Raw genomic sequence first — 138,452 nt, 5'->3', positions numbered from 1 at the left:
CTATAAAGTGGGGCCTGCAATGAATCCAATCGTATCCAGAATTATTTTGATCAAGAATGTCGTATTTTCTGCCAATAAAGTTTTATTCTCTCACCTGTGGTGAGCCTCTTTGAAACATGAGCTCATCACTACTGCAAACTAAAGGCAGAATCCGGCAGGGTTGTTGTGATAACACCAGATTTGACCACAGTGCCGAATAATTGCTTTAAAAAAAAAATCCTCTTAATTATAAACGGTGTGATATTTTACATTATTTGTTCAGAAATTAAAGAAGTTATTTCCCCAGCTTTTTGATATGATGCAACAAAAAAAAAAACCTTTCTTCCTTAATCATTTTGACTAATGGAGTGTAAACAATGCCTCTGATGTATTTGCGCGCCCCGGCAAGTAATGACTGCATGACTGTGAGTCACCATCATAATACCAGGATCCTGACTTTACAGCAGCTGAGTGCATCACAGACTCAATTCAATGAGCTTTTCCTCCCGTGAAAATCGCTTTCATAAAAGGCTCTGCAATAGCAAAATAATTACTCAAATTAAACGGTGACTGATGTATTCAAACCAATTTCTTTAATTCTCATCGTCGGTGGTTTTTTTGCTCGCATGCCACTGTTGATAGTTTCCTAACAATGTCTTACTTTTGTTTCAAAATCAAACAACATACATAGATGCAGAGGACAAATGACCAAATTCAAATATTTCAGAGGTTCGGTTGGAAGAAAAAAATGTTTTCGCTTGAAAAGTAACAAAACGTTAATTGAAAATCTCCAATTACAGCAGGTTCCTCTCCACCCATCACATATTGGTTAACCTGACTTATCATGCAATGTGCTTCCACTTCAGAGGCTCTCAGTTCTGACGGCCATGTTGACAGTTGTTCACAGAGTGCCGTCTTTGTTGACAGCCTGGGCCTCAAACCCCCTGTGATGGCAACCATCTGCCCTGCTGATGCGCTCATGAGCCAAACACTGCAGCTGAACAACACCCTGCAACCCCCACAAGCATCATTGCTGTTGTGAAAAAAAAAAATATATAAATCAATAAAAAAAAAAGAAATAATAATCGATCAGGGTTTAAAATGATGTTCAGTTCAGCTTCGGTCTTGTGCCACTTGGCCGTTCTCGTCACGACTCAAGATTTCAGAATCTCGTCTCTCCAGCTATCCCGGTCCCTCCGTTGTCTTTTTCGAGCGAGTTCTGGGAAGTAGGCGGTGTTGTACGGCCTCTCTCTGTCGTTTAATTCAATGGCAGGCTCCTTCCCTTTGCTGTTCCGCTGGTTGATCAGAGCCTGGGCTCTCCGGCGCTCCTCCGCCTCCCTCTGTAAGCGCTCCGCTCGCAGCCTCTCGATAGAGCTGCAACACACCGGAGGGACGTTTCGTCATGATGAGTGAAAGAAATGAATAAAAACTGAACGGTTTCTGAGAAAACTAAATAATCCCAGCTCTACTGGGAAACATCCACCCTGATGCTCTTACCTCTCTCCACTGCTCCTCGTCTCCCCTCTGCCTCTTTTATCCTTTTTCTTGTGTTCCTTCCTGTCTTTCACGCCGAGCGCCTTCTTCATGTCTTTCAAAGGGTCTAAACTATCCTTCAACCTGCAATCCCTTTTTTCTCGCTCCTCCTCGCTTATTCCCTTCCTCTTCTCTTTTTCTTTCTTTGCTTCTTCTTTTTCTTTCCCAGTTTTCATGTACCACGGCGTCACCTCAGTTCCTGGCTGAGGCCCCAAAGACACCAACAGGCCGATGGCGCGTTCCTGTTTCTCCTGATTAAAAAAAAAAAAAAGAAAAAGGGTCAAATCTAACCTGTGGTGGCTTCTAACTTCTCCTGTCCAGTTGACGTTTTTAGTTTATATACATGTACTTACTGTCTGTTTTATTAATTACAGAAAAATGAACATGGTTATACAAAATTTGCACAATATTGTATCTTATTTTTTACTTATATTTTGGACTACACAGACCCTCACTAATGATTTTAAATGTGTGATGAACCTGTGCATCCGCAGGGGCAAATGTTTAGGTGTACATAAAGAACATCTTACTGAAACATTTAGGGCGTGTGAACACGTTTCATCTCCATGACAACCTCCATCCACTCATGAAGGCCACAGGACGAAAACCCTGACAAACTACCGATTTATGTTTCTATTTATGGTATCTTTATGAGTGAGCTGCTGCATTGTTCATAGTCTCCACTGTAAACTGTCACACATAAACGTGTCGTAGGAGGACGGAGTCGTAGTAGCAAAACAAGAGGCTGAAAACATGTTTCTTTCCAAGTCCTCTTTGTTTTATGGGTGATGGAAGGAGGAAGCTCATCTTAACCACATTTTAGTAGAATAAAACGGTCGACAACTAGGAAGGGCTCACCTTTTCCTCTCTCTTCTCTTTGATGTATTCCTCATTCCCCTTCTTTTCTGAGGACTCCTCCAGAGGAAACAGATTGAGATGTTCCAGGGCTCCACCCGGTTTGTCATCGTCATCCTCTTCGTCCTTTCCTTCTCCTCCTGCCGGAAGAGCGGCTCTGGCTTTCTTCCTCAGGTACTCGGTACGGGCCTGTGAAAAACAAATATGTAAAATGTAATTGTACAAAGAACTGTATCACAGGGAATTGTTAGGTTCAGCTTTTTTATTTAATTATTCTCATGTTTCATCTGCTTCAAAATCTATGTGTACATTTTCAGGTTGAATGGTCCCATTATGACTGTTGAAATGCGTTTTGCTCAGTGAGAAGTGGGACCATTCCCACCTTCCAGTTACTTATAACCACACCAGTACTGCAGGATTTCTGCAAATGTTGTTGATGACACATTCATGAGGGTCAGTCCTGAAATGTCCTGGTAAAACATGCAGGGCAGTGTCTCTCGAGGACCACCGCTGGACACTGCTGACAGGCTGTGTCTGCAAATAGGAGCCCACTCTCAGATGAGTTGACCGACTTCTATCACAGCACCTCCACCTACAGCGGTGGGATCTGGTACTCTCGCTGCACTGGAGTGAAGAAGCCTGTAAAAAGTGGAGCAGCGGCTCCTCTCTTCCTCCCTGATCTTGAAAGACTCCACACACCCTGAATCCAGGTCAACGAAAGAGAGACCAAAGAACAGCACACAGTAGATCCCAGGGCAGTGACCATGCTGCGCAATGTTGGTAACTATACTTATTCATGCTTTGAAATCATTTATTATCAGACTACAGAATAATATTATCCACACAGATTAATGTATAGGCTGCACGATGCAGTGATTGGTGCTCTTGCCTCACAGCAAGAAGGCCATGGGTTCAAATACCGGCCAGGCCTTACTGTGTGGGGTTTGCATGTTCTCCCCTCGGTGTGACCGGGTGTGTGTGTGTGTGTCGTTGTCTTGTCTCTGGTGTTTGCCCTGTGATGAACTGGCTACCTGTCCAGGCACATAGTTTGCCGGGATTCGCCTCCAGCGCCCCTGAACAGGATATAAGTGGTATAGAAGCTGCATGGATGGAGATAAATTTACATAGACCAAATTACAGCTTTTGCTCAATTGCACATTTTACCTGCTGCTAATGGAGTGAATCTGTCAGATGAGCAATGACAATTGAATGTATTTCAAAATGTATAGATAAAAACAAAAGAAAAGTATAACAACAAAGAGACACAAAGTAACTACAAACAATTAACATGACCCAGATTCTCCACCTATAAAACATAAAGCAACAGGTACATGGCAACAAAAATATGTATACTGTCCACATTTAGCAAAGCAGTGATGATAAAGACACACAAATAGTCCAAAGTGACACAGAGCACCAGAGAGGAGATACAAACTGTTCACACTTAGATGTGACTGTTTTCAAGTCTGGTGGTTATCACCACCACAGCCATCATCATCATCATCATCACCTCTTGCTCCGCACGCTCCACGCGCCGCTTGGCCTCGCGCTCCTCCTCCGCGGCCTGAGCCTCGTCCTTCCGCACGCGCGCCACATTGTCCTTGTTGCGCACGTGCCAGCTCTTCTTGGGGAGAATGTTCATGTTGCCCTGGTAACAGTCGATACTGTAAGTTAGCTGACAGCTTCTCTGCTCGGGACAATACTCGACCAAATCTAATCTTTGTTTACATATAAACCACAGGACGTCAACAGCGGAGTACAACCAATAAGGATAGAAGATTAAAAGGCGGATATTTTTTTAATCATTATTTGTACACTTCTTGCAGCTAAGCTAACGTTAGCCTGTTCTTGTTTTCTTACACGAGTATTTTGTGTGAAAGACGCAAGAGGGTGACACTTAATTTCCCCCATTCAAATAAACTCATATTTTCTCATTTCCAGCTTTGAAAGTGGCCGAAAACACTAACATGAACCTGTTAGTTGTAGAAAGCTGCTCTTACTTGAGTCTGCAGTCGTCCACCGGAAGACGTCACTTCACTCAGGAAGTAAACAAAGGCATCCGGCTGAAGCAATAACACTGTTGTGACACTAGGGGGCACTGCGACCCCTCTAATATCATGGTAGAACATCAGGGGAAAGACAATAACAAACTGTCTTTATGCAAAGACCACCAGAAAAGCACGTTGCAGTTATCATAAAGTCATCACAAGTACTCTATGTATACAATCTTCAAGACGTATTGTCATTCTACATCAAACCTGTTTAGGGCAGAAACGGTTTAATTTGTGAAGCTTATCAGTAGAAGATTGTATCCCACTGGCAAAGGTCATGACTGTGGTTCTGAGCAGGTCCTCAACCTCCAACTGCTCAGGTTGCATCAGGAGGGGTGCGTCATAAAACCTGTGACAAATCAAACATGTGGATCCTATGATATCCCCTGAAGGGAGCAGCCAAAACCCACCACCACAATCGGACCCTCATAAATCGTCAGTGGTGACGAGGAGGCCAGATCCAAACGTGATTCATATTTCTGCTGGCTTGGGGAAAACAGCTGCAGAAGAGAAAACAACCATTGCTTGGTCTGCTTGATCATGCACAAGTACACTCGAGTCGCCTCCCAGATGCTCAAAGACTGAATACATCCTGATTTAGGTCATTAAAGGGGTTGTTTACATAAAAATGATTGGCCTTTACTTTGGAAGCCTCTCTAACACAGAAGTATTTTTTTTGCATGCCTGCTATGACAAATCTTTTCTGCTTTTGTAATGCTCTGATGTTCCTTTGCAGAAATTTCAGTTAAGTGGTTCTTGGTGGGTTCTGTCCAGTATGTAACTTATCTTTCACCCACTATAGCATTCATTCTTGTACCCCCAGCTTGAATAAAGTGGGCATAGAAGATAGATTGATACACTGACAGTGACAATAAATGAGACATAGATGTTAAAGTGATGCATATTATCAAAAAACTACCTCAGTAGAGTCTTTATATTTTAACTAACAGGTGTTTTTCTATTGCAAGGTTTTGGAAGATTGCAATAGTATACTTGACCAATTTAAAGACATTGATCAGTAACTTACAAAGGTTTTCATTTTGCCAACGTACTGGAATCAAATGAGGCCCCAAACAACTTTTAGTATATCTCATTTTAATGCTTTATACCTTATAAAAATGTTTTCATCATGCATTTCTCAATCATGTTGCAGCATTGACTGATGAAACCATGTTTGCACAAGGTATAGCAGTCTGTTATGTACACAAGTTCTCTAAGTTGCTTTGTCTGACTAAATCCTTCAATATTGTGCAGAGTGATTTGGGCTTTGAAGTTCCCGAGTCAGCTGCCCAATCTGCTTGACCAAGAACTGCTTGTCGTGGCCTTCCTGTAAAACAAAAATTAAAAAAACAGATACCTTTTGGAAATCCGAAAGGTCAATATTTATTTACATTATGGCAGAGAATAATTTCAACAGCTTACCAGTTTAAGCTGACTTCTTAGTAGCGCAACACTTTTCCCATAAGCAGCAGCTAAAACGACGAAGTAGCACAACACCACACTGTCAGAAGAAAAAAGACACTGTTACAAAAATACAGTGGAGAGTAATGCAGTACGCAGATTACATACAAGCTGATTTAATCTATTCCAGAGCATAATATTTGCATAAAGCAGAAGGGCTCACCATGATAACACACACAGAGGGATGGAAAAAGCCTGGGAGCCAATGAAGAAGAGGAACTCCTGTGTAACTTCAGAGAGGCTGTAAAAAGATTTTGGAACAACTGACCACATGCTGAGGTAGAAACGGAAAGGCCCGCAACCCATCGATGGACGGATCCTGTAGGGAAAGAGGATAACTCAGTGTATAATACACAACAACTGACCTGCAGAAAAAGGACATTTATTATTTCTAAATAAGACTCATGAGTACTCACTCAGAAAGACTGTAAATCATAACAGCCGTGGCCAAACCCCAGCCAATCAGCAGCACCACCACGAAGAAGAAGGTGGAGGTGGTAGATCTGAATGTCCTCAGTGCAGGCCGACAGTTATAGAAAAGTGTGATCTGTGGGTAAAAGTGGCAGTTGGGGACACAAACATGAATTAGACTCATAAAATCAATAGTTGAGATTCATAATGCCGAGGTGTGTTGAAGCTACAGCCTCACCTTCTTGAAATAGAAGAACATGACAAACTTAACGGCATTGATAAGAGGGAGCAGAGGACAAAACAGAGCTCCAATCCAGACCACAGTCTGACCATAAACCAGTTCCAGGACACTGTAGGAAACCGTGAACTGTTGACGACCAAACCACTGAATCAACTTATTGGAACAGTTGTCCACCACCATCCTGATAAACACACACAGAAATTACAGCTGAATGTCAATGTGAATAACCACTTGTCATATAAACTCCATACATCCTGACAACCTTCATGCTATTTAAAACAGATGTTGACTCTCACAAGATGATTTGTACCTGCGTGGAAACTCCACCAGGACGAGCACAGCAATGTTGACGAGGAAGTCAAACAGAGTCAACTTGTACATTTCCTGCCCCAGGCGCGTTTCCCAGCACTACAAGGTGCAACAAACCAGAACAAATACGCAAGTCTTACAAAGTGGAAATGCTGAAATGTTTAAAATGGAAGTTCATTGGAGTTCAAATCTAATGTCCAACCAGTATGGCACTATACTATTGTCGAATTGACATTTTTGTACGAACAAGAAAGTTAAAGGTACAGTATATAACACATTTGGTTTAAAATGTCTAACAAAATGAGCTGATTAAATAAAAAAACAGCTGTCACATCATTGAATTCATTTTTAGGTGGTGTGCTGTAGGTACTTGATTTAGCATGTTAATCAATGAGCCCCAACATTGAGACTGCACTACCAATAAAAATATCAGATTATACAGTAAACTCAAAAAGAGGCTGGAGCTACAAAACTAAGGGTAATTATTAAGTAAAAGATAAACTGGTTGTTACAGTGACTCAGCTACGGAACTCAGAAAAGTGACATTAGCACCTTTAAGACTAGTTTCACACGTTTTACTAATGAGTAAAATGAGAAGTCAGCCGCTTACTTAAAGCAACAATTATAAGTGATAGAAAAAAAATTTTTTCTTCTAGAATTACTCAGACTGAAAAGAGTGCAAGCTAAATTAAATTGACGTTATTTGATCTGTTTTGCGGTTAATTCCTGAATCTCACTGACACGTATAGATAAAAAAATAATCTTAATACAGAATCACTTGCTCATATAAACAATCCTCCCACTGCACTATGATCTAAAATTCAAGAACCGTGTGGCCTGAAGTACAAATCAAAAGACATCTTTGAGTATACATTTACCGGATAGTCTTTATGGTTGTAGAGGCATAATTTACAATTTGGACTGTCTGTGTCTCCTTGACATGTGATCTGCTGCCACAAAGTGAAGAGGAGGACGCCAAGACTGATCAGACGAAGAAACACAGCCCTGGAAGACAAAAGCATCACCACAAGTGGCAAATATACGCACGTTCTTCAATTCAGTAGAACAAAGATACTAATACTGAATCATCTACGCAACTTCATTTTTTTTTAAACTAAAGAGTAAAAAAACCAAAAACGGAACAAATGTAATGCACAGTAATTAATTCCGCAGTAACTCTCTGAAGGACATTTTTATTAGATGTTTCTGTGCTTTCAGCTCTCAACTTTCTCAAATTCCTTATAAAAGAGGCCTCAGACGGGTGCTGCTCCCTCATCTGTTATCTCGTTCACCATGTTGCTTTATAGCCATCCTTGTAGGAGTCACATTAACTGGCCGTCTTTTCTGCATGTGAAAGTCTCCCCTTCCTGTTTGTTCTCAGCAGTCAAGATCGATGATACTTTTGCAACTTGGCAAAGACTAAGAATGTACTTGGCCTTTAATAAATGTATCTATTCATCCCATTGTTATTCTTTAGGGGATACTAGAACTGAAAATGCTTTGAAGGCAGTTTAACATAATTTTGTGAAGCAAACTCTTGCTCGTTCCCTTTGACGGCTTTATCCAGTTGCACCACAGTTGTATAATTGTGTACTTAAACAGTGTGATGTAGACTACAGATAAACAGGATCTAACGGTCATTGTGTTTTCACCCCTTAGACCCCCACCTTGGGCTGTTTCTACATTGGATCAGAGCAGACTAAACTCTTCTTCTACAGTGTTTGTAACTTCAGAAGACACAAAACAACGAAGATCAAAGGATCTAACAGAATCTCAGAAGTGCCAGTACAAACCGTAATAGTGCCAGTATGACAGTGGTGCTGGGGGAATATCGCTCTATCAAAGCAATCTGATCACACATCAGTGGCACCACAAAGTTTCCAGCTGTGATGACAATGGATGGTAGATACTCCAAAATCAAACCAAGGAACCCTTCTTCCCTGTTTTGCTGTTTGGCAAAAAAATAAATAATTGCCAGTGTCACCTCAAGCTTCACCCACATCACATTTGAAGCACTAAGCACATTTTGAAGTCATTTACCTGACTGAAGTTGGTGGCCACAAAGACGGCAAAGAAAGCTGCAACGATGAGCCCAAGTGCAACAAAAAACATTGAGACACGCAGAGAGTACAAAACTATTTTCTGACCCTGGGTTAGAGCAGCGGCCCGCCTCTTTATGGTCTCTTCCTCCAGATCCACCTGGCGGAGCGAGACAGAAGCATTGGGGTGAGGAGGCATCTACATGAGTGTCATTCAGGCGGAATGGTTAGTGTGTTCGGAGAGAATAAAAACCACCGTGACCGCCACATTCACGTTAAGTAGGAATGCTCCCGTCTGACCTGCAGCCGGTACAGGATGTTTCCTTGCTTTAGTTTGGTGGCTCGGTCTCCTAGGCAACCATAGTCCCATCCACAGAAGATGATCATGCTGTAGTTACCCACGGTGCTGCCTCCCGTTGCCACGGCAACTCGAGCTGCAGTCCCCATGCTGCGTGCGAGCAGCCAAAGAAAAGATACAGATGTGAGTCAAAGTAACTGAACTCTGGATTTATGCCTTTTAAATGTCACCCTGTCCACTGATATCACTGATCTAACTAATCTGAATCTTCACCAAGAGGAGTGTTTGGAGTGAGACTTGCCGTGCAATGATGCAAATGAGACAAAAGGCAAAGTAGAAGACTGCCGTGAAGAGATAGGCAAGAGGAATGTTGTAGGAAAAGTTTGTGTCTCCCACCACGGTATGGTTGTAGTAGCCATAAAATAGATATGAATACTCCATAAAACCCTGAAAGTGGAGGACACAATAGATTACAGCATTTCTTTTATCAGCTGAAATACAAATGCGATGGAAAGTATATGGTCACTGGGCTGCATATAATCAAGTGTTAGTCAAAAGAGCTGGGCCTTAGTATTGTTAGTTACACGTTTATGTTTGTGCTTGTTGTCGGGCAGCTTGATAAACGACGTCATGATAGACAACAATCCAAGCATTTACAATGTTTTGGCCTTTTGCCTTGCACTGCGTGGACAGTCTATCCTTCATGTCTTTGCAGGACATTGGAGTTTCTCACCGTTCCTGAGAGTAAGTCCAGGAAGTAATTATAGAACACCATCAAGCCTTGAGGATTGGGATCATAGTTGAAGCATTCCTCGGGTCCTGGAAAACACAGTAAGCACAAACCTTCAGGACCTCTGCACAATAATTTCCCTACTCCTCACCGGACGGAAAGGTCCTTCTGTCAGACAAACCTTTTATAATGTTTATAAAATTTGAATCCTCTGCAAATGCACAGGGTGAACTATTATGTTGTGATTTCTGAGGGGAACTCTATGACCACCTCTGCTGTCTCTACATTTACTCCTACGAACAAATCAGCTGCTACGACAGCACTGTTGCCTGGAAACTGTTGCATTAAACTGTGAAAAGGCTCTCTGCGTTAATAGGAGAGAATGATGTGGAAACACAGGGAAAGCAGAGCACAAAGGAAGACACAGAGTGTATCTCTGCCATACATTACCAATGTGCTGAAGGAAAATGAAATCCTGAGGTACCTGCACTCTCTCTGAAGCTGCTCCCCACGGATCTGAAGACAATGCTGGGTATCAGGACGAATCCCGCAATCAGCAAGAAAGAAACAAAATTTAGAACCACCAGGAATCGCAGGAAGAAAAAATAGGACTGGACACCACCTCCAAAGTTTCCTGCGGGGAGCAAAAAGAGTTCAGCTCAAAATGCAAACTAATATCAATGTAGTGTAGATTAAGAAAATAAACAGTCTGGAGAGGGCTTCAATAACGTGCTGAATGTTTACCTCCGATCTTTTGCAAAGTCTTGTTCCACAGAGTCAAAACGTTAACAACGTCTCTGGCGTTGTTTTTGAATTGACGGAGAGATCTGGACCTTTTCATTTTCCAAGACCAAGAGCTGGACACCGCAGGAGCCTGCATCTCCTGCACCCGTCTGCGAGCCACACGTTTATTCAATCAATGGAACAAATTATATTTCAAGTAAAGCATCATTCTTGGCTGGATGTTGAACTTGTAAATATCAATTAAAATGTTAAAGTTAAATCATGTTCCATTTTTGTTAACAAGTGTTCGAATCTGTGAATCACAAAAGGCAAAACACATATTTTGCTCGTCAAAGCTTTCCTCCTCTACTTTGGATTTCTTCACACAACTTCACACATGCTGAGAGAAAAAGTCATTGCATTGGTATGAAGACTGCTCTGTTTTCAATATCTCTATTTTTGTCTTATTGTGTAACCAGTTGCATTGTCTATTCCCCCCAGGAGACTGTTTGGCAAACGTCTTGGATGGAGAGAATTATGACAGACACACTATTGCAACAGCTCGGTCTTTAGATTTGTGTTGTTTAGTTATGATTCAACAGGTGATATTTTTAATGTTATATATAAACCAAAAGTCAGACATGCAGACTAGTCTTAGTAAGATTATAACAAGATAGTGAGCTGAGAGTGCAGCTGAGATTATCTGTTTGGAGTCTAGTTGTGTCCTCTTTAGAAAAAGTGCAGTGCTGGACTGGAACAAAAAATTGGCTCCGGCCTTTCTGGTCCTGAACAGGAACCACCGGATACCCTCCACTATTATTGTTGTAGTCCCCTTTAAGACATTAATATTTATCAAATAATTCACTACAAAGGAGAGTATATGATTGTGTGAAGAAGTTGACTAGTTGACTCACTTATCCAACAACATGACTCTTCAAATATGTGCTTCAGAATATAACAATACGAATAATCAGTTCTTTATATGAAAGGCCTATTTGTCCAGCCTCCTGAAATGATGCACCTAAGATGAATATACAAAAAGTAAGTATACTGAAAAAAAAAAAATTGTATATCTTCAAAACTACCAAGGCTACATGAGTCTAAAAAGAAAACCAACACGTGAGATTACCACAGAAATGTCTCAGAGTAAATTAATCAAGAACACAGTTTCAATCAGGACATAGTAGCCAAATTCATCCTGAAATCAGAAAAGGAATACGAGAAAATATCTGACAAAAATATTAACCATAAAAATGCAGGAGTGTCATTTTGTCACACGTATTTTACTTTCTAATCTAAGGTATCAAGTTGTGAACTTGTCTTTTTAATTTCCTGGTCACTGAAGTTATTCATTCTCGTCGAACATATAACAGCTTTTTGTTTGTTTATTTGTTTGTTTGTGTTTTGGGGCGGTGAGGGCGTCACTCTGTGGTCTTTCATGCAAACGAGCTCGTCTGTGCACAACAGCTGGTGCAATCTGAGGACTCTCAGCTTTCATAGGACACCATGTTTGTGTGGGTTGCATCACATTTGCACAAGTATCAAAGTGCTTTTTATTCAGAGCTCAAACATTTTTTTTGTCTGGTGCACAAGTTCCCTTTTACACATTTCAGCTGTCTCCTAATCGTTTTCATGGTTCCTAGTTAGTGTAATTTAAAATTGATAGTGCACATAACTATCTCAGCCCCCTGTAGAGGGAGCTCAATGACAGGGGGAAATGGGCCTTTACTTAAAATGTGTTGTATTAAACCCTTTACGGGAGCATTACTGTAGAAAAACGTCAGTATGTATGGAGAGTAGTCTGTCTGTATCTCCATCTGTCTGTCCAAACTGGGTTCGGTGTCACTATGTTAAAGAATCTGTCAGTGCGAACCGGAATCTTTTAATTGCGTCTCTCCATTAATAAATGACGTCACGACAAGTCAAAAGGGGGCGTGTCAACCAAGTGTCAATCAATCAAACCACAGCAGTCAGATGCGATGTCAGAATAATGAAGAATGTTTCTTTCATTCATTCATCACCATTTAGAAATAAAAAGCAGGCCTGGTATGGCAGGTGGACAACCTGATTAAGTTATATGGAAGATGGATGTAAAATATTTTCATCAGTTTCTCGCATTAAGACGAAGCATTATGTAACATTTCTGTGCGTTTTAATGGCTGAACTCTACAACTAACTAGTTAAGTCTTCACTTAAGTGGATTCTAAACTGCAGAATCAGTTTCTTACCGGACAGCTCTTTTCAGTGCCATGGGCAGAGAGGTATTTCTCAGCTCCCGGGGCTGTTCGCTGCTGTCCACCTCATCCTCCTCCTCGTCTTCCTCAGGACTGGAGCTCCGGATGAACTGATTGGAGCCTCCTGAGGGAATCTGTCTCAACCTGGTGGACTCCCCGAAGTAACCCAGACCTGTGGAAGGTAGAAAGCAGTGACTCAAAATGACACAGTCCAACAATTCAGTTCAACACACATGTAAATATGATGTGAAGTAAAGGTGAAACACCAGTGAAGCAGTCGTATAACTTACTGGAGGCTTGTCTCTGTAGTCCCATGTCCATCCTTGTCACGTACTTCGAGTCGTCCTGCTGTCTTTAAAAATTCAGACTCAAACAGAGACCTGAAATGTTGACGATCCAGGAATCACTTCCCTGTTTCCTCCTCTCATGGACTTTACTCCCTTTGTAATTAACCACACAGGTACTTCCTTGTATACTTTAACCCATTCTTTCCAAAGTGCTGGCTGCTATTTATCCACAATGTCCAACAGACACAGGAAGGAAATGGAAATATAGGCTACAGAAAGTAATTTATATTATTTAGTGAGTTCAAATAAATGTAGTATTAGAATCTGAAATACTTATAAAAGCAACAGTAATTATAAAATAGAGAAAAGAAGTAAATACTTTTTAAACAAGGAGTTCATGAGGAAGAAAAACAACAGGTTTTATTGATGGATGAAGATCTCCACATACATCGGCTCTTTGTTTGAAGAAACCAGTGTTGTCTGGTAACAGCAGGTCTGTTTGTGTTCACTGGTGCAGAAGAGTGGACAATTTCTCCGTCGGACAAAAACTTTTGTTTACCTGCTTCATCCTGCTTTTTAGCAAGAACTTATCAACAGATTAAAACAAAAATAAAAATAACAATAACAAAAAGAATATCCAGGTGACTGACAATAGGTGAGGCAGTGGTGATATGCATTCGACATGTAACGCAGGCACAAGCAGGGGGTTTTACATTTGGTGCAGTTTGTGAAGCCAAAGCTGGAAACACGGTGAGGAGTTGACGGAAAGATTCGTATCAGTCACGATGGAGCACAAATAAAAACAAAAACAATAAGTTCTCTGAGGGAAAAGTGTTGGCACAGAGCGGGATGATGACACAACACAAATCAACTTTTTAATCAGGTGGTCTTGGTTTCAAATTTGTAAGAAAAACAAATTGGTCCTTTTAATACTCCTCGCAAGAATTCCCATAAAAAACCAGAATCATCACAGTTTTTGAGACAAAAGTGAAGCAAATCTTCACAACGGTAAACTGTTGGCTGTGGCTAGGGCTCGGTCGATAATTCAATATGTATATATTAACTTTTAGAACGATAGCATTTCATATTATCAATCAATACATTTTTACTAAAGGTGTTAAATCCAACAAAAGTCACTCAAGTGTTTGTTTCACAGACTTGCACCTTTGGTCTCATTCAATAAACAATACTGGAAGAGTTCTCACTTGATTATAAGGTAATTTATACATAAATAGTCACTATAGAAAAATAAACCTCCAATGGTGGCAGTATCGCCCAGCCCGAGCTGTTCTGTAATAAATGACTTTTGTTGGCAGCTTAAGACTTTTGACGTCATTCTTGCATCACACGTTTGGTCCCGACCCTGAATGGTGGACGACAACACTACAGACATTTGATTTTGGCAGTGAACAGACTGTTGCCATCTTAAACATGGCACAATTACAGGCAAAACAAAACAAAACAAAAAAATGAAATAAGCCCACTCCAAACAAAGAAACATTTTGAATTCACGGAAATTAAAAAAAAACACACACAAAAAAAAAACAGAGGTTGTTATGTATTTAGGCAGGATCTGAAATGTGATCTGGACCTGACCTATACGTTCTGCTTAAAATGTAAACAAGCTTTAATTTCACCAGTTCTATTATCAGACAGTCCAGTGAGTCAATGTTATCACAATCACCACATGGATAAGGGAGCCTAACAAGGTAAACAAGAGGTTACCTTGTTAAATCTCAAGTGACACTAATTAAATTGCTTCGTTGGTCTCTTTTTCATGAGATAACTCATATTGACTTGTCAAACACCCCCCCCCCCAAGAAATACATTGCAAAATACCCAAAATGTGACTTTTGTTGTTTCCGAATACAACTAAAAATACACACCTTTAGGTTTTACAGGTCAGTAGTCTGTAACATTCTTTGAGCACAAACATTCCTAAGTACCTTTATGTTTTTACAAGAACTTAACTGAGTTTAACTTGAATGTTTTTCCTATCAAGAAATTGAGATGAATATTTCTCAAAAGCAATCATCTCGGACCTGTGAGATGTTTTCTTTTCAGAAACATGAGCGATGGTGCTGTCAAGGTTTAGAATTCTAATCTTGAAGTAACTTTTCTGCATTCAGTCCGTTTTCTCTGCACTTTTCTCTGTCTTCTCTCCCTCTTTTTTCGGTTCCTTGTCCCCTCTTCTCCCGTCTTTCTTTCCTCCTTTCAGCACACTTCCCACCACTATGCAGCAGACGGCAACCACGTGCATGCTGAAGTAGGTGGACGTCCAGTAGTTGATGGTGTCGGTGGCCCTCAGCAGCACGAAGCCCATGCACATGTAGTCGTAGGCCCTCATCTTCAGGAACCAGTGAACCCAGTCGAAGACGTTCTGCCCGCGAGGACCCAGCTTTGCCCGGACGGACGCCTCCATGGCCGACTCGGCCGCGATGCACAGGGGGATGGTGAGGAAGGAGAGGTAGTATCCTACATGGAGTCCGTGCCAGTAGGCGCTGATGAACATGGTCCAGCCGGCCCTGAGAGGTGAAAAGAGATGGAAGAAATGCTGAAGACCGAGAGACTCGTCATGTCTGTGGATTTAAAGGCTAGTTAAGGCGATGAAGCAGGTTGTCAAGTTTCAAATCAGCACATTTACCATGAAGATGGCGATGACATATTTTTTGTCATAGGACACTGTGCATTCACTGTTTGACTATTTTTTTCAGAAAATGTGCAGACATTGTAACACTTCCTAACAAAATCCCACAGTTGTTGAATCAAAAACACGTCAATGAGTTGTACCATGTTGGATGTGTGGCTGTGACGATGAAAACTGTGTGTTTTAATGCTGTAGGCAGTTTGGTTCATATTGATCTAATCCCACTCACACTCTCCTGCTCTCTGAAAAAACATCCATGGCTGGGAATACAAAATGTTGTAAAAAAAAACAAAAACAAAAAAAACCACTTTAAAATACTGTTAACAGCAGCTTGAGCTGAACAAAATGCTCCTACTGAGCGGAGGGAGAAGATAAATTGAACATTTCTAATCCATTTGTGAAAAAGTTTCCCTGGACCCGACCAAGCAGAAGGTCTGTGTTATTTTACTTAATTAGTCAACAACACAAATTGGGAAAAATAAACATTTTATATGAAACACAATATGGCTACATTAAAACTGTCTTGGATCTCCAAGATTCAGGTTGTTCAGTAACAGTTGAAACAGGCAGGCATATATCAGCATAACGCAGGAAGAACCGGCTGCATGTACCTGAGTGTGTAGGCTTTGAAGGGCGAGTTGGGGTAGATGTAGTGATGCAGCCACCACTGGACTGTCATATTCCAGTAACGCATGCCGTGCCGGACCTTCACACAGAAGTCTGTGTTGTAACAGTCGATGTTCTGGATGGTTTTGAAATCATACTTGTCTTCAGAGGTCGGATCAGGACTATAACCAGCGAGGAAGAAAAAGAAGAAAACAAACTGGCATGAAAACAGTTGAACAACACCACCGTTGGACCCACAGTACACTTTTCTAATTTTAAAACCGCCTTGTAATTTAAACAGGCGTAAAAACTGACACGTTCTCTTCTCATGTCTGTGCTATTCTTGCGATAATGTACCTGTACTTGACAGTAGGTCCACCTCCGGGTTTGGAAAGAGCCTTTTCTGGATAACAGCCCAGGCCTGCACTGATACAGCCGGCCTCAGCGCCGCACCAGGCTGCGTAGAAACGCATCCTGAACACAAAGAACACTGCCACCATGTAGAAAAACCTGGTGAGGGAGAGAACAAAGAATTATTCATCTGTGGTTACTATTAATATACAAAACAAAACAACTGAAGAGTTGCAAAAATGTCTGTCCTCTCTGGCGGTCCCTTATCCAAATCAAATCATTTAAATAACTGAATTATATGAAGCTGCAATTTTACCTTACTATGTTGGTGCAAATTAATACAGCTCTACAAAGACTATAATTCTTAAAACTGACAATTAGATTAGAGTATAGAAGATATTATCGGGCAGTGATGCACCGTAATAATACCTGAAGAAAAAGTTGTGATCCAAGAAGTCCTCTGTACGGACGTAGGCCAGCGGAAAGACGGAGTTGACAGCCACAAACAACGCACCGTAGACTGGGACGAGCTTCAGACGCTGCAGACACGGCTCGGCGCCGGGCAGAGCCAGCGGGCTCGGCTGCTTCAACCAGTCAATGTACGTTTGGAAGCGAAAGAACGGGCCTTTGGGAAGACGGAGGGATCAGACAAAGGAGTGAATGCAGGACAGTGGCAGAGAAAATGGACGATCGGGAAGGCACGACACGGCAGGGAGCATTGGAGGACAGTGATGTTGAAGAGGGTGAATGGGAACGGAGAGCAGAAAAACAAAGAGAGACATATGAAACGTGGAGGTCGATAGAAATACTGTTGATTTAATCTGGACTCACGATGTTGCAGAAGTGGCAGAAGGTGAGACAAAGAGAGACAACAGTTAAGATTCATGCAAAAGCAAATGAAGATCAACAGCGCAGACGCAGACACACACACACACACACACACACACACACACACACACACACACACACACACACACACACACACACACACACACACACACACACACACACACACACACACACACACACACACACACACACACACACACACACACACACACACACACACACACACACACACACACACGATGTCTCCAATGAAAAAATGTTAACTTCAACATCCAGTCCATCCAGGATATCACAGTGATATTGATTACTGCTGTATGAAAACCTTGCAATATCGATTTGTTTGGCTTTTGTGCAGTAAAATGTAGAGATTGACAAAGAATGTGAAATTCCTACAAATTCTGGAGCACAGTATTGATTTGGGCTTTAAATACTGAACTGCTATATAACTGCACATTTTGTGGAGGGACTGATTATCTTCAACACAGATTCCTTCCCCCAGTATTTCTCAGTGAAGACGTTTGCACAGACTTACCGGTCATTATACCAACATAACAGTAACTATAGGACAGAATGTCGTACAGCGAGGGCTCCAGGGCCAGGCCACCGATGACAGGGGACTTTGCAAAAGAGCTCACGTCTTTCTTCCTCTCCACATGGAAGCTGTGCACTTCATTGGCAAGACTCACCATCTTAGAGAAAAACAGCAGCACATAAAAAGTCTATGACCATGCTGAAACCACACTACGATTTGCTGATTTCTCTGGTCTTGTTGCATGTCTCTGTGTTCCTTTACCTTCAGTGTGAGCAGAAGCTGGATAGCGTTGGCAAAAGGAGTCGGTTGCGGCAGACCAAACCAAGTGACCAGTCGAAAGAAGAGGAGGTAGAGGAAGGTCCAGGTGAGGCTCAGTGCCGGGGCGTGCCTGGTAGTCAGAGCAACGTTCTGAGTGAGTTTGCAGGTCATCGCCACACTATCTAGTATCTACAGGCTTTGTTTCACATTTAGGAAGTCCTGATGTGGCCAGACGGTGACGTAAAGGTCAGAACTCTCACCTCAAAAAACATCTCTTCTGGACTATGTTGTTCACATCTTCTGTTATGTGCGTGCATGTGTCTTCTCCAGTTTCTACTCACAGTCATTCATTATAAAGTGTGTGTGTGTGTGTGTGTGTCAGCCCTGTGAATGTCTCATAACCTGACCTGGGTGCACATTCCCTCGACTCATTGTAAGATGTGATCGTCTCCAGCCCACATGAACCTCCGGTACAGTACAGTATATTTGTCCTTTGACTTTTTCATGCAATCATTTTGTTCTCCGGGATGTTTTTGACATTCCAGACTTCATAGATTCATTACTTGTTATATTTGGGAACACGACTGACAGATAAGTCAATATAGTTGAGTTGTAGCCGACCAGCTCTTCTGACCTTTGTACTAACTGAGTGAGTGTGAGTGATTCACTGAAGGTCTGTCAAATTGTGGATGCTGATGCCTCACCACCAGCTGCTCTTTATAATAATCCATGTTCCGATCACCGTCAGCAGAGAGTGGAGTGTGTGGACGTGACAGGTGGCGATAGTGATGGACAGGCCCAGAAGAAGAGCTGCTCCCTGCTTCACAGGCGGACCTGACGTGACAGAAAAATTACACGGATCAGCCTCCTACAACCTGACAGCGACACGGGGAGGCGGCAAGAGCACCGGAATATTTGCATGAAAAATGCAAATATGCAAATTCTTCTCATTTCCAACTAATGCGTTCTTCCCCCACTGGAATAAATATAGACCAACTTGACAGGTTACATGAAAACATCTCATTTTGAGCCTATTTTCTAAATGAATTCACCAGCTAGTGACAAACAATTAAAAATACTCCAGAAGCTGCTCCAAAATAAACATACCCCATTGATTACCATTAAAAATATACCAACAAATATGACATTTTGTCACATAAAACTGTACTTTCAGTTGCTTTTGAGTTTACCGACACCATCAAAAAAACCTGAATTCAGTTTTCAATTTTTATTTCATATCATTATTTAGAATAGTAAAGAGTTTTGGATTTGGCTCCTTGTGGAATCGATCCAGTCGTTCCTTTGTGAGGTTCAAAACAATAACAGCTCTTTTTTTAGTGGACTGGTATTTCAGCAAAATTACTATTGCAACAACACATCATCAGTCGGGTAAAACTTATATCAGCACTGGACTGCAGTAATCATGGGATTCTGCACAATTAATGTACTTTTTTTTTTAAACTTTTTCATTCTTTCTTATCCTACAACATACTATGATGGGTTTTGTTGCTCTCACAGAATTTCTTGGTATTAATGACAATGCGTTCTATTTGAAGCCTTTGAATCGTTGAATTGTTAGAAATTGGAGATCTTTTATGACTTCATATGACAAGGCTGAAGACAGCCCCAACTAAAGGTTAACAATGACAATGTCCTTCATTTTGCTTCTCTAATATTTCAGCCAAAATTGTCAGCATATCGATGGATTTTTTTTTCACGTGGTAGCACAAGCAGCTGAGAAATATACCCAAAATATTTTGCCCGTTAGGTTTGAACCGAACCTGAAAAACTCACTGAGGTAACGGAAGAGAAATCCAAAGGGGACGGAGGCAGCAAGAATTCCCAAGTACACCAGCTCATCGGGAGACATCGCTCTGCAGACACAGAAACACCCATCAACCCCAAACAGGCTCATGTCGTAGTGACGCAACGACAACGCAAGGCAGACATGAGAAATGTAACACGTACAAAGCCTACAAACACAATTCATAACAATACACCACGACGCTCATCATTTCAGAATTCATTTGCTGCAGTTAAAAGGAGTTTGACTTCAACAGCAACGTAAGAGTCTGGTTTAAAGTTGCACTGAGTAATACTTTATAGCACAGAAACGACACAAACAGGGACAGCTTGAACACAATTCTTTCAAAATATGTCTCATTGATTGTTATTCAACCACATTTCAAATTCAGAACGTTTACCTTAATTTGTTTTAGAGACAGCACAGGAGAGAAAACGGTCTTCATCAGAGGTCAACGGATCTGTTTGGGGCTACAGTTTATCATAAAAAGTTACCGCAGCGTCCTTCAGTAGTAATTTTGCTTCTCTCTGCAGTTGTTTTCCCCCATGAGTTGTTACTTTTGCTTTACTTTGTGTCCTTTTTGTTGTTGTTTATGCATGTTTCTTTGCATGTCAATGGGGTCTCTAGGTTTCATTCTCAAGTTATCTTTTTATTGTCACTCTGGGGCCCTCTCTATCGAGAATGTTTTTGATTTTGTTCAGTGATATCATATGCCTGGAAATTGTTAATTTCTACACATATTTATTAGTAAAAAAAAAACAACAACTTTGTGGCAAACCTTCAAGTGAAAAACACATTTACTGTGACAGATAAGAGATCATCAGCCGAAATATGCTCCAGATCTCCGATCATACTCTGCATGGGTGTTAATATTTAACACAAAATGACAACATATTGGTTCTGCTTCCATTTGCTTTTTGGGCGGAACCAGAGAAGTTCATCACCAACATTTTTCAAAGGGTATATTGTATACTTTGAGGTTATTTAGCATTTTTGCAAATTTTGTTTCCTTGTGTGTTTGGTCTCATACTTTAGGGTCCATCAGGAAACAGTCTAATTCCACATCTACTTTGTGTCACGTTTCTATTCGTGGACATTAATTCATATAACTTGTCTGTGGATATCGGCAGTATGTTTTGCAGTAGGCTGAGGCTGTTTCTCATTCATTTTTAGGGAAATTGTGGGGTTTTGAACTCTGAACTTTAAACTTGGCGCAGTACAGAACACCTTCCGTGTGTTTCGCAAGTGATTTCCAGTTCAGTTTGAGCAAGAGGTACTTGTTTTTAAACGATCTCTCTGAACGCAGTTCAAAGTGAAGAAGGCAGATTCTTCCAGTTAACCTGGATCATTAATATACACTCCGCATGCACGAAACCTGCCAACACATTTCTCCACCGAGGTAGCAGGTCGTCATACAAATGAGAAGTAAATATCTCGCTTTTTTAAACAAGCTCAACAACAGTTAAGGAATTCAGAGGCTCACGCGACAGTAAGCATTTTAGAACCAGCACAGTTAGCTCAGTTACCACTCGCTGATAACGAGCAGGTACTACTTTTAACAAGCGTTTATACTTACATTTCTGTAGTTTAGTTACCCCGGTTAATAGCTTTGCATCTCCATTAAACGCCCTTATCTTCATTAGAAGCTGCACATCACCACTCACACCCAGTGCTACTTCTCATTTCAACACTTCCGTCTTCAAAACTATTACGTCACTACGTAAAGGTCGACGCTACCATTCTACTCTTACGTGGGAGGAGGGCCGTACCATTTCCGGGTTCACCGAGCCATTTGCATCAATGATTTGATTATACACACATTTTTCTCATTGTTCGTAATGAGCGAAACGAAATGGGTTTATAGTAATGTCATGTTGAATTAAAACACAAATAGCAGTTTTCTGGTTAAACCAAACATTTTTATTGAGATTTTTGACAGAACGAGGAACTCTCAAAATCCCAGAAAGTCATCCTTCTTAATCTTCCTCTTCATCATCAGCTCCTCCAGCTCCAGCCTGGCCCTTCTTGGCATTCTTTCTCTTGACGCGACCTGGGCGTCCGCCGCCGTACGGCGACCTCAGGGAGAAGTCGATGTGTTTCTGGCTGTCCAGGCGAACCACGAAGGAGGGGATATTCACCACCTGCTTGCGCACACTGTCAAAAGGAATGAGAGGGGACTTTAGCGTGTGTATTCATTCGTACGATATTCTGAAATCACAGCTGTGTTAACCCAACTCCAACACGAACAGTTAAGTAACATCACGGCAGGCTTCATTGACGAGGAATTCTTGACACCATAGTGAATCTGAATAGATACTTTAAATCATCAGCCTGCAACACCACATTGTATGAGGTGTAGTGAACAATTGCCCGAGGTGCAATCCCACACCTTACCTGACAGCCACCACACTGCAGCAGCAGTTTGAGCCCTCGGCGGCAGGATTGGCTCTGGGCAATGTCTACTGACAAGGTATACGGTTTTGATACCGAATTGACCTTGGTGAAACGTTTAAATGATCTCAGCGTAGAGTGTTAAACGTAGATGGCCCTCTGATGGAAGAGGAAGCATTGAGATGAGTCCCCCAGAAGAATTGTGGACTCTCAAAGACGTTTGTGTTTCAAGACTGCGTGCTTACCGAATATGCCTCTGGCGGATAAGGACACGGGCATGGTGGATGCTCTTGGCAAGACCAAGCTTGAAGACCTGCGTTTGCAGCCTCCTCTCCAAGAAGTCCTCAACCTTCAGACCCAGGATGTAATCGAGCTTCATCTTACCCTCGTCCAGCACACCGATCCTCACCAGACGTCTGAGCAAAGCATTACCTGGAAATCAAACATTCTCAGTCAAAATCAAGGGTAAACATAAAGTACATGCAATATTAGTGAAATGGGCCTCATTCACGAGGAATTCGTGACACCATTATTAGGTCTGACGGAATGTTTTTAAATCATCGGCCATTGCACAAATAGATTTTTTGTTCTTCTCCAACACACCTTCAAACAGACGCTTGGGGTCCTTCTCGTCCAAAGTGAGCAGCTCTCTGGCAGCTTTACGGATCTTTGCCAGAGTGAACTTCACTCTCCACACCTCACGCTTGTTTCTCAGTCCATACTCGCCTTAACATACATGGAACAGAACAAGTGTTAAGTCAGGGTTAGCTCCAAGGGCAACGTCACATGTAAACAGACATTATCTGTCAATTTTCCAACTGCATACTGATGGAAGAATAATTTGTATAAAGCATACCAATGAGTTTCAACTCCTGGTCGAGACGAGACTTCTCGAAGGGACGTCGGGGGGTGACGTATGTCTTGCGACAAACCCAGCTCCTGGCAACGGGCATGGTGGCTTACAAGTGCCTGCAAAAGCAAAACATAAGTTAAAGTCTAAGTTAACACAACTTTAGCATAGTGTAATAGAGCTTTTCAGTTAACACCATTTTTAGGATTTACCACTTCACTGAAAGAAATTGTTTAACAATGAAAAGAATTGCATTTAATTAATTCAGTATTTGTTTGCATTACAGACGTATGCCAACCATGAATAATTGAAATGCTAAAATAAACTTAATGATCTAATGTTTTAAGATTTGAGTTATCATGCAGTCTTTGTCCAAAACAGCTCATGCCACAGAGTTAATGGAGAGCATTTGAAATCACTCAATCAGGACCCATTAGAAAAATGGTTTTAATTAATATCTACATATGACTGTAGCTCGGATAGAAAGACATCTCAGTCATACAACAAACTTATTATAGTTTCAAATAGGTAGTAACGGTCCGTACTAATTCAGCCAGATTCTCAGGACATATACTCTATGGCATTTAAGTCATTTTTTAAATAGAACTGGTGTTAAATCCGTCAGATGCATCGCCACTAAAATGCATCGGAACGATGGACCAAATTAAAAACTCAACCCAAATGGAGATAACTTGTGGAAACGTGCTAAACCACCAGGCCGCAGCTGCACCGCGCCACGTTGTGCGACAGGACACGCTAACGTTAGCATCGCGGCTTCACAGTTTCATACGTTACAGAAACGAGCCGACTAAGCAAAAGATACACAAATAGATATAAATCAGAGTCGTAAGAAGTAAATTAAAGGGAAAAATCCCCAGCGACGGGTATGCAGTGTGATATTTGTCGAAGGAGCTGCCGCCGCATACCTGTCTCGCTCAGGCTCGCGCAGTAAAGAGGAAGTTAAAGGAAGCTCCAATAGATTTATATGAGGCGGGTAGACTACATTTCCCGTCATGCCTTTCACAAGAGAAACGGAAGTGGTGCTGTTTGTTTGTCGCCCTCTGTTGACGAAAGATAAAATAGCTGAAAGCAACTGAACGGACTTCTTCAGAATAACACTGAAGCACAGAGACGAAGCATTAGAAAGCCTGTGAATGAAAACATCAGGCATCGGCAGACCTTCAGTTGTTTCGAACAATGGAGAAAATAACATTATAATACACAAAGAACACTGAATGATCTCAAGTGCCCTCAAGGTTACCACGTGATTTCTTCACGTGACCTTATATTGTCCTGAGTTGTGAATGTGAGCGTGTTTAGTCGTCTGTCCCTGTGTTTGTCCTGTGATGGACTGGTGACCTGTCCACGGTGGATCCTGCCCTCACACATAGTTAACTGCTCCAGTGCCGCACGGCTCTCAATAAGATAAAGCGTAGTGGAGAAGATGGATTGATGTTGCATTCCAGAAAAATGGCTGTAAACATTAGTGGGTATGAGGCCCCTCGCATTAACATGTCGACGTGGCAGTGGTTGGAAGTAAATTAATAACTATAACTACCACGATTGTTTCTTTGGATACTTGTGCTTTTATGAGTATGTTTTTCTTATTGTCTCGAGGCCTACATGTTTGCAATCTTATTTGATTACCACACAAATGATAATAGCGAGATGGTAAGATTACTTTAAAATGGATCATTTCAATCGTACCAAAGTAGGATTTACACCACATGATCTCCTTTCTATCGAGACATTTCTGGCTATTGTAATTTTGATATTTTGAAGGAGAAAATACCAACTTCATCTCCACATTTGTTTACTGAAAAAAATAGCTTTGTAGATTGTTTGCTTTTGTCCTGTGCTTCTCTGGTAATTTGATTGTGTTTACCTTATTGTTGTTTTGTGACTTTTTGTGATTGTTCAGCATGGCCGTCTTGGCTTTTCTCGTCTATTTTTGTTGTTTTATTGATCTTTGTGAATGCTCTGTATATCTTTATGGGTCCCACTGGAACAGAGGACAACGGGAATGTGCTATTAAAAAAGAAAAAGAAAAAAAGGATGTCTGACAAGTACTGAGAAATCTTGTTTGACAAAGTGTGCGGGAGTGAGCGAGCTAAGGTGGTAAACTAAGAGAGAAGGACATGGGCGACTATTTATAAAACTGAAACGGGACCCTGAGCATGTGTTTCTGTCTGTCAGATTACACGATCAACTCATGGACACACAGAAGCTTGCTTGCTTTCTCTTTCACTGCCCCATATTCTGTCTTTTACAGGCTGGGAGTTGATTACTTTGTGGAGTTTTCGTCTTTTACTCACGTGCGAAGCGAAACAGACTTGAACTTTTCTCTGCCCCTCTTCCTCCTGGATATTCAGTTTCTTCCTGTTGGGATTTTTTTCTTCTTTTTCCCCCCCACCCCTGCCTTCTCCTCTGGGTGTTTGTCACCTCTTCTTTTCCCCCTTTGCTCTCCTTCTCCTCTTCCTTCCGTCTTCCTCCCTGTGTGGTTTTTGGGCTATGCTCTCCTCACCCACTGTGATCCTGCAGCCTTATGGACTCCCTGTCTACCCACAGACAACCACATGCTACCCCAGCATAGTCCAGGTAAACTCCTCTTCATCTCTTCTGTAACTCCACAGCGTCACATAAACGTTTGTCAACATTCTTCACAAGCCAACATCATTGGAGTCACCATTAGGAAGCCTTTAAGTCATGCGAGTCGGGACTGAGTAACAGCAACACAAATAAACAATTACTTACAGCTGCAACCAATAATAATAATAATAATTTGTATTCCCGACTCTTGGGTTTGCTGACTGAAGATCTAAAACACTGACTGACAGGTCACATTTCCTAAAATTCCCAAAGTAATGCGTGGATTGATAGAACGGAATATGGACTAAAATATATTGCGAGAAGTTTCAACACTCACTGTTCTTGTATTTATTAAAATGATTGCAACTTTTGAACCGTTGCTTCATCCTAGGAGAGGTCACGCTGTTTTCCTCAGTCAAACCTTTCAGCTGTGACGACGTTCTCGTCGTGACAGTGTAGCTTAAGAAAACCACAACAACAAATTCACACCGAGAAAACGTTTAAATCGAGCCGAGAACCAAGTTGTCAACGTCCCCCAGGTGAACGAGTCACGACTTTTATCTCAACTGAATTTATTTAATTTAGTTTAACGAAGAAGTGCTTCATGTCTCAGCTGAGGAAGCCCAGTGGGAGCCTTGCAAAACACGGCATTTATTTAATAATAAGGACACGTTAGGGGTTATCTTTAGTCTGCTGCTCTGAGCGGGCCCAGCAGACAGTGTCCCTGACATACCAACAATGCCACAGCGCATCTGGTATCTGTCTACCTTGTCTCTGTTCCTCACACCAGCTGTATTTTTAGCCTTCCTCTCCTTAGCAGATTATCACAGGAGGAGATTCTGTCACCTATCTGGTTTTCTGCCGGTGGCCGAGCTTAGAGTGGGTGTGAAACCTTTAACTCTTTCAGCGTGACAATCACATTTTGTTGTTGTTGTTGTTTAAATATAAAAAAGAAGTGACTAATATGAACAAAACAAGAGTTTAGCGTGACGTTGCTTGAAGGTGACTCAGACTGAAACATGAATTTGAAGCCTAAAGTTTGACACACTGACACACTTGGACACATTTTCAGTCGTTTCCTTTTCCTTCAGAAATTCCTGATTTGAATGAAGTGAAGCATCTGTTTTAGACGAGCATCCCGCTGCAGCATCCTTGGCCTTGGTTTCATTTTCAGTAACTGTAGTGAGCCCCTCCACCCTCCACCCTCCACCCTCCACCTACCTCACACCCCAGGATTTACTGCTTCTCTTTATTCTCATATATTCATGACAGCCGCTTTCAAATCTTTTAATAGTAGAGGGCAGGATGGATGGATGGATGGATGGATGGATGGAAAGGGGAATATTTAGTTTCATTTAGTACAGTACATGTTGCTGTCATTTTGTGACTTGGCCAGCACCGAAAGGCCACATCTGCAGTTAGTGTCGTCTTGTGTAAATCCCGCGGCAGCTGTCCCAGCAGGCACCTGGCTCCGAGCCCACGACCTCTGACCACCAACTGACAGCTGAGGGCCGAGACGAGAGGAAAAGGGAACAAATGGCAATCAAAAAAAAAAGCCTGCGAGGAGGAGGAGGAGGAGACGGGGTGTCCGTGCGCTTGCTGACACTGCGATACTGACGCTGGAGACAGTGGCTGGTTGTTCCAGTCTGAGGGACAACAGAGACCGAGAGGAGAGTTGACAGTGACGTCCTGCAGGCCGTGTGAGCTTCACTCATCTGTCACTGCTTTTATCTGATGAGGGGTGTCCAGACAGGGAAGTTGGTTCTCAGATTAAAAAAAATAAATATATATATATATATATATATATAGGGACACAATGCAGACGCAGGTTTGTGTGACAGGTTTGGAAACATGCTGTCGATGATAGTGCGGCCGGTGAGAGACGTAATGCAGATGGACACGCAGTCAGTCACTTCCCCCACAACTGTTTGAACAACTGTTGCTCTGGTCTGTAATGAACAGTTTTCACTCACGTCATTCGTCCTCACATGATGACTTCCTGGAATATTACGACTATTGGATTAATTGCCGTCACATTGTGTACACACATCATTGCCTTATACACATAAACTATTTTAAACTCTTCCGTGTTTATGGCGGCGACACGACAATAGGAAACACAGCGTTCATCCTTTCATCACGGCCTGAAGAAAGATGAAATGTCTGACGGCTTTTTAGTGTGATTCTCCTTTCCACTTACTGACGAATCCACCGTCAGTGGCAGATGAAGGTGAACGTGATGGTGAAATGGACTTGACATTGTTTTATATTTCCGCAGAACAGAGACACTTTAAAATGAAGACAGCACTTGCTCATATGGCTGAAATTACATTGACGACATCAAGATTTATTTGTATTTTTGGGCGTTAAAATAGTGGAAAATGATGACGATGCAGAAATTAGTTAATAAAGTCCCTAGAAAAGTCAGGAAAATAAGTCTTGTGAAACCTGTTAAACATTTCAATATTGTTAAACCAAACCAACTTCTAAACATTTGTTTACTTATGACGACGCGTGTCGTTCATTCCTCCTCCATCCCACAAAGGTCCTCAAACGCCTCTAACCCCTGCGGTAGTTTCAGTCGCGGCTCACTAAAACCTCATCCTGTAGCAACATTTGTGTCATGAGAGGATGAAGATTTAAAGTTCCACCTCGTCTCGCTGGTGGTGTATCTTTATCCAGCGATCTCTATTTTTTCACATCCCCTCAATGCAACAGCTGATCAAAAGATATACGAGACATTTTGACACGACAGCAGAGAGCTTTTTAATTATAACGGGGGCCTGTAAATCCTGGAGCTGGCAGACACACTTGTGGCATTTTGACTGTGGAGAACATGAGGATGTTTAGGATACAGAGACGGGGGAGCTCCTCTAATCTCTCCGCCGAAAGAAAATGTTGTCGCTACAATGGAAACTTTCAGTGTTAAAGCACCTTCTTTTGTGGAAATCTGGTGATAATAAGTCAGAATTCAGCGAGAGATCGTCTGCTTGCAGACATATTGGAATTTTACGGGACTGTTTACGTCCCAGCAAGTCAAACAATTGTCCTCAATCATTTTTGTTTAGTAAATCTTAATAAACGATGTCAGAACCTCTCATCTCAGTCAGATCCTCACATAAATTCACCTCCACAGCAGTGTTTAAAACCCCACCAGGTTTGTGTGAAATCCCAATATACACTGTTGGTAAATCAGCAGAAGTTGCACAAAATGTTTAAAAGTGAAGAGATGAACTATGATTCAAAAAGCTGATGAAAGGAAGTTTTCCTGTGTATGTTATGTCTACTGGATGGTTGTATATAATGAAGCATGAGCTCAGAAATTTGAGTCCAATATGAGTTTTTTATTTCCACTTCTGGTCTGATTGCAGCTGTCGAACAGAACAAAACCCCGTCATGTGCGATCGCGTTACAGAGAAAAGTGATGAGTTACTCAAACTGCGGCTTAACTCAGAATAAATTCAGGCCCGGGATTTTAACGAGGTGAAGAAAACATCTCGGTAAAGTTGTAAAACCATGTCGGCCTCTCGTGGTCGATATACTTAGAGTCGACCTTTAGCCCGATACACCGATCGCTGGAGCATATTCATAAATACTTCATCTGGGAAGAAGAGCATGTGTGTGTGCTCTGCACTGTGCATTTTAGAGGAAAGCTGTCGGGGTGGGGGTAAAAGCAGGTGATTGACAGTTACAGATGTCCACAGCTGGTGTAACACCCCCCCGGGTCATTTGGCTGGGGGCGATCATTTGATGCGATTGGTGGAGAAGTAGAGCTTATGGTGCAGTGGGCGGGTGGTCAGCTGGCATTAAAACATGCAGGAGTTGTTGGACAATGCACAGGAGATCGAGGAATGCAGTAAGGGGGTAAGACAATACTTTGACTTCTTAACTGGGGAGATGGATTGTAAAGATGTTCCTCTGCTTCTGTGCTATTCCCGAGTCCACTACAAGAAAATTTTTTTATATAATTTCTGTTAATTTTTGTGATTCTGTTCACTACCAAATGTCAGGTTTCTCTGATTTTAAATGGTTTTGATTTATCTCTGCAACTCAGGGCTGATCAGTGTGATGCTCTACCATCTTAACCTTCAGCCAACATTAACTTAACTAGTAAAGGTGCAACAATTTGCAAAGCTACCTAGTCTATAAAGAAATTTAAGGTCAAATCATTTTCTAGAAGGAGCCTTTGTTTGGGGGGGGGGGGGGGGGGATATCAAGAAAATCTACTAAATAACTTTTGCTTTACCGTATATTGTGAGAAAGAAATGAAGGTAAAAAAATGTATTGAAAATTTAGTTACTGTGAAAAGAAAGTGTTCACTCGAGAATAAAGTCTATAAATTTGCAACGATATTTCCAAAAATCCCTAAACGATTTGTTCAGATCACTGAAAAGTGTGTGTGTTTGTGTGTGTGTGCATGTTTATGTCACAGTTTATGCAGGTTAACACCATTTAAAATGCTCAGGAAACAATTGATGAACTATTAATCAGACAAACCAAGTGATACAAAAGTGGAAGATGGTGTTAAAAAAGCAAAAATATATAAGAAACTCAACAAAACTCGTTCCGGGTAACGAGACAATAGAATACTTATGAGATCAAACCTTCAAACCCTGGCAATATGAATTGAGCAAATACTGAAACAATGACTTTTTCATCAAGCTGTAACTATTGAAAACTCTTTTTATATATATATTATAAAAGAAACAACAAATATGTTGCATGTCTGTTTCTTTAATCAAATCAAACCACAAAGACACAAGTCTCGCTTTAAGAAGATTAATATGAAAACTATCAAGAGTGAAATATCTTAAGATTTCTAGAAAATGTTAAAAAATATATATTTTTTGATGCACTTTTTTGTAGAAAATACAACTCAGTTCTGTGTGTTTGCAGATTTCCACCATCGGCCCAAAGCAACAGTCTAAATCTATAAATAGTTTTTGAGATATTAATCAATTTGATGATCTGCTCACAGGGTTTCTTTAGAGGGCATCACTCCTTATAATACTAATCCTCAAAAGTAAAGTTGGTGTTCGGACCTTTTTAATAAAATATGTGTATGTTGTCATTGAGGTTTGTGTGCCGTGGATCTAAGGTGTAAGATTAACATAGAAAAGAGGCTTTAATGTCATAAAAACATCTTTCAAAATAAAACAGTCAAAGGTTAAGCTGCATCGTTTTGTTTGCAATTTTTTGTAAATTTCTTAAACATTTATTGCTTTCTCTCTCTCCATCAGGGGGCCCCCACCCAAGAGGCGGGCCCCGGTAGCGGGGACCCCACCCTGCCTCAGGTCTACGCCCCGCCTCCCTCTTACCCCCCACCCGGTCAAGGTCCACCAACATCTGTGAGCCGCCTGCCGACCCTGGACTTCACCTCCGCCCACCCCAGTTCAGAGTACCCCGAGCACCCCCAGCTCCGAGTGTACCAGGGCCCCCAGCTCGACGGGGTCGACGGCCTGACTGCCAGTAACACGGTGAGAGTCACACTGTGACGTCTGTAAAGGAATCCGCATCACGACAGGAGCTTAATGTCCCAATAAAACCTGATCCTCAGCAGGTTAACGTGAGCCGCGGCTCCTCTGCTGCCTCAGGTAGAGCTCCCAGACATCCCCGCAGAGCCGCACCAGATAGAGTTTCATCCTATATTTAGAGCCCCACCTCCACTCTTCTGGCCTTGTTTGGAAATGCCGCTCACACTCTGTACAGCTGGGAACAGCTGAGAGGAGATTTGTTGTTGAAAATAAATCCACACTCTTCCTTCTCCCCCGAGTCTTATTTAGACGGTTGTAAATCAGGTCACCTTTCAGGACTCGAGCTGGGAAATCCTGTTGATATTGACCGTTTACAACAAAGAGGTTTGTTTACATGTGTTGGTATTTGTGTGATGACGTTGTGATTCTTCTCACAAGCCAGAAAAACCATGGGATTTCTGATGCAGGGATATCCAGGGAGTTTCTCCAGGTCGTAATGGCTCATCAACTCACAGCCGAAAAACATGTTCAAACAATGAATTTTAAAAATTGTGTCTTTTAAAAGAAATATCTGAAAGTGCTCGACAACTATTTCAACCTGTTTTCAATTAAACAAAAAGATTTTGGTACGTTCTTAAAAATTGTGTTGAGTCCATGAAGAAACCCACAAAGCACTATTTGTCCCAGCAAATAGAGGGTACAAGAAAATGAGTACATAAAGTACATAGAGTTCATGGTCTATTGAAATAATAATAATAATAATAATAATAATAATAATAATAATAATAATAATAATAATAATAATAATAATAATAATAATAATAATAATAATAATAATAATAATAATAATAATAATAATAATAATAATAATGTTCTTTGTATAGCACACTTTAAAACCAAACAGGAGTAACAACATAAAACACTTTAGTAAAAGTAATCAAATTAAAACCATCATAAAACTACGCATTAAGATTCCTATTGACTCCTATTATGTTTCCGTTCTTTTGAGAACCTCAGACGGATATTTTTGGTTTTAACTGATACATCTTGACAGCGTTCATGAATTACTTCTCAAATTATACATTCAGGGAACTTAAATCTACTAATCTTTTTTCATTGGAGAGGCACAGTTGTCTCTCAGAAAGAGTCGGGTCCCCTTCTCTCTTTCATTAGTCAAAACAAGTTAGAAGGACAGCGCTCTAGATTTGAGGAAGAGACATATTGTAGTTTTCTTTGACCTTCATTAATAATTTTGACATCCTCATAGACGGAAAAACACTCAACTCACACAATTTCATTTGGAAACAGGTTGAAATGTTTTCCCTCTCCTCTGAACAGCTCTATAGACAGAAATCCCTCCGTTCACGGTCCAGAGTTCAGCTCTGGCTGTGAGCCCGGCTCCTCCACACTGTGATGAAGAGCGAGCTGTTTTTACTCTGATCAGCGGAGGCAGGGCGGCTCTGCGGTCCTGCCTCCGCAGCACATTGCTCTTCCTCCACTCATCAACGGTGTTTTGTGGCCCCATCTATATATTTTATTACTAGAGTCCCTGACAAACTCGGGTCCGTGCTGACGTCGCCGAGGAGGGAGGGGGTCAAAAGGGGGGAGGCTGACCAGATGACCCCCCTTTTCCCCTCTGAAATATCGCTCAGGTCCAGAACACAATTCTGCATCGTGACATGACACCACCACCCTACTCAACCCTGTGTCCCCGCCTCCCACCCCCCCCACCCCCCCCCACCCCTCCACCCCTCCACTCTGGCCTGTGTGTGTGGTGTGCGGGTGGATGTGATGATGGTCTGCTGTCCACAGTAGCTGGCGTAGTGTCCTCCTGTGTTTATGTGTTATTAAACCGCTTCCCCGGGTGAATGAGTGTCTGTTCCCTTTTTTATGCCCCCCCCCCCCCCCCCCCCCCCCACCCTCCCCACCCCAAGTTATTAATTATGTCCCTTGACAAATGAACTTTAACCTTTGGCAGAAGCGCAGCACCGTGACGCCAGACTGACCCTCCGGTTTTGATCTCTGTCCCCTTTGCCTCTCCCTCATCTCCTTTTAAAGCTTTTTGCGCACCTTCTCTCTGTCTTGTTCCCTCTGGTTTCATTTGATCTTCACTGCTGCACTCAGGCCTTCTTCACTGTTTATCCGCCTCTTGGTACTAGATTGCTAATACTTGGGTCTGCAGTTCTTTTTTTTTCCTTTTCCATTAGAGTAGCACATCTTCCAGTGATTTTCCTCTGCTTTTTTTTTATTCATTTATTTTCCACTCTCTGCTTTCTGCTCCCTCTCTTTCTCACGCTGCTGAAGCTCACATTTTTATTTACTTATTTTGCAGATCTTGTCACGTTTATGTTCTTGTATTAATTTTTTTCATTCAAATACATTTTAACACTTCCTCTTGTAATATTTGACGACGCTGCGACAGTACACGCACACACACACATGCGCGCACACTAGCATCGTGGTGCATTGTGGGATACTGAATGTTTTTTTGGTTTTCTTTGGCACCTTAGTCCTTGAATTGTTGTGCATGAGGCAGTTTCTATATCTTGTCACCTAAAATTGGTTGAATTTTAAAACAGCTGATAACATCCGCGATGTAGGGAAATTTGCAACTAAATTTTAATCTGAGTTCGTGTGTCTTTTGGGGGGAGTAAATTAAAAGCGATTTCCACTCTTTACCACAGCTGGAGTGAGCACATGTAGTGATAATACGTATAGAGTTCATGTCGGTGTGGGGCAGTAGTCCTTCTGCTCCCCTGCAGGCATGTATCCAGACGCCTCACTAAAACAAGAGCCCCTTTCACGCCTCCTGACATCTGCCTGACAGGGATCACTGGTTGCTGAATGCTGGTTGAACTTGGTTTGGTTCACTTGATCTCATGAAAATGATCCGTGCTTAATGCCATGTGATGCTTTTACGCGACTGAATCTTTTAAACAGAAAATTCTCTCTGTGAGATGACTTTGTTGATTTGACCTTGTTGTTGTTGTTGTTGTTTTTTTCCTTTTCCTTTCCTTTGCTTTTCTCCTGATGCCCTCTCCCCATTTTTCTTCACATCTGTCTCATCTCATTCACACCTTTTCCCGCTTTTGTTCTCCACCTTTCTGTTCTTGTTCGTTCTTCACGTCCCTTCACCTCATGTCTGTTCTTCCTCCTACCACGTGCTCGCCTCCTCCTCTTCCTCCTCTTCCTCCTCTTCCTCCTCCCTATCCTCGTCCTCGTCCTCCTGCTCCTCCTTTCCCGTTTCCCCCCCCCCCCCATACTTTCTTACTGTCAGGAGGACGTTTTGGCCCCAGTGACCTCTGACCCCCAGTCCCTCAGCGTGTCTGTGTCATCAGGGGGCGGGGCAGGAAGTGGGAGTGAGGAGGAAGGGTCAAGTAAGAACCAACCTAAACGTCTCCATGTCTCCAACATCCCTTTTCGCTTCAGAGATCCAGACCTCCGCCAGATGTTTGGTGTAAGACATTGACCTTGTTACTAATACAAACACACACACACACACACACACACACACACACACACACACACACACACACACACACACACACACACACACACACTCACCCACACACTCACACTGCTCATGTTGTTGGACTGAACTGTATTGACATTTAATAAAATGTCTAATGCTTGCAGCAATTCGGGAAAATCCTGGACGTAGAAATCATCTTTAATGAGCGAGGGTCAAAGGTGAGTGACCAGCAGATGCGGCTGTCTAAATGAACTGAAGTTTAGATTAGCTGCACCTTTTCTATACGAGGAGGCGGCCTTACAGTGATTGTAAAGAAATATTGGTATGTATGATACAGAGCTGTAATAAAACAAAACCCTTCACGGGAGTCGTCTTCCCCCCCATTTTCCACGCTGACCGATCACTTCCAGTGATTTCAGTTCGTATCAAGCAGACCAGCAAAAAGAGTCAAACATTACTCACACTTCTGTTTCACCTGAAGTTACAATCTTCAGCGTCGTGCTCGGCTTTATAATTTATCCTCGTACATTTTTCACAAATAAAGATACTTCTATGAGATGACTATGTTGTAATTGGTACAATATAGATAAGTAGATTTGATGTAAAGCGCTTTAGATTTCTTTAATGTTGAATTGCGCCACGAAAACCAATCTGTTTTGCCTTATTTTAAGTATTTATTGACTTTTATAGGTTGCACTCGTTAGACTTATGGTTTTACTCCACAGATTCTACTGGCCCGTGTCTGTGAGACAGATTTGAACTGGCTGTGTCTGTTCAGTGAAGCAGAAGTATTATCACAACTGAAAACTGACAATGAGATTCTCTTCACAAAATTCACCAATATAACCGTCCATCCACAGGGTTTTGGATTCGTCACTTTCGAGAGCGCCGGCGAAGCCGACCGGGCGAGAGAAAAGCTGAACGGGACGATCGTGGAAGGGAGAAAGATTGAGGTGGTTCAGGTTTTTAGGCATTTTCAGATTGTCTCACCCACTTTCTCCTCATTTCTGTTTTTGTGTGACTCTCATCTCTTGTGACTCGCCTCTGCAGGTTAATAATGCCACTGCGAGAGTCGTCACCAAGAAGCCCCAGGCGCCTCTTGTGAATGGTGAAATCCCGAGTAAGAAAAACCTCATAAATATTCACTCAAGTCATTTTGGATTCTGATAGATCTTTGGAGTTTTTTAGCTTCTGGTTAATTAATAAAAAGAATGAAAGAAAAAAAACTGAGCAATATCAGAAAAGAAATATATTTTTTGTGTGTCTTTGTAGCTTCTGGGTGGAAGATCAACCCTGTCATGGGGGCAATGTATGCACCTGAACTCTACACAGGTAATGACACATTGATATATTGATATAACTGATGGATAAACAAAATTGTTCACTTCATTCCCAATACTATGTGCTTCTTTTTTAACCTTTTTGTTAATTTTTCCTTTCTAGTTGCCAGTTTTCCCTACCCTGTAGCAACTCCGACCTTGGCGTACCGCGGCTCTGCACTGCGGGGTCGAGGTCGAGCCGTCTACAACACCATTCGTTCAGCTGCCGCCACACCCACTGCCATGCCCGCCTACCCCGGGTAAGACTCTTCCTCCTCCTCCTCCTCCTCCTCCTCCTCCTCCTCTGAGAATGTTTGATATAAACATTTTGACCATGCTTTCTTTCTGTCCAGGGTTGTATATCAGGATGGACTTTATGGAGCAGAGCTTTATGTGAGTGCAATAATTTACAATCCTCACGCGTGAGAAGACGTGAAGTTGTTATTAGTTGATGTGTTCATGTCTGTAAATCCTCCCTGTGCAGAGTGGATACCCTGCAGCTTACCGAGTGGCTCAGTCAGCGTCTGCTGCTACAGCAACCTACAGTGACGGGTGGGTAGAACACGCACACGCACACGCACACACGCACACACACACACACACACACACACACACACACACACACACACACACACACACACACACACACACACACACACACACACACACACACACAAAAGCCGGTGACAGGTTTGTAGATATTTCTAATAATCAAATATGACAATTATATTCAACATTTCCAAAAACCTATGATGCCGTTCCAAAGAAAAAGATGGTGAATTCACTTCACTTACATATCTTAATTAAAGCAGAGGCTTTATACGTAATAAGAGCAATAAGTTTATCAAACGGGATTTCAAAAACTTCATCCTTGTTAGAATTTCTTGGATTTTAGGGGCTTTTTTGGAAAATTACCCATGGAGGATTTAATTACAGAACCAGTGTAAAACAGTCGAGGGAACCTCCAGAGGCCACACAACACAACCCAACGCCGACTGTAGGAGTTTTATGACTTTGTTACTTGTTGATGAAACTAGTCCGGGAAATGTGAGACCCTCTTTTCACTGAACTTAACTTTAACTCTGCTGATTCCAATGTAATGGCTAAAAGCTGTTGACGCACCCACTTCAAACACCAGCTGGTGTAACAACATATTTTCACTCGGCTGTGTGTTCCTACACTGCAAATCTTGTTTATTTTTTTTAACATTTTGCATAAAAGCAGGTGGCGTCCCGGTTTACTGAGGTTAAAGCTGTGACCTTAAGTTCACTGTTTTGAACTTATACTGCTTCTAGAGCTCCACTGTTAATGCCTCAGAAAAGTCCTTAACGTCCAGCTGCTCTTTGGCCATGAAACTTTTCTCTTCAGGTGATGAAAACTTTACTTTCTGCAGCATTTGTTCGTTACACAGTAGATCTCACCATTTTTGTCTTGTCAAATGGATGACCTGCCCCATCGCTGCCAGGCAGCTTAATTATTAAATAACAGAGATCAGATGAAGCTACATCTGAAGTCAAACTGACTTCGTTCGTTCAATAAGCAAAAGTAAACACAGACTATAAAGAGGTGGGTCTTGATTCGCTTCTTCTCCCTGTTTGTGTGTTCTGGAAGGTACGGACGGGTTTACGCCACGGCTGCAGACCCCTATCACCACTCGGTCGGACCCACGACGACATACGGCGTGGGCACAATGGTGAGCTGAGTCAAAAACACCCGGCTTCTGTTTGGAGGTCACGGCAGTGAGCTCCGGCCCTCGGTCACACCTGCTGTCCTGCTTCTGTCAACAGGCCAGTTTATACAGAGGAGGTTACAACCGCTTCACCCCGTACTGAGTCCGCCCGCAGAGGAGAAAGACGTCTCTCTTGAACTCTGCGACTGGCTGATCCGGGCGTCGCTGCGGGACCGGTCATTAGACCTCAGATATGTGAAGGGGGGAAGGAAGGAAAAAAAAAAAAAAAAAGAGAGAAAAAAAAAAAAGATGGTGCAACTTCCTTTTTCTCCATCGCAACCTCTCGTAGAGAGACTAAACAGACTGGAGTGGTAAATCCTGTAGGACCCATTTATACTGTCCGTCCTGCTGGACGACACTTAGCACCTGGGAGTGGATGTTGTGTAATTTATAGACAGCTGTTTGAAACCTTTCACTGAGTACTGACTCCTGAATTTAAAGTGGACTGATGTTGGAGAAAGAGAAAGAGAGAACTGGTGAAAAATACTGTGAGATAGAAATATTTTGTGTGTAAAATCTGGGGGGGTATTTTTGTTCGGTTTTTTTTCCTCATGTTTCAGGGGTCAAACTGTACAAACACTTTGTACGATGTTCAATGACTTATTTTTGATGGCAGATATTTACTGTACGTGTGTGTGTGTGCGTGCGTGTGTGTGTGTGAGAGAGCGCACATGAGGTCATACATTAACATTATCCAGTCCCTCACGCGACTGAGACACGATAACAACCGCAGAACTTCTGACTGATGTAGATGGACTTTGTTTTGTTTTTAGCTCTCTAACAATCTACCTCTCGTACATGTTTAGCTTTTCTTACAGCCGTCTGACTGCAGTATTTAAGACTTCCTTCACAAACTAACATGTCTGGTTCCTGTCCGCGGGGCCTCCACACCTGCTGCCATTTCATTCGTTTTCCCTCCGCCCGCACAGGCCCGTTTGACATAACAAAGCTGCTGTTTTATATTTGTCACTGGAGGACGGACGACCTGCTCAGAGGCTTCTCATCAGTAGAAAATGATTTTCCGACTATTTGCTCGTCTACATGCTGCCAGTACCTTTTTCTCTCGTCTTCCTCTGAATCGGTCTCTGCTCTGAACTATTGAGTGACTTCGGTTCTTGTTTCCCTGTTTTTATTTCTTCCTTGGCTTTGTCTTTATTTCACTCATTTTCTGCTTTGGTTGATGTTTACCTCTCAATAAAACTATTTCCCTTCTCCTTTTCTTCTTTATTTATTCAGTTTCTTTTCCAAATCAGTTTGTTTTTGAAATCTGAAGGTTGGATCTCATCACATCACGTGTGTCTGGATCTTTGCCATCAGGCCTCAAAACAAAACTGAAGCTGTTCTTGTTAATGCTCTTCTGTGTTTTGCTGTTTCTGTCATTCAGTCTGTAGCTTTTTCCCCCTCACTGATTTCTTACCTAATCTCAAGTATTACTTATATGGGTGCATCTTAAAAAAATAAGAATATAATGGAAAACACGGTTTTCCCATAATTCCAGTTAGATGATGGAACCTCTGTGTTCTTTTATACATATAAATTAAAATGTTTAATTTCACAATGATGAAAATCAAATTGTTCTAATATTTCACCTGTTTTTTTCATAACAATCAAATAACTATAGAGCTTAAATATCACAATCATAATGATAAAGAACAAAACTGACAAAGCAATTAACTTTTCAGTAACACTTTCATTTTTGAGATGCATCTGTACATGGAGTCTCTATCTTGATATTTTCTGCACTTTCTAAACTTATAGTTACATTGCTTTATTCTCCCGTTTTAACTTCATATATATTTTAGGGTTTTTGCTGCTTATTCTCCGTTCTCTTAGAGAACTACTTTTTAATCACCCGCTAACTGTATTTCCATCTTCCTGCATGATGCTTAGTTTTCCATCTTATATAAATCTAACTTTGTCTTTTTCTCATATAATATAGTTTTTTCAGCTTTTCCTTTTCTTGGCTTCTTTTATTACTTCTTGCAGCTCTACATCAGCTTCTCTATTTTCTAACAGATTTTTTACACTTTTTTTTTTTTAGTATCTATAGTTGCTTTTCTTTTCTGGGTTCCGAGTTTATGCCGCCAAAAATATATATACTTAATAGGTTTAAACTGTGATAATCATGACATCCTGTTAATATCAGGTGCTGGTTTTCATGATGAATTATAAAGACTAAAAACAGGCTTGACAGATTTCAATTTGCGATTATAAATCTGAATAAATTAGGTTGAGGGTGTTCATTCTGAATCATTTCATTTTTTAAAGACTTTTGAACCTTCTTTTTCTCTCTGCTGAGCCTTTTCTTTTTAAACTGCATGCACTCATCTGCCTTTCTCCTCCCAACTCTCCACTTGTGCTTTCACATATTATTTAACTCTGCTCTTTGGCTTCTGCTGTTCTTTCTGTCCTTTTTCCACATAATGGAACACTAACTTATTTTTCCAGCTGCTGTATTTAATGACTCAATTGCTATTTTGATCCACAAATATGTTGGCCGGAGCAGAAAAATGTCGAGGCATCTGAAGGAAAAGTTCCCTCTGACTCGTGGCTGTAATCGAGCTCATCTCTCACTGCGTCAGACCAGAACTCTTTTGTGTGAAACTTTTCTAAACTGCTGTCATATTAATGAACTCATCACTTCTGACGTCAGTTAAATTCCGAATAAAATGAACCCCAATTTTTTTTTTGCAGTTCATTATTGACTTTTATTAGATTTTTTTTCTCAAAAAAAAAAAAAAAAAAAAGTAATATTTACATATTCACAAAATGGCAGTATTATTATATCAGATCTGTAGAGGAGTTGGCTGGGGGAGGGGAGGGGATGGAGGGGAGAGGGTCATTGCAGAAACACCTTTAGTTGTTAGTGAGCTGCAACATAAACTATGAAAGCACTGCAGACGCCATACAATACTTACTAGTGAGTGACCAACAGCAAACAGTCACAAACATACTGGACAGAAAGGAGGTGAGCATGAGAAGAGAGAAACCAGTGGAAGAGAAGAGGGGGTCATGCATGGAGGAAGAAATAATGTGAGAGCAGTGAAAAAGGGAAAATCTAAACTGTGACTAGAGAAAAAGAAATGAACATAGATGGAGGGAGACGGGAGTTCATCCAGTGTGGCATCGAGGGAGGAGTTACAAAGACTGATGGAGGTATACGGCAACATGGGAGCAACAAAATACAGAAAACATGACTCAGGAAACCAGAGGAAAACAAAAGAAACTAAATTAAAATATGTACTGTTAGTCGCCTCAGGGAGAATTTTGTTCCCCCCAAAAAACAAACAAACAAAATGAAAAAAAAAAAAAAAACCTGGACTATATCAGCTCTGAAAAATTGACACATCACAAGTACACAATGTAAATCCTCTGCAGAGTTCTTAAGGCACGGCTCCACTGTTGAAGCTCGTCACATGTAGAGTAAAGCGATCGTAGCTTGGGAGCACACACCAGCAGGAGTCAAAAATACTGAACACTTAAAAACTGATTGTAGCTGAGGGCTTCAAAGATAACAGCACGTTCTGCATGTCCAGATGCATTTTGACATTGAGGGACAAGGTCCTCAACAGGAAGCTCTAACTTAGTGAATGAGGTGATTTGTCAAATTCACAATGCAAACAGAAGAGTTGGGTGGGGGAAAGTAATGAGCTGTGGGTCAATTTGCATCTGGACAAACAGAAAGACAGTACAAGTTGACTTTGTCAATTATCAAGCTTTGAGAACAGGTTGAACACACAAAAAAAACACCTCTTGAAATATTTGGGTTAGCAGCAGATCAACATTCTCCACATTTCATTAAGTGAGGCTCCCTTCTATTTTATCAGCTGTGTGGCTTCAACTTGAGTGGGTCAAACCAAGACTTGGATTTGCTCACAATGCTCTCTCACTCTCTCCGGCAGACGTCTGGAGGAGGTTCGCCCACTTATCAGCACTCCGTGCTCCTTCAGTGCAGCAGTGCGAGCAGCTGAAGGACGAGGCGTCTGGTGGTGTGTGGGAGAGAGGATCGGGGAGTGGAGGGGGAGGGGGGGGGGGGGAGGGAGGAGGGGGGAGCGTCAAGAGAGGGCAGGGGACGAGGAGGAGATGAAGAGGGGGAGAAAAGGAAACATGTTGAGATCATTGCCATCACAAAACATCTGCTTAAGCAGCAAATCTACTGAGCCAGGTTTACAAGTGACATCTGTCGACTTGGGACTAATTTGTGGCGGAGGACGGCAACATCGCACACAGAACGTATCCAGGCATAGCGTGAACCAAATCGCCAACATGGAGTCGGGCTAATGGCAGACATGATGCACTGCCGGAAGGGACAGTTTCAGCAACAATTATTCAGGTTAATGAAGTCTGAGTGCAACATCCTGACAAAGTGTGGCTTCACGGCCTGTGCCGATGTCCTCAGGCTGCACTCGCTGGCATTTATCAACTCCTCTGCTGTGTCGAGTGTGACGGTGATCAACACATCGCGCCATCCATTCCAGACCTGTCGGCATTTGACTTTACATATTTGATCCGACGACGTAAAATGTCCAAAGTAAACTTCACACTTACCCATGTGTGAACAAAAATCTACACTAAGCTTTAATCCAAAAATAATCACAGCAATATCATACAATATGTACAAAAATATAAGATTCTGATAGTAAGTAAAGGTGAATCGTAGAGCGCATCTAAATCAGTGCGTGTTCTGATAACTGGTATCACAACATGCTCCAAGAGTCTGTGGGTTGAAATAATACTGATAAAAGCTCCAACCAACACGGACCTCCGTCCATTTTGCACATTCACAAGCCAATTATTATTATAAATTATAACATCATCCCCCCTTCAGGGTTCCCGAGCACAACTCGGGCCGAGATATAATCTCGTGGAGTTCATCATCAGCTCTGTGACAGCTTGTTTACATTTAGGGCGGCTCACTGAGCCAATCGGGCCAGAAGTTCAGCTTTGAAGTGAAGAATTTCATAGCTACAAGATAAGTGGGCATAAAAGTATCCTGCACTTGGGTGACAGGCTCCTTTGTTTACATCCATTTTTAAACTAATGGTTTAGTTTAAATACTCTACCAATTGGCAACATCTGGGATTTCAAGGACTGCAGTTTTTGGCATTTTTGGACGCTGCCAAATTCACTGAGACATTCATTCAACAGTCCGAAATTTGCATGAAGCCCTGGCTTCTTTTGACCAAAGAAAAGCCAATACTGCCGTCCAATCACAAGATAGAACACACCAACTCAGAAGACACGGGAGGCAACATCTCTGCTGAGCCGTCATCGCCTCCTCCTGAAGTTCCTCTCTTACCAGCCTTGCAGCCCAGGAGCCAGAGCATACAAACCACCTTCTTGAGACGGCCGGGGATTTCCCTCGGATGTGCCGACGTCGCCACCTTCAATTGCAGTTGAAGATGACAGCGTCGTCGCTCTTCCTCTTTTAAACTGAAAGCTGCGGAGGTCACGAGCTTCATCACTGCTGCTGTCGGGGTGAGCGAGACTCCGGATGCTCACGGGAACCTCTACCAGGACGTTTCCTCTTTGCTGCAGCTACACTGATTCGGGAGACGAATAACTTCCAGGTGACGAAGGCGTGAGAAAACAGCTTCATGTAAAAAAAAAAAAAAAAAAAAAAAACTTGCCTGCATCCTTTATGATACACAGTCAATTCTCATCAGGTTGGCGCTTGTTCCCAGCGCTGCCCAGCCATTTCAAAAGCACTGGGTGAACGTTGCATCAGGAACCAAACTTTTCACCTCAGTCCATTTCTTCCACAGGGGAACAACTGCCTGCTGGAGATACTTTGAGGAACGGTACAAGGGGCAGGATATACAAACCACCTCCTCTTCTTCAGACAGGCGTCTTCTTACAGTCTTTTTAAGAGAGTGAGGCCACGATGATTTGTTTCAATGAGCTTCGAACAGTGAAGAGCTGGATCCGTTTGAATTTCCCTTCATACTGTAAGACTTGCGTCTTCAGGTCTTTGAGCTGTTGACTTGAGGAAGGAAGAAAACATAACAGAACACTGTTAGCTTTGAAAACTAGTGGCGGTTAAAGAACAGGAACCATGAAGGTGAGCTGGTCTGTGACTTTGGGCTCTAAGTGAAACTGCATGAATCCACTCTGGAATCACTGTTCCTGCATTCTGAATGTAGCAAAGCATCACTAAGTGATCCTGGATCTGTGTGAAAGTGTGTGCACACATTCTCAATTATCTCTCTCTCTTTTTTTTTTGTATTGCTCTCTATTAATCGCCAGAGAGGAAACTACTTCCCTGAATTGACCAATCGGTAGCAGCCACACAGAGCAACGCTCAGGGGGAGCTGGGGGGCCGAGGGTCTTGCTCAGGGAGCCCCAGTTCATGTTTTGGGGAATAGAGCAGCTCTTATCTGTGTCGCTCAGAAAAATGCATCTGAAGTCGAGGTCTGACACTAGCCTACACTCACAAGTAGAAAAGTTGTCACTTTTTGATCTGAGCTGGCTGAGCTGTCTGAAGTGCAGTGCATTAAATAGATGAAGTTCCATAACTATGGCCTAACATTTCCCTTCTATGTGTTCCCCTAACCCCCTCCCTCACAAGGCAGCCAGGGCGGCTGTGCTGGATTTGCAGTCTATCTTTTGGGGATCAGAGAGGAAGAATGTGACACCTAGGCCAGTGAGGAAGGCCATACAGGAGTCTAAACATGTAAAGCCAAGAGCAGACTCCACACTTTGCACTGGCAAGTCAGGCCTGAACCTGTGAACATACAAAACATTAAAAGAAAAAGGTCAGCCATCAATTAAGCTCCAATTTAAAAAGTGATCCTCTCAGAGTGTGACTTACGTTTTGACCATGGCCCGGAGTGCAATCTTTCTTTCTCGCTCTACAAACTTGTCAATGAGATATGAAGCCATCCGCGGGGCTTCCAGGTAGAGCTTGAAGAACCGGTGATAGTTTCCTAAAGCCCAGGCAGCACGGAGTGCCAGCGCATGAGCCACACAAACGTCTGCCCGCAGTGCCGGGGTCAGGTACACCAACTCAGTGGTCAGATCTGCTCAGAAACATTCCCCAGAATTAATCATTGAATGAAAAACAGAAAAAGATACCACAGACACCCCCCAGAAAAATCCAAGCATACCTCCAGAGTTTTTAGTAAAGATGTAATAGAGCAATCTATATGCTGTGAACTCTCCGATGTTGTCCGAGGGATTGTCCTTATAAAGAGCCTTCAGCTGCGTCTGACACTGGTTGAACTCTTCATGGTCTCCCTTAAGACAAAATTCAACAAGCGTAAAACAAAAGCCCATAATTACTTTTAGGTAGCGTAACAGTGCTGAAGAGGCTCACCTTTTCTAAAGCAATGCGTGCGTGACACTCGTACACTTCCACTGTGAAGTCGGTCCGAACTCCTTGGACCTGGAAAAAGAGAGCAACCAAGTCCGATACATCAATTACAAGCAAAACAAAGACAAAAGACAGCACTCTGAAAAAACAGAGAAAGAAAAAGCATATGTAAAAAGAGTTTACCGTGAGGTCCTGTCGTATAGATTTCATCTGTTCACAGGCGTAGGCGTAATCCTGGTTGGTTTTCCAGTGGGCCTTCACAGTCTGCATGGACTTTCTGAGGACCTGTTAACACAAGTGACAAGGCAGATTGAAGACAGATTTCTTTCTTCTTCTTTTTTTATACATCTTAACTCTGCTGTACTACCACAGTGTATTCTTCAATGTTAGCTAGTTAAAGATTAAGATCTATGTTTACTCGATAAGAACAGAAATTCCATCTATCAGGCCTGCTAAGAAAATATACAACATGGTGTGGGAGTTCTCACCAGAACATAACTTTTTTTCTGTCCGAAAACTACTGTGCGATTGTTAAAAAAAAAAACTACATTGGGTGTGGTTAAAACAGAAAAGCAAATTTGCCACCCATAGATTCTTTTTCCCTCCATCTCGTCTCACCAGTTCACCCTAGTTTGTTGTGATGTTTTCAGGCCTGTACGGGTAGAATCGATTTACAATTGTAACTTACGTGAACGGGCCGAACAGTTGAGGGGTCCGGAGCGCAGGTTAGCCTCAGATAAGGTTTGGTGATATCCTGACACGTTCCCACAATGGGGCAGTCCTCCCAGCTGAGGCCTTCCTGCGTGCCGTCGGGCAGATCCATTGAGTTGATGGAGAGCACGAGTGGCTCGGAGCGAAGCTGCTTGTGGAAGCGCGCTGCTCGGCTCTGCTTTTTAGCTTCTCTGTTGGGATCATGGAAGTCCAACCCAGCATTCCCGCCTTTCCTCTTCTTTCCAGGTGTTGAATTTCCATCGTCCATACCCCTGGGATAGTAAATTAAAAATGATTCAGAAAACTTGATAAGGGATACAATATTATAAAAAAAGATAAAACCTATAAGAATGAGCCTGTTTGCATGAATATAAAATTTATCCAGTAACTCCATAAATTGGATTTTCAGTGTCCATGTGAAAGTCCTCGCCAATAAACAATAAAAAAATAAATAAATGTATTTACCGCCTTCCTCTGTTGGCTTTTCCCCCTCTTCCTCGCCCTCCACCTCCGCGCCCTCTCTCTCTGTCATTACCACGACCGCGTCCTCCTTTCTGACTTCGTCTTGACAGCTGAGATCGGAGGTCACTGGTGAGGCTGCTGTCTGATTGTGAACCTGAATCACTGACGACACAGCAATACAAGATCATCAGACAGGAAGGAGACGAGTGTTTTCTGAAACCATACAGAAGGACAGGGAACCAGTCAATACCTGCGCCTGTGCCTTTGGTTGCTGCGGTCCCTGTGCCGACTGTGCGACGGCGACGGCGAGCGGGAGGAGGATCGGGATGAGCTTGATGATGGGCTCCTTTGTGAAAAGATATTCCTGTAGTGACCCAATCTGTGTCCGCCACCCCGGCCTCTGGAAGCTGCTGCAGCTGCACTTCCACCACGACTGATCGAGCCGTCTGAGGACCGCTGGGAAGAGACAGCTTCCCAACGAGACTGCTTAACCTTCAGTCTGAAAAGACGAGAGAAAAACACAACAACAAATGCATAAAATTTCATGACAACTAACCAAGAGACAAGCCTCATGATAAGATTGTAAAAGATCATGATGCATCATGTGTCTTCAAAACATTCCCGGAGTTCATGTCTAAACTCGACTAAGAAATTAAATGCTGAACTCACTCGGGTAAAGGCTCACGTGTCCAATCAATGGTGTAGGCCGAGCCATCTTTTAAGCGGTCCTGCAGGACTTCCTTCAGCACCTTCTCTGTGCGATCCTTGTCTTCTTCCGTCTCACAGGCTGTGAAACACCGCTGCACATACTCCTTCATGGCTTGCGGCCAGTCCTGAGGTCTGTAACAAAAACAATTTAAGAAAAATAAGTATACATTACAAAAATAATTACAAAATTCTACATTATTAGAGACGAAGCAGTGTTCACCTTGTCTGAGCTCCTCCGGGTGCAGCACTGGCTGTCGCTGGGGAGGAAGGTGTAGGGTTCATTCCTGGAGGCTGCTCCCCAGGAGCAAACGCCTGGCTGGAGACTGAGGAACACTGAACCTGATAGGGCCTCTTGTTGATATTGAATTTCACAGAAGCAGTCCCAGGTGCCTCTATAAGATAAAAAAATAAATGAGAATCATTATTACCTTCTATTTCCAGATTAATGCATAACAGCACAGATACCATGTTGATCACAATACCATACAAGGAAGAATATCTCTGTCCACACAAACCCATCGAAAATGGTGTAGAATTTATAGCAGCCCTGCAGGGACGCTTGAACACCGCCACAGTATGTTTAAGAGTCATTTTTATGAATTAATGAGAAAAGTACGACTTTTATTTTGAGTAAAGTTGCATTATTAAACCCCTCTTGAGCAGGATTGTGATGTCAGCGTTACAGCATTTTCACCATAAAAGCATAGAGGCTGAAGAGCTTCCGAATCCTCTATTCGGGGAGCAGGTTCAAAAAACTTAACAGGTTCACCCCCCGAGAACACCAGCTTTAGTGTGGGTACAAATAAACTGGCTCCTGCGGACGGGACCTAAAACAGCACTAAAAATATGTAATTGATGTATATGTATATATTATACTTGATTGCTATAGTAGAAAGATATCACATTTAAAGTGACATCAGCAAACTTTGTGTAGTTAATAAATTGAGTGAAGATGATGTGTAAGCCAAGTCACAAAAGTTTCAAACCTACGTTTCATACGGTGCCAGAGCTGCTGTCCTTGTTTCTGGTTTTTGTTCTTAACAGCATCTCCTCTGCCCAGCCCAGAACCGTACTGACCCGGTGGCTGCTGCTGGGAGTTATTCTGAGCAGTCTGGTAGGCGTTCTGGGCCTGGAAGCTTTGGCCATAGTTGGGCCTCGCCTGGGAATGATTGTAGACTTGCATTTGGTTGGGGTCGCCAGGTGGGTACGACATGGCGTTGTTTGCACTGTATGCATTTTGTGAAGGGGGAGGGGCGTACTGGGAGTTTGGTAGTGAAGGGATGGGTGGGGGTGGAGGGGGAGGGGGTTTCTCTGAGCTGGTGGGGCTTTGAGGTGGCTGAGGAGTAGCAGGGGGAGGAGGCTGTGGTTGGGAAGGGTAAGAGGAGGACTGGTCTTCCATTCCAGGCACTGGGGGAGGCTGTAAAAGAAAGGAGGGGGAAAAAGCTTTCAGAACATCAAATAGACAAAACAATTTGGAGATATAAATGTTAGAAATGGAAAACTACTCTCCTTTAAACTTTGGCACTGTTGGGGCCACATTGTGATGCAAAATGTCAACTTTTATCCAATAATTCTGACTACCAATTCAATGAAGGAATCCTGTCCCCAAATGGATTTATCAAATCTACATAAATGTATTTCATATTTTGACTGCAGTACACTAAAGACAATTCATACCTAGTAAAGATTTTGTCAAAAGAGCCTTTCTCCAAAAGAGCCTCTCTCTATCACATGTCAAACCAATAATTTATAGGTTTTGAATTATTAACAATTGATTATGACCAAAAGTTTAGGAGAGACACTGATAACATACAATGACCCCTACATCATCCTATTTTCTACATGTTTTTTTATACCTTCGATTCAACCATTTGTGTCAAAAATAGCCTTTATCTTAGGTTTAGACACACACATACAAACAATGCATCACAGAGCAAATGGTTAAAATATAATTTGTACCTGTCCATTTGAGTTAGGTGTCCCTGTGTACGGCCCTGAAGGCACACTGTACTGATTAGGTGGATAAGCACCGCCATACTGGAAAATCAGAGAAAATCCATGGTGTAAAAGTTTGTCACTGTTTTCACAAAGGGTAACTGTAAAACCTTCAACTAATCAATCAACATGTGATGTTACTGTGAGCGGTAGTATTGTGTGTCCAGTGTTGACTACCGTGTGGATATGTTAGTATGACATTTTTGACCGAAAGAGAAGACAACATTTTCTTTCTGTACTTACTGGACCCATGGGATAGTAATAATTATAGGGGTAAGTATATCCAGGGTAGTGCTGCTGAGTTTGCTGGTACCATGGATAGTACTGCTGCTGCTGCTGCTGCTGCATAGCAGCCGACTCACTTACTGCTGGCTGGAATTGGCCCGCCTGAAATAAACAGCCTGGTTATAACCACCTCAAACAAAGACAATGTGTCTTAAGTGTCTCAAGGGAGTGACAATATCAAAAAGTGAGGACATTTGAGTCTGGTTGGTTAATTCTATTTGACAGACAGTGGTGGTCTTAAGGTTAGAGAAGCAGATTTAGGATTCAAAGTTTTAAACCCACGGCTAACAGGTCACCACTGGGGGTCTTCAAGCAGGATCTTTGCCCCACAACTCTGCAGGCGCCGCACTGTGGCAGCCCACTGCTCTGAGTGTATATAGTTATGGTTAACTATTAATAGGTTGGGTTCAATACGAGCAGTTTCCCTTAGAAGGTCAATAAAGTAAGCTTGCTCTCATAGTAATTATTGTTGATGATAAACCTTTTATGATGGGAAAGCCTGACGTTTTGTCATTTTTAAACTGTTTCAAATTTGTTGGATTAGTTTTAAACTTGAAACAGTCAAAAGATTTTACCAATTACAAATCTGCTCACTTTTGGTAGATTGCACATGTATATATAAAACAAAAATCCTGGTGGAGAACCATCAAACGATGCTAATTATTATCAAATTCAAATGTCACAATGCAGAGTCACATAACAGATGTGCCCGCACCTCTGCTTGGGTCCGATTGGCTTGTGTGGCGTTGGCAGAGGTCTGACTCTTGTTAATGGATGCGAGCGCTTGCCTTGCCTTTTCCCATTCTGGATTCTCGTGAACCTGGCTGTCTGCACCAGAACCATAAGACCTGCCAGAACCAGAAGAACACACACATATAAGATCCATCAATGAGTGTGCTGTAAGCTTATGTCCATCTACTTGGAAATCATACAGTAATATTTTGGTGGCTGTGTTGGTGTGGGCATTGTTGTTTTAGAGAACATCTTTTTGCTCAGGATAGAAAAGTTACTTGATCTAACAACTGACAACTACAAGTGAGTCTGTAATTTTAGTCCAAGCTGAATATAGCTTTCATTAAGACACCAACATCAGGGAAGACCAGATTAGCAAAATAATTTAATTTATACGATCTGCGCAACACAAAAAGATAATATCCGAACTGTGTTTAATCAAGTAGCTAAACAGACGGACAGGTTATCCTGTTGACGCCTGGTCAGCACATTATCGTGCCAGTAACACAACATACACACATGCTAATCAGCTGTAAACAGCGACGAGAATTGATACACAGTTTATATCTCTAAAATGTGTCAGCAGCTGACAGGAGGGGATAGTATTCTATGTGGAGGAACGCTGTATAGATGTTCCTCTGGGATTACTCAAGGGTTTCTCATTAATCTATTATTTTAACCGGTGCAAAGGCCTGTACTTTACGTTAGCCTGAGCGAGCCATTAGCCAGTAACCCCCCAGACATGAGCTGATTTCATAAACAACGTTCCGTTTCCAACGTTAAAAAAATCTCTTTACCTAAAAGAAAATTGTTTAAAGTTATCAAATCACTTATCACGACGCGTGGGCTTTGTCAATGCTGTGACATACCAGTTGGTAGCCGGGGTTGCCTGTGCCGTGTTGGCCGCCATTTCGCCGCAGACTTTCTGGAAGCTGGACGGCGCTTCGCTAGCTCCGCTAGCGGCTAGCCGTGCTAACGGCGTTAGCTCTCCGGTGGCAGGAGGTAAACAAGATGAAGTCCAAACACGATGGATTAAAAGAGGGCGCAGTCGACCGACCGCGAATACTACGACTTACCGAGATGAATAAAACCGTCAGAACACACGTTCAGACAAAGCTGAAATTGAGACACGAATCAATAACTGTTGGAAATTCGCTCTGAGCAGTAGGTAGACTGTGGACACACAAAATGGCAGAACTGTATCTGAGCCAAGCCAGCGTGACTCTCCTTTCAACTGAGAGGGTTTTTTTTCACCCACAGTGACGTCTGACAGGCAGACTGACCTGCACTTTCTGAGCCGCCCTTCCGTCACTTTTTCTTTAAATCAGCGCTTCACTTCTCCATTGTTGAATAGTAAAATCTAGATGAAATGTTTGTTTTGGCATATGGGACATTCGTAATGTTTTACTCTGAAATAAAAGAACATGCATTATAACAAGGCGATTCAGAAATGCATAGTAAACGAAGTAAAACGTTTTGTAGGCTCGAGGCAATAAAATAAACTAGAACATTTATGAGGACATTTTGTCTGACTAGCTCTCACTGCTGACTATAATTTTGTATATATTTGTAATGTGTATTTTTCACTACTTTCAGCAGCCGTATATCCTGAGCATACCCATGTTCCCTCGCTGTCTTCCTGTGAAGTACACACAGCTGCAGGATGTGTGTGTGTGTGTGTGTGTGTGTGTGTGTGTGTGTGTGTGTGTGTGTGTGTGTGTGTGTGTGTGTGTGTGTGTGTGTGTGTGTGTGTGTGTGTGTGTGTGTGTGTGTGTGTGTGTGTGTGTGTTACGAAAAAAGGGAGTCATTTCCTGTCAGAGACTCTCTCCCACACTTAATCCCCTAAAGTTTTTTCGAAGATTCTGGAGTGTAATTGATGACTGATGTTTGCAACTGCTGTGGTGTTTATACACGCCAAGCGAAGACCAACAGGGTTTCCAAATGTCATTTGAAGGGGAAAGTAGTTGTGGGGGCCAGTTGAGCCCCCCCCCTCAAAAAAGAAAAAGACATGTGTTTTCTTTCATTCCTTCATTTATATTTTTCTTAAAATGTTCTGCATTACATCTCAGTATTGACAACGTTAGTAAACAGCATCATAAAAAATGGACGAGGGCTGTTTTGCGTCCAACTGCACAGAGAAAAATGAAGAAAAATAAAAGATCAGGTTTAAGGTTTCTTTCTTTTATCGTCTCATTTTGTGACGAGTTTTTAAATGGCATAAATAATGAAGTGTTCCGTGTAACTTACAGCTAATTTCTCTCAGTGAATGAAAAGCATGTGGTGACTGAATGATTCAGTTTCTTCCCATTGTTGTCTTTGTCGGCAACATCATCACACAAATATGTTGAGTGTTCGTGATAAGATCTCACAAACAATGACTCACGACCTGGCACCATTGTATGAAACTCTGATTCTTCTGTGTCTTTGACCCTTGAGAGGAAGATGGAGAAATAACTGCTTTATCAATGGGTGATATACGCTCTTCAAAAGCTTCTCAACAACTCTCTAAACCTTTTTTTATTGTTGTTGTTGTTGTTGTTGTTCAGTGTCTGAATAATTTTTTGACTGGCTGTTTGACTAAATGGCAGTTACCTATGGAAGTTAATAATGCAGCAGACATTCTTTCAAGCTGTGATGCTGTCAGAAAGCTGCTGCAGTGTATGAGGTCTGACCTCACTGACTGCATTCCACAATAGACAGCAGAGTCAAACATTGCATCACCCCCCCATGTGAAATTACATTTGTACTCTGCACTGTTTTACTTTATTGACACTTCATAAAACTCTTTTCAATATGTGAAATGTCTCAATTGAGAGGTTTCAGAGACAGACACAGGCTTCATCCATGTCTACAGAGTTTGCACGTTAAAATAAAATCAAAGTACAAAGAGTGTTGAAACTCATGTATAAAGTGATGGATAAGATAACGTAAGATCTTTGTTGTTAATGCACATTATTGCACATTGACGCTTTGTTTGAAAACTGTCCTTGTCACAGCACCATATGATATAAACAGAAGCATGTGGATAAAAGCAAAAGCATATCAAATGTGAATGAACACAGTGTGGTATACATGTTGGTAAATTAAATAAACATTATGGCTTCTTAATTACCTCTTATGTTATCTTAAATGATGGGTTTACATCCATCCATTTTTTTTATTTTTCGACAAAATAAGAACTATAATATAGAATTACAAGAAATACACCCTGACTGTACTGGAGAGGAAAGAAGCCCAAAGGGCTTATATGAAATCCTTCCAATCAATAAATATTACTATAGTGGACAACGAAAACAGATCACCGAACAACCAGCAGAGTAAACTAACACATGAGCTACAACATATACACTCACAATCACTGGGATACCATTTGGACAGAAAATAATCAAATAATTTAGCCTAAAAAAAACTGCCAAAGAGGGAAGAAATGTAAATGATTTGTCAATAGACTTCCAGAGTTTGATGACAAGGTCATGCTTGGCGGTATGACAGTGTGGTGTGTGAAAGTCTTTTGGGTTCCTTGTTGGGTTGAAGTGAATAACTGATGATAAGAGAAAAAAGTTATGAAGTGTGTCTTGTTTCTAATTAATGAATTTGAATATAAATATGAATGTTTGTAGTGTTAATAGATGAAATTGGTAAATGTTTAAACTTTCTAAACAGAGATGCAGCTGACTCTTGTTGGAATATGAGATCAGTATTAGTATTTTATTTAGTCAAGAAGGATGTGAGGCAGCCCAGACAATATCACAGTATGTGAGGTATGGATAGATTATACTCTGATCCATCCATCCATCCATTCATCCATAGACATATAGATATCTTAATGTGATCCATGTGTCATTGTTGAGATAACTCAGAGCGCAATGAAAGAAAATGAAAAAGGGCAATAACTCCTTACTGTCTACCCCCCCCCCCCCCCCAAAAAAAAAAACAACAACAAAAAAACAAAAACAAATAGGTTATACCCTATTCTGGAACCCACCAACAAATTATCTAAACAAGGGGCCAGCAACCTGTGGGTCTTTGGCCCCTCTGTAGTGTGTCCCTTAAGTTTTCACAAAATGACATGTAAATAAACATTTTATCTTCTTTAATATTATTTGCACACCAGATTCATTTTGAAAAAGACGCCTAACACTTGGCTAAATGGGGCGTTAAAAAAAAGGCACTAGTAAAATGGAAAAATATGCTAAAACAACTTTAAAAAACATACAAAAACAGGAATTTTAAAAATTACTTAATAAAAAGCCCAAATAAACAGCTAAAATATCAAAATTGTCCAAAAAATACTGAAAAGGAAAAATTAAACTGCTAAAATCAGCTACAGAAACAACTGCCAATGTAATAAATCTATAAATAATCTATCTATCTATCTATCTATCTATCTATCTATCTATCTATCTATCTATCTATCTATCTATCTATCTATCTATCTATCTATCTATCTATCTATCTATCTATCTATCTATCTATCTATCTATCTATCTATCCATCCAGTAGTTTGCGGGCAGCCTGTGTTTTCCAGTCGCGTCACTTCCTCAGCCTGTGCCCATCCCTTTGGAAAAAAAAAAAAGAAAGAAAAAAAAAAAAAAAAAGTCACAGAAGCGAAACGACGGCGAGAAAAGCAGCGAGGGAAAAGTAGAGAGGGAAGAGAAAGCGAAAAAGCCTGATGAAAAAACTGGACACTGAAGAGGGAGCCAACCAAAGAACAGAGTTTTCACTTTAAAGTAAGTTTTTATTTTCATTTTCCATTTTTTTTTCTAAACTCTCTCAATGTTTCGGTGCCGCTTTATGAGCCCAGTTAATTATGTTGACTTTGAGTGAAACTGAGCCTATTATTGCTTTGTCAGTACCCGCAGACATTATTTCTATTATCACGATAGTTATTAAATGTATACTTACATGCTTCTATATGAAATATAAAATGGATATGAATGATTGTGGGCTGATTTTAGAGCTGGGCCCGTGAGCCCCCTCCCCTGCTTTAACTTACACAAACTTTAACAATAGTTTCACTCGTTGTCTTACACTTCTGTACAATCTATTATTTGTTATTAACGTGACTGCAGATGTTGTCACATGTACAGTGTGGTAACATCTGGCAATTGTAGTTATTTAAATAATATATCAAAACGTTGCGTTCATGGATTTAACTGGAAAAGTTTTGACGACCGGTACTTAGATTTATTGCCCCTGGGGAGTTCTGAGATTATGGATTTATAATGCAGTAGAAAAAAAAAAAGACACATTTGTTCTTGTGTGGAGACACCCCTGAGGGTAGAGAAAAGTATGTGCGAACGCTGCATAGTGTGCTTCAAGTACAAGTCTCAGCATGGCCTTCACACACGCACCACTGCTGAAACGCTCACTGCTTTCCCACAATATTGCACAACATGGCAGATTTTTAAGACACCCTGTCCGATCAGCTGGGCTCCAGCTTTGACTCGCTTCATGGACAGATTTTTGCCGTCTTTGCTCAAATGTGTTGATTCCTTGAATGAATGCCAGTTCGTCCTCCGTGCGTCGCCTTCCACTCCCCTTTATATTCTGACTCCTCCACAGAAATGCCGCTCCATAAATCGACCAGGGCTCCCCGCCTGGACCCCACCATGATCTCGGCCCCGCTGGGAGACTTTCGCCACACCATGCACATCGGCAGGGGAGGGGACGCGTTCGGCGACACGTCCTTCCTGTCCACTCTCGGCCCGAGCTCGGCCTCCGCTGACCCGGGGAGTACGGAGAAGGACCAAGCTGCCGGCACCGAGGGGGCATTCAACCACGGCGGTCTTCATACGGACGCTCCGGGGAGCCCAAAGAACGACGAGTACTCCGAGTACTCGGAGTACTCTGAGTCGGCGTCTTCGTTCACCATGGATCTGGACCTGGACCTGGGCCCGTCGATGCTGGGAGACGTGTTGGGGGTGATGGATGGTTTGGGCCTCGACTCCGACGGACAGGTTGCGTTCAGCCCCAGAAGCGACACGTCCACGGTGGAAACCAAACAGGGCAAAGGGGCCGCGGAGACGTCTGTGAACATGCAAAACAAGCTGAACGGGAAGAGCTCGGTCGGTTCGGATGGGAACCAGGTGGGAGACGGCAGGATACCAGATGGGAACGCGATCAAGCCAAAGGGGTTACGACCAAAAGTGAGGTTCAGTGACAAGCGAGAGGAGATCATTCGTCAGGCATCTGAGGAGGAAGAGGGTCAAGGGTTTGACTTCCAGGATGAGGATCAGCTGGCGTGCTACAGCCCGGCCAGGGGCGAGAGCGAGAAGGGCCGGAGCCCAGTAGAAGGAGGTGAAACAGAGTTCACTAATCATAAAGTAGATTTGCCACCTAGTCCTGCGTCGTCACATAGCTCAGAGTATGAAGGAGTCACTCCACTGGACAGGAGGAGGGCCGACAGCTACCACTCAGAGACTGACTCGGAAGACGAGGAGGAAGCTGGACGAGGCTACACATTTGAAGACGAGTTTGACGATGAAATCGGTCTATAGGAGAAGATGTACGATGCGCCCACCAACACAGACCTTTTGCTGTAGTGTAACTCAACCAGACTGTACTTACCACAACTCACCATTTTGTCACACTTCTAACGGAATCAGAACGTTTAAGAATACAAACTGGATCCATCCAAAACTCACTAAGAGGCTTACAGTCAAGACGATGTTACTCAACTGGAAAATACTTTATTTTTTTTGTTTTATCTACAAGGGTGACAGATTTGTAAAAAGACTTTCTGATGAAATAAATCATTGTGTAATTGAGGTCATTGCAGTGACAAGTTTGTGGCACTTTGATTCATTCCATTCGCCTGGAAACTGAAGCTCAGTTTGATTCAGGCTAAATGAATGATAATTTATACTTTATATTTGTCTTCCATTCTGTACTTGGTAGATGCTGTTTTGTTTGTTTTTTTAATCACAAACCTATCTTAAAAATCCTAAGTGCCTCAAAGACAGCTAAATGTCTGCATTATTGTACCCTGTGCTATATCCCCAGCTTGATAGTTATTCCTCATATTGCATGTCCTTATGTCTTGTTTTCATACATTTGAAAGAAAAGCTTTACGACGGGTCCTCAGAGACAACCCGTAATCAAATTACTGTGAATATATCACATTCCAACATTGACAATGTGAGTTTCTCTGGTTTGGACCAGATCACATGTTTGCTGTGCTTCAGTTGGGTTTTATGGTTTTTTTTGGCATGTTATCTTAACTTTTAGCAAAGCTTTCCTTTGGGCTGTGGGGATGTGTTGACGCTAAAAGGCAAAGACAATCATGGGATTTTTAAGGCCGATATCAAATCACAATCAGCAGTGTATTTTTGTATTTTTTACTTTGCGTGTATAATGCTCTGTTTTTCTTTTTATTTCATAATGCTGTAAAAGGGAGATACCTTGATGCTCAAGCGTTGAAAATGCTGGTTCAAATACATTTACATTTGTTACCCTTTGCTTTCATCAGGAATACAGAAACAAAATAAAGTAATTATTGGGATTTAAAAAGACAACAACAAAAAATAACCAGATGTGACTTTTCTTTGGGGGGGTACCCTGGGTTAATCTTAAGATTCCAAATACATTTCTCTACTTTCATCACAAAGTGACGCACTTCTGTAATTGTTCTCCTTACGAGACTAAAACTTCCATTGATCTCCTCCATTGCTTCATCCCAGTTAGAGACACTGAGGGCTAGAGCCAGTTGCATTGGATTATACTCTCCAGTCCATCACAGACAAACACTCATTTTACAGCCACTGTCAATGTCGAGTCGTTTCATTCAGCTGATAAGACGTGTTTGGACGGAAGGAGGAACCCAAAGCAAGCAGAGAAAACTCATGCACAGGAGGGCTAGAAATGCCACCCAAGCCCAGATTTGAAGAGACACTAACCCCAACCCCACTGTGAGGTCCTTTACAACAGAATTCTAAATTAAATTGCAAGTTGTTGACGTACTTTAATAGAAAGCAGATTGTGTGCGGCGTTTTCCTTCATATCACAATACTGCCATGCAGACATTTCCGGCAATAAATTATTTTTGTTCCCTCTTCCAATATATTGGAAAAAATATTTGACTCTCCATCTGTGAAAAGGTTGAAAGAGATGAAGACAAGGCTTTAAATTTAGGCTTTTTATTTTTTTTTAGCATGCAACAAGGAATACCATAAATACTTGACACATCTGCAAAACAGACTCGAGTTCAATCGGAGCAACATATGGTGTCTATGTTGGCAAACAATTGTTAAAAAGAAGATTTATTACTTACATAACCGAGTTATATACACATTATTACAAGTTCATTTGCACCTCAATGCAGAAAATGTGAGCTACTTATGCGAATACAAAATTTTTTTTTTCTTCTCGAAAACAGACACATTCACTCACTACACAGATATGGTCCTGAACACGTTGAATCCAGACAGGGCCGTGGAAACCATCACGCCGGGGATTTGCGGGTGCCAGTGAATCTCCTTGATCTCCGACTGACCCTGGTGCAGGAAGAGGAGCTGAGGAGGAAGGTCCTTCACGCCCTCCACCCTGGCACCCACGTCACAGGACTCCACGGACAGGTCCCACTGGCTGATGACGTCGTCGGCTCCCGACGCGGCGAAGACGCTCGAGTCCACGGGGTTCCACTCCACCGAGGTGATGGGGGCACTGTGCTGCTTGAAGTTGGCCACAGGCCGGCCGGTCTGCAGATACAGAGCAAGCAAGGTGGGACAGCCATTCACAACCCCTTTGCTAAAAAACAACTGCAGTAATTACTGTTGTAATATTGTGTAACAGACAAGACAGAACAAATGTTGGGAATTAGGTGTGGCTGGCAAGTTGGGAAGGGGTGAAATCATCCGAAGGGGTAACATTACAAACATCTAATTACTGTTTATCATGTAGCAACAACAGTGTGGTCTCATAACAAACACTCATAGCTATGTAACTCAGAGGATTTACTTTCCACAAGTTCAATGAAAACATCATTTAATATATATTTTCCACAAACTGCTGCTTATTTTCACCTTAAATTGCCGCAGGTCCCACACTTTCAGAAGCCCATCGTCCCCTCCAGACAGGAGGAATGGTTCGCTCCGGTTCCAGCTGATCACATTGATGTCTGACGTGTGCGCTTCATTGGCTGAGAGCATTGAATTGGGAGGGGCGCGGATATCCCAGATACGAATCGACTGATCCACTGAACATGATGCAAACACCTGGAAGTAAACAAGGCAGAGCTGAACTTTGACGTTTGAACCTTATTTGCCCCTCAAACAAGAACCTCTGCAGGATGTCTGAAGTCTCACTGAAATCCTCGGGGTCAACATGCACATTTCAAGGAAAGCAAGCCGTCGACCCGTCAGGCTGTTTCACGCAAATCCACATACCACAAACTAGCTTAGTTACGACCTGCAGCAAGACGACAAATAAATGACATATTTCAGTCTGAATTTCGACTACAACAATGTGCTGGCACATAGCTGCAGAACTACCAGGTGTTCCTCTTGAAGGCGACATAGTTTCATTCATTCCAACCATTCACTTCCCTCGCCACACCCAGTTTTTTGTTTTTTTTTAGAAAAACAACTGTAAAGGGTGCAAGAGACTCAGTTTGTTGGAATTATTTCCTGTGGAGAAATCTATGCTTCAGGTTGAGCTGAGACTGAGGGCGGCTGTGTGGTCCATGAGGAAATAAAAACAGATAACAAGCTTGTTAAGCTTACCGTACATTACTGAGCAAACATTTACAACGGGTGTTTAAAATGCACTTTATCCACTGTGAAGTGTATGATTAACTTAAAATTAATCGTCCACCATAAGACTACAATATCAAACATGCATCTAAATTAACTCCTAAATGTCCAGCACACTGTGTTTAGATGATACGCACACACTCTGAAGGGTTTCACACTAAAACAAACCAGTGAAGACCGTCTACTGCAGCTTCCTCAGACATCAGCCAACGTACTGTAGCTTCAGTGGGCGACCACTGCAGGTCCTCCACAGACTTGGTGTGCGAACTGAACGGCCGTTGGTCAACCTGCCACAAAGTCCCTCCCTCCTTAGGCTCCCACACATGGATGTTCTTCTTGCAGTCGCCGCTGACGAGACGACCTGTCAATGAATTATACACCAAGATAGTAACATTATACAGGTGCATCTGAAAACATTAGACACAAAGAAAAAAAAAGGTATACATCTCATAATTTCCCTAAAACTGTCAATGTTCTACAGAAATTAGATTTTGAAGAGATATATTATAGCTTACAAGTTTCAAATTATATTTCACAAGATCACATGTTTTAGTCATTTTTAACCAGGTAAGTCTTCAAAAATAACTGCTTGTTTATAATGGTGACCTGGGAAAAGGCTGGCAAAAAGGGCTTTATCAACAAGACTGTGCAAAAAAAAAAAGAAAAAAAAGAAAATAAGATTATCATCACACTGAAAACAGACCATGCAAGTATGCACAAGTACAATCATGAAAGTAAAAGTAAAATCAGACAATATCGAGAACAAAACACTTATTTGGATGTCAGGAGGCGAGTAAAAGAATCTGACAACGAACATGGAGGAATAAATATATGAATGTTTTTTGAAGATTATTTTGAATTGTGTTTTGGGAATTGAACAGAATACACTGTGTTGTAGGCAGCAGATTCAAACTACACGAGCATGAGGTTTTTGTCGATGAGCTTGTGAAAAGATGTCCAGGTAACAGAGGAATAGAGTGCAGTGTTGTGCTCTGAATGGGGCATTTGTGGCAGTCTGGATGGCACAGAGTGATATAGTGGATCTTTATACATTCTTGAAAATGTTTTTGACTAACCAATCCGCTTTTATCCGATAACATTTTTGAGATACTTCTGTAGTTGAGTGACAAACATCTGTGATGTTTCACTTAAAGCACAGTTCCTCAAGTAATTATATATGAATCAAAGAAGAAAAAGGAGCTAAAATGTTGTGAATATCTTTTTTTTATTTTAAGCCATTCATTTAGGCCTATTGTTTCCAGTTATAACCTTATGAAATGGTGTAGTTACTGATTGAGCCTCCCTAACAATTTGTTACGTGCATTTAATTATTCCACAATGTTCTGTCTGCTCAGATTAGGAGTGCTTGATTTTGTTTTTCTGGTGTCCTGTTCATTTGAAATCTGTGATGATGGCGTGACACAGGACGACGTGATTAAGAATGTGAGAATGAAACTGACGCCTCTCATTAGTTGCAGACTCTTCTCATTATGTGAGTGACACAGCACACAGTCATTTAGGCGCAGCTGAGGTCATGTTTACCTCCAGGAAACAACTCGATGTACTCGTCCAAGGTGAGTGTGATGCAATAAAAGCAAGAACGTATGCGAGCAGTTTAGTTGATTTGTTTGTCAGAATTAAACTCGCATACCGGGTACTTTAGGGGACCAGTCCAGAGCGAAGCCTTCACTCATGTGTCCTGAGAAGGTGAAGAGCGGCGTGGCTTCTTCCTGCTGTTTGACGAAGGCAGTCATAGCGGCAGAACTGTGGACGGCCTCCAGCGGACGTCGGAGGTCAAATATCTCTACTTGTCCCTTGTCAGACCACACGGCAGCCAGCGACAGCTCCCCACACCGGGTCACCTGCACATTAGGAAGCAAAAATCAGCCGACACATCGGCAAACGAAGAGTTCCCAGTTAATCCATAGAACAAAACTGCCACCATACTCTGACTCTGTTGATCCCGCCATAGTGGGGCATCATGGCAAGCTCCATCTGTGGTTTCTTTTCTCCATCCTCCTCCTCTTCTTCACTTTCTTCATCACTGCTTTCTTCTCCCTCTTTGTCTTTGTGTGTCGCGTGAAGGTTATGCATGCGCATGACCAGCAGTCTGCAAAGAGGCAGATCGATGCGTTTATTAGGAAGTCGGGAGCACAGGAGTGTACAACAAAACAACTCTGCATATTTAATTCAACTAAAAATGTGCCTCAATGTTCCCACGAACCTATCAACTGCCTTTAAAGTTTACACAAAAAGGAAAACAGAAACTGTGCATGAACAGAGGAAAAAGCTCCCTGCTGCAGCGTGCAGAATGCCATGTGGTTAACACCTTAAACACAAGCTGCTGCCTGATTTGTTTTTCCCACCACTGACTATCTCCATTGGTTATAAGGAAATTAGGCTTAGTACTGTCTACTTCTACACAATGACATCCACAACCAGAGATCGGTCACACACTGAGTACTAAATACGAGGACTTCAGGAAAATCAGAAACATTCATTTGTAGTATTAATTAGCAGGGTTCAAGTTACATAGAAGGCTCCATCCTGCCTCTGATGGACTTATTCCCCTCATCTGTTAAATTGTTTTCATCAAAGGGGAAGAAAATCGATCTCTCTCTCCCTGTGATCGAGGCGACTTTATCAGGCTGCTAACTCTCAGGCAGTGACGGAGAAACTATTAACGCAGCACGCCAGGGTTTCTTCACACATCACACCCTCGTTGTGGTCATTACACACACGCAAATATTTGGAAAATGGTGAATATGCACCAAATAATGACATGATGGCAACACTGCAGACGGGTGACGTGAACAACATCAATTATCTCATTACAGTGGCACCTTAGGGTGTGGGACAAGTCGGTTCTTTAGGTTAAACTAAAGTGGACAACAAAAGGATCTGAGCAATGTGAAACATGACACCATGTGGCCTGTGTGGAGTTTGTCAGAATAGTCCAGCTTCCTCCCATTGAGTGTGTGAGTCTGTGTGTGTGTGTGTGTGTGTGTGTGTGTGTGTGTGAATAGTTGACTTTGTGTTTAGCCTCTAATTGTAAGGTGGTGTTTGAGTGTATCTTTGTCATAAAGTCAGTATTGTCAAGTTATGTGTACAACACAGTCATGTGAAATCCTATGGTGGAGCCTTTAATCCTCAATTACAATTACTGATCAATTAGATTGTGACAATTCCTTAAATGTACTGCACTATCAACAGCCTGAACTTGCTTTTCATGCACATGCATGCAACAATCACTGGACCTTTCATGTCACCACTTTGCCTTTCCATTCATGTCTTTCACATGAACTTGTGCCAGAGAGCTTTATACCTTGTAAAGATGACAAAAACAACAACACTACTTACAAAAAGATAGGGATATTTGGCCTTGGTGTGAAAAAGGCTGAACCTGAAATGCACTATAACATTCACAGGTGAACTTATTGTGACCTTTAAACTTTTGAATGCACATGTCCAACTGTTTAGTGTCTCTCTGACGGTTTACACGACTTGGAGACTAACAAGCAGCTTAATGGAAAAACTCCCAACAGGTGTTTGATCTAACAACGTTGTGTGAGTAGTGCACAAACATCAAGGAAACTTTGAAAAGCCGGAGGGTGACTTTATAACAAGATTATTTTCTTTCAGTTTGGTGTCCTTTTGACAGGATTACAGCCAAACAGTGATACTTTAGGAAAACCATAATAGAAAGATTTTGTGCAGATATTAATTGTTAGTTTACTTCAGTTTTTCAATGTGTGATAATATAGAAAACTAAAACCACATGACAGAAACTAAGAAACAGTTGTAAGATGGCATAAACATATGATTCAATCTACTCTTTTGCAAGCACGTAAGCTTTCATTCTATAAACTATTTGTTTTCATTTTACATGTTTGAAATAAAGCCTTCATTCATAAATTAAATCCTGGACTGTTAGCTAGTTATTAAGTGTCATGGTGCTTAAGGAACTGTTGCAAACTAAATGGACTGCTCTCATCCAGCATGCTTTTCCCCTGTGGTGTCAAACTGCTTAGCAAATTGGAGAAAGGACAGAAGCCTCAATGATCCTATGAATCTTTGTTTGTCGATTTGTTTAAAGTTAGTTTGAGATTGTTGATAGTGGTGGGACTCCAGAGTTTGGCTCACAGTAATGTCTTAATAAATCAGAGATCAGATGAGTCTCCACAGTTTTCACAAGCAATCTAGTATAGTATTAACAGTTTTAAAAAAGCAAAGCAGCAGATGACAGGGTGCAGTCGGGTGGTCTGTACCTGTTCTTCAGAGCAGTGTCTGCCTGAGTGCCTGCACAGACCAGCATGGACAGAGGAAACTGCTCCCTCTTGTCTCCTTCTGCATCTCTCAGGATGTCAAAGCTCAGACACGGAGCCCCTGGACACAAACAACATAGACACGACGGTTGGTCGACCCGACAGCTCACTCTGCAGACACAGAATCAGTGTTGACAGACAGGTGAGGACTTCCACTTGCCTGTTTGACACTCGTGGTACATGCGGTACGCGGAGTGGTCCATCTCCAGCTCCTCTCCGGCCTGCAGCGGCTCGATGCCGGGCACGTACACTTTCTTCTCCGCCTCTGCATCGTCCTCCATCCCTTCCCCTCCTTCGTCGTCGCTGCCTTCCTCGTCCATGCCCTCCACTTCGTCTCGCTCCTCTTCTTCAAACGTGTTCTCTTCGGGCGCAGACATCTTGGATGAGGACGAGCTTTGCTTACTTCCGGTCTGCGCTGCAGCCACGTGGTTTTCCCTCCTCCTCCGTCTCCCTCCTCTCTCCTTTCCTCTCTCCCTCACTCTCTCCCCCCTTTTACGGGAATCGAGCTGGCCCCTTTGGCGTTTGGCTCCCTGCTGCCAGGAAAGATCAGACTTGCAAATATTTGTCTCGGAAAACTGCAATCCGAAGACATTAATGTCAGTGCAGCGACTGAAGTGAGGTGTTCGCTGAAGAGCGTCGTCCGGAAAAAAGAAAAATCCATTCTCCTCAACAGAAATAAGAGTTTTTTTGGGGGGGGGGGGGGGGGGGGGGGGGTCACATGCATGCGGTGACCCGTAACAGGACTTCCCACTTCCTAAAGAGTGAGTCATGATGATCACATTTATTATAAGTTGTAACATGTAGGAGCTGCAGCAGCCTGGTACTGACGCACGAGCCACTGGTGGGAAAACTACACAGCGAGACATGCACTGTCACCATATATGCATGTGATTTCACAGTGACTGGTACTGGAAAGATGGCCTCAGTGCAGAAAAGTGTGCTCCAGAGTTTAACAAACTGCCCTTTCGCACCACTGTCTTCTTCTCACAATCTCTCTCGAATGTGGTCTTCTGCAGTATTAACAAATTCTTACAAATTTTATGTAAACACTTGAGTCGCAAGAATGAAGTCTGTCCTAATAGTGACCACAGCAGCATACATCTGTCTTTTAAGGATTATGAAACTACAAGCAAGGCCCTGTGAGGCTTACATGCGTGGGTGCATACAAGCAGAGGCAAGTGTGAGCGCCAAATGGTGCACTTTTATTTCTCATGTTGATTCTGACAGAAGTCAGAACATTTAGGAGCCCATCCCATCCACAGCACATTCCTCTCTCATCTGCAACTGGTCGCTCACTTGTTATACTCTCTCCTTTTTCTTTTTTAAATCAGAGTTAGTAAGACAGTTGTAAAGGAATTGTACACAAAGAAGTGCCATGGTTGAGCTCCCACGAATGCTCTTGCAGCTGCAATGCAAGACGTGGAGCAAAATGCAATGTCGAACAAAACTGAACATTGCAAGGGTCCTTGTTCCAAAAACAGTGGACGAGGAAACAGTTTAATATTTCACCCAAATGAAAATTTAAATACCACACTATAAAGGTAGAAATACAAATGCACTTATTGTTGGTAGACTGTATCAAAAGCCCAAAATAGAAAAATGTTGCTTGTTAGGGCTGGACTGCTGCGGTTAGGTTTTTCTGTTTAAAACACTTCAACACGTCTGCAATGTGATGTTTTACTGGCGACTAATTGAAATGACAATGTTTTGCTTTTGAATGTAGAAATGTGGAATTGCAGCAAATTGCAATGTGAATATTGTGTACAAATATTCCAAACTCATACTTGAGTACGTTTACCCGATGCACTTTCCTATCATTGATGACAAACAGCAAAGACCATAATAAATATAGCTTAAAACCTTGCGATACATTGTGGTAAGTTAAACCAAAAACTAAAAAAAAAAAAAAGCATATATCTAAATGTCTTTAATTTACATTTATGTACAAAAGTAAACACCCATAGACTTTTATATCTTCCATTTTCATAACATTCTTTGTAAACAGTGATGAAATCCACATAGAAAATGGCTTTATGTGCATTGGCTAGCTCAGCATGTGTCTCTTGTTAGCGGGAGCAGCTTAGCTGGAGCTTGTGACTTGCTCTAGAGAGAGAATGGCTATACGATTATATCAGTCATTATAGAGCACTGTTGGACAGTGAGCTTAGCAGTTTGAATTTTACTTTGGACATTAAAAATGCAACCCGTGCATGTCACTTCATATTAACAAAGCTTACCGCATTAAAAACACAAACACACACACACACACACATATAGGAAAACAATCATTCAGTGCCAGGAAATGTCTTGCATTTTGTGTGCATCATAAAGAAGAAAGATCCTTTTTGTTGTTGAGTAAATCACGGAAGCAACCACCAGTAGAGTCTGAATAGCAAGGGGCTCCAGACAAAAGCAGAGTACGATAGGGAAAGAGGGCTGCCGCTGTACGGCGGCTGCGTGAGGTCTATCATCTTATCGGGCTGTCCTTCTTCCACGCTGCCAATCGCTCGAGTGGTCAAGAGTCTGGCTCTCGATGGGCCATAATCCTTCCTCTCAATGGAGGGGGGCAAGGTGGGCAGGGTGCAAGTTTCAATCGATGTCAAGCATCCGACATTGAGCCATCGAGTAAGAAGTTCTGATGTGAGCTTCAGGAGTTCTTCAGGAGAAGACGGTGCTGTGGAGAATTGGGCCAGGTCTGTTTCCTCCTGGAACCACTGTGACAGGGAAACAAGTGTGACATATTTAATTCATTTATTCATAGTAATCCCAACGCAGTAAACGGTCCCGAGTGAGCTAAGCAGAACCAGGTCTAAGAATATAGGGAATCACTTATTAAAGAAGAGTCCCACCTCTGTATTTTCATTCTTTTGAATGATTTTATCCAGTGTCCGTTTTATATCGAGGATCAGGGAGTAATTTAGGTGCTGATCCCAGAGGTTTCTGAGAAGCACATGCCAGGAATCCTGTAGGACCACTGCAGCAGGGAACACACAGCACTGGAGGGGAGGGTAAAACCACACAGCAACCCCAAAGTTAAGTTCACGGCATAGAAAAAAACTAAACAAGAGATAAGTCAACAGAAGAACCACATCAGTTTCTCAATTACAAACGAAACTTGAGGCAACTTGCACAACAGTGTTGCATTATACAGATGAGAGTGTAACTCCTTCTTTGCAAACATGAAACCATCTTTAAAAAGTTGACTTGATAAGAAACTCACCGGATCAGTGTCACAGAGCATGCTTTGTTTGTATCGGTGCACTACATAGTAATCTTTAGGAAATACTGTCCGCTAGAAGGGAAGGAAATGAGACACAAGAATGAGAATACACCACATATAATAAATACCACATACGTAAAGTTGCACAATGTTTGACTCAGTCAGTAGTTATATTTTGTTCTGTCTGTTAATTTTGCAGCCTCGCAGATGATGAGAGACGTTCTAATTCAATCTAGTTTGGATAAGATCTTCACATTTCATCACCTTTTCATATCAAATTGCCAAACTCAGCCTATGCACGCTATTGCATTCGTTCAAAGACAGAAAATACATATTCTTAGCAAGATATCTCCGATACAAATGCGGATGCTTTTCATGTGTCCGCACAAAATCTGAATCAAAAGAGTTTCACTTACAAATCCAGATGGATTCGAGTCGATGGTCAATTGAATGTTTTTCACACCTTCCCAGTCAAAGTCACATCCACCACATTGGACAGTCAGAAGTGATAGCAACAGCAAAACTATCGTAGACATGAGCGGGAGAGAGAGAGAGAGAACGCAACAGCATTTAGATAATTGCTGGAAACTTTCTGTGGTTTGTAGCTTGTTCAAGCTGCATACCTACTAGAAAAAAGTTACATCATTTCCTGTGTCAATTAGCCATTTCTGCAGAAAACAAGACCCAAGTAAATGAAACATGCGCGGCTGTTGCAACACCTCCCAATTGAATTAAAACACCGGAAACGTCATTACAACTATTCAGAGTGACACAAGAAACGAGCTTTGATTTAATCAGTCAGACTTGGCTGTGCCATTTATTTAGTGATGGAAGTTTTTTTTAAAGAAAGTTGGGGAAAATAGTCAAGGTGACGGAATCATTTCTTACCTGGCAGTGACATCCTTTTATCTTTCTAAGAATGGACACTTCTCCATTTCTCTGGTTGGCAGCAGTCACTCTGCAGACGGGTTCCTGTGTCAGCCTGCGAAAGACAAAGTTTCCTCCTCTGTGGTTTCCTTGAGGTCTGCTGTCAGAGTACGCTGCTGTCCCCTCGACTTCACTGCTTGATGTTTAGTCTTCTTGTTGACATCCCTCATATATTCCTTTCTTTGGTACTTTCCACCCCCCAAAAAAAAGAAGAAGCCTCATTTATCATCTCACGCCATCATGCTCTCTCACTTTGGATTTTCCCACTTAAGCCTGAGTGGCTGCTGCGTTTTCCTTTCAGAGCTTTTTGTTTTTTGTTTCCTTCTTCTCTTCTTTACTATATCTTTTCTCCTTTCCCTTTCTCCCCCCCTCACTGCTGACCTAGAAATTTCCTGAGCAGCCTAATTTGAACCACTCCTCTGTCCCTTGGAAAGTGGTTAATGGATAAAGCGGCAGAGACAGTGGCCTCCTCCTGCTCTGTATCTCTCCCTCTGGTCACTCTGTGTATCCTCACTCAGACACAGGCTCCGCTCAAAGTGAAAGTGCTACGCTGGATTGCTTGTCTGCTCCCTTTAAGTCTCAGCCCCTCCCACCGCCACACGTTTTACCTCACTATTGACCGACCCGGCCCCCTCCCCCCTGCTCCCCACATTCCCTGACACCCACCCTCCTACCCCCATCCTCCCCCTTTCAAACCAGGGCCGAGGAGGCTTAGTCATGCAGTTGGAGCGTATGTTTTTCATTTGGACTCTCCCCCACACCTCTGCGCCTGTGGATCCCCTGTTCTTTATCCCCTCAGACTCAGTTCGCAGTCTCATCCTGTTTAATCATCACATGATAGTCTCTCTCTCTTTTTTTTTTTTTTTTCTTTTCTTCCTTCAAATGATTGAGGAATTACATTCCTCCAAAAACAAACGGACAAACAGGATTGCGACACAGGGTGAACGTATTGCCAGAACTTGCAAGTCATTCCATGTGTGACAAGCTCTCTTCGGTCATTTTTGGTTAAAAAAAAAATAAAAATAAAACGGCCCTACAGACTTAAATGGTGCGACTGTGATGTCTACTGTTGTGCACAGCTGTCATCATCCTGTCTGTTATGTGTTGTTCTGTTCCCTCAGGTTATGTGAAGAGTCACACTGCTTCGTAGACGTCAAAACACCGCCATCGACTCTTAACGAAAGGAAGGAAATACAAAGTTGTGGTGTCAAAGACAAATTGTTCTCCCTGCGTGTTTGTTTGATTGGAAGCCAGAGGACGGCGGCCAGCTTCCCAGAGTACCATCTCTGCTGGGGGGAAAAGGAAACTGGAGAACACAGCAGCGTCTCTGCAGGCCAAATCTTAACGCTCCCCGAGGCATCATCAACTCTCAACCTCCTCAACCTACACTGTGCACTTTAACAAGGGGTGTAAATATCCAGTCAGCGTGCTGTCTTCCTGTTTCATACATCACTTGCAAGATGCAGAGAGTAAATATGAAACTAATTTGTGGAGCTGCCTCAAATTATTTTTGTGCAACTTTCAAAATGAGATCCAGATTTGAGTTCAATGTAGGGAAGAGAAAGGGGAAAGTGATTACTAAACATTAACAGTGCTGAAGTACATTCCTCGGAAAAAGGAAAGCTTTAGTCAGTCCAATATTTATAAACTCATTGTCCCTCCTAATGAGTGAGAGAGCATGAGTTTGATTATATTGTAATCTTTTAGCAGTTTTAGATTCAGAAAGGGAGGAGATAAAAAAAAAAATAAAATCCACCCCCAATTTAAACAAAGCCGTATGTTCCTGAGTTTTATTGACTGAAGTCTGCAGGCTTCAGCAACAGGCTCAAATAACTTGGACCAACAGACACACAATCGTGTATCAGTGAGCGGCCGGCTTGTTAAGGAGTTGAAATCCTGCTGATGTGGTGGGTCGCACTGGAGCGCGGCCTCGTTATGTAACCATTTGAACATTTCAGGACAGCAGAAAAGCTTGAAAGCATTGACTTACACCACTTGAGACTTGCTGGCCGAGGGCCACTCAAACAAGTTATTGGGAGCTGGTGGAGAAATACTGTTCCCCTCCTCCTCAACCACCACTTTCACTCCCTTTTCATTCTTTAGGATCACCACAAGATGGAGCCAATTGCAGAATTGAAAAAGAAAAAGGAAGTCAAGCTGAAAGTTCACAGTAATTTATTTCATTTTAAAACATGAGCAAGAGTAAACAAAGTGCAAAGCCTTTTTTTTTTTTTGGGCCATAAGTTAAATTTTACACAACAGTATGAAGCGGTCTTCCACAAGAATTCCCTTTGACAAACAAAAGCCCCCATGCATTATCCAAACCGACTCACCGGGTTAATCCAAGCAGGATAATAACGAGGGTTTGGAACACAATAGATTTCTTATTATTTAAAGTGACAATAATGGAGCTCAAGCTCAGACTTGTCATCCATTCACAGTCCTCCTTCATTCAACTCACAAGTCCCAGTTCGCTAAACTGATAATGAAAAGGTTCTGGTTTTCCCGTCCCTCTCTTCAGGATTTCTTCTTTCTTTTCAGCTCCCTTTTCTTTACCCCTTTATCTCCTCTTGCTCCCCTTTTTGTCACTGGCTGGGGCTCCTCTCCCCTCCTCGGACCGCTGTCATTAGATGACTCTTGTAGGTTTTACTGAGTCCAGTCATCCAGTACTTAAGCAGCCTGACGTTGTCCTCCTCGCCAGGCCCCGTGGCTCCAAGGAGAGCCAGAACCTTCTGGGTGTCCTCTCTCCCTCGGCCGTCCACTTTGGAGAACTTGAACAGGACTTTGACTTTACTGAAATACCCAGAAATTGATTATGAGCAAAACTTCAGGACTTGAACCCACAATGTCGCCAGAAAAGAAAGGAACTGTAACTCACTTCATCCACTCCTCCTTCAAACACAGCAGGCAGTGCGACACCACGTCCACAGACAGGTTCTCATTGCACAGAGCCACCTCGAGCTTGTTCAATAATGTTGGACCTGGACAGACAAACAACACATCAAACAGTCAATATTGTTCCTGTGCAGGTCCAAGTGCCAACGTATTTAAGCTTTCACACATAATAATTTTAAAACTTGCCGAGAAAAAAAAGGTCAGTGGAGGAAAAATAGACTGTTAGCCAAGAAACAAATGATTATTGTGACACGTCAGCTTTTAGAAACGACACATCTTTCTATATGGTTGATATCCAATATTCTGACATCCAAATTCAGTTTTATCTGTTAGAAAATTATACATAAACCAGCCGTAACGTTATGATCACGTGACAAATATTGTGTAATTGTATAACCCCGTCTCGGGTTCACTGCTTTTCCTTCCTCGGCCCACTTTTGATAATACCGACCGCTGAAGGCCGGGAAAACAGAAATGGTACTTTGTGGAGATGCTCTGAAAAAGTCATCAGGCCGTCACTATTTGGACATCATCAAATTTGCTCAAATCCTTATGCTAGTTTTGGGTTTTATCCAACATGTAAACTTTGAGAACAAAATGTTAATCGACGGCCTAATATATATCCAACCGGGTGATTTGGATAGTGAGGTCACTTGAGTATAGTAAAGTGTTTGGTCTGTGCTTCTTAAGTATGTATCTGAATTATTTAACAGCGAAAGTGGCAGCAAATGTGCAGTAAACATTGTAAAATATGTATATGGGCTCTCACCTCGGTCTGTGGGCTGCGTGTTGGCACTGCTGATGGTGAACTGACATGGGGAGCCAATATCGTCCCCGCTTAGAGCTGAGGTCTGACTGCTTCTCTCTGAAATGATGTCCACCAGCACTGAAAACTCTGCAAGACAAAAACAATCGCGAACCTGACTTGTTGTGTACGTGACAGAGGAGATTCACACGGCGACCGGCTGCAGTTTGGAGTCTGGAGGCGGCCTCGTACCTGAGGAGCTGACGTGGGTTGGAATAGGCACATCTGGGCTGAGACCCAGAAAGTTGCACTTATAGGCCTCTTCGTACTGAGCGCTGTATGGCACAGAGCGCACGCAGCCCACTGGGAGCAAAGACTGATGGGAAAACAAGAGCACAGAATCAGAATCTAAATGTGGGTAATCGCTCTAATGCCATGCGCCTAATAGACCTACGCAGGAAAAACACAAGCTTCACACGATTTAATTACTGTAATCAGTTATACCAAAAACAGATATCGGAATCATATAAATATCACCACAGAAACTAAGAACTACTTCAAATCTAAATTATGATAGTTGAGTGAAACGGCAGCACACTCCATCTCGTTGGAGCATGTTGAGGAGAAACATCAGCAGAGCATGTACAGGCAAATAAAATAAGGTGTGTAGCCATAACCTTAATAACAATACATCCTCAGGGCAGTTGGGAAAACTACAACACAACATTTAAACCCACATTGCTGTACTTCTGTCGACGCCTTTTTGCAGTACAGAGCAAACAAACACTTGTGGTTGCTGGCTATGTGGAGGCCTCCCCGCCCTCAGGAGGCCACGTCTTTGCCAACGGAGAGCTGAGGTGAATACATGCGGCGAACAGATGAGACAATTGTCTTCTTGTCGCTTGTTTTCCATTGGTGGTAAAAAAAACAACAACACAAATGCATCACTATCGATGCACAGAGAGTTTATGTGTAATTGTGGAAGTTTCAATCTCAATGGCTGAAAAAGGACATTTATTTCCTGCATTTGATCTCTTCTGCTGTTGCAGTGGCTTTAATCCCAATGATGAGGGAATTCATTGTATCCGTCCCGTGATGAATAATAATTAGCGGACAGCGGCGCGTAAACCAGAGACACCGTCAGCCACCATGCCATAGCGAAACATGGCAGAAACAGGTGCACCCATGAAGAGGCTGAAATACCTTGAGCACTGTAAAAGCCGACTGGATGAGCCCTGGGTCCGCACCTCTCCATATGACCTGGTTTCCCATGAGCACATGCCACGCCAACTGTCGAAAGTCTGCGGCTCCAAGGACCTGCAGAGCAACCAACAGTGTTTAACGGGCTACAAACTCCGGGGTCCTGTATGTTAAGCCGATAGAAAAACGTTCAACAACTTCTTCAATTAAGATATTCCAAATTAACACGAGTCAGCATTCAGTTCATGTCGAGGCTCCGCTATTTGTCCGCCTTCACCGTCTGTTATAGTTTTTTGGTTATCTAACAAATGAATTCAAAAAGGTACTCTAGTTTACCTGTCTCAAATGCCTCAGCGACCTGAATTTCGGACCAGGTGATTCATGTGGTTTTGGGTCATCACAAAGGAAGTGGTGAGCCAGCTCGCTCTCCGATTGGCTCTGCTGGGACATCGCACTGCTTCCCTCTGCTCCCTCCCAGCAGCTCATTTCCTCCTCATGCTCTTTAGGAAACACATGACAGAAAAAAAAAAAAACAATGAGTGTAATATTTATGTTTTTCTAATCTATTACAAAAGGTGTGGAATTCCCACAGGAAATGATTCCACAGACCTCAGTAAGCACATGATGCTATTCCTGTGTTTCCAACAGAAAAATAGTTTTGTGTCAATTTCCCTGAAATATAGGACCTCCACACACACAGCCTATCACTTAAAATAAACAAACACATCTACATTTATTTCCATCATTTAACATGTTTTACATTTTTTCTTCAGCAAGTTACAAATATTTATTCAAAGTTAAAAAAAATCCCTTAGATCAGGACAAAGTGTATTAAAATTCCACAAAACAAGAGCTGTGCTGCACTCGGAAGTATCGCTGCAAATCTTTTAATCACTTTCTAAATGAGTCTAAACTCTCTGCAAAGACTGCGTACTTCAGTAATGAAATGAATCACTGTGTACTTCTGGCTGTTCTCTACACTGACTGACCCGGTGAATCAGACTTTCACAGGAGACATTTCAGTCAGATGATTAAAAACGGTCGTACGTTGCGTAATCACATGACATCTTGCTGAGATCACCCACCACCAACGGGCTAGATGTTCTTTGGAAGGTGAGATATGCCGAATCATTGTTCAGACTTCTTTAGAAACTAGAACGGCACTCAGTAGAGCGCAGACCTTGGTCAACGCCACATTTGTTTGCGGAACCGAGTTTCCATCGCTATCGTGATAGCCGTTACGTCATATCAATACTAACAGGTAGGTCAGGGTGTGAAATGTGACTTCCCCCTATGGAAACGGATCAGCTAGCAGGTTACAGAGGGGCTGCAAGGCATTCTGGGAGATATATTAGTCCTATTATTATGAGAATATTTCAAAGGAAATTTAGTGTGATGAGATAAAAAGAGATGAGAGGGACATTTTTCACAGTTTTGGGGGATTTATTCAGAAACGGTTAGCCAGTCACGCCCCAAAATGGAATTGGTCCTTGGATGATAAGTCATCCCTGATGCCATGCAATCTGAGTGAGTAGTTTCTGTGAAAAGTTGGTAACATCCATATATACATACCAATAAATGATTAAATACATGCAGATGAAAACACAACCTTCTCGGTCAACTTCATTGATCACCCAACTTCATTGGTTGCCCAACTTTCGTTGGCGAAGGTAACAATGGCATGTCTTCTGATTTGGGTGAATAACATATATGTGCATGAGAATTGCAAACAGAGCAACACAATGCGTGTACCTGTTTGCTTCTCTATGAGAACCAGTGTATCTTCAGTGGGGGCTCCTTCAAGGAGCTTTTCTGTCAGACGGCTACCACAAGCCTTCAAGAGCCTGGAAATGACATGAGAACACGTGTGAGCTTATAACACTCACCTGTATAAAAAAAAAAGAAAAGAAGATGTTTCTACTCAGAAATGGTTAACTCGCCAGCTAAAGGAGGAGTGCAGGCTGGCCCAGAGATTGGGATGCTGGGTGAGAGAAGTCAGGGATCGTGCAGCATTGCCACTCCTTTGATGGGGGAGTACAGCAGGGGAAAATACACTGTTCATCCTCACAGCTCGCTGTGGGCAAACCCCCTGTTCATTATCAAACACCTGATAGAGAGTGAAGAGGCAAGATGTAAAAAGCTCCTAAAGATGCAATTAAAATAGAAAAGATGCGACTGATCCATGTTCACACTTTACCTTTAGGGCGGTGCTTTGCAGGCTCTGTATGGTAAGTTTAAGGTGGCGTAGCAGGAAAGGCCAGGAGTTGATAAGGTAGATCCTGTCCATGGCTACCATCACAATGCTGTACCAGCGCTGGAAGCCCCTGGCCAGACTGTCTTTGATGAAAAATGTGTGCGAGAACACAAATCCGTGCTGTTCATCTCCGAAGAAAATTGGCCCTTCACGACCGGGACACACCTGAAAACGTAAAAAGAAAAAGAAAAAAGTAGAATAAATGAGACGAACAATGAAAGACAACAGTACAGTTTATTCAGTGCATGAGATGTGTGACTCACACACACATATACTGAGACGTACGTCGCTGTTTACCTCACAGCTGAGACTTCGGACACAGGCCTGGCGGACCACACTGAAGAGCTGGGGCTGCCTCGGGTGCTGGTGGCTCAGGAAGCGGATGCCTGTTTCATCATCGATGCTCACAAAGCCCGGGTGAGACGCAGGCAGAGAGCGGCATCCCTGTGACGTGGGGAAATTAGGAAACTTAGTCCTCAGAGATGAATGACAGGGAAAAACACCAACAGACAATTAAAAAAAAAAAAAAGATTGGGGTACTATAGAAATAAGAACTCACCTCACACATTTCCCCTCTCTGGGTGGCTGAACTGTTGGCTCTCATGGTCAGGCCTTCACCTTCCCGGTCACCGTCTCGGTCCCTGTCGCTGGATACAGAAGCTCCTGCCTGGGATGAAGGAGCCGGGGATGGAGGGTGCAGGGCCTCAGTGCAGAACAGGGTCCGAGGGCCATGCAGCTCACAGAAGTGACAGAGAGCCACCAGAGCGTTCATCTGAGACACATTACAAGACGCACATGTATATGGTGCCAAAATAAATGCAGAAAACTACAGCCATTTGGTATTAGTGAGTGAAACAAGAGTATGATCAATACAGCTGGTACTTCCAGGAGTCTTACCTTCAGTCAAGTTGGAGAAGTGACCGGTGCTTCTTCACGGAGGGACACTCATCAGGCACAGAGCTCAGAAACACTTCAGATTAAAAGCACTGAGAGCGAGATACAAAACCCCATTTACTCACTTCAGTCAAATACGCGTAGCTTTCAATGTTTTAGATTTTCTGCACTTTCTTGATTCCTCGAGAACAGCTGCTAGCGAGCGACAACACAGCACGTCACATGACACAGAGTCACGCGCTCGGTTACAATGACGCATGGCAGCCGGTTGTACGTGGTTTTTCCTCTAATTTAACCGTTAACTCGATAATATTTGGTACTTTTTTCTATCTGTTACGATATTTTGTGGATATATTTATGTTTTTTTTTTCCATCTTTCCGAACAATGGGCTTTATTTAAGGGTACTTTTATACGTGCGGTATGGTACTACATTACCCACAATGCTTTCTACCGCAACAACTCTGAGGTCAAAGGGCAGGACAAGTCCAAAACCGTTTTATCGGTTAGTAAAAAAAAAAAAGGTCAATGTTTAAAAGAACAACGCATTTAGCCGTGTATTGCGTTACTATTTGTTTCACTCATAATAATCTTTCTTTTAAAAAATAAAAAAATAAAAAATTACACCGGTCACTTCCGCATCCGAGCTCACTTTTCCAGATACAAGAGTGTCGCGGTTCTTTAGGAGCTCTGACAGGTGAAACTCAGCCAAGGCGAAGAGTTAAAAAATCTCACGGTGACTGGACAGTTTTGTCACACATCTCCCTCTCAACTCCACGTGTAGACATGGCATCAGATGGACCCCCAGATGGATCCTCAGACCTCTCAGGAGACCAGAGGGACGGAGTGACCCACATGACGCCCACCAGCCTGTCTGACTCACCGGGGACTGAGATCCGGGTCCCAGCTGACTGTGACACCCTCACAACCACAGAAGGTAAATCTGTCTCTCTCACAATGATCCACGTTGAGTGGAATGAATCCATGTGGCTACAGGGGAAGTAAACACTATGGATTACAAGTCTAAACATTGATATCGAACATCTATTATACTATCTGGTGAAACATGACTATTAATCACTGTAATCATTTGATTTGAATCTGACATTCCCATGTCACAGTGAGCTGATTGTATTCTGGTAAGTTGGTGGTTATGTTTTTCATGTGACAGTTTCATCAGCAAGAAGAGAAGAGTGAATGAAGAATGAGGTCATGACTCTGATAAACCATTGGAAATTTATTTTCCTTCCTGCCGGACATGTGTTGGATTTGGGAAATGAGTCAAGAGTCATTAAGCCCCTACGGCCCACTAGAAAATGACAAGATTTACCGTCTGCTCCCACTCCCTTGCTTGAATCAAGACTTGAATCCAGATAAGGTTTCCAAGAAATGAATAACTTGCACACTCTTTACTTCATTTCAGGCATTTGTACTGAGATCCAGTTGCTTTCGAATGGAGCAGTTCTGTCAGCCAGAGCCATTTCACTGGAAAATATTCAGACTAATAAGTAAAGGGTTTCGGTTATGAGTCACACGAAGCTCTCCCATCTTAATATAGTGGCACATTGTATGTGATATGTGTATGACTGCACATGCAACTACGTCCACGCTACTGGGCGGATATCTGACTGTTCCCGGACGAGTCCTTACCACCTGTTACTCAGTTCATACTCCCCGGAATTGTATCGTAGAAGAAATGTGGCGTCATCTGTAAATTATTTTACATTCAGTGTTTGGGAGAAGAAAAACAAATCAATAGAAAAAGATAAGGATAACATGAAACCTAATGAAGCAGTGAACTGATTCATGGAATTGTAATGTCTTGAAATGAGCCACAGAACCTTTATTCAAAGGATTTCAGTTTAGATACTCATTATGTCTAAGTTATCACTAAGGTATTAAAAAAAAAAAGAATTAAATTACAATATTTATCTCATGACATGACCAAACTGTGAAGCAGAAACATATTTTAATCGACCCATAACTAAGACTGTGAGATTTGACCCAAATTATGAGTAAAAGTTTGATGTTTAAACCAAACTGTGACTCAGAAATGGCGGATTGAATCAAACTGAGTCAGAATACAAGGTTTGCTTCAAACCGTGACTCAGAATTGGAGGTTTGAACCGAGACAAATTGAACCATGAGTTTGAAACAAAATATGGCCGCTTCATTACAGTGTAATGCATTTCAACATCAGTTTGCAGTGCATGCTGTTGTACATTTTACTGTACATTTTGTTAAACATTATTTGTTATTCAGGTGAAAGTGAAATTGGATTGTTAAAGTTGAATTTATGTTCCAAGCAGCTAAGTTTTTCTCAGTGAAAAATGCCAAGGATTGTCCATAATGTCCTCAATAAGACTGAAGAATGATGTTATTGTCAGTGAAAAAAGCCACAAACTCACAGGTTGTCACTCACTTTTTATTTTGTGTACTTTCTGTCCTGCTACTCCGCCTCAGCAGCAGTTCTGCCGCAGAGCAGTTGAAGTTATACCTCGTAATACCTGTACTTTATTCCTGGTGTTTCTCAGAGACGTATCAAATGTGAATTGCTGGCAGATTGATTATACTATCGACTAACTGATCATGTAAACTACTGTGATCCCATGCATTCAGCTCTATTTTCAGAACAACGCTTTTAAGGAACTTCCAATTCACTTTGTGATCCATTTTCCTTTTTTTTTTTTTTGTCCTTTCTTTTTTTTTCCTTTCAGATTAATCCTTCACCTTTGTCTTTCTTTGTCTGTCTTTCACAGAGTCAACAGAAGGTGGTGAAAATGGTGCCAAAGTCTGCCAGTTTTTCCGGATGAAGAAGTGTCGTTTCGGTGATAATTGCCGTTTATTGCACAGGTCTGCTTGTTACATCATGTTCAGCAAAGTTATCAGTGGGGTAGTCGAGGCCTTGTATTGTGTTTTGGATTTATATTTGCTTATTTTATATTTTGAGCCATGTAGTCAGAGTTTAACTTTGTGGATCCAACATAACATTATGGCCACCTGCTTCATATTTTGTAGAACTGTAAACTTCAAGTAGGTTCTTTAAGGCATCACTGATTTCCTTCCTTTTGATAGATATACTGCAGACGTCTCACTTCTCAAACTAACTCAAATCCTTTAGTATTTCTATGCTTCTAATACATTAACTGTGAGGATTCCGTGTTTCCTTGCTGCCCGATAAACCTTCCCACTAACAGGTGCTTCAATATTTAATCACTGTTATTTATTTAAACTCAGTGGTTACAATCTTATACCTGATCAGTGTATTTAGTGTTTCTTGCCATAAAAAGACAGTTTTCCCCAAATTGAGATGGGTTGAAGATGAGACAGTGACATATTGTAACAGATATTTGGTTTGTAACACAGACAGATGTGACTGGGTGTGATTCAGAACTTAGAAGGTGATTTATGGAATTTTGACAGCGTGTAATTATGTCTCATTTGTCACGTTTGTTGTGCATATTTTAAATACTTTTCTTTTTTTCGTGGCTCTTGTCTCAGTGACCCATCACCGGATGATTCAGGGACGGTGTCTCCTGACACAGATGACAAACCGGATGAAGAAAGGATGGAAAAACAGAAGAAGAAGAGAGGCAGTGGAGGCAAAGGAACAAAGCCAAAGTACAGCGAGAGAAGAGGTCATTCCCTTTTTAATAATGTTAAATATAGCTCATGTCATCCAGTAGTGACAACATACCACAAAAAAGCAGAGTTTTAATCACTCTTTCCTGTTTGAACTATTTTTCTCTGGCAGAGGTGAACAAAAAGCCTCGCATGCGCACAGCGGATGACGTGATCTCTCGAATCCTGTGGGACTCAGTGGATGCGTCTGAATTTGTGGTGGGCTACGTTGACCGCTTCCTGGGTGTGCTGGAGCGTCCGTTCAATGACTTCAACTGGGACACCAGTCCCTGTGACTGTGATTACTCCTCAGAGCTGGCCCTGCCCAGACACAGGATCCAGTACTTTGCCTACAGAGGGCACCGCGTCTGGGACCGCCACACCAGGACCGACAGGGTGTTTGGTTCCACCGGTCAATCTCTGGCTCCCCCCTTTGGAAAGGAGGAGGAAGTAAAGGGTGAGGCAGGACCTTCCAGTGTTACCTCGCCGCACACACGACCAGATGCACGCTGCAGTGTTCACACTCACTGAATATAATAATTTGTTTTAAAAGATACAAACACAGGGAATCATGAGCAACAAGAAAACGACATTGAACCAGGAGAAGAGCAACCGCCTGCTGCCCGTGAGCTGGATGACAGTGAAATAGAGGAGTGCACTCATACCCAGAACACACATCTGGAGGAGGAGATGAATATTCGGAGCACTGACCCCGCGGAGCTGGTTCCAGAGAGTGAAGGAAACGCTTGTCCGGAACAGCAGGAGTCACGAGGACCTCGTGCTGCGGAGAAGTGCGCAACTAGGTCTGGTATTCACGTTCACTCTTTGACTTTACCAGACTGGGAGGGTTCAAATCACATCTTTCAAATTTGATTTGAGTCAGGAGGACATGTGAAGGAGAACTGGATAAACTCCCTCGGCTCGTTACAGGAATGGTTGAATGTTTTATATGATGATAGAAATTAGTAACTACCCCCAAATCAAGTTTTAACTGCACAAACAACCCAATATACCCGAGTATACCAAGATGTGTCAGCCGACAGGCTTTAGGACATATTCCTGGCTTTTATCAAACAAAAAGATAATTGAGACAAGAACTTTGGCTTAGAAATGACCAAATGCATTTTTCTTGGAATTTTACTTCAAAATGTGCAAATAACGTGAGCTTGTGATTTGGTTGTCTACTAATACTACCCACTTGTTTTGATTTTAGATGTAAGGCTTCAACAGACCAAACAGGCTCGCCCCAGAAAGCAGAGTCCGAGGGCGAGACTGTGGCAGGACAGGATCCAGGCTGGGAAGTCAGTGAAGACTCTGAGGTGGTTACAACACATTCACTCTCTTTAAGCAATGAAAACCACACATGACATGTTTTTTCTTATGTAACAAGTTTTCCTTTTCAAGCACTTTGAGCTGCATTTTATGTATGAAAGGTGCTATATAGATTTGTAGTTTTACATACAAACCTTAAGAATTGCTTTCAAAAGTCTTCAACGATGACTGCATACTTTTTGAAAACTATGGAGGGTGAGAAAGAAAAATACTGTAGGTGTGTGGGTGTTTCTCTCCACTGTTCTGATAATCACCATGTTATGGAAGCAAAACAGCCTCAAATCTAATCAAGTCTGCCCCTGGATTCTCTCAGATGTCAGCATTAGGCCACAGCTCTATAAGCCGTTCCCGTATTGATAAAAACTTTAGGGAGGAATTGTTAACATCACTGCTGTTCATTTAGGTCGTTGCAGAGTTCAGATAATGTTCCTAATAAGACTTTTATGTCCTGATAATGTCTGAAACCTTAGGTACACATTTCACTTTTTTTTGTTATTATTGTTATTTTTTTCTTCATTTGGAACCACCTAACGTCAAATACAGAACTTGGATCTTAAATACAGACATTAGAAGTGATCCTTCTCTCTTTTTAAAATAAATAAATAAATAATATGAATAAAGCAAATGCAAAACATGAACCACAAAACACGGGGTGCTTCACACTATATGAAAAAGAAACTATGAGAAGGGTTGCACAATGCATACTTAACAAAGAAAGCAATTCCAAAAAAGGAGAAATCAAAGTCTGAAATATTACTCCAACAAAATAAATTCAAGGAAATTCGGTCATTTTAAGAAAATTGACCTTTTTGCAGTTTTACAAAATTTTTGCTGTTTTGAATCCTTATTGAGGAAGTGATTCTCTCCATTACCAGGATTTTATAGGCGATATCTTACCACTCTCCAACAGATGGGCTGTCTGGTTTAAGCTATTTTCTTGTTATTGTTTTTCTGGCCGCCACTATTATAAATTAGTACTTGACATTTGTATTTGTTGGTGTCGAGTGCAGCAAACCAAAAAAAGAGTTTTTTCCAGGTAAATGTAATATTTCTTCCAACTCCAGCAATTATTTCTTTATGGCTCATGCGCCAAAAAGTACTTACTTTTGGGCTGGTCCAAAATAAATGAAACTTCACATTTTCAGTGTAACAGCAGTTCCTCTCGTGTCGGTCTTCTGCTCCACAGACTCAACTTGGCTCGCTCCAGATCAGTGAGGGTCTGTCACCTCTGGAGCAGAGAGAGGAGAAACGTGGTGGTCGACCCCCTAAGAAACGACCCACCCACTTCATCGCCTTCAGGGCCAACACGCCCGCCATCCTCTCCTCTTTCCAGCAGCTGCAGAAGGAGGTCTCCGCCCTTCTCCCCTCCTCTGCTCCTCACTGGCTGACCGCCTCCAAGCTCCATGTCACCATGTGCCTCCTGGTGCTGCGCAGCCCAGATGAGGTGACGACTGCCGTGGAGATTCTCACACAGTTTGCCCACTTGGACCGCAACCCGCCTGTGGCTGTGACCTTTCCCGTGAAGCTGAAGCATTTCAATGGGAGGGTGCTCTGCCTCAGCCCACACCCTCAGCTTTCCCTCCAGCAGCTCAACAGTGGCCTCCAGGAGGCCTACAGGAAGGAAGGCCTGCTCCACAGGGACTCCTACAACCCACGGTACCACCTCACTCTGGCCAAGGTAAAAGCCTGGGACGGGGAGAGGATATTTGAAGGCGTGGGGGACCTGAAAGTAGGAAAGGGTTTGAATTTTGGCCGTCTACCAGTTAACACCCTGCACCTTGGTGTCGTAGATGGTTGCCAAATGGATGGTTTTTATGAGATTGTGCACACAGTCACTCTTCGATGATGTAAGAAGACGCTGTTTTACAGACGTGTGTGTAACATCACAACACAGTATGTATCTGGGTGCAATAAGTTGTGGGATTTTATTTGATCTACCAAAGCTGATTCCTGTGTTTTAACTTATTAAGTTATTCACGTTTAATTCATTGTCACATTGAAATCTGTTAATGGCCCAGAAACGGTCTTACTGGTTTTACAAAATGAAACTTTTATTTCACACATAATACGATAAAGTGATAATAGAAGTTAATGCATTACTTCCAGAACACGTTGAAAATACAGGTTTTCTTTATTTGAAATATAGAAAAACTAATTGGATTAAACTCCGAAATCAAGATTTGCTGCTATGCTTTTATTGTTGTAGTAATACAATCTCATAAGTTGTTTTTTATTTCTTGATGTTTACTTGATAGACTCAATTACATCAACGCAAAAACGTCTCTACAACGTGCCAAATAGTTGCTACAATTACATAAACCATATACAGTCCAGTCAAATGCCTGATTTAAATTACATTTCTATCTGATTACATTGGCCCTGTTTTATAAAAAAAAAAAAAAAAAAACAATCAGATCAAGAAGGTGGTGCAATTCTGTTTAAGATCCAATCAGAGTCCATGTAAGCGGCACATCAGATTGTTTCCTGCTGTCCAAGCTGTGAGCAGGTCTGTAACGTAACGTCACCATGTAACACTTCATGCACTGCGTTTTAAGAAAAATGGCAATAGCAAAGCACAAGAGGTTGATGCAGGAGACCGTGCTGCCCTTAAACATATTAAAACATTTTTAAATGGTTGAGAGGCTCGACAGGTGTAAAGTTCGCAAGATTGACTTGTTTAATCACGTTTATGAGAAACGAACATAGTCTAGAGCTGAATATTCTTTATTTCAACACTGACTCACTTCTGGGTAAAACTGGATTTGGGATGATGTGTGCATGTCTGAAACATCCAACGTCACAGAGCAAAGCATTATGGGATTGATCCCCCGATTGAAGTGGATGATATTCTTTGTTTACATAAGCCCACACATCAATCTGATGACTTTATTCAGTGTTCATTTAAATCGCACAATCTGATCTTGCAGTCGGAAAGAATTCAATCAGATTGAAAAAAACAAAAAACATCAACATGTAAACGTAGCTACTATCAGACTGCCTACTTTTGTAATACCACTTTGTACCTCAAGGTGGTGTACTGAGTCAACATCTCATTTTTGACATCAAAAGGAAGGAGCCGCAGGCGCTGATCTCTGGTGATCCAATTACAATCGTTCATGCAAAATCGATCAAACTAAGTCAGATATTGTCCTGCAGGTAACTGTGGAGTCTTGATTTTACAGATTGTACAAACTGCCAAAGCTCTGAAAGATGAGCCCAGCACAGATGAATGTCACAGAGAGTCACAACAAATAGAGTCTTCACCGGATTTTGAAGTTAATGTGCCTTTTAAGTACAAATACTCAGGGCATTGTGAATGTTATGGTCATTTTCTGTCCTTTTTTGATGTTCAGTCTTTGGTTGGAGTCCTGGCTGAAATGGACTGAAAAACATCAACATGAAGAAATGTGCATGTGAGCATCACTAATCTGAATTGGCACCATGATTGTAATTTGTACTCCTGTGCTCAGTAAAACTGTAAAGAAGAAAGAAACTTAATCTTTGGGGTGAAGAGGAACTCGGTTCACAAGCCATGGTGTATAGTTCTTTCTGGCTCTTTCGGCTCCGAGGAGCTGCAGCGTGGACTTTACCTCACATTTTACATTTTCTCCTGCTTCCTCTGTATTTCATGGACCAAACAGGATGATTGGTAGTAACTGGTCAATGGATAACTTTTACTCTTATTGCTATTTCACAGACAGAACATATGCTTCTGCTGTAAAAGCTTCTACGGGATACATGAATTCTTCATAAGGATGAAACGTTTGTTATTTTCTTCACAGAGTAGGTCTCTGCAATTTGTATCAAAAGAATTTGTCACTTTTGTAATGGATATTGTTTGGACTGTTCTGTAATCTGTCACAGTTGAATCCAACCACAGGCATTAAATTTTGAACGGGTTATTGCAAGTCATGTGCGTGGTGATATTTTTGTCAATGCATCGACGGACACACACACACACCTCTGATGTGACACTGTTGCTGCGCTCCACTTAACAACGAGAGTTGGTGTAAAGGCTTCCCGAGCTGAACTCTTGCATGCATAATATAATGTTCTGTCCTCGTCCTCCCATATACATGCACACATACACACTATGTGAGTCAGTGTGTATGCTCCGTGGCTCCCTCGTTGGCATTATCTCCAGCCTCCCTTCCCCCACTCTCTTTCAGTGACACAGAAAAACCAACGCTGCCCCCCCCTCTCTATTCACTACCCACTCCCCCCCCCTTTCTCCTACAGCAGACCAATGTTGTATTTTTATTTTTTTTTTAACTCTTTCTTGTTGTGTTTCATCTTCACGTATTCAATTTGCATCCCTCCGCCCAACAGCCCCATAGAGCATCTTCCTCAGCAGGCTCTCCTCTCCTCTGTCACGTTGTTGTACACCCCCCCGCACCCCCACCCCCTCCGAATCAGTGTTGATGCCTTCCTGTAGCCTCCATCGAACACTGGTTTTGCCTACAAATCCACTGTGCATGCTGTTTTGCCCCTCTCTTGTTCATTGTTCAGTCCATCTCTCTCTCCCTCCCTCTTCTTTCTCTCAGCATCACTCCCTGGGAACCCACTTTTTTTTCCCTCCTCTATTTCATGCTGCCCCCCCCCCCCCCCCCCCCCCCCCACCCCCATGCACATATTCATCTCTATGCTCGCCTCTCTTACTCTTAATTTTCTGTGCATCTCCACCTCTCATTAGTGCTCTTCACAGTCAGAGGCAGGAGTTCACTTGTTTTGCATCCAACATGTGAGTGTTTGTTTTGTTTTTTTTAAATCTCTTTTCACGGTTGTTTGTGCACCTTTTTTTTTTTTATTTTTTTTTCACTCTTTCTCTGGGTAATCTGGTCAAGGTTCAGTCTGGTAGTGTGGACGGAGATTGGTCAGGTTGATGGGAGTGCGCGTGCATGTCGGTGGGGGTCGGTATCGCGAGCGTGAAGTGAGTGAGGGGTTTTAGACCCCCGCTAATCCACGTTAACAGATTAATTATCTTTGGGCAATATCGTGTCACTGCAGTGTTGTGAAGTCGCATTGGCATTAAGCTACGAAGGGCGACAATGCAACGATAAAGAGTCCCTTAGGGGTGTCTCCTCAATCTTAATCCCTCTCTCTCCCTCTCTCTCTCTCTCTCTCTTCCTCTCTCCCCCCCTCTCTCTCTCCCTCTCTCTCTCTCGCGCGCTCACTGAGAGCTCCTCTCCCATCCATCAACACAAGCACCTCTCTACTGTCACCAGACAACCAGACAATTATTGACCATTTAATATTTCGATAATTACTACAATAACTGGCTTTTTATTCTCATTAGTTGTTGTTTTTTTTTTTTGGGGGGTTTTTTTTGGTTTGTTTTCTTTTTTGGTTCAATCTGACTTATTTCTGGCATGTCCACACGCCATTTTTTCAGGATGTTTTTTTTTCCAAGAGCATCAAGCCTTGATGGCTGACAGTATACCTCTCTGAGTGGGTGAATATTTCACGGACACCGGCGAAGAGAAGCGCCAGAAGGAGAGAGAAACCTCCCGACACAGCCGACAGAGGTAAGAGACCGATCCCCCTCTTGTCGATTGTGGCTTAATTGCTGATGTGGTTGCAGTGATTCACTTCATTAATCAAGTGAAATATGATGCATTATGGATGTGCAGTGAATGAAATCACACTGCATTCCTCATCTCTGTTAAATGGCTGTTTATAAAAAATCACAGCACTGTGCTGGATTCAGCCTCATCTTTTCTACTGTCACACCTAATGGTTGTCCTCTTCCATGGACTTTCTTTAAATGAAAAAAGAAAAGAAAAGAAATTCAGCAGATAAATCTGTTGATGGTTTGATTGCATCGAGTGATTTATTTTTTTTTCTTTATCCCCCCCCCCCCCCTCTCTCCTCCACCCAGTTTTGGGCTTATCTGCCTCAGATGTTTTATCATTTTCATCCAGATTGCCTGAGGAATGCAGATTTTCTTGTATGGAGCGTTTTGTTTTATTTTGGGGCCAGTAGTGTTGGTCGCATTTTGTCACCCTCAACTTGATGTCATGCTGGACTCTTGCACACATCAAAGCACTGATTTGCAGTGACTTACTGACTGTGAGCTGCACTTGCTTATCTTCGCTCAGCTGCACACACTCTGGATGCTCATTGTTGCCAGTGAACATTCATTTTTGCTGGTGGATTTTGAAGAGGCGATAGAATTTGAATCGAGAGTATTCCTTTGATGCCCTGGCTTTTAAGTGGTAGGTAAAGGTAACTTCTAACCCATTACATAGATGTTAATTAATGGCTCCTGGGTGATGTAGGGTGTCACTAGGATGTAATACTGTCTCGTAAATCACAGCCATTAAGGAGGTTGCTGGTGAGAAGCTGTTAGGCTGTAATGTGGATCATAACTCGTTTTATGAGGCAAATTGGAAATGTGCTTCATTTCAGCTGCAAACAAACTGCATTATTCATGCCCTCTGATTCGGAGAGCTGTAGTCTCATAAAAAAAGAAAAGGTGGAGATGATTTTTTATTTTTTTTCCTGTGCTGGAGATGATCCTAAATTCAGCTGACAGAAGACGCTCCAGCCTTGTTCTCATTAGCTGCATCACAAAATGGCCCTTTTCTTTACATTCAGACGTCATGGAGTCTCACATCCTACAATCCATTTCTTTCTCGGTGTTGTCTGAGCTGCAGACGGAACACCTTTATCCTCGTGCTTTGTGTATCTTACCTCCCTGGGATCTCACAGTTTGGTTTGAGATTGTGGTTTTTCCTTCACTGCTCTCTTTGTTATTCCCCCCTCTTTTTTCTCTCTCTCTCTCCGCCAATGGAGGTCAAAATCACATTTATTTGCCTTCAGTTATGCAATGTTAACTGGCATAATAATAAGCTGGCAGGATACATTAAGTCAAGTTGAGGCTCTGTATCTTTGACAGCTGCTGAGTAAATGCTGCAGCAGGACTGTGAACCCATCCTCAGGGCCATCAGCACCTTATTAGATGGCCTCCACTTTTTAGAGGAACTTCATACCTGAACTTTGACCTCACAGACATCAGATATGTGCAGATCTGAATCCTTAATGGGCTGCACATTGAAATACGTGAGAATAATTGAGAATAGCTTTAAAATCACAGGAATTGGAAGAAAAACAACCCAACCCCATCATAAACCATTTATTTATCGTGCAATCTGTCTGGACACACACATATTCCTCCCCACATTTTTGTTTTCACAACCTGTATGCTACTAAGTCCCTACAGTATAACATGTATTTTGCAACTCAATGCAACATATAGTTATTTGCACAGATTCTGTGTTTCCAGTGCATTTGTCCAAATATTATGTCAGCGTCTTGTATTTTATTTCATCTTCAGGATGAAATCATCCGTGTAGAGCTCTAAGTGGCAGGGGGAAGAGATGACGTGCCAAAGCAAATGTAGGACATCAACAATTTAATGATGTATTCCATGATTGTCATTGACTTGCCTTTACGTATTTAGAAAAAATGTGAAGACATAAGAAGTAACTATAATAACTCTCCTGATAAAGGAGTCAGATTCATAACTTAATCACTTGATATTCTTATTTTATTTCATATTGGTATTTGACTCACATTGCTGTTTGTGTGTGTATTTGTCTTGTATTACTTTCTATTTGCCAGTATTGACATCCATCAAAGCAATTATTGAGCGTTTGGTTGTGGTGATCTCAACAGGTTGACTGCTTCTCCTCTGTTTGTAGAAATATTCCCTCGCTTGTTTACTGTGCCAGTCAAAAAGCTTTTACCCTCAAACTCTGATAAACACACCTCACAGACACTCCCTCACAGCTCCTGCAATACATCTAATCGAATAAATTCACTCCAGATAGACGATCAGGAAAGGAAACCCAACACCGGAGCGTCGCTGCCCAGGCTGTTTACCCTGCTGATGCGTGGTGGATGGATGGAGCTCTCACAGCGTGTGAACCATTATGTTCAGCACTATTTTAATAAGGGAAATGGAGTGTTGGCAGTGATTTGATTTGTGACAGTTGGGCTGCTTGAGCCATTAAGGTGAACAGGCTTATTGTAATGGGCTTAGAGCTGCACTGTCTGGCCTGCTGGCGAGCTGTTAACTTGTTCTGGTCCATAAAACCGCCCCAAATCTAAATGGTGAAACTGTCTGGCATTGAACGCGACACAAAGCCAAATCAAAACTCTTCTTGTCGCACAGTGTTTTACACAATAATGTGTGTGTGTGTGTGTGTGTGTCTGTGATGTGTGTGTGTGCGCGCGCCAATCAATAGGGGCAGTGCCAAGCTAAAGTAGCACATTGTGCTGATTGAAAGTTTCAGTCACTGAATAAATCAGTTGTCAACCCAGTTGTCTCATTAGTCATTAAAATAAAACACAGACTTTCAGTTCAGACTGTGGCATTATTGGAGCCTGTTGGATGTTTGGTGGTATCTGTCGGTGATTTCAGCATTGAGCCGGGCTGTATGCGTCTTTATATTTAAGCGTCAGTGTTGTTGTCCTGAATGGTTTTCTCTGTTCGCTCCTCTCTTGAGCTGTCTCAAAACACTCCTTTCTTAAACAGTAAAGCTCTGATGGGCTTTTAATCTTTGTGGCGGATATCAGAAGCCTAGCAGGCCCTGCGCTGCCCCCCTACCCCGTCATTGTAATGAGGATTCCACTGTGTGTTTTGGCTAACCAGATTTGCCCCTCGTATTTACCCTACTTTCTCCTTCCCCTGACCGACTTAAGTAAGATATAGTGAATGCTGATGAACAGCGGGAGGAGACGGACAAATACGTCTTCTTCAGGAGCCTCCTGGCATCTTATGGGCTCTTTTTTCTCCACACCCTCCCTGAAAGCCCTTCAAGTACTCATCACTGTACTTCTCCCATACAATATCTGTAGATCAGCCTTTTCACATAACCACATTGGTTGAGAAAGACGTATGCCATTGGTGACGATGTTCTGGTCTGAAGGCTGCGACACCAAATCTGCTGTATACCAATAAGGCATCTCTGGAGAGGACAGTGAGTGTAAAGCAGTGAACTCGACATCCAATTAGAATGAAGGTTATCAAAACTATAAACCAAGATGTGAATCCGCTATTCATCTATTTATTCAGCAACCATTTATTGAGTGATTTGGTTAGTGATTAATAAAAAAATGAAATAAAGATACGTATACAAATGCATCCAGCAATGATGAAGCAGCCATATCATTTTTCAACCTCTATAGCCTTCATGACTGACCATCTTACTTGTGTTTAGGGTTTGTTTTTAGACTATAGAATGTCATAAATTTGTGATATTTGCTTGATTCCCTGAAATAAGTGACTGAAGTATCCTGATTGTAATGAATACAATAATTTGAAGTACAAGTGGAACATACAATGATCTGCAAATTGAATTCAAACTAATGTTAATATAATGAATGCAAGCATCATGTAGTCTTGTGTGTATTATGTCTTATAATTGTTTGGTTTCCGTGAAAAAGGCAAGCGGGTTTATTTTTGCAGAGAACACCCATCGTACTCTGCAGCCTCCACTTGTGAGTGGGATGTGTGAACCAACTTTCACTCCTCAGGCCTGCTTTTTTCATCTGAGCTCAGGTGATCTCTGCTCACACACGGCAGGAGCCGGGAACGCCTGCTCCTCTGTCCTCTCAGCTTGGCCATGTGCTCACGAAGACCTTCACTCCCTCCTCACCGCGTTTCTTCTTCTTCTTTTCTGCTCTTGCTTCAAATCCTCGCTATTCAGGGTGAAGGAGGGGACCAGCGGCAGTAGAAAATGGCTGCCATGACAACGGTACCCAGCTATACCCCTTCAATATGGGTGAGAATGTGTCACGCCCTCCCCCGGCTGGACCTCACCATGCAGATGAGGGACAACATCTTTGTCCCGGACAGCTGGGAGTACCAGCAGGTAACAGACACCTGCCACAGCCGCTCACACATCACTGTGACCACATGGTGCACTGTGACTGTCCAATCTAAGGTGCCACATTGCATAATAATTACCGTCCTGTTGCTCCATTAGCAGTTACAGAAGGATTTTACTGTTATTAAGTGTGTAATGGGCAATTTGTGCCACGTTAGTCTGTACGTTCCTGAGTGGAACAGCTTGTTGCAGAGCAAAGATAATCACATTCACAGATCTTTAAACCATATTTTTATGGTGGTGAGATGGCAGTAGAACCCATGCAATATTCCACTTATTATCATCCCTTTATTCGCTTGCAACAATGCTTCTCTGAACTGTACACATTTTGAGCCGTTTCATGCAATTGGGCATCAGGCAGTGCATGAGATTCAACATGGCGTGAGCACTCCAGCAGGTTTCTGCAGTCGCTATTGTCCATGTGGTCCTCTATCTGTGGTGAAATGCAAGGTTTCATCCCTCTCCTCCACCAGCATCGCTCGCTGAAATTCTCCAGCGAAGCTACAGTGTCTCACACTGTTTGTGACTTCTCTGCAGTAAAAAAGAAAACAGAAAAAGAACGGGGGGCGGTGGGGCAAATTATCCTGCAGAACAGAAAGACAAAAGAGACTGAAAGTGCTCAGAGAGAGAGAATGAGCGAGGCAATGAGTAATGCAAGGAGGTTGCTGAACAGAAAACTGGGCAGCGAGCGAGAGAGCGAGAGAGAGAGAGCGAGAGAGAGAGAGCGAGAGATAGACAAACTCAGAGCGAGAGAGAGGCAGTGAATGTATTTAAGTAGGTCACAGATTATTAATAGAGATTCAGTGGTGTGGATAGAAAGAAAGAGTGGGGAGAGTGGGGGAGAGAAAGAGAGTGGGAGCGAGGGAGAGCGTGGGGAAAGAGGGATGGAGGGTGGGAGCGGAGCGATGGGGAGGGGCTTTGAAAGAGCAGGAGGTGAGATGGAGAGAAGGTGGATGAATGGGGGAGTGACAGACGGGCAGATGGATGAAGGATAATACTGTAGATATGTGTCGGCGCAAAATGCATTTCAGTAATGTTGACTTTATGACATGGAGCTTGATCAAAAGCAAAGTCTGATATGGCTTAGTGACATTAAAACCCACCATGATGCTCCGATAGATCAGGGATTCATGGGTTAAAGCCTGGGAAATAAATAATAATGATCAAGAATTAATTCTGGTTTAAGCAAGTTAAATTTGTCCATTCATGTGTGAACTGGGCACTTGAACCCTGTATCTTCATCTCTGATGCTTCCTTAATTCCAATAGATTTATACTCTCACACTTTTTTAATCATCATCCGCTGTTAATGGGGGCGGGACAGTATGACAAGCTATGGATTTTAACAGGATTAGCCGGTATTTCACCCTCTCAAATGCCTCCTCTTCACTTGTAAAAATGGAATTAAAATACCCTTTTTATTTCTTACATCCACTGACTCATCTGCCTATTTTTTTTTTTTCCACCCCGCCTCTTCTTTTTCCAGACTCTGCTGGTTTTGTCTAGTTTATCAGCCATCGCTCTTGTTATCTCCCTCTTGGTGGTTCTCTCCTTCCTCATACACTACTGCTGCTGTCACCGTGGTGACCGGAGTGAGGGATCAGAGGAGGAGGAGGAGGATGAAGATGGAAGCACAGGTCACGGTTACAGCGGGAAGAAGGGGCGGGGCATCTGCTGTGTCACGTGGGTGGCGGTGGCAGCTGTCACGCTGTGCTGGTAAGAGGGAGGCATCAGACATGATATTTCATGGCAACATACTGTACACACGTCATCATCTGGCAGTGGGGAACGAAGTCTATTTGTTCAGTGAAAACACTCTACATGTAAACACCGTGCATCATTTGAGATTACAAATATACAGGTGCAATGTATTCTTTCAGAGTACTTGTCAAGAAACTACATGTGCACATGGTACAACTCTGTACAGAAAGCCTGGGCTCAACCAAGGAATTTTATTTTGGATCTTGGTATATCGTTTGTTTTGTTTTAGTTTTGTTGTAGTTTACAAATAAGTCAATAATAAAACAATGCCCATACTAATAATATGGAGAGAAAATATATATTATTATAATCTAAACATCAAGAACAACAATAATAATCGTCATTATCATAATAATATCAGTGCTCAATCAGCAATAATAATCTTGTATATTTTGCTGTCCGAAAAGGAATGGGGAGAAGCTAAATGCTTATCTCGCCCTTCCCCTATTCTCTATTTGTTATCTATCTAGAATTTAAAAAAAAAAAAAAAAAAAAAGTATCATCATAAGGCATATAAGAAACAGATTATCTTAAAACTCTACAATATTTCATGGCATCAGCCCATCATTGTTTTCTCAACCTTTGGGTATTTGAATCTTTTTAATGACAAATCTTTCAAGATGGACCTGCTTTTTTAGTGTAAGCAGATGAATTGCCTTGTTGCTTATTTACATGATTACTGCACTTGAGTACAAGTTTTAGAGCCCCAGCTTTAATTTTAATTCAAGTTTATTTGACTCTTCTAAACTCCCATTTCAGTTAATTCACAATTTTTTTTAAAAATTTTAATATGAAATCCAAACATGGAGCCGTGTTGTCGTGGTTATAATTGCCTGTCTGTGTTTTCTCTGGCTTCCAAAACATACCTGTTACGTAACTGGTTTCTCGTAATAGCCTGGAGGTGTAAATATGTGCATGAGATTGTCTTTATCTGTGTGTTTCCCCTGTGATGGATGAATGACCCGTCCAAGAGTCTTAAACCTGACATCAGCAGGGATTAGCTCCAGCATGGATGGACCTAAAACACACAATTAAAACCTTTTCAAATATATGACTTGTTCTCATATAAAAAGTTTTAAAGTAATTTTTACGCCTTTTGCAGCTCTCATACTTATTTACTCTGCTCTTAAAGAGCAAGCAGCATCTTTTCTATGCAGGTATCAGACTTGGGTCCCAAATAATAAATCTGATTGGTTCTGATGTACAAATTTGTATAGAATTTGTGGACTTTTTACATAAATCTATGGTTTTATTCATCGAACAATTTATTTCAAGGGACATAATCGAACTTTTCTGGCAGTACACTGCATCCTTGGAGCAGAGGCAATGAGAAGACTGATAGAGCACTAAAAGCTTTAACAGTTAATATGACGCTGTAGCTGGCGGGTGGCTTTGGCCAAAGGTAATAAAATCATTCCACCAGGACCTCCAAAGCTCAGTAATTACCATGCTCTATTTTTATCTCCATAACTTTAAAGATTGAGACAGGCGAGCTGTTTCCTCCGGTTTCTGTCATTCAAGTTGAGACAAACTAATCGGCTGCTGGCTGTAACTTCATGTCTAATAATCCCACCTCTTTCTTCCTACACCAGGGATTTCAAAACACAGAGTTGGAACCACGTTGTACCCCCACAGTCCCCCTCAAGTCACACTGCACGTGTTTTGTCCCATGCCAGGTTGAAATATTTGGTTTAATGACGGACTTCCTAATGCTTTTGCCATTATGAGATGTTATTGCTAGCAGCTGTTGAGTTCCATCGACAATAAAAAGCGCAATTCTTCTCCTGCCAGTTGTATGCTTTCATATAGTCTGCGTCTGACATAACTGTTACACTTATAGATTTGCACTAAAGCTTATTTCAGAGGATGCCTGCTCCCACACTCTGAAAACCACTGCTTACTTGTTTCAATGAATGAAATGAGCTTATAAGTGGCTGATAATGGAAAATAAAATCACACTTGGTAAAAGTTGTGATTTGCATATATAATCAAAGGCAAGTTTTAATTGTTTTTCAAACTATCCAGAAGCGACAGGATCTGCGAATGGAGTGATTTCAGCCTGAGCCTGTAAAAAAAGAGCTCAATAGTAACATGAGACACAAGTGAAGTTAAGTACTCCTGTACTCACTTCATTACAGTGGGTACTCTCTGTCAGCGGTGAGGCTGTGAATCACAAAATGCCTCCTCTTTCACCTCCACCACCATGTGTTTTTCAGTCCCTCACATGTTCAATGATGTCACTGGAAAAGTAAAGCAGCTCTGGATGACAGCTGACGGTCATGTTATGTTGCTATTCCTCTCCTCTGTGTGCGCGTGTGATCGTAGATGATCTCAGTTCGCCTACCTACAGCACTCCAGTCACTCACCCACCAGTGCTCCCTGCAGCTCTGGTGACCGCGCAGTCATCAAGTCAGCACATTGTGTTGGCTGCACATTACAGAAAAATGCTGCTTGACATCTGTCCAACACACTCTAGTACACAGCGGAAGTACGAGTCGCTGAGGGAAAGCTGGGCTGCCCATCAGACAGTTAGAACCCAGAGCTGCGGGCCCAGCTGTGTGTGTGTGTGTGTGTGTGTGTGTGTGTGTGTGTGTGTGTGTGTGTGTGTGTGCTGTGAGAAAATGATGGTGCAGTTTTGATGGCTGTTATTGTATTCCAGTCCATTCCTGCACATTCATATGCACTTAAGACTCTATTGCTGCATCACAGAACATAATGTGCTTCAGATTTGATTTCAGCAGCTATAATGATGTCATCCTATAGACACTGTAGGTTGATGAGGTGGTTGGAGTCTCCCCCTTATGGATCGTAATATAATGTTAGTGGTCTTCTCCTCTGATGCTCCATAAATGCGTTCTCTTTGCTAGACCGGAGAGAATACTACAGCATTTTACCTCTACAAGATGTTTAATGCTACACTCTGTCCTCCAGATGGGGGCTTTTTTGTCACAAGTAAAAACCAAACAAACAAAAAGAAAACAGTGTGTGTCATTTTAAATTGCTGCCGCATTAGGCGGCGCTCACATTTGCCAGTTTGAAATGCAAAGCACACGCAGACACAGGCACACATTCCTCCTTTTCCCCCGCTTTCTAATCTGGGTCACATACTTTGTGGGAGATTGGGTCATACCATTCCTCTTGGGTTCAAGGGGATTTGATGAACATCTGGCCCAAGCCTTAATCTGAATATTTGAATAACGGAAAAATGTGTAAACACGCCGCAATGTTTAACATTTCGAATATTTTCCTCGTCGGAGCTTAGCCGTCGAGTGTTAGGAGTCAGTTTTTATACCATCATCTGTTTATTTCTTCCCCTCTGCTGCAACTGTTGGTACACTCATCCACTGCACACATATCACATCCTCACCAGCTCTATCTCCCCGTGTCACATTCATTTAAAATGTACATACACACTGAATTAAACATTACATTTATGCCTTTGCTGTCTGTGCTTCTATCCTTCTTTTTCTCTGTGTCACATGCTCCCTCCAACGATGTTTTCATGTCTCCCCTCCCTCTCCTCTTTGCAGTGTTGCCATAGGCATCGGTTTCTATGGCAACAGCGAGGCTAATGATGGGATGTATCAGTTGACCTCGTCTCTTCTCACAGCCAATTACACGCTAGCTTCCATCGATCTGCTGGTGAGTGCTGCTCTCTGCAAGTAAAATGTCATGCAGAACATACCCCGCCTGATGCTGTTTGTATGTGTGCTGGAGTAGAGTGAGGCTGGGGGTGGGGGTGGGGGGGTGAGGGTTCACACTTACATCAGGTCTGCAGAGGGAGAGAGAAGGAAAATCAGATACAAACTTCTGTTTCATTGATCTCCCTGTGGTCAGATGGTGGTTTGTGTGTCAGACGAGCTAAACGTCCTCCTTCCAGTGAGCTCTGTGAAGGACAGGGGTCACAAACAAACCACCTGACAGAGTGACGCCACAACCACATTGAGGAATCAGTCTACATTTCATCAATTAATGTCAAACAGTGAGGTGATGATAAAGCTTATCTGACACGTGAGCTGTTCTGTATGATTTTATCTTGCGAGTCATGAAAATGGAAAGAGCAGCATCTCAAGCTCCCACATTGTTTCTCAACATAAACAGGAGTCCCAAATGGTCACATTAACTTAAGACATCCATGAAAATTTAGTTTCGGTTTAGCTTTTATGAATCTAAAAGTAACTGACGAGAAAAGTAACTTTTCGATTACGTTCTAATTTTTGGAGATGCACGGTTATGCTACTGAACTATCAAGTGAAAAATCTTGGAACGAATGATCCTTTCATATGTCATTAGCTAATTCACATTATATTTCACGGCCTTTTCAAAGCATCATCACACCTAAACAGCAAAGGTAAACAAAACAACTGTTTTAAAGACTTATGCGGAGGTCTGATGTTCTCCTTTAGCTCTGTACAAAAACCTGTGTCAGATGAATGTGTGGCTCCAAAGTGGCAGTGGACGTGTCATTGTGTTAACCCAGCGATGCACAGGCAGCCTGTCCACAGTGTAACCTACATTTTGCTTGTCCAGAGTCGCCATTGCCACGCTCCATCCCTCCTCTGACTTTAGTCTGGATAACGCAAGTACAGAAGATGGAAACCAGCAATGGCATTATTAGTATTTATATGATTGCTTTTTTGAAAATGTAATCTATATCCAATCTGGACTTTTGTTTCATCTCTAATACATGTTGGTTTCCCCTTTCCCTTTTTTTTTTTTTTTAAAAAGACTTACTGAAGGCACTGTATCAATGCAAATAGAAAAAAATATGCATCTGATAAATATTTCAGCTAGATTACTGACAACATAACTAAAGGTAAACTAAAGCTTATGTATAACTGTACATGATGGGAAATCTAATGAAACAGTAACTTTATATCATCTTGTATCAATGAATGCTTCAATTTCGTTGCCAAAATTAGTATTAACTGAACTTTATTCACACAGTTATGTACCTTTATGTAAAATACAGGAATATAGCTACAAATATTAAATATACTTGGATTAAACATTTTTACATGTATGACTACAGCTTTAAAAACATCAAAATAATATATCAACAGAAGAAATTCAACTTTTCCTTGTCTTATTCCTACTTATGTACATGATTACAACCAAAATTTGAGAACATTTTATTCAAATAAAACAAGGTAGTAAAAAGATATAAGTAATTAAACATGAACATAAACACATGCATAGAGATGCACCTGCACATGATTATATATACAACATGCAAAAATATATACTTTATGAGATTTTAGAGTTTGAAAAAAAAAAAAGTGAAAGAGTTTTGCTCTCAGGAGTTTGAGAACTGCAGGGCCTGAAGTTCAACTTGTTTTATCGATCATGCGGGCAGACATTCATACAGACTGATGCATTATGAGGAACCACATCCTCAGTCCTCCATCCCACAACACACCACTCTAATCCCACCGTGACGTTATCGGCTCCTTCCTAGCAGTTTTGTGGTCTCCATCTCCCTTTCCTCTCCTGACCTTCCTCTTCTCCTCCGTCTCTCCAGATTTCCGACACTATTGCTGGACTGCAGCTGTCCGTCTCCGGCCCGCTCTCCTCAATGGAAGAGCTGTTTACTGGCAGTAAACCTTTCCTGGTGTCGACGAGGAACTGCCGAAGGTTATCAGAGAACGTGATGAACCTCCTCTCCTCCATCTCGTTGGCTCGGTTCAGTGTGGATGCGGGGCTGGGCAACGACAGCAGTGTCAGTGGGGCGTCCATCATACCCCTGACCCCCGTACCGCCCTCTGTGGCCCCTACCGTGGTGCCTACTAGTGGCCTGATGCCCAACCCCTTCTCACCCGGCTGGGCGGCCAACACGCTGATGGTCAATGAGGACTACAGGTGAGGTCACAGCCCTGGAAAAAGAGTCTTACAACTTAACAGACTATGACTTTTGTTTTTTTAATAGATTCTGATACACATTAAGGAATTCATTAAGTATTTCCATATCGTCAAACACTTCTCCAAACTTTTTACATTTTAATGATAATAATGAGATCTATTTATTAGTGTTTTACGGAGAAAACAAATGCTTAGACATATTAAAACAGAGGATTCATATAAATTGAGATGAACTGGTAATAAAGTCTTAAAGAAAATATAAAATCATGGAGCTCAAACAAAATCGATAACAATATCATTCATTCATTCATTTTCTTCCGCTTATCCGTTTCCGGGTCGCGGGGGTGACAGTCTGAGCACTGTTACCCAGATCGCATCGCACCATTTAAGAACCTTCCTGCAGGTGGTGAGCCCACAGGAAATAACAATATCAAAAAAGTAAATTTGTAGCTGCTCTTGGGGACTGTCGACTGAGGTTTCCTGTCTAAAATGAAAAGGGCTAATATATGTGAACTATATAATTTCCTGTGGGGCTTCTTATTGGTTTAGTGGTTGGCAGTGTCTCCTCATAGCAACAAGGTTTTCGTTTTGAGTCCCGGCCAGTCCTTTCAGTGTGGATTTTTTCAAGTTCTTCTGTTTTATTCCACCAAAATTCGAGGTAAATTGTGAATGTGGCTGTGAGTCTTTATGTGTTTGCCCTGTGGTGAACTGACTACCTGAGCAGTCAGCGTGGATATTTAAAGCTGTTTATAAGGTTTTTTTTCTGTTTAAGTTTGATTAAATGTGCTCATAAAACTGCCTTCACGTCACAGTTACAGACAATAATTCCTCTTATGCATTCAAAACCAGTTTTAGAATGAATTAATATTTGATCTAAAAGTAGTTTTCTCTCGTAAAAAAACACCTACATTTACATAAATCCTCAGTGCCACTTTCCAAAAGATTAAAATGGACAAACTGCATAAATGTTGCATGTTTATGTGGGTGCATTCATTTATTTCTAGTCTGAAAGGCAAATGGTCGTGTCAGAAGTCCAACACTTATACTTAATCTGTAAACCCTAAAGGGGAGGATGAAACTGTTTCCTTTGTTTGAGCTTGTTGTCTCGTGTGTCTTAGTGTTTGTTGACACCTCTGGTCAGGTGGATCATTATGAGCCTCCCTCTGATGACAGCTATAAGCACTGATTTCTGGATTATAAATCCATAGAAGCTCTGATAATAGCAGGAAGGAAGGAAGGAAGGAAAACAACTGTAACAGCAACAAAACCATCAAATGTTTCTGTTTAGTAAACAATGACATGATGAAGAGACCTGCTACGTTCACTTTGCTGTAGGTGGCTGTCATACGTGCTGCTGCTGCTGCTCGACCTCATCGTGTGTCTGTTCATTCTGCTGGGACTGGCCAAGCAAGCTCGCTGGCTGCTGATCCTGTGAGTACACACACACACACACACACACACACACACACACACACACACACACACACACACACACACACACACACACACACACACACACACACACACACACACACACACACACACACACACACACACACACACACACACACACACACACACACACACACACACACACACACGTACAGCAATACATGTGGGACGCTGCATTATGACCCCCACATGTTTCAGAGTATGCTTTGGGTTTTCATAAATTTAAAGGACATCGTGTTCATTTACAATCACTTCCTGCAGACTCCCTCTAAACTCAACCACATCTACTACTTGCTTAACCACCCGAGACCTTAATCTAACCCTAACCTCAAGTCTGGAAATTCCAATTATTCTTCAATTAGGAGGTGGTTTCACAATTGTTCCCACCACAAACACAGTTGGAAGAACATGTAGCACGTCTCCTTAAGATGAACTTTGGGTCTCCGTATCAGTAATAACATTTGTACAGCATTACTACATCCGTTTTGTTCCCCACGAGTCGGGGCGGATGTCAAAATTCGTGAAGGCTCCAACATTTCAGAACCCACTGAAAAGGCAAAGTAGGGACATGCACACACACACACACACACACGCACACACGCACACACACACACACACACACACTGTTGTGATGGTCAGTGTGTCCTCTTGGCTGAAGGGTTTGTGCTGTTCCCCCCACAGGATGACCGTGCTGGCATGGCTGGCTCTGTTCCTGAGCTGGGGCTCTCTGGGCTTGGAGACGGCCACTGTGGTGGTGAGTAGACCCAGAAAAATTGCTGTGGTGAGCGAGGAGGGGGCTGGATGGATAGGAAGTGAATGGCGGTGGGACTGACTGACTGTAGCTGAGAGAAGAGAGCTTTAGGAGGCCGACCCCTGATGGCAGGCCAAAGTGGTGTGTGTGTGTGTGTGTGTACATGTGTATATGTGTGTGTTTGTGTGTGAGATTTCTGTGCCCATTGTGCTAAACTGTGAAAAGACTGGCCTCCTAGGGAACGCTGCAGCCGTGGCAGAGGACCAAGACGGCAGGAAAATGGGGCAGAGATTAAAGATTCAATGTGCGTGTGCATGAGTGCGTTTGTGCACCAAAGTGAGTGTTTTACGTGTGTGTTTGCGAGTGTGTGTGTGTGTGTGTGGGTGCCTGGCTTTGAGAAGTGAGGTTAGAACATGAAGGAAGAGAAGTGCTTTCAATAAGAGTGAGGAGGGGAGAGTAAAAACAGGAGTGCATCTTAAGATCACTTTTATAGTGTGTGTGTGTGTGTATGTGTGAGGGGGGGGTTAGAAGCCGTTACTCTGCCTCCGTCTCTTGGGCCTTCACATCTTGTATGCAAAGAAGTGCAGCGTGAGAGTAATCCTGTGACAGTTAGTCAACACGCTGCTGGAGGAACCTCTCGCCGTCCAGCTGTGCTGAACATGACATGACAGTGAAATGCTTCTAACAAGCCTCTCTTTGCATCGTGACATTTATCACTCACAAAGAGTGTAGGAACATTTGATTTCCCCAAACAGAGGACCGTACTTTTTTCATGCACGCCCTCTGAAAGTCTCTTCATCCCAGCAGTTATTTGATGTGTGTGACTGAGGAGGGTAAATGGTGGGTGTTTTTCTGCTTTGCTGCTCATTTTAAGAGTCTCAGTGTCATGTGGGGCTGGCAGGAGATGTCCCAAGGCCTGTAGGTCCACACAGTGCGGCTCTGTCCCTGGTCACTGACAGGGAAACAATGGGCCAGCTGTGGGCCTGCCCGCTTTTTTCTGCCCCCGGTCACTGCATTTCCCGTAAGTCCCGGGGCTCTCTGTGGGGCTCCTGCTCCCTCTTCTGGTGGGGCGTTCCGAGGCTCAGTGACTGCGTGGGTACTACTACCTCAAGTGCATCGTAAACCAAAAATAGTCCAGGCCCCATGATGTGGAGGGGCAGTATGGAAAAAAAGTTTAAGAAAGGACAGTCAAATTTAATCTGTGGTGGTTTTCAACTTGTAAGGTTGGGCCTTTTGGTGGAATTCAATGTGGCTATACACAGTTGGGTTCCCACACTTTAAAAACCTCCTGATCTAATGGAAACACAGATGATTGTCAGAGGAGTTCAGACTGGTCCAGGCCAACATGTGACGCATGCTGATCAATGCTTGCCTCTAAATTGTGCGCTGCTGTCAGATATCAGCTGAGGGAAGTATGTCAGTCGGTCAATGTGTCTGCTAACTCTCTTCTTGTGATCATTTTCTCCTGCACTCCCTCCATTGCCTCGTGTGTCCCTCTGTGCCGCTGCGCCTCTCCTCCTGTCATCCTCTTTTCACTCTCCCCGTGTCACCAGGCCCTCAGCGACTTCTGCTCAGATCCAAACGCATTCGTGCTCAACTCCACCAACTTCAACACTGGGACCAGCTCAGGTGCAACATGCCTTTTTTTTCTGTATCTAAACAGACAATGCGCAGAGGTAATAATTAGTTGGACATGTCCTCTTGGTTACATGAGCAGTGGTTACATGGATTATTATTGAATGCCGATCTGGTTAAAATCGCATCTTGTAAACTCTACTATTTAATTCAAAATATCATTGGATCGGAGGAGGTAGTGAAGCCCTGTTTATGATTTGTCAGAGTCCAAGCAAACAGCACGTTGGATTACTTCCCATTGTCAGAGGTTTGTGTGCATGTCTGTTGTGTAACGTCACCACGTGACACTTCACACTGTATTTTGACAGATAACAAGCTCGATAAGTCTCATTGACAAATAAAAACAGGCGGGCTTTAAGGTAAAGCTGATTGTTAGGATCATGTGCTCAGGTCACAAGCGGCCAACGTCACAGAGACGAGCATTATGGGCTTTATCACCCGAATGAATGTGTTGAACACTTTATTCAGAGTCCATGTAAACAGTCTAATCTGATCTCTCGACCGGAATCAGATAGAGAAACAGTGACTGTGTAAAGTTATTTTTCTCTCCATCAGCTTCTTCTGTGCAGCTAAGAAAAGAGAAGGCAGAGCAGCCTCACTGCTGCTAAACAAGAACATTTATCTCAGTTTGTGTTTACAAGAAAATACCTAGAAAAACATCCTCAGAGTTTTTTTATAATTCACAGACAAGGTCCATAATAACACAATGATTGACATTACTAAGAGCTAGTGACCACTGGGGAGGTACACACGCTCAGCCAATCAGAATAAGAGTGCCCACCATGCATGGGAGCTCATGGAAACTTCTCTCCTGTAGCCAAGCAGAACTTTAAGCTCTTTGCCATGTCTCCAATGATTTTGTTATCCGAGGAGCATATTTACAGATGTAGTATTCTATTATTTTATATTTTATTAGTATCTGTATCCGTCTCTATTGTACACTCATCTCTCTGCTGTTCTGTTGGCTATTCAGATGTGTTGGATTATTACCTGACCTGCAACAGGCGCATGAACAGTCCATTCCAGCAGGTAACGTGACCTCTGTCAGTCGCACGTTAAATATCAACATATTACATCGCAGGCGTTACGCTGACTCTCCTACCCGGGGGGATTTCAAGTGAGCCGAGCAGGTTGGATGTCAGACTTTCTCAAGGGCAGTTCAGGACAAATTATTTTCAAGACAGGATCCACAGCTGCTGCTGCAGTCCTGTCCTCAAGTGGTTTAGTCCCCCGAGTATTAACTACACTCATCCTATATTAATGGCATATTTGAGCATTAATGCCAAAAAAAAAATTTTAAGTTTCCATTTCCACTGACTTTACTGACTTGTTGGCTTTAGCTGCTGACCCAGTCGCAGAGGGCGCTCTCAAACATTCACACACACCTCTCCAGTCTGGACAGAAATGCTCTCACGCAGTTCCCCAAAGCTGAGGTAAGCCATGATTCATGCACCCAAAAAAAAATAAACCAAAATGGTGTTGATGCTACACGTGAATCAGCTTTCCTTGAGTTTCTCACGTTGAATGACTGTGTGTGACGACAGAAATCACTCAGGGAGGTCCAACAGATACTCAACTCCACGGAGGGCAACTTCCATCAGTTGGTGGCACTACTGAACTGTCGGGGTCTGAACAAGGTAAACCAAGGAGGCGACAAACAAAAAACAAAAAACCATTATAACAAATAAAACCCGGCTTGATAGAAAACAATGTTTTGTTTTCCCGACATTTCATTTTAGGACTATATTGACTCACTGAAAGGCCTGTGTTACGATGGGATGGAGGGATTGCTCTATCTCTCGCTCTACTCTTTCCTCTCTGCTCTGGCCTTCACTGCCATTCTCTGCTCTCTGCCCGGTGCCTGGAGGAGCTTTCCCAGGTGAGGAACCAAGTTAACAGAAAACAGAAGTTATTTTTTTACAGCAATTTACTGGGACAAATATCAGCAGGATGGTAATTTCTTAAATACTATCCAGCATTCACTGCATTCCCTTCCTTAGTTACTCAATGGTTGTTTTTTTTGGAGCTAATAAAGATAAAAAACGAATGTTTGTCCCAGAGCTTTGGGAAGGATGCTCACTCCCCTGCACTGTCTTTCACGACAAACAATGTGCTGATCCTCCACAAGCGCATTCTGGTTACAGAATGTTGGCTGTTTGCGTGCCATACAATTGTACTTGGCACGCATCGAGACACTGAAGTGTATTCTAGTGTGTTCTAGCAGAGCCAAACTTCCAATAATAGCTGGAGGTTTGCCACTTCTCAGCCCTCCTCCACATGAGCTTTATGCAGTTTGTGCAGACAGGTACAGTTTCATGGACTCCAATATTAGCCCAGAGTTTGAATTAAAAAAAAATAATAAATGCGTTGGTACAATAGCTGGCTGTCGGCGCCGTATGCAAATAGGATTAGGTCGCATTTGAATGGAGCCACTCAGCTGTTTGATAAGGTCGCCAGTCCACCACAGGACAAACACACGCTCACATCTGTGGACCAGTTGGAGATGTCAGTTCAGCTAATCCGCATGATTTTGGAAAACTACTGAATGCACAGAAAGAATATGCAAACGTGACCCAAAAAAACGTTTTATTTACTTTTATACTGTTCATCATACTTGTATTATACGACATAAACATTCCTGCTGTGTTCCATTCTTGCTCTGTTTTGATGGTTTTATTTGTTTCATTGCTTTTTAAGTTTTAACATAATTCTTTGACGCTTGCTGTGGTTTTGATGTGCTACATAAAAAAAACAAAACGGTATTATTATATAATATTGTATATTCTTGCTGTGTGGAGATAGTGTTAACCACTATTCCATCATGCAGGTCTTTCTTGCATCTTTTTGGTTTATTTGCAAATAAGAATTTTTAAAAATCAGTGATCTTTTAAAACTTGTGTTTTGATCTTTAAAGAGGCAGGCGCAGGTTCTTGTGATTTATACTGGAACCGGCTGCACTGCTGCAGAGAAAAATGAACTCAACAAGGTGGTAAAGGTGGAACAAAGCATCGTGGTTAGTGAATTCCTAATACTGGGCTTCATTTAGAAACCCCATAGCATGAACACAAAGAACCAAAATATACTCTTTTTTTTTTTTTATATATATATATAAATGAGCCTGTGGGTGTTGGGTGGGCCTCGATATGGATCTTTGCCATTTTCTGAAAACATAAAAAAAAAAAAAACGTTTCTCTAAATATACAAAACTGCTTTCAGGATGACGCTTTGCTTGCCTGTAACAGTTTCAGAATGATAAAAAAAAAAAAAAAAACTCAACAGACTAAGAAACAGTTTTTACCCCAGAGTTGTTGACCATATTGTTCCCCTTCTAGACTAAGGAAACTCGAAACTCAAACTGTTAAAATGCATCTAATAATTTTGAAATTGAAGTCTATTCTAACAGAAAAAAATGTAATCGATTATTTTTTAATTACTATTTTTTTGGGTTGTTTGCATACCCATGTTTTGTTTCAGGGCGATTCACAGTGACATTGTAAGGTGAATTAATTCACACAGTATTTTCCTTTAATATTCTACTTTGGCAGCAGGTCCAGTAAATACGATAAACTCCAAGAGACATTGATTATCACCTTTTCTCTGCTCTCACGCCTCTTGTTTTCTTTGTTTCATGGGCGCCACAGTGAATCAGAGGAGTACGAAGACTCGGACAGCGAGAGTGAGGACCCCTTCACCTCTCATCAGGCACGTAGACAGACGGCCTCGGGGTCTCAGCGAGGGGCCATGGCCCCCTTCTATAATTACCCGGGGGCCGGGTGGACACCCCCGTTTTCTAGCGCGCCGCCCCTCCCGTGAGTAACACAGACACACAGACACACAGACAGACAGACAGACAGACAGACAGAACATCACCAGGAGGACGCTGCTCTCAGACAGTTTTATCATCATCAAGCTTATCTTGCGGTTTCACTGCCTGCATTCACGGGTAGCGTTCACACACCCTCACCCATCCCACGTTAGGCAGGTAGTGTGGGGACCTCTACATACACGCCAACATACTGATGCTTTTGTGCAGACACATAGTGTTTCTGTTGAAGATCTTCAGCTTGAAAGCAGACCCCCCCCCCTCCTCCTCCTTCCTTCAAACACAGTTATTCTCACCATGCATCTTTACACAGGAGATCACTGTGAGTGTAGCTCAGGCAGCTAGGTTTACACACTCCTGTATGCGCAGGCAGGGTTAGTCCAAATGCACAGAGCTGTCAGGTTATAAGCACATTGCATTGCAGACAGACACACAGACAGGTCAATATGGACTTACAGTGTAGGCAGAGAAACAGACACAACTCCAGAGGTCTGTCTGTCTGTCTGTGTGTCTGTCTCTCCGTCTGTCAGGTGTTTCAGGACAGACGATGTAGGCCGCTCGGTCACAGATCTTGTCTCAAATGGCGTCCTGTCTCCTAAACAGCAGTATGCTACTGCTGTGTTGGGGGGAGGGTGTCATTGACGAGGCCGCGCTCGTAAAAACTCCGGCGGTGTGAGGCTCAGGTTGACTATAGGTAACCCCCCCCCCCACACACACCCTCCTGCATCGCTCTCATCTGTCTCCTCACTGTGGTGTCCAAACCGCTCAGGTTATCTCTCTAGATCTGTCCTGCTGCTTCTCTCTGCATCGTTGCTCCTCCTTCCTTTTTTGGTTTCTCCCTCTTTCACCACTTTCAATTTTCTCATCTTCTTATGTTTCCCTCCTTCTTCTCCCTCACTGAAGGATCTGAGCATAGTCAGTGCTACCTGATCGTGTAATTATTTTTACTCTAATGTCAGGTAACGCTCCCTTATCTAATATTAACACACAGATACAGACAAAAAAAAAGCAAAAAAAAAAAAAGCATCTAGGCTCAGAAATACAGCCAGCACTAAAAATACAGTCCACTCCTTTTAAATGGAGTCAGCTCGGGATGGCTTTAAAAGCTCTCTGGGTTTTATCGAGCAGAAAAACAAATTCATTAGGGAGACAACATTGTGGCTGAGACTGAGTCTCACCCAGGCCTAAATGCATGTAATTGCAGATTATTGTATAAATCCTGCGGTGGAGTGGACTGTACACCTGCTGCTGGTGCTCACAGGGCCTTACTTGAGTGCCAGTAGTGCTAATACCTCCACTGATAGCTCCACTGAGTGCTCTGTTTTTCCGCACTATATTTCTAACCGCTCTCTCTCCTTCTTTCCTCTCACCTGTCCTCGGGTCCCGTCACCCTGCGGCCCTTCCCGTCCCCTCTGTCTTTCTTGATGTGTCTCACCCCTGTGTCCCTCTCTTCTTTATCCTCCACTCCTCCTCTCCCTCTCTCTTCTGTCCTTGTCTTTTCTGTCTCTATACAGGACTCCAAACGTTTCCTCCAATGGCAACCCTGGCTATGAGAGCCTACCCTTGACTGACAGGCAGTCCCCACCCCCCTCTGTGAGTTCCTCTGTACTCATGATGCCATCACAGTCTGCGCCATTTTATCATTGCACTTAGTTACTCACGCTCGCTTTGGTCGCGATCGGACTCGCGTTCTGGTGAGCCCTCAACCTCGCAGGACCTCCCCGCAAACTGGCCATTTGTTCATTTCCTGAACCAAATCATCCAAAACTAAACCGAAAAATTGAATTAACAATGAGCTTGTCTGTCACTTCTTGTTTTACAACCTGAGTCTGAGAGCGAATGATGTTTTGTTCACTTCATCTGACCATTTAATACCAAAGGGATTTGCAATATGAACCTTCAGCATCGAGGTTCCTCTATAAACGTCTTCTGGATCACGCTCACAATGATTTTTGTCAATGGATGGGAGTTTCAATAAAGTTTCTGTCTCCAAAACCATAGATCTGACTCTTAATCCCACACCTACATTTAGCAGTAACAACTCGGCAACAGAACCGACCCCTCGCCTTAGCCGAGATGGCTGTGTGGAATCTGGTTACTATTTCACTAAACTCTTGTTCACTCTTCATGAATCCTGCCCTAACTCCATCCTCCTGCCTTACAATATGGAAAATGTCCAATTTTAGCGCACCATTAGCCTGCATCCACGGTGCATGTGATGTATGACAGGCCTAAGATAAACATTGGCTTCCCTTTATCAGAGCTGCGTGTGTGTTGGTGGTGTATCTCAGCTGTTATGTGGCTCCAGCTCGCTGCTGTTATTAGTTCACTAATCTGTTTCTCTCGAGCACTAACAACATCTAGATTATAAAGCATCTTCTCGACTTTATAGTTCTTTGGCTGAACTTAATGAGTGAATTGTACATTAAAGCCTGTGTGGGTCATTAGCCTAACCCACAAAGCAATAATACAGCTGTGTGCACATTAATAAGACGGGATAAATTAAAGGAGACAATAAAAAGGAAGTAATGCACTATAATGATTTACTTTATAGTTGCCAAAACATGGACTCCATTCAAGTAACTCTGTGGTGACTCTGTATAGGAGCACAAGTTATAAATTACTAATCTGTCAGTCTCACATTCAATTTAAGAAAACTCCACTGCTTGAGGAAGACTGTGAGATGAGTTTGAAAGCTCTGGAAAGTTTTATTTGACAAAATATCAAAACATATTTGAAACTGAATTACCATCATCTTATATAATTGGCTGTTTCTGAGGGTTGATAAAACAGTCCGAGAAGAGTGACTTCTCTTTTTAATCAAACGAGTTTTGGTCAGACAGTGAGCGAAACATGTGCTCTCAGCTATTCCGGCATTAATGTTCACATGTATGAATAACAGATTCTTCTGTTCTTTTTTTTTTTTAACGTCACCTCAACACATCTCTGGACTGGCTCAACTCCTCCTCCTCCTCTGAATCCCACTGTGTTTTCTGGAAGTACAGTACTCTCCCAGCATGCTGACTGGTTACGGGGGAAGTCAATCACACCCCAACCCCGCCCATTCGAGGAACCTGTATTCACGTTGATTCTTTTTTGTTAGAAAATGTATAGAAAAAAAAATATGTTTAGTTTTCATATGAATGGACACTTTAATTAAATGAAAAAGAAACTAATCTAAATAAAAGGAATGCTAGGTGTGTATTCAAAGTGCGTAATGTCAGTACCACTGGATATTATTAAAAGCACTTAAAGAAACAGTCCTCTATGGACTGCTGGCGTAGCCGACAGTGACGTTACTGACTGGCTGTGCAAAACTTTGAACCAAGTCTGTTTGGTCTAAATTTATTCCCGTCGTCTGTCCAGACTCTGTGTAAACTGTGAACAGTGGTGAGGCAAGTCAGAATGGTATTGACGTTACTACGTTGTAGTTTTATATTCTTAAATGTATCTGTACCACCAATTTATTTTCAAGTTTTTATATGAATATTGTTGTAGAAAAGCACTGGCACGTAGCAACAAGACACATTTTTTTTTCTGTGAATGGTTATGCAGTTCTTTCACTTGGTATAATTCTTTTTTTTTTTTTTTTTTTAATTACTTTTTATAGGTGGCAATTCTGTATTTTCCTTGTATTACCTTATGGTATTCTATATATCTCACTGTCTATAATATCTCAATACTCATGAACCTTCACTCTTACAAAAAAAAAACAAAAAAAAAACTTGAGGGCGACCAAGACCCTGTTTCAACGACTGAATGGAGAACTACAACTGCCACTCAAGTCCTGAGAGTGGAGGACTACAAATCCCATGCGACGACAGCAGGTACATAGCAATATGATTCTTGCTACTGGTGCTGCAGTAGCCCTACCGTAACTAGCAATAATAACTATGTATAGCATCGGGTTTCTGAGATCTCTCCCAAGATGTTTTGTGTATATATGGTATGGTTTGAGATTTCATCAAATCCCCCCCGCCCCCCCCTCCGTCCTCGCCAACTGACCTTGTTAACCCCTGAATTGAGTTTGTATGGTTATCAATGCTCCTTTTGAATGGCATCCTTTTACACTCAAGAGTCTAATATAAATAAAAATAACTTCAATAACCTGACACTGGTCTCCATCTTGTAAAAAGAAATAACATATTCCAATACCACTTTGTCCAACTCGAGAGTATTTGCTGCTGGAGTGTGAGACAGTGACACACAATCACACATCAAGAGACACCAGTTAACCTCAACAGTGTTTTTGGACCGAGGAGGAGTCGGAATGCCTGAAGGAATCTCTCACACACACATACAGGAAGAACATGCAAGCTTCACACAGAAAGAACCCCCCCCCCCCACAAGCCTGGAATAAAAACCAGGTCTCTCCCCGATGAGACGGCAGTACACACATCACACTTTGCAACAGATTAATACTGAAAGCAAGAGGTCAACTTTAATATAAATAAACTTCAATATTATGAACCTCTGAGCTTCGGTCACTAGTGTCTATCAGAGACGGCGCTCCTACTATTTTGGATATGCATAGATCAACAGGAGAGACAATAATACAAACATTAAGTTACATTAAGTCACAGAACCAGTGTTTTTGCATGTGTTTTAGATTCTTATTGGTGAAAACAGTGATTCTGCAAACCTCTGCAAGCACGGAGCTGCTGGAAACTTTGGATGTGAAAGCTAATCCATCACAATGAAGTCAACGTTCATCCGACTTCGTTTCCGTGCAGATTCACCGACATCACTACACAGCAAAAGTAAAAACATTAAAAGAGGCAAATTTATTAATGAAATAGAATATAGAACTTTTGCAGCTGGATTTTGTCATTCTAAATATAAATATAGGTATATTTTTCAAATGTTGTCCACAGAATGGCTGAGCACATGCAGAAACACTGGTGTGGTCCTTCAAAGCCTCACTGGGTGAGGCCTTCATGGTACCTGTGCCTGTACGAGCGCATAAAGGCTGAACGTCGCAAACAACTTTGACTCTGCAGTGCATAGAAGAGGTGGAAGAAAAACACGGTGTCACTTCTAAATGAGGACTTTTGATATGACCGTTGTACCGACATTACAAAACTATTGGAGTACAAGACAATCATGTCTTATGTGGAAAATTGAAGTTTTTATCTCCAAGACAGTCATCAAACTGTGGTTTGCGTTTGTTTTTTCATGCACACAATCTCAGATATTCCTTCAAACTGGAAACTCTGCGAGTTAAAACAGAGGTACCGTGAGTCGGCCCACGCCGTCACACGGGTCATGTCAGAGCAAAAGCGGTTGCATCTGTTACAATCAAACAGTTCATCACTGCAGGAGTAAACACTCGCCTCTGCTTCTCTTTGGAATTTCCTCTGTGTGTCTGTGTAGTTATCAAACATATTTGAGTGTATTCCCTGAAGACATTTCTTAAATGAGGTGTTTCTTAAAAAAAAAAAAAAAGAATATTCAGTCTATTTCCCAGAGGAGTTTTGTTTTCGGTTTCCATGCAATGCGAGGGTACATCCGGTCCCAAAGCATCACTTCTTGGCGTTGTCCGAGTTCAGCCACGAGCCGTCCTCCTCCACCTCCCGGCGGACGACCAGGAGCATCTCCGCCACGTCCTGAGAAAGCTGTTCGCTGAGAAATGTCCTACAGACAGAAACATGAGTTGAGAGGGTTTAGAGGGTTGAGAGGTTGGAGGAGCGCGGAGATGTGGGCATGTTACTGGAGAGCAGTGTCACACAAACAAGCTGTGAAGTAACCCCCATGTGACCGCTCAGATGGGATGACTCACTCCAGACACAACGGACAAGTTTTGATCTAATTCAAAGCAGACGCCCCCCCCCCCACACACACACACCCCCACACCCCCACACCACGTTCGCTGCTTGTAAAGGCAATGCTCCTACTGAAGTTCGGCTTCCCCTCCGATGCACACGGGACTCTTCAGTTTGGAGTCCAGGTTGTAGTACTGCCCGTTCACCTGCCGGACGGCGAGCCAGTGCCGCCGCCGGAGTGGCAGGGACACGATGCCCAGTGATACTCGTGATGGGACGTTGAGAATGAAGCCCTGGACCTTCGACACGCAAAGACTCTGAACGGTCCTGCATTACAGAAACGGGCAGATAAAAAGTAGCTGATTAGACGTTTTCATAATGAAAAACATCCACGGCTACAGCTCAGCTTCTCCAGTAAAGTTGTGACTTAATACAAACACCTTGGAGTTTTTTTCTATTAATATAGAGCAAATACTTAATAAAACCAGCCCACATACACAAGTTGAACTGAGAGTTTGAATGAAGTCCAAGATTGTCAACGCGCTACACACACATTGAAGCCTTTCAGATTTTATGGGAACCTACAGGAGTGTCTCCTCACTCACCTGCGTTTATCCCACCACACTGCTGCCAGCTCTCGGCTCTGCAGCGCCGCCATGATGACGTTGACGTCATAGTTTCCCGTACCCAACACTGACCGATGGGGGTTCACCACACACTGTGGAGCAAGCCTGCAGAGAAGCAAACAATACTTGTTGGATAGAAAAAACAAACAAACCACAAAAATTTGGCGGAGAATATTATTGACTTTCGTCTCGTCTTAGTGTGAAAACCTCTATGATCAGGACTTGAAGACTGAAAAATCTCTAAATGGGCCACATTTCCCCCTCAGAACTGCAATTCATTCGGATAAATGCTCCGTGTTTGTCCAACATTGCTGAGCTCATGACTCATCTGGTCTCATGTTCAGTTAAGTAATGCATGACGATGTAAACAGCAGCCGTCCCAACACAATGGGCAGAGCTGTAAATAACAGCGTGCCGGCACTTTTCCCTGGAAACTTGATCGTTATGCTTCATGCTGGTGGAAAGGCAGCAAATATCTCTGGATGCAGCTTGAAAAAGGTCACCCAATCAAATCAAGTCTATTCTGGAGAAACAGTTCTTTGGTATTTTGGTTTGATTAGACGTCTGACAACAGAAGCAGCTTTTCTTATGATTGCAAACTAAACGCACTGTGTGGAGCAATCATTCTTCTTCTCCTCAGTGTTTTATCAAAAACATCAATCTGCTCAAGACCCTCTGACATTATCACATGTGACATTATTAGAATATTAATAGTATCATCACTACTATGATTATGATATTACTGAAGCTGGCAGACTATTTCAGTCCTGTTCAATAAGCAGACATGGCGGATAAATGTGAGGAATGAATCTGAAGAGAGGAAAGATCAGCAAGGAAAAAAATGTTCCGATACACAAATCTGGTTTCAGTTTCATTGTGTCAAACCTTCACCCGAGAAGTGAAGAACACTGTCAAACAAAGTTGGATTAGAAAGTCCAATATTTATTGCATGCATCAGGCATTGCCAAGTAAAAATGGACTTCACTTGTGAAGTGCATTTCAGGTCTCCAGCGGTCTCAGAGTGCTCCTCACTGTTTGGTCACACTGACACAACAATGGCGACGCTCAGGAACACTTCGACCTATGAACAGGGCAAGCTGCAGAACTGAACCAGCAGCCTTTGAATCAAGGAACATCTCACTCTACCAACAATTACAGATAGTTACTTTAATGTATTAAATAAACTTTAAGTCTGGGTTCCAATCCCAGCTGACGATGGGTGAATCCGGCAGGGTACTCATTGGACATCCCGCCAGTTCGCCACAGGGCAAACACAAAGAGACAGACATTCACACTTAAATTCACAAACAAGTTCAATTTACAGTCACCAATTAACCTTGATGTGTTTTTGGACTGTGGAATCCACCTAGAGAGGACATAGACAGGGAAAGCATGCAAACAGAAAGCCTTTGCTTGTGCATCCTGGACACAAATCCACTAAGACCCCAGAGGGTGAGACACTATGCCACTGTACCACCCAACTCCTTTAATTCAATGCATTTTAATGGTCATATGAATACCTCGGGAAAGGTCTTGGGTTCAATTACCAGCCAAGCCTTTCTGTGTGGAGTTTGCCTGTTCTACCTGTGTGTGCGCGGGGATTTCCTCCCACAGTCCGGAAACATACAAGTGATCCTAGATTTCCTCCAAAGTGTGAATGTGAGTATGTGTGTTCTCTGGTGACCTGCCCTCGACCACAGTTAGCTGGGATTACCTCCAGCGACCCTGCACAGGATGAAGCAGTATAGAAGATGGATGGAAATAACTTAACCACACTATTAAATAACTTTTAAGGCATTGGGAATCATTAAAAGAACAATATGTAGGAAACTTAACACTAAAAAAAATCCTCCTGAAAATGGCTTGAATCCAGGATGTGGGGTCAGACATGAGACAATGGGAGGGGGAGACAAAGACACACACACACACACACACACACACACACACACACACACACACACACACACACACACACACACACACAACTCACCGTTTACAGATGTCATCGGCGGTCTCCTTGGTAAAAACCCGCTCCTGGAGCACGTTATTGAGCGCGTGGATGGCGCACAGCTCCAGTCGTTGCTTCTCATGAAACACTTCTCCTTCGTTCATACTAAAAAAAGCACCGACACACACACAGACACGCGCAAGAAGAAGAAGAAGAAGAAGCGGCCACGTTACCGTCAGCTAGCACTCAACAGCCGTTAGCTCACCGTGACGGAGGCTAAACCGCAACAGCCTGCGAACAGCGACAGTTTCCGTTTGCAAAACAGCAACAAAGTGAGCTGCGAGTAACGAGAAAAAGACAAACAGAAGCTGCTGACCTGCTGATGAAGCGCTTTCCCGTTGAAGTGATGCTGCTGGAGTGTGACAGCTACATCCAGAAACCGGAAGCAGCGCCTTTGTTGTTGTTATTGTGCTGGAGTTGTTGATGTCGGGATGCAGGCACGCCCGTTTACCATATTCTCAACAACTGCGGAAACTGAGTCATGAGAATTAGGATTCTAATATATATTGTTTTTATAATAAGAAGATAAAAGCTATAAAGTAAGTAGGTTTGCGTTAGACAGGCTTACGACTGTGACGCAGTGTTGAGGCGCCCCCTAGTGTCCAATGTGAGTACTGAGTGCTACTCAAACAAGGGACTGAAGCTTGTTAATTTCAATACTTTGTAATACTGAGCAGAAAAATGCTTATCTAATCCAGAATGGATTACCAAACAGTGAGGCTCCAGCTCCAAATTTAATTCCACAGCAGAGGAAATCAACCTTCACCTGAAAGGAGGAAAAGAGGTCGTGGAAATGATTTTGTGTGTGTTTATCTGAACCACACTACAGCGACAAATAATCTGTTCAAAAGATGTTTTAAAGCTGTGCAAGTTCATGCAAAAACTTTGAACAAGTGTACCTTGAAGAACTGATGCTTTTGTGAAGGCAAATCACGCCAAACATTGATTTATTCACTGATTCCCAATTTAACTAACTAACTAACTAACTAACTAACTAACTAACTAACTAACTAACTAACTAACTAACTAACTAACTGATCATACTGCTCAAGGACCCACAGTGGTGACCTGTTCGCTGTGGAATTGGAACTTGCAAATATCCCCTTCTCTGGCCTCTAGGCTACCACTGCCTCCTAAACTGCACAATAAATGACCAAGGATGATAAAAAAAATAAATACAATTTTTAATTTGGTTTCATTTGGTGAAAATAATTGGACTTTTTATTGACCGATGTCACCACTGCCCCAATTTACATAAAATGTTTAAGAAAAATAAACTATCAACACATTTAGAAACTACTTCTCCAGACTCACTTGATCAGTATGTATATTAACAGAAAACATATTTTTTAAAATATAGAATTGATTATATGCATTTTCAAGGGTGTGTGTGTGTTTATGTGTGTGTAGGTGTGTGTGGTTTGTTTTGTGATATTGTTGTGGGTCTTGGAGTCCATTCAGTTATAAAGGCAGAGTTAACGGTCACACGGTTATGACGTCATATAAATATAAAAAGATTGTTGCTGTTTTATCAGTTTATCTAACTTCAATACCTCGAAATGGCTTCCTCTGCTAAACACAACGTTTTCTGTTTTACAAGTCAACATCTTAATATATACACACCACATGTTTCTGATTTCTCTGATGAAACAAGCTGATTGTTGATTACCCACTGGGAGCAAAATGGTGTTATGTCTGACTGAATAAGAGGAGTTTTTGTTGTTTTGCATTTGAATGTGTTTGTAAATCTGCATATGTTTTTTGCAAATTCCTGTTCATAAGTTGAAATCCCAGAGACCATTTCTGACTCCGCCTCAGTTGTCTGCCTCATCTTACAAACAAAACCAAGATCAACTGTTTCTCTTCCAAGCAAACAGAGAATGACTGATATGAGCTTTTATCACATGTGTGATTGATGATTGTATTGCTTTTCAGTCTTTTTCTGAAAAGCTTATCTGCGACGTCAAAACACATCTACCCATGGAACAGCTATAAGAAAGCACACATTTTAAGGGTTCTGTGCAGGCTGCCTGTTTTCCTCAAAAACTAATTAAATTTATTTTATTTCATCTTTGTGGAAAGGTGGGAACCACAGTGCTGGAAGAGCTTCTGTGGTGGCGAGTGTGATGTGTGTCTTGTTGATGTTTATATCAGCTCACATGCTGGTTTGAAAAGTTGAAATGTTTTATATTTTGCTTTTTACCTTGTTCATTGATTTTACTTTTCATAGTTAAAATCACTTTGTGTGGCATTCTGTGTGTATTGAATGTGCTGTTCGAATGAAATGATTGATATATTGGTTGAGACATGTCTGGAGCTCTGCGTAGACCTTCTTCCAAGAGAAACACAGCTATATGATACTATACAAAAAAAAATATGGACATATATTAGATATATGAAAAATATATGAAATATCAATTAAAAATAACAATATGTAAAAGTGCATTGTACAGGATTTAGTTTCTCAAAACATTTCTGAAATTCCATCCATGGACGAGTTGTCCAGGGTTGTAGTTTTGCGGACGGGTCGTCCTACAGTCATTAAAAACTTGGCGGGGGACTATAAGGCTTGCAGGAAAACACTCAACGATTTCCTGCGTGGCATCAGTCACAAACCTTCGTGATGGCCAGCCCAACATCTAGGCATACTGTGTATTACTGATACATTTACCGTGGTGATTGTAGACGTGTACATTTGTATATAATATATCTACTGTGATATGCACTAAAGACTGCTTCATAATGAAATAGATATCTTGTGTTGTTGTGTCAAATATACTTAATAATTCTACCAAATGTTTCAAATATACTTTGAAATCCTTCAAATCAATAATGCTGAGAAAATGAATAGTGGACAAGATGTTCGGAATCACATGGACGAATCACATGGACGAGTTGTCCAGGGTTGCAGACTGCAACCCTGGACAACTCGTGCACCGTTTTTAATTTGGATTGTGATTGGTTACAGCCCGCTCCTTAGGTTTTTTTTTTTTTTACCAAAGTCACATGTGATTAGATTCTTTTCAAACTGATCAATGCTCTCAGTATTGATCAGAAGTGTGTTTTTTCAAACAGACCAATGGATGGCGAGCCTTTGTCATATGGTCGCCTCTGTATGGCTGATAGGGCTTCGGACCGTGACGCATTAACAATACTGTCTTCTGATTGGTTTGATGTCTCTGACGTTTCACTTCCTTCGACAGCTGATTGGTCGGCGGTATCAGGTTAAACTGAGCGTCGTATTTTTGTTCCTGTGTCAACGTAAAGAAAAGAACGACAGACACTGAGCCGGCCAACTTCTCACCAAAGCTGCTTCCTCACACGCTCGCTCAAAGAAGATTTCTTATATCTGATCACAACCAGCGCCCACCTGCTCGAGCCGATCGCCTTTTAAACATGGTAAGACGAGTGTGTGGCTAACGGCTAGCTGCTAGCTTGATGCGATGCTGAACCGTCTAGTTTTCTGTGTGTGAATTTGGCTTTTTCTGACTAAAATCCACCTATTAGTTAACGATGCCACATTTCTTTGGATGTCGTATATTTTGCTTTAATTGCGGTCCATGCATTGCCACTAATTTGAATGCCACTTGGGAGCTGTGACATTAACTGAGGAAAGCTAGGCTAGCAATGCTAACGATAACGTAAAGTAAACCTAATGTATTCTTGAGGCTTTACAGTTTTCTGACACGCGCAGGGATATAAGTTGGCATTTGTGCTTGTGCCAAGTCCGGTTAACAGCGAAAATGTTTATTCCATTAAATGAAAGGACCTCCTTTATGATGTCCATTAGATAAAACCCAAAGCAGATAAGTTCAGCTGTTTAACAGTCTGTAACAGATAAATGATCCCAATGATGTACATCACTGATTGTAATATTAGTATATAAAGTACTTGCCAAATATCTACATACAAAGTGGTACATAATGCTTAAACACCGAGAAAACCACAGATAATACATGTGTAAAAGGACAACATGGACACAAAGGTGGATTGTGAAGTTTTACAGTCACTCGATTTCGATTTTTCCTCTTTATTGTGTTTATTTTAAACAACTTTTTGAATTGCGGCTTGTTCGGTTTTTTTTTTATATATATATAACTACCCCCCTAACGTATAGGTATAATATTGTATTAGTGGATCTGATTATATGTCAGGATATGAGCTTCGAACTGAAAGTTTGTCTGAAATGGGAGCCTATCCTGGGAAACTAGTCAGAATGTGAGTTTAACAGGTGTGCTTCAGAGTTTTTGATCCTTAACAAAAGTTTTGAGTTTGTAGAAAGGTACTTGCAATACGGAATAATGCATATATGGCTGGTAATGTTTTATTTCTGATTGTGGTGTGACTGACCTGAATATAGATACATTTCTTGAATTGGAGAGGAATTGAAACTGAATCATTAAGTGGGTAAAATGCATTTATCTACAACAGTAATTTGCCAATACGTACCAAAATCTAAAATTTTAGATTATTTAACCATCTCTCCGTCATTGTCGGATTGTTATCTTATGTTTCTAATCACTGACAAAATGACCTCCACCTTTTTAGATTTCTTCTTGTAGCTGTGCAGTCATTCATGCACAATATACCAAAGTCGTCTAACAACGTTTTGCTTCTCCCCAGAACTCCAATGTGGAGAATTTGCCCCCTCACATTCTTCGCTTGGTCTACAAAGAGGTTTCAGCTCTAGCGGCAGACCCCCCTGAGGGCATCAAGATTTATCCCAGCGAGGAAGACATAACTGAACTTCACACAGCCATCGAAGGACCAGGTGAGGGATCGCGATGTGGTGTTATACCATATTGACAAAAGCTTTACAGTAAAACGTACTCACTCATAAAACCACCTGTGGAAAAAAAAAAAATCACCAGGTGAAACCTCATGCTCATGGCTTTTTGTGAATACCTGACAACGGTTGTTTATGGAGCCCTCCGTCACACGCGCAGCTCACAGTGTTTGTCCGGCAGCTTTCCAGTCGTGAAAATATGTTGATGATATAAGGCTGGACAGTGAAGTGAGAGTCCACCTTTTTGACCAACCTTTCATTATAAGGTTATGTTAATAACTGTTCCTGTTCCTTAACAGCCCATCTGGATGGTTTTCAACGACAACGTCTGTCTTTTTCTTTTAAAATACTAGTTGCATCTTTCACCAACTGCATTAAATGTCCAGGTTCACAAACAGAACACTTTCCTTCCATACGGATTATTTTTAATCCTTTAGTATTGAATAATAACTTTATTTATAGATTTTAATGATGTCAAATAACCCTCTTCAACCTCATAATCAACAGTGTCCGAGGTACTTTATCACTGCGCTCACTGCTTCAGACCTTGTTATTTTTAGGTCGGCTTTGAAGAGCCAGACACTTAACTCCCCCACAAAGAGCCGTTGCTGGACAGGATTAGTTTGTTGGATATTAATATTTGTGATTGTTTGTCTTCATTAAGTGGCCTTCTTCTCTGTTTATGGATCAGGGTTGGCATGAGCACACTTCATGTGATGAATTGTTTATACTTTGACAGAGGGAACTCCATTTGCCGGTGGCATTTTCCGAATGCGTCTCGTCCTCGGGAAGGACTTCCCTGCTGTTCCACCCAAGGGGTATTTCCTGACCAAGATTTTTCACCCCAATGTTGGTCACAAGGGCGAGATCTGTGTCAACGTGTTGAAGAGGGACTGGAAGGCGGAGCTCGGCCTCCGACATGTCTTGCTTGTAAGAATGAAGAACATCTTTATTGATCTCGTTATAAACCATGTCGCCCGCATTGCTTTCACATTTCTGTCTTTTCTGCGTCTTCTCCTTCTTGACTGTCCCCCCCCCACAGACGATCAAGTGTCTTCTCATCCATCCGAATCCGGAATCGGCTTTGAACGAGGAGGCGGGGCGTTTGCTGTTAGAGGACTATGCAGAATACGAGTCCCGTGCCCGTCTGCTCACGGAGATTCACGCCATGGGCGGGCCTGGTGGTACCTCCGGGGCACCTCAGGACCCTAACGACGGCCCACAGCCGAAGAAACACGCAGGTGACCCAACCAAGAGGGCGGGACCCAGCGCCGCAGCCGTGCCAGCCGCTCTGGGTAACGGAGCCAGCGGAGCCAGTACAACCACCAGCAATAGCAGTAATAGTAGTAGCAGTAATAACGTAGCAGGGAAAAAGAAAGCTGATAAAAAGCGTGCATTGAGGCGGCTTTAATACCTCCGGAAAATTCCAAGTGTGTCTGTGTGAGCGTGCGAGAGTGTACATATAAATATGAAAGTGTGCTGATAGGGTTTTTGTTCCCCTCCTGTCCACATCGTCCACTTTATACCTTGTCCTTGGTTTTGACACCATTTTGGCTCGTCCTGCATCACTGGTTTGATAGTTTCCCTGCCTAAAAGACGGGATGAAACCTCTTCACGAAGAACCGATCCACTTTCAAGTGCAAGAATCATGCTGCATTTTTCCTTCAGTGTATTCTGAATGAATGACACGCGGTCGGTTCAAACGTGGGCTCTCATGTCCACCCATGGGGCTTCTCATGAACTCCTTTCAAAAATGCTGCTGTGATAGTACTGTGTACTGCACAGCGCGGCGAATGCTCGTGTCTAAACCAGCGTCTACACTTTTTAAAGGGGACCTATTGTGCTCATTTTTCCCACGAAAGGAGTTTTTCCTTGTTTACAAATGCATCTTCATGTTTCTGTACTGGCCCACTTTGCAGTTCTTCAGTCCATCCTCTTTCTGGGACAAGTTACTTCAGCTGCTGTTTAAGAACCGCACTTTTCTGGAAGTTGACTTTCTTTTGAATGAGCAGCTTTCAGGAAAACTTCAGTAACGTTAAGTTGTTCCAGAAAACCAAACGGTTAACCCATTATATTATATTGACACGGTGGTTTTATCACCACAGATTGAGTTCTTGGTAATTGGACGTCAGCATCATCATCTTCAGGGCTTCTGTTTTGAGCAATCAAAATAAATTAAACTAAACTTGTAAGGGAATCATATTTCTGTTTTTGATACTTTTATAATAAACCAAGCTTTCTATGCATGTAACAGAAACTACCGAAGCAAAATCGGTCCTCTTTAAAGACGCGCGTTCCAAATAAAAAGGAAGAAATCTACAACTCACTTGTGGCTACCATCAGGAGAGAAATCTTGTTACTTTCTTTTATTGTTTGTTTTCATTTCCCCTATTTTTGATCTGAATAAACTAAAGGTTTGGAAAGAGTTACCGATGACTTATAAGAATTTGTTTTGTTTTCTTAATCGTTTCACTGTCCAGTATTTTCAGAATTCGCTTTTAAATTGACATGTCCATCTTCAGCCGTCTTGTGTTTGTGTGTGAAGACGTAGATCAGTGGCTGTTAAAGGGAACAGGGTATGTTACCAGACGAAATTTTATTCCAAACTCATGTGTTCTCTATATTAAGCATACCGTGGTGTGACTTGCTTCGACGAGACCCTGCGTCCCCACGTGGTGTGGCCCTGTGTGGGGACCAGAGAAAGACGTCCGTAGGAAAAACCTCCACGTTTGATAGTTTGTCTCCCCACCTGCTGCGCCGGCGCGGTTTCTCAGGCAGGTTTTCTCTCCTTTTCTAAATGCATGCGGGGCCTACATTTCCCAAGGAAACACACTGAAGCGCTGTCTTAATCTGGATGGAAAAGTTGCCTGTGAGACTCCTGTCGTGCAAAAAAAAAAAAAATGTCGGTTGGATATTTTGTGTCCATTTTAAATTATTTAAATTAATAAAACATTGAAATACCTGAAGTGAAATACACACGGAGTCCTGTCTTCTGTCTTAACTTCACCCCTCAGCGTAAGAGAACAGACCGCGGCTGCGTTGCAGCGGCCCGCGAGGCTTCTTACTGTGCGGTGAGGTACGGTAGCGCTTCATTTTGTTTATAGTGGTCTCCTGTTCTGCCAGTGATGGAATAACCATTATGAGGAAACGAGTAATTGCATCCACCCCAGCAAACCAGGCGAGTGAAAGTGCACCCGGTAGAGCGTCATCGGCGCATCTAATGAAGGGCTCCACTGGCCTCTGCTGCAGACATGCAGCAGCCCACCCACCTGTGTAGAACGAGCAGTCTGCCATGCAGGTAATTATCAGACCCTTCTGAGACACCCGGGGCTCCGCATAACCCTTTACACCTTCCCCAAGACACATTTTTGAAAGTGCTTACCTCCTTCACCGCAGCGGATTTGTTTCTACTGCTTATACAAGCACCTTTGGCTTTAAGCTGAGTCCTTTTCTATCAGTCCGAGAGGAAAGATTTGACTTGTTTATTTCGCGCAGTAGAATGGATCTTTAGGCTGGACGTACATACGTGTAAGTGGATTCAAAAAGCTTATTTGTATGTAATGCAATTGTCACCCCCGTGAGAATTTGTCTGAATTTTAGATCATTTTAAATGAAATGAAACTAAAAGTGAATACACTTGTTGCATGAAAATAAATAAAATCTAAAAAAAAAAAATGCTGCATTTATAAATATATGAATCCTGGCACGGATCCTGCGTTCCTTCCAATTATAGTTGGTCTGAAATGGTGCTATCAATCTTTGTACTATGAAAAGAACTTGAGACTCATACCTGAAAGTACTTTCAATAGGAGGTGCAGCGCCAGACTTTCTATATCCTGATTTTGACTTTTAAGAGTAGTTCTGTATGTTTTTGCTGTAAAAACGGGAATAAATGTAACATATGATAATTGATTTTTAATGTAACTTAATTTGCACTGAAGAACCACATGTTAACTAAACCTAATCATACTTTATGGTCTTCTTGAGGAAATTACCTTTTCCACATTCACCAATTATGGGATGTGGTAGGAAGCCACATTGGGACACTTTGTAGAGCTGATGAGGGTCAAGGGTCTTGCTCATGGACTTGTACTCCTTCTATTCCCTAATAGCAGACAGTCTCCAACTCTGAACCTGAAACTGCAGGTTTTTTTCCTGTTAAAATTGAGTTTTTCCTTTACATCTTCGTTGCTTGCTCATGTGGAATTGTTGGATTTTTCCTCTGTAAAAGCGCCTTAAGTGTTTGGCTCTATATAAATATAATAGAATTGAGTGGTTTTCTCTGAAGCTTATTTTACATTTTCAAATAGTCCATGACACTTGTCGCAAATCCATTTACTAATAAATGGCTAAATCAAGATTATTATTAGGTTTACCCTCAACATCGTTCTTGTTATTGTGATTTCTTCTCGAGAATAAAAAAGTAAATGTTTGGTAAAGACCCTAACCCCTGGACTTCTCCAGCCAACCCTTTATGTAATGATGTAATGTGCTCAGATATGTCTTTTTTTCCCTCCTGTTTATGCCTCCCACCACCACCATGACATGATATATCCGCTCTCGGTGTGTCATGTGCAATGTTTTGCTGTTAATCATCCTCCATCCTGTAGGCCTGGTGTGTAAACAAAGGTCCCAATTAAACGAGCAGATTCCTTACATGAGCCTAAACAAGCTGCTTTCATTCATGTGCTGCAGGGATCGTGAGGAGGCATCGCAGAGAGACAGCAGATTGAAGTCAACCCCATCCCGGAGAAACCTTGCATTACCTCTCATCCACTCTTTCCTCTCCTCCTTCTCTCTCTGTGGACGTCCAGCTGCCCCCCCCCCGCTCGTATCACATTTGAAGAAATCTCTGAATTGTCAGTGTAGGACTGAGTCTAATTGACAGTTTCGTTCACGCTCCAGTGTTAAGGCTTTTTGTGCCAATCCTCTCCCCTTCCCCGTTTTCATCGCTTTCATAATTGCCACCAACATAATGACACAGTTGCTGTGGCAACCGTGTCTTTCTGTGTCCTTTTTTTCTCCTCTCGCTCGTGCGCGCGCGCGTTCACACACAAAGAAAAATAACACACAACACACAACACACACACACACACACACACACACACACACACACACACACACACACACACACACACACTCACACACACACACACACACACACACACACGGGATCTCGCAGGTCTTCCACTGAATCTTTAATTTCTCAAGTCGGTTTTTTTAAAGTCGTCTCAGCTCAGCTTTGCTTCATGTTTTACTTTTTCAAACAGCCCAAATTCCCCGACTGACATTTTTCACAACAGCAGCCAGTAAAAAAAAAAAAAAGTAAGTGTCTTTTGTGGTTACTTAATTAAAGAGGGTGAATTAAAAGGAGATGAACGCCACCAGTTGAATGGGCCAAATGACCATCAGTGGCAGCGCGCGGAGCGCAGCGAGGCTCATCAGCAGTCTGAGCGACCAATCACAGCGCTCCCCCACCGGCGGACCTCCGCGAGGCCAGTCACAGCGAGGCGGCGGAACGCGTTTTTCCTGGAGAGGATGAGGAGAACCAGCTCCAGTCAGCTCGAGATGGACAAACTTCAACTGAGGGACAATTTTTTTTTTAATTCCACATTTTGACCGTCTGACAGATTGTTAGTGTTTCTTTTGTAACTTGTGCTCTACCCCCCCCCCGCCCGCCCCCCCCCCCATCAGGAATTTATTTAAAGTGATTGTCACATGTATGAGAAAACCTCAGAACATCTCGTTGTGCTCTGACTCTCGCTCCCGCTCGCGTTTTTTCATCCTTTAATGCTTCTGATGATGGATTTATCAACAGACTGATGGAGTGATCCAGATCTGCAGCACTTCTAGAAAAAACAAACAAACAAAAAAAAAAACTGCGGGCATTTGAAGAAAGGAAAAGGGAAAGAAGAAGAAGAATTTAAAGAAGAAGAACAGAAAACAGGTGGCAGATCCAGCAACAGTTCAAGCTGTCCTCATCATCTTTTGCTACAATAACAGGCTGCCATCTGAGAGACAGTGCGCAGACTCTCGCAGCTCCTCTCCAGCATCAAACCCCCCGAGCAGCGCACAGGTAAGACACGACATCATGCACCTTCCATTAACGCAACGCCAATTACCAAATTACCAACAAAACCAATCAATTCCATTGATAAGGCTTTCTGTTGTGCGTGGAAATTGACTTTTGGCGTGTGTTTAGAGGTATCGGCTGTCCTGCAAACGGTTTTTTTTTTCTGTTTTTTTAGAGAAAGCTGCGCCACAGAAACATCCAGACACTGGATTCAGTCTGATTTTTTAAATATTTTTTTTACTTTAATCGAGCACTGCCAGGATATTCATACATTAAGGATTTGAATTCACACACACACACACACACACACACACATACATACACACACACACACACACACACACACCGGCATGGATACACCCACGCGCTCTGAGCCTACTGATAGATGCAAGTCATGTCCATAACCCTCATGCTTGCTCATTGCAAGTTGCAACTTATTAACCTAATGAATGACATCTCATGTCTGACAAAAGGAGGAATTCATCGGGGTTGAAACACAAAGTCGTTGCGCAGCTTCATATTCTCTGCTCAGACCGATGCCACCTCTGCTGTAATCAACTGTCTTGTTTGCATCTGCATGACTTCTGCACAGGATTTTTTTTCTCTCTCTCTCTCTCTCTCTTTTTTTTTACCTTCTCAGCAATTCACACCACGGTGCGTTTTGCAAAGCGCGCATCTAAAGAAGAAGAAGAAAAAGGGGCCATTTTGTTTCATTTCCAACAAACACCTGTTGAAATTATCGCATGGCCAAAGCGTCTATACAAGCTTGCCGACTTGCCTGCAACGACGAGAGACGCTTTTAAGAGGACAGTTGGTTGATTTGCATTGATATGATCACTTGTGAGAAAAATGCAGGCATCTGCTGAAATGGTTGATCTCCTCTCTCCCTCCAGTGGCCACGCACCCCAGGGTGCATCTTCACAGTTGTGGATGCTTTGCCCTTCACCCTTTGGTTCCCATACTGGCTATCTGCAGCATTGATTCACCGTCACTGTAGAGATTCCAGGAGAGAAAAAAATGTCAGCTTTTATGCAGTCATGTCAGTAGAAAAAAATACAATCGCAGGAGTGTGCGTATTGGGCAACGCTGCTCTCTTTGCCTGGTCACTTTTAATACATCAATGTTATTTTGGGGGAATTCTATGCACATTCAATTGGAATTGACTCCTTGAATATGCTCAGTGTAGAATAGTACATTTCTTGGCCGTAAATGCATGTTAACCGGGGAGTGGCTTGATTTGGTTGCCAGAAGATCGTGATGGAGTGAGGGCAGAGAGCAGAAGATTTGATAGAGGAAGAAGTTGAGCAGCTTTGGAAGATGACGGTACAAGGCGTGCAGATGTGACTTTGAATTCTGCTCGGGCTAATGGGTGTAGATTGGATTCTGCCTCCCTTCTCTTTCACTGCCTCTTTCACTCACACACAGACAGAGCTGCAGTGCTATTCTGAGAGAGTTAGCTGCCTCAACCCACGCACAGAATCTGAGAAAGAGAGAAAGGCAGGACCAGGGAGAAAGAGGAGAAGGAGGGAGCAAGAAGAATAAAAGAGTGAGGCAGAGACTGGCCACAAGAAGGTTTTTGTTGAAAGCCGAGTATGGACTTACATGCAAACGTGTATTTAATCATTTAAAAAAAAAAAAAAGAAGCCTTTTTACGGGTCATAATGTATTCGGTTAAGTGTTCTCGCAGTGTGCGGCGTGCAGGCTTGATTAGCACTCTTTTTGTGTGTGACATGGACTGTATTTGCAGATCTGTTTGGTGGTGCTGTTTGTGTGATGTGCTATGTTGTATTGGTAAGTGCTGGGAGAAATGTACTTGATTCTGTGCCACCCACACACCGCCCTCCCACTCATGGTCGTCTCTGCATCTATACCTCTGGCTCTTCCCGCTCACCACAGTCTCTTTGCTCATTTAAATCCCTACCCTGCATTTATCCCTCTGCTCTTCTTCTTTTTCTTTTTTTCTTTTTCTCTATCACTGGCTTTTCAAGAGAGTGTTTTCTCCTGCGACCAAACAGACACACGCGAACACACACACACCCGCCTTCCCACAGTGCACGCACACAGTGAAATTAATATGAACTAATGCATTTCGTGAGGCAAAGATGAACACACAAAAGGGTCGAACAGTGAAGGGCTTCTTATTTATTTTTTTCTTCTTCTAACCTTAATGTCTCTCGTTTGCATTGCAGTGGACATTCGGCCAGCACTTTCCAGATTTGATTGTCGACATGTAAAGCGGAAGACAGGTCTGGAAATCAAGCGGAGCACTTAGAGGCGACGAGAGGAGAAATTCTCCTGGAAAACTCTTTGGGAACATTAGTCAGTGGGAGAGTGGCTGCTTTGTGTTTCTGTTTTTTTTTTTTTTTTTTTTTTTTAGATTTTCCTTCGCTGAACTCTCCTCAGAAGGTTAGAGGAGCATGTAACTGAAACAAGTGGAGCCCTCAGTGATTTCAGCATTCTGTCTCCCCCATCTGTGCCTACATTCTCTGCTACAGATAGGGACGTTTTGATAATTACATATAATTATAATTTCTGTGGGAGACAGATCTGCCTCTGTCTATTATTGCCAACACCTCCAACACAATAACTTCACACATTTACATATTTTTCAACAAAAGTGATATTCTTTGAACCTCTGAGACAAATCAGGAATAATTTTACTTAGAGAGACATGTCACATGGAGAAGCAATGTGCCATTCTGTTCATATCTAATTAGTGGTACAGTTGAGTGACACGGGCAACGTTTTGTGCCTAAAAGCTGAGTGCTGAACACTTAAAACCATGACATATGTCTCATTTTGCGAGGTGTTTTACCGGTTGGGAGTCATTTCTTTGGTTTATGCTTACCCCTAATTTTCAGTTGTTACAGTCTTGTAGCACTTAAGCAGAGCCATCCTCATTATCACCTACAGCCCAATCACAGTAACAGTCTGTGCCAGGCGAGTACTGATGCACATCAATCCTACTACGGCGAAGAGGAGACAAGGTACATTTTGTAATAACTATAGTTGTGAGCGTCTGGAACAAGTTAGCGTGGACACAACGCCCTACTAGGCCGCATAAATGGACAGTCGTGATCAGTGGTGCAGTCGTTTTCTTTTGTTTAATTCTTTACGATGCCGAAAAGCACCAAATATATGAGACAAGTCCTTATGCTTTTCCAGAGAACAATCGCTTACAGGATAAATAAGTGCCACCTCTGAATGCACGTCGTGCCAGACTGAAGAATTCAGCCAGTAACACACACAGCGGATCAAACTCTACATTTCAAATTAAAACTGTGCATCTACTATTTATTGTTCAAGTGCCACAATCAACACAGGAATATACGTGAGTGCTATATTTTAATGAAAATATTTCCTTAGCTTTTAGAAGAAGGGATTTAGGATTAAAAGTATGAAAATTGTCATTTGGTTCTTTTTACTCTATTGTTGTAGATCTGAGAGGTCTTTTTAGAGGGCGAAAGATGAAGTCATTACGCTTTCAGAATTCCTCTTTAGTAGGAAATTAAAATAATTTCTAGACCATTATCACCACTTATTGAAACTTACTAAAAACGTTTATCCAGCGTTTTTCATTTTCATTTTCATTGCGCCTGACCTTTTCTATTATTATTATACCATACAAATACTTACTAATCAAAAATCAGGCTGCATCATCCTCCATTACTGAATGAAACGACTGATACGTTACCAATATCTGTGAGGTTGTATGTTCTACTTGAATATTCCACATGCCATTTTAATGAGTAAAACTGCTAAAGCGGACACATCGTTGTAACTGCGTTGACTCAACAACAGAAAATAGATGTCTTAGTCATGTAAAAATGACGCCCACCACCAAACTCCGAGTCCTTGCTGTCTCCTTGCTCTCCCTTCTTGTTGCCCCTGTTGCCATTGTTGGGGAGACCTCCCCATCTCCACCTCTTCAGTTCGTAAAACGCTCAGGAAGACCTTTCACAGAGCTGCCCAAGGCCGACCCCAGCCCCTCCCTCCTGCTTCTTGCCATCCAGACAAATGTTAAGCCAGCCGCTCTCCAAAGCAGGACCAAAACCCCTGGGAAACTTCCAGAAGCGTCAGAGGGAGTTCTGGAAGCACCGCCAAGGCCCTTACCACAAGTAATGTTCCCCAAGAATGTAACGTCATCAGAGGCGCTTGCGCCCCCCTTAGGTGCAGCGCAGGTGGCACCTATTAGACCCCAAAAGATCGAGGTATGGATTGATGTGTGTCGGGGTTATTATGATGTCATGGGACACTTTGACACCGCTTTCAACTGCTCCAAAGACTCCTTCATCTACTGCTGTGGAACCTGCCACTATCGCTTCTGCTGCCCCGAGCCAAGCCGGCAACTCGACCAAGACAGCTGTAAAAACTATGACTCTCCAGACTGGGCCAAGCCTCAGACCGACAGCATGATTATAACAGAAGAGTTAGGTCCTGACCCAGGCTTTGATCCCCTGAAACAGCAGAGCCACAACACAGGATTTGTGATTGGTGGCGTCGTTGTCTTCATGGTGGCCGTCGCTGTGGGTATCAAGGTGGTCTTCAACAAGGTGCAGCAGGAAGCCATCCAAAGGGAGCTGAACATGCCCAGGTGAGGATTTGATTTCCTGTATAAATACTGTAAGGAAATTAGGTTTTCGGGACTCCTTAAATGGCCCAGATTCATCATTCTGGGCTCAGAATAATGTTATTAGTCATCAGCTGAAACATATTTGATCTTCCTCGGGTGGCTGTAGCAGTATTTACAGTGGCTTGAATTTCATCTTGGCTTTTTTTTTTTTTATTTCACTTACGACCCATAATCTTGGCATTAAGAATTGGGTTTCTGTACAGGTTACAACAAAATATACTGATGGCCCTATTTTTGTAGTATTTTTATATTTTATTTAGTGCTGAAATCTACAATCTGACACAGATATGATTGTGTTTTACACGTTAGCCTGTGACAAATACTCCTGTGATTAAAAACCTAACAACATGGACATGTTCAGCCACTGTGAACTTGGTCTGATATGGTGAATGGTGTTTGTTTCAGTCACCTTTTGACTAATTATTGCCTTGTGTTTCCGTGGTTGTGTTTTTTCACATCATTAGAGCTCTGGTTGACATGCTGCGGCACCAGTCGAGCCCAGTTCAGCAGGATGAGAGAAACAATAGTGTGGCGCTGACAGTCGCAGATGGACAAGGGACGCTTGGTAGACCTCCGAAAAATCTCTACGCCCCAGGACTGCCCAGCAAGGACAACAGACGTGAGAGGATAGGGCTCATACGACAGTGAATAGCACAATCAGAGGCACAATTAGAGCTTTTGTACCAGCATTCTTTGTACGCTGAGGCTCATTCTGCTTTTTACCTCTTTCTCTGGAGACTTAGGATGTATTTGCAGCTATTGAGGAGACAGAATACAATAAAAACTCTGAACTTTTAAATGCTAAATTCTCAACAGTGACACATTTGACTTTTGAATGTGATGATATTAATTAGCAACAAAAAAAAAATTCAAGCAATCAAATACAAAATAATGTCGATTTAAGTGCCTCTAAATTGTATGTCCTTAACTGATCTTGTGTTGGTGAATTGATGCAGGTGAATACAAACGTATAAAAGCCTTGATTTCATAATGTTAAAACACCATTCAACTCAAAACTGCCTGACATCCATTTTGTGTGCTGATTACCTTATGTTCTTTTGACTTACAGTGGGCAATTTGCAACACAATTTCATCCACCCATCAGGCTCCAGCCCGCAACACACCGCAACCATCGGTAAGGCAGCTGGTGAAAGCAAAGCTCCCATGTAAATTACATGTAATCGCCTCGATGCTTCATTTACTTCATTCAGATTCATTTTGAGCTCAAAAGTAGCCCCATTCATTTCAACAATAATAATGATTATCATAGCTCTGGATGCTCACGTCAGTGTTGAAAGCAGGTTGAAATCTGTCTATTTGCGTGAATGTTGGTGGATTCACACGCAGCCACACGCAGCGCAGTATATCCAGAGGAGCAAATCTCATTTAACACGCGGCCGTTTTCCCCCTGTGGTCTCTGTAGAACGCACCCCGAGAATGAACAATGCTCAGCTGGCAGCTGGAGGCACCCTGCTCTCCAGTAAGCACAATAACACCAAATCCCAGCCTTCCTTCCACCACTCCCTGCACAACCTGGCCCAGCTGCCGCCCTCCTATGAGAGCGCCACGAAACCTGAGCTCAACAGATATTCCTCACTCAAACGCCTCGGTAAGTGCCTCGAATTTCTAGAAATAAGACATGTTCTGTCCTATGGCTCTGCCAAATCCTCTCACTCCCCTTAGAGTCTGTTGCTGCAGGTGTTTCATTAGTTCCAACACTCTTGACACTTTTCCATAAAGCGCAGGGGGCATCATTATCTGCTGATGCTATTTACCAGGAGTGGAAAGACCACTGAAAAACTGCACTCAAGTATCGTATACTCAAATATAAGTTTCAAGTACTCCTTTTAACTACTACTCAGGGTAATAGGGTTAGTTTTAAACAATTGTATATTGTACTCTATAATTATTGCATGAATTCAACTCAATTTTGTGAAATATGTGCAAGACACATTCCCCAGACATATAAAGGTAGGAATTTTGTCTATTAAATAATTAACTTATTGGACTCAGAACTGCAGATTGCATGATTTGAATATTAATATATATTCTGGGCCCATTTACAATTGATTTATAATTTGTAAAGTAGGGTAGATGGTGGAAATTGCAATTACATATTTACAAAAATACTCTTAAATGTATAACATACTCCTTAATTACTGTCATTTGAGTATATGAAATTTTGTTTGGTTTCCAGAAAAAGGTCTCGATGAGTATTCGTCTGGTTACTGCACTACCAAGCGCCGGCCTCATACCGCCCAGCCAGCCCTGCAGTCCTCTCAGCACCACCTCCACTGGGGTGGAGACTACACGCTCAGTGGCAGAGGGACCCTCCCCAGACATGCAATTCGGCCCTGGATCCCACCACCACCTTCTGGCATGCCAGCTTCACCCACTCCCAATCCTTACCCTCTGGATCCCCCAGAGCCGCAGTACAACTCCAACTATGACACTCTCTCCAAGACTGCGAGGAAAGTTAAGTCTTCTGATCAGTTGCTCAACATGAATGATGTCCCAGGTAACACTGGGACCCTGTCTAGGTTGTCAAAGAACCAGCAACACCAGTACTACAAAGCCATGGCTGCCTCGAATAAGAACTCCAATACACAGACTCTGACCAGGAAAACCCAGGATAGGGATCGGGACAGGGACAGGGACAGGGACAGGGACAGGGAACGGGAACGGGAACGGGAACGGGAACGGGAACGGGATCGGGATCGGGATCGGGATCGGGATCGGGATAGGGGGGATAGGGATCGGGATCGGGATCGGGATCGGGATAGAGATAGGGATAGGGATAGGGATAGGGACTGGGATCGGGACCGGGACCGGGACCGGGACCGGGATCGGGATCGGGATAGGGGGGATAGGGGGGATAGGGATCGGGATAGGGATAGGGACTGGGACCGGGACCGGGACCGAGACCGGGATCGGGATCGGGATCGGGATCGGGATCGGGATCGGGACAGGGACAGGGACAGGGACAGGGACAGGGACAGGGATAGGCCGGACAGGCTGCTCATGTCTCCGGACCATTTGGAGGAGAGGATGGGTGGGATAGGTGTTGTAGATCCATACGCCCACACTGGAGGGGTTGTCCCCACGCTGCCTCGCCAACAGAAAGCTCAGTCCCAGCAGAATGTCTGTGCCACGCCATCCCTCGACCGGCACCACATGATCAAGATGAACTCTCACCCCACGTCCGGACGAGAGCAGGAGAGGGGTACAGCCATGACGGGGCACATGAGCGGGGGGATGGGTTGGGCGGGGGAGGGGACTGGGGCAGGAGTCGTCATGGGAACAGGAACACTAGGGGGTCATAGCGCCAGGAGAATGGCTTTTGCAGCAAAACGGCAGAACACCATCGAGCAGCTACATTTCATACCGGGAGGGGGTGGCACTGGTTCACAAGGCAGTGGAGGAGGCAGTCAGGGGATCAGGACGGGGAGTAAAAATGAAGTGACAGTGTGAGGTCTGTGCCTAATGTAGAGTTTACTCTCCATTTAAGGGTATAGGAATAGTATATATCACACTACTGCATTTAAAGTATTAGATTAGATTATACAACTACATGATATAAACCTATAGAAGTATAAAGTATAGTAACAGTATAATGTGTTTAGGCTATTCAAATTAGTGTTATCTTGTAATTCAATATTTTGACAACTTATAACATTTAAAACTTAAGTGAGGAACACCTGTTCCAGTTATGTGATAGCCTATCAGCCATATTTTGTACCAGAATTTGCCATATTGCCATATACAGCGGTGCCATTACTCGATGAAAGATTGCCTGGAGGGGTGAGATGTAACTGACAGAAGTGTCGTTCATAATTTAGTTTTTATATATGTTTTTCACAACAACAAAAGAAGTACTCAGGAGCCATATTAGACAGAGAACCAGATGATGTAAAAAAAAAAAAAAAAAAGGGGGTCTATAAAGTGGAAGACTATATGTGGAATAGTGTATCACAGATTTTCAGAGAATTGAGTCACTGAGACTGGACAGTCGATCTACTCAGCCCTGGCCGACTATGATTAAACGAACTGAATCTGAAGGGTGAGGAGCCCTGTGCGCCAGATGAGTCTGAATGAACAGCGTGCCCAGTGAGTGTTTTTTGGAGCTCTCACACTTTGCTGAAGCAACGTTTTTCCCGACGCAGGAAGACAGAACTGACTGTAATGCCTGTGTAAAAGCACAGACAAGGTGGGGACTGCCTTGGGCCGAGCAACGAGCAGCCTAACAGTATTGGCCGGACTCCATACCTGATTCAAACTGCGGACGTACCCACATTACAAATCTAATGCCTGGGCTGCCTCGATTTCCTTGTGACCTTATTGCTAATTCCCAGAGGAACTCACACTCTGATCACTGTTACAATACAGGAGTGCAAACTGATGTTAGATCACATTAGGGATAAAATCTCCCCGATGTTCCCATCTATAGATCAGCATCTACCTGTAAAAACAATGGGCTACCAAATACTATGGAGCCATCAGTCATGAAATGAAAAGAAAAACAAAACATACACAGTCCATAGATAACGGTATGTGTTCAAGGGGCAACTTGCTCTAAAGTGGGTTGTGTATGATGGATAACGGTTTTTCTACAGAGCACAAATGTATAGAACATGATGCAGAGGTTGCACTTACACAACTGTCCTTCAAAGCCATTTAAGGAGATACAAAGAAAACACCACAGAGGAAGCTGGTCTGACAATCACCATTTTATTATTATAACTCGGTGACAAATTATAAGAGTCAGTGATATTTTGTACAGTCAAAGGATCAGCTTCACGAGCTCAAAAAAACCTCTGAATCAGGAGTGAAGGGCAACACGAGGCCTTCTCCTGCATCATGGCTCCCTGTGTGCCATAAGAGACTCGGATGGTTAGGAATCCCCTCCCATCCTCAAGACAAAGACCTTGCTGTATGATAACGCACTTCAGCCAGTATGAAATAATAATAATAATAAAAAAAACTACAACAAGAAAAACATTTAAAAAAACCAACAAAATATCCACAAAAAAAAATATTCATCAATAACAATGCTTATCAATACTAAGGGCTATCCTATGCTATATACTGTAGTATGTGATATCTGTGGTCCATATAAAATTCTCTTTCTATTGATTTTGTGTTGATATTGTCATGATGTATTAAGTATTAATGTGTACAAAAAACAAGAGCAATTTAAGCACAGTTCAAAGAGAAACACAGAGACAAAACTTTGCACAAATCTATCCCCTGATTATTTGCACCAGATACAAACATACTTTGTGTCGTGTCCTCAAGGTTTACATTCTGTACGAGCGCAGCTGGAAGTGTGACTGATCAATGGAAGCCATTGTGTCGAGAGAGTATTGTTTTTTATTAACAGAAACCAAAGGGGTATTACGCGGATCGAAGAAGGAACTGGTTACTGCTCAGTTTTTGTTCAGTCATGTGGATGGACACCGAGACGAAACGCTGATAAACAGAAACACAGAATTCATTTGGACAATCTTCCTATACACCGTGCTAAATGTAGTTGTTATGAATATGATGGAGTGTTATTATTAATAATTATTATAACTGTTATGGTTATTATTAACAATTATCTTATGATGTGATGTTATTTTACTTGGTGGGATTTAAGTGTTTATTGTTTTTAGATAACTAGCATTCTCACGACTAGTTGGTTTTTCATACATCTGGTCATAGATTAAAGTTTTTAAAAACATTCCAAATATTGATGCATGCCAGCTCCATTTCATTGAGAGGCATTTACACCATGCCTGGATTTTACGGTCATCAGTGCTTGTATGGCCATTCTCCAGCTGTATGTACTGTGCCTAGACATCAGCCTTATGACTTCTTGATCTCAAGTGATTACTTAGGTTTCCACTCTGGTACAAAAACATGTATTTTTAAAAAAAATCTGCAGCCTTCTAAATGTATGATGGTGTTTCAATAGACAGTGACGGATAGATACATTTGGGATGTTACTCTTGCCACAGACAGTCTGCTGCCTCAGCTGCAGCGGCCTGACCCGATTTATTATGGGCTTCGTACGAGCTACACCCATGACGCCATAATGTATGTATGTTTGGATCAATGTTTATTACACGGGTTGGAAAAAGAAAGATCTAATGGAAACCTGAATGCTTTGAATGCAGTATCTTTTTTCAGGGAACTAGGACAGGGGACATACAGTAGTATTAGAGTTTTTTAATAGAGCCACAAAAGGTCTGTAGCAAAGTCTGTAATATCTCACAAGCCATATCCATCAAAGCTCATCATCACAATTTTATAAATGGTTAATCTAATTTGTGCAAGTATTGTATTTTGTATAGCTAGTACAATCAGAATATTTTGAGTGATCTCTTTGACATTAATTTGAAGATTAAAAAAAAATATGTGTTAGTATTTAATGAATTGTACAGTGCCAAACTCATAACATTTTGTTGTCTTTTTATCGCCATAGCCTCCCAGATGGCTGAAAAGGGATTATATCTTCTTTTTTTTTTTTTGACAACTAAAAAGTAATATACAGACAAGTCAGCTTAACAAGGTTGTTTCCAGAGAGAAATGAATGAATATGGTGTATATTTTTACCATTATGAATTCATTTAGAGAGAGAATTGTTAATGGCCACTAGACACAGACAGGGACAGTGTCCACCTAATGAAAATTCAAGGATTTATTTTCATGCCTATACATTTAAAAACAGCCCTTTTCTTATTGTTCAATGCATTGATCTCTTGGATACGACAGTGATTTACAAAGAATTTGTATAATAAAGTTGGTGGGAAAAATGTTTTGTCCTTCATTCGGGAGTGTGTGAGATTTCTTGCATCATTCATCTTTTTTTTACCTTTCTTATCATCCTTGGCTTAAGAGCTTAAAACACACAGTATTTTCTATTGGCTTGGTAACATTAGCAGTTGCCAAAAGCAGCATTAACAGTTTTCAGGTCGGGCGGGTTATGATTTTTTAAATTTGTAAATGGCAAACCTTTACAATTTCTCATAAATAAAATGGCCTGGTTATGGTCTGGTAAAAGTTGTTGCTAAAGTAGTTGGAAGTTATTACAATGAATTCAACTGGGAGTTTTGATCAGTTGACTTGTTACATCACTTTTCCACAATAACTTGTTTAAGTGTTTAAATTTCCACAAAATATATGATTTAATAAAAAAAAAAAAAAAAAGTCAATAGTATCTCCAAATGATTCCTTTTTGATCACGATTTCTTTACAGGTTAGTCGTAAGCTAAAGGACGCCCGCCCCCAACCCCAAGAAAAGAAAAGTGCCTTTCAGTATTTCTGATACAAAGACATGTTATTTAGTTTAATATGTCACATTTGTAGTCATTCATTCAATCATTCATTCACAGTCATACTGGTTTGGAACATGGCAAATATATTCCTCACCCATTTAACTAAATGATGTAAATTATACTTTATTAGTTCCTCCCTGAGACAGCATTTCAGAGCACATCATAATACCTGCAAACCCTCTCGAGTGCCAGGCTTCTCAAACCTATCTGTCAATCTCTTTAGCAATGTATCAGACTTCCGACTGACATCTGTGTTCAGTGGTTGCACAAAGGAAATCCTGGCATCTCTTAAGTATGACTAATTAGCTATGTAATGAAGTTCATTTGAGATTCCTTTTTGAACTAAAACACGTGGCAAGCCAGTAAACTAATTTTCTCTGGGTGGAGGAAGCATCCAGAATCATTACTTACATAAACGTAGCAGCACCAGAGTACAAAAATAGTTAAATACAAGTAGAAGTCGCACAGTGAAAATGGTCAAGTAATTATCAGCAGCAACATATACAGTAGAGTAAATGCACATATAGTAAAGTACATATGAGCAGTACTGTATTATATACATTATTAGAAAAGCATTCAACGTTTAGATGAGTAGGAATGTATTTTCAAGCATCCCAGTTTTAATGGTGAGGCTGGTTGTTGTTTTTATGAATTATTTCTGACTGATATTTCAGAAGCTCCT

The 138,452-nt window shown here is 42.2% G+C and overlaps 14 protein-coding genes and 1 long non-coding RNA gene across 29 annotated transcripts in view; 6 read left to right on the top strand and 9 right to left on the bottom strand.

Moving 5' to 3' along the window:
* Positions 1–4,405, bottom strand: part of leng1 (leukocyte receptor cluster (LRC) member 1) — a 5,255-nt gene extending 850 nt beyond the window's left edge. Inside the window, exons 1-5 of the mRNA XM_080471683.1 lie at positions 4,368–4,405; positions 3,878–4,015; positions 2,371–2,556; positions 1,477–1,763; positions 1–1,353 (exon numbers count right to left, since the gene is read on the bottom strand). The exon at positions 1–1,353 is cut by the window's left edge and continues 850 nt beyond it. Coding sequence (XP_080327809.1) covers positions 1,134–1,353; positions 1,477–1,763; positions 2,371–2,556; positions 3,878–4,009 — 825 coding nt within the window. The 5' untranslated portion in view covers positions 4,010–4,015; positions 4,368–4,405 and the 3' untranslated portion in view covers positions 1–1,133. The remainder of the gene's footprint in view (positions 1,354–1,476; positions 1,764–2,370; positions 2,557–3,877; positions 4,016–4,367) is intronic.
* A 1,095-nt stretch (positions 4,406–5,500) lies between these two features.
* Positions 5,501–13,314, bottom strand: tmc4 (transmembrane channel-like 4). Of its 2 annotated transcripts, none has more exons than XM_080472091.1 (16): positions 13,155–13,314; positions 12,859–13,036; positions 10,652–10,800; positions 10,392–10,541; positions 9,911–9,996; positions 9,479–9,624; positions 9,180–9,327; positions 8,881–9,039; positions 8,634–8,788; positions 7,719–7,845; positions 6,842–6,939; positions 6,529–6,712; positions 6,296–6,426; positions 6,043–6,198; positions 5,841–5,919; positions 5,501–5,745 (listed from the first exon to the last, which is right to left on the bottom strand). In XM_080472091.1, the coding sequence occupies exons 1-16, from the start codon at positions 13,183–13,185 to the stop codon at positions 5,659–5,661; spliced, it is 2,064 nt and encodes a 687-aa protein (XP_080328217.1). In that variant the 5' UTR covers positions 13,186–13,314; the 3' UTR covers positions 5,501–5,658. The 2 variants fall into 2 exon arrangements, with proteins under 2 accessions (XP_080328217.1, XP_080328218.1); XM_080472092.1 differs by having other exon boundaries at positions 6,148–6,198.
* Positions 13,315–13,547: 233 nt separating this feature from the next.
* mboat7 (membrane bound O-acyltransferase domain containing 7) lies at positions 13,548–21,916 on the bottom strand. Its single transcript, XM_080472585.1, has 9 exons — positions 21,775–21,916; positions 20,189–20,268; positions 19,099–19,228; positions 18,398–18,524; positions 18,137–18,293; positions 17,185–17,380; positions 16,762–16,914; positions 16,410–16,586; positions 13,548–15,676 (listed from the first exon to the last, which is right to left on the bottom strand). The coding sequence occupies exons 2-9, from the start codon at positions 20,262–20,264 to the stop codon at positions 15,277–15,279; spliced, it is 1,416 nt and encodes a 471-aa protein (XP_080328711.1). The 5' UTR covers positions 20,265–20,268; positions 21,775–21,916; the 3' UTR covers positions 13,548–15,276.
* Positions 21,917–22,092: 176 nt separating this feature from the next.
* rps9 (ribosomal protein S9) lies at positions 22,093–24,399 on the bottom strand. Of its 2 annotated transcripts, none has more exons than XM_080471730.1 (5): positions 24,366–24,399; positions 23,446–23,558; positions 23,193–23,315; positions 22,835–23,021; positions 22,093–22,748 (listed from the first exon to the last, which is right to left on the bottom strand). In XM_080471730.1, exons 2-5 carry the CDS (start codon positions 23,540–23,542, stop codon positions 22,718–22,720), a joined length of 438 nt encoding a protein of 145 aa, XP_080327856.1. In that variant the 5' UTR covers positions 23,543–23,558; positions 24,366–24,399; the 3' UTR covers positions 22,093–22,717. The 2 variants fall into 2 exon arrangements, with proteins under 2 accessions (XP_080327856.1, XP_080327855.1); XM_080471729.1 differs by having other exon boundaries at positions 22,093–22,352.
* A 1,234-nt stretch (positions 24,400–25,633) lies between these two features.
* Positions 25,634–39,240, top strand: rbfox1l (RNA binding fox-1 homolog 1, like). 2 transcript variants are annotated; one of them, XM_080471727.1, is made up of 12 exons: positions 25,634–26,037; positions 31,269–31,505; positions 34,780–34,959; positions 35,139–35,192; positions 35,835–35,927; positions 36,025–36,094; positions 36,247–36,306; positions 36,418–36,553; positions 36,647–36,686; positions 36,778–36,845; positions 37,905–37,986; positions 38,081–39,240. In XM_080471727.1, exons 1-12 carry the CDS (start codon positions 25,951–25,953, stop codon positions 38,123–38,125), a joined length of 1,152 nt encoding a protein of 383 aa, XP_080327853.1. In that variant the 5' UTR covers positions 25,634–25,950; the 3' UTR covers positions 38,126–39,240. The 2 variants fall into 2 exon arrangements, with proteins under 2 accessions (XP_080327853.1, XP_080327854.1); XM_080471728.1 differs by lacking the exon at positions 25,634–26,037 and adding an exon at positions 29,611–29,892.
* A 5,004-nt stretch (positions 39,241–44,244) lies between these two features.
* leng8 (leukocyte receptor cluster (LRC) member 8) lies at positions 44,245–51,450 on the bottom strand. 2 transcript variants are annotated; one of them, XM_080471725.1, is made up of 15 exons: positions 51,097–51,450; positions 50,211–50,343; positions 49,454–49,597; positions 49,175–49,252; positions 48,206–48,632; positions 47,436–47,607; positions 47,177–47,347; positions 46,758–47,006; positions 46,511–46,669; positions 46,023–46,317; positions 45,518–45,619; positions 45,338–45,406; positions 45,129–45,258; positions 44,834–45,041; positions 44,245–44,746 (listed from the first exon to the last, which is right to left on the bottom strand). In XM_080471725.1, the coding sequence occupies exons 1-15, from the start codon at positions 51,135–51,137 to the stop codon at positions 44,584–44,586; spliced, it is 2,541 nt and encodes an 846-aa protein (XP_080327851.1). In that variant the 5' UTR covers positions 51,138–51,450; the 3' UTR covers positions 44,245–44,583. The 2 variants fall into 2 exon arrangements, with proteins under 2 accessions (XP_080327851.1, XP_080327852.1); XM_080471726.1 differs by lacking the exon at positions 49,175–49,252 and having other exon boundaries at positions 51,097–51,432.
* Positions 51,451–54,810: 3,360 nt separating this feature from the next.
* On the top strand, positions 54,811–58,295 carry cdc42ep5 (CDC42 effector protein (Rho GTPase binding) 5). The gene is made up of 2 exons (XM_080471643.1): positions 54,811–54,957; positions 55,793–58,295. Exon 2 carries the CDS (start codon positions 55,795–55,797, stop codon positions 56,725–56,727), a length of 933 nt encoding a protein of 310 aa, XP_080327769.1. The 5' UTR covers positions 54,811–54,957; positions 55,793–55,794; the 3' UTR covers positions 56,728–58,295.
* Positions 58,296–58,377: 82 nt separating this feature from the next.
* grwd1 (glutamate-rich WD repeat containing 1) lies at positions 58,378–65,415 on the bottom strand. Of its 2 annotated transcripts, none has more exons than XR_013935622.1 (7): positions 64,465–65,415; positions 64,248–64,365; positions 61,927–62,089; positions 61,631–61,841; positions 60,148–60,340; positions 59,251–59,442; positions 58,378–58,926 (listed from the first exon to the last, which is right to left on the bottom strand). XR_013935622.1 is itself a non-coding variant. In XM_080471642.1 (7 exons), exons 1-7 carry the CDS (start codon positions 65,168–65,170, stop codon positions 58,618–58,620), a joined length of 1,845 nt encoding a protein of 614 aa, XP_080327768.1. In that variant the 5' UTR covers positions 65,171–65,415; the 3' UTR covers positions 58,378–58,617. The 2 variants fall into 2 exon arrangements, 1 of the variants encoding a protein (XP_080327768.1); XM_080471642.1 differs by having other exon boundaries at positions 60,195–60,340.
* Positions 65,416–65,485: 70 nt separating this feature from the next.
* Positions 65,486–69,065, bottom strand: LOC308114608. Its single transcript, XR_013935623.1, has 5 exons — positions 68,413–69,065; positions 67,941–68,047; positions 67,525–67,596; positions 67,154–67,300; positions 65,486–67,018 (listed from the first exon to the last, which is right to left on the bottom strand). It is a non-coding gene; the product is annotated as an uncharacterized lncRNA (long non-coding RNA).
* A 1,539-nt stretch (positions 69,066–70,604) lies between these two features.
* Positions 70,605–77,328, bottom strand: flcn (folliculin). 2 transcript variants are annotated; one of them, XM_080471176.1, is made up of 12 exons: positions 76,443–77,328; positions 76,105–76,317; positions 75,843–75,989; positions 75,489–75,710; positions 75,232–75,398; positions 75,044–75,135; positions 73,628–73,791; positions 73,295–73,408; positions 72,344–72,467; positions 72,116–72,241; positions 71,330–71,432; positions 70,605–71,244 (listed from the first exon to the last, which is right to left on the bottom strand). In XM_080471176.1, exons 2-12 carry the CDS (start codon positions 76,315–76,317, stop codon positions 71,037–71,039), a joined length of 1,680 nt encoding a protein of 559 aa, XP_080327302.1. In that variant the 5' UTR covers positions 76,443–77,328; the 3' UTR covers positions 70,605–71,036. The 2 variants fall into 2 exon arrangements, with proteins under 2 accessions (XP_080327302.1, XP_080327301.1); XM_080471175.1 differs by having other exon boundaries at positions 70,609–71,244; positions 75,831–75,989; positions 76,443–76,726.
* Positions 77,088–85,298, top strand: leng9 (leukocyte receptor cluster (LRC) member 9). Of its 2 annotated transcripts, none has more exons than XM_080471174.1 (8): positions 77,088–77,134; positions 77,222–77,374; positions 79,155–79,290; positions 79,939–80,075; positions 80,192–80,515; positions 80,612–80,861; positions 81,272–81,377; positions 82,577–85,298. In XM_080471174.1, the coding sequence occupies exons 3-8, from the start codon at positions 79,247–79,249 to the stop codon at positions 83,234–83,236; spliced, it is 1,521 nt and encodes a 506-aa protein (XP_080327300.1). In that variant the 5' UTR covers positions 77,088–77,134; positions 77,222–77,374; positions 79,155–79,246; the 3' UTR covers positions 83,237–85,298. The 2 variants fall into 2 exon arrangements, with proteins under 2 accessions (XP_080327300.1, XP_080327299.1); XM_080471173.1 differs by having other exon boundaries at positions 77,102–77,134; positions 79,197–79,290.
* Positions 85,299–86,238: 940 nt separating this feature from the next.
* Positions 86,239–110,674, top strand: ttyh1 (tweety family member 1). 7 transcript variants are annotated; one of them, XM_080472280.1, is made up of 15 exons: positions 86,247–86,915; positions 91,104–91,268; positions 92,769–92,998; positions 96,574–96,685; positions 98,565–98,902; positions 100,238–100,333; positions 101,036–101,108; positions 102,659–102,734; positions 103,714–103,769; positions 104,081–104,173; positions 104,285–104,377; positions 104,480–104,619; positions 106,382–106,442; positions 108,078–108,156; positions 109,569–110,674. In XM_080472280.1, exons 2-14 carry the CDS (start codon positions 91,134–91,136, stop codon positions 108,114–108,116), a joined length of 1,542 nt encoding a protein of 513 aa, XP_080328406.1. In that variant the 5' UTR covers positions 86,247–86,915; positions 91,104–91,133; the 3' UTR covers positions 108,117–108,156; positions 109,569–110,674. The 7 variants fall into 7 exon arrangements, with proteins under 7 accessions (XP_080328405.1, XP_080328406.1, XP_080328402.1 ...); XM_080472276.1 differs by having other exon boundaries at positions 86,542–86,915; positions 106,382–106,549; XM_080472281.1 differs by lacking the exon at positions 86,247–86,915 and adding an exon at positions 87,491–87,605.
* Positions 110,675–110,790: 116 nt separating this feature from the next.
* josd2 (Josephin domain containing 2) lies at positions 110,791–115,566 on the bottom strand. 2 transcript variants are annotated; one of them, XM_080472274.1, is made up of 5 exons: positions 115,276–115,563; positions 114,942–115,064; positions 112,931–113,056; positions 112,458–112,652; positions 110,791–112,197 (listed from the first exon to the last, which is right to left on the bottom strand). In XM_080472274.1, the coding sequence occupies exons 2-5, from the start codon at positions 115,061–115,063 to the stop codon at positions 112,086–112,088; spliced, it is 555 nt and encodes a 184-aa protein (XP_080328400.1). In that variant the 5' UTR covers position 115,064; positions 115,276–115,563; the 3' UTR covers positions 110,791–112,085. The 2 variants fall into 2 exon arrangements, with proteins under 2 accessions (XP_080328400.1, XP_080328401.1); XM_080472275.1 differs by having other exon boundaries at positions 110,980–112,197; positions 114,942–115,190; positions 115,276–115,566.
* A 2,594-nt stretch (positions 115,567–118,160) lies between these two features.
* On the top strand, positions 118,161–122,721 carry ube2s (ubiquitin-conjugating enzyme E2S). The gene is made up of 4 exons (XM_080470629.1): positions 118,161–118,358; positions 119,583–119,730; positions 120,485–120,675; positions 120,788–122,721. The coding sequence occupies exons 1-4, from the start codon at positions 118,356–118,358 to the stop codon at positions 121,154–121,156; spliced, it is 711 nt and encodes a 236-aa protein (XP_080326755.1). The 5' UTR covers positions 118,161–118,355; the 3' UTR covers positions 121,157–122,721.
* A 6,924-nt stretch (positions 122,722–129,645) lies between these two features.
* Positions 129,646–133,922, top strand: shisa7a (shisa family member 7a; the record flags this gene model as incomplete). The annotated part of the gene is made up of 6 exons (XM_080471873.1): positions 129,646–130,412; positions 130,916–131,070; positions 131,521–131,586; positions 131,875–132,060; positions 132,649–133,090; positions 133,421–133,922. 6 exons carry the CDS (start codon positions 129,646–129,648, stop codon positions 133,920–133,922), a joined length of 2,118 nt encoding a protein of 705 aa, XP_080327999.1.
* Between the last annotated feature and the right edge of the window lie 4,530 nt (positions 133,923–138,452).

This window comes from Lipophrys pholis, assembly GCF_963383615.2.
Source record: "Lipophrys pholis genome assembly, chromosome: 9".
Classification (NCBI taxonomy): Eukaryota; Metazoa; Chordata; class Actinopteri; order Blenniiformes; family Blenniidae; genus Lipophrys; species Lipophrys pholis.
Note: the sequence above shows the minus strand (reverse complement) of the source record. Positions and strands in the feature narration are given on the sequence as shown.

What these genes read in the sequence shown, in the direction of transcription:
- tmc4 (XM_080472091.1), bottom strand. Translation starts at nt 13,185, where the DNA reads ATGGACATGGGACTACAGAGACAAGCCTCCA. An exon ending in ACTACAGAGACAAGCCTCCA is followed by an intron (nt 13,037 to 13,154) that starts GTAAGTTATACG and finishes TACCTTCCACAG; the next exon opens with GTCTGGGTTACTTCGGGGAG. An exon ending in TGTTCTTCTATTTCAAGAAG is followed by an intron (nt 6,427 to 6,528) that starts GTGAGGCTGTAG and finishes TTTTACCCACAG; the next exon opens with ATCACACTTTTCTATAACTG.
- mboat7 (XM_080472585.1), bottom strand. Translation starts at nt 20,264, where the DNA reads ATGTCTCCCGATGAGCTGGTGTACTTGGGAATTCTTGCTGCCTCCGTC. An exon ending in ATTTCTCTTCCGTTACCTCA is followed by an intron (nt 19,229 to 20,188) that starts GTGAGTTTTTCA and finishes CTGTCACGTCAG; the next exon opens with GTCCGCCTGTGAAGCAGGGA. An exon ending in TTATGTTGGTATAATGACCG is followed by an intron (nt 17,381 to 18,136) that starts GTAAGTCTGTGC and finishes GTCTTCCCAAAG; the next exon opens with GCCCGTTCTTTCGCTTCCAA.
- rps9 (XM_080471729.1), bottom strand. Translation starts at nt 23,542, where the DNA reads ATGCCCGTTGCCAGGAGCTGGGTTTGTCGCAAGACATACGTCACCCCC. An exon ending in CCCCAAGCGTCTGTTTGAAG is followed by an intron (nt 23,022 to 23,192) that starts GTGTGTTGGAGA and finishes TTTGATTTCCAG; the next exon opens with GTAATGCTTTGCTCAGACGT. An exon ending in ATCCGCCAGAGGCATATTCG is followed by an intron (nt 22,353 to 22,834) that starts GTAAGCACGCAG and finishes TCCTTTTGACAG; the next exon opens with TGTGCGCAAGCAGGTGGTGA.
- rbfox1l (XM_080471727.1), top strand. Translation starts at nt 25,951, where the DNA reads ATGCTCTCCTCACCCACTGTGATCCTGCAGCCTTATGGACTCCCTGTC. An exon ending in TGGAAGGGAGAAAGATTGAG is followed by an intron (nt 35,928 to 36,024) that starts GTGGTTCAGGTT and finishes TCGCCTCTGCAG; the next exon opens with GTTAATAATGCCACTGCGAG. An exon ending in CATACGGCGTGGGCACAATG is followed by an intron (nt 37,987 to 38,080) that starts GTGAGCTGAGTC and finishes TTCTGTCAACAG; the next exon opens with GCCAGTTTATACAGAGGAGG.
- leng8 (XM_080471725.1), bottom strand. Translation starts at nt 51,137, where the DNA reads ATGGCGGCCAACACGGCACAGGCAACCCCGGCTACCAACTG. An exon ending in CCAATCGGACCCAAGCAGAG is followed by an intron (nt 49,598 to 50,210) that starts GTGCGGGCACAT and finishes TGTTTATTTCAG; the next exon opens with GCGGGCCAATTCCAGCCAGC. An exon ending in CTTTACTAAAAACTCTGGAG is followed by an intron (nt 45,042 to 45,128) that starts GTATGCTTGGAT and finishes GTTTCTGAGCAG; the next exon opens with ATCTGACCACTGAGTTGGTG.
- cdc42ep5 (XM_080471643.1), top strand. Translation starts at nt 55,795, where the DNA reads ATGCCGCTCCATAAATCGACCAGGGCTCCCCGCCTGGACCCCACCATG.
- grwd1 (XM_080471642.1), bottom strand. Translation starts at nt 65,170, where the DNA reads ATGTCTCGCTGTGTAGTTTTCCCACCAGTGGCTCGTGCGTCAGTACCA. An exon ending in CTGGTCCCCTAAAGTACCCG is followed by an intron (nt 60,341 to 61,630) that starts GTATGCGAGTTT and finishes ATTCATTGACAG; the next exon opens with GTCGTCTCGTCAGCGGCGAC. An exon ending in GGTCGCCCACTGAAGCTACA is followed by an intron (nt 59,443 to 60,194) that starts GTACGTTGGCTG and finishes GTTTACTTCCAG; the next exon opens with GTGTTTGCATCATGTTCAGT.
- flcn (XM_080471175.1), bottom strand. Translation starts at nt 76,317, where the DNA reads ATGAACGCTCTGGTGGCTCTCTGTCACTTCTGTGAGCTGCATGGCCCT. An exon ending in TGCAAAGCACCGCCCTAAAG is followed by an intron (nt 75,399 to 75,488) that starts GTAAAGTGTGAA and finishes ACTCTCTATCAG; the next exon opens with GTGTTTGATAATGAACAGGG. An exon ending in CGCTGAGGCATTTGAGACAG is followed by an intron (nt 73,409 to 73,627) that starts GTAAACTAGAGT and finishes GTTGCTCTGCAG; the next exon opens with GTCCTTGGAGCCGCAGACTT.
- leng9 (XM_080471173.1), top strand. Translation starts at nt 77,224, where the DNA reads ATGGCATCAGATGGACCCCCAGATGGATCCTCAGACCTCTCAGGAGAC. An exon ending in CACCCTCACAACCACAGAAG is followed by an intron (nt 77,375 to 79,196) that starts GTAAATCTGTCT and finishes TGTCTTTCACAG; the next exon opens with AGTCAACAGAAGGTGGTGAA. An exon ending in GCGGAGAAGTGCGCAACTAG is followed by an intron (nt 80,862 to 81,271) that starts GTCTGGTATTCA and finishes TTTTGATTTTAG; the next exon opens with ATGTAAGGCTTCAACAGACC.
- ttyh1 (XM_080472276.1), top strand. Translation starts at nt 91,134, where the DNA reads ATGGCTGCCATGACAACGGTACCCAGCTATACCCCTTCAATATGGGTG. An exon ending in TAGCTTCCATCGATCTGCTG is followed by an intron (nt 96,686 to 98,564) that starts GTGAGTGCTGCT and finishes CCGTCTCTCCAG; the next exon opens with ATTTCCGACACTATTGCTGG. An exon ending in ATGGTCAATGAGGACTACAG is followed by an intron (nt 98,903 to 100,237) that starts GTGAGGTCACAG and finishes ACTTTGCTGTAG; the next exon opens with GTGGCTGTCATACGTGCTGC.
- josd2 (XM_080472275.1), bottom strand. Translation starts at nt 115,063, where the DNA reads ATGAACGAAGGAGAAGTGTTTCATGAGAAGCAACGACTGGAGCTGTGC. An exon ending in GCCGATGACATCTGTAAACG is followed by an intron (nt 113,057 to 114,941) that starts GTGAGTTGTGTG and finishes GCTTCTCTGCAG; the next exon opens with GCTTGCTCCACAGTGTGTGG. An exon ending in GGAGGGGAAGCCGAACTTCA is followed by an intron (nt 112,198 to 112,457) that starts GTAGGAGCATTG and finishes TTCTGTCTGTAG; the next exon opens with GACATTTCTCAGCGAACAGC.
- ube2s (XM_080470629.1), top strand. An exon ending in CACAGCCATCGAAGGACCAG is followed by an intron (nt 119,731 to 120,484) that starts GTGAGGGATCGC and finishes ATACTTTGACAG; the next exon opens with AGGGAACTCCATTTGCCGGT. An exon ending in GCCTCCGACATGTCTTGCTT is followed by an intron (nt 120,676 to 120,787) that starts GTAAGAATGAAG and finishes CCCCCCCCACAG; the next exon opens with ACGATCAAGTGTCTTCTCAT.